The sequence below is a fragment of the Stegodyphus dumicola genome, chromosome X2 (genome assembly GCF_044657685.1).
Source record: "Stegodyphus dumicola isolate Sdum_Otavi_A_Nest chromosome X2, ASM4465768v1".
NCBI lineage: Eukaryota > Metazoa > Arthropoda > Arachnida > Araneae > Eresidae > Stegodyphus > Stegodyphus dumicola.
Window position 1 is genome coordinate 57,726,404 of NC_140781.1, and position 120,705 is coordinate 57,847,108.

Below are 120,705 nucleotides of genomic sequence, written 5' to 3' on the forward strand. Positions count from 1 at the left end.
ATGATCGTCTGTCACGATCACTCAGGACACACTTTCGTCCGCGCTGTGCCGCTTTTCAAATATGCGGAATAAATCTTCGATACAGTATCTTTTGAAACAAACACTAAACACCTCGGCTACCTTGCTTACGGAAGCACCTACCATACGTGCTCCAACAATTTGCCCACGTTCGAAGTCTGTTAACTCTGACATAATGCAATGACAACTTCACATAACAGTACTCCGAAAACAACTGAACTGTTTAGCACATTTACAAAGTTGTATAGGTGGCGTCAGTAGTCAAAAACGCCAGCGCCACCTACATATTTCATTAAAATCAATCTTTCTTTTCAAACATGCATTTTAGGTGTTTCCATATTTTTGTCCATCCACTGTATATAGCTATCCTTAAACATCCCGCTACTGTTTAAGGGTTGGTAAGTGCGGAATATGTCTTATTCTTTAAACTGAACGGATCTGCAAGCGGCCAAGTTGTAAATTCGCTGGACACTGGTAGTTCCGACACGGATTCGATTCCAGGAAAACCGGTTGGATGCATGGGCGTTTTCGTGGTTTTCCTCACATGTAATGGGTACACGAGCCAGTTTCTCTTAGAAAATCCTGCATGAAGGCATCCGTCCCCTTAAGGTTGTAGAGGCATTAGGTTTTCTTAGAAGCTGTAGACGAGAAACATGAGCACTGCCCTTGCCCGGACTCGAACCCTGGACCTCTCGAGTGTGCGAAGTGTTACACCACAAAGGCATGCAGAAAGGAAGGAGAAATCCCTTTTAAAGGGCGACTGGTGGTTAGGGGACCCAATCGCCAAACCCCGATGGTGAAGAATCCTCATCCACCACCTTTCAGTTCGGGCGACACTGTAAATCCATGTGGATTTTTTGAAGCAGGAGAAGGGAAAAATGTGCAATGCTCTCGCTGGGATTTGAACCCTGAACCTCTGGAATAAGCCCCGTGTGTGCTACCGTTACACCATGAAGGCATTCAGAAAGGAGGGATAAAATACTTTATAAGGTGAGAACCTTCATGGTGGTAAATAAGGTATTTTTTCCCTTATCCGCATGCCTTCATGGTGTAATTGGAAGCATACTCCACGCGTATTCGAAATGTCCAGCGTTCAAGTACCCCAAGGGCACTGCACAATTTTTACGTCTACAGCATAAAATAATTTAATCACTTTACAAGTGGCGCCCGTACTAAAAGGTGGTGGGCGATAATTCTTCACCACCACAATCAGGCGATTGGATCCCCTCATCCCCAAGCGTCCTTTAAAAGGGCGAGTATATAAGGAATTTTCTCCCTCCTGCCGGCAGGACTTCATGGTGTAGTGGTCAGCACACTCGGCGGGTATTCTAAAGGTCTGTGGTTTGAATCGCGGCGAGGGCATTACACAGTTTTCATGTCTTCCGTATAAAAATAACCTAATGTCTCTACAGTGGCTCCCGAACTAAAAAAGGCGGTGGATGATGATTCTTCATTACTACTAAAAAGGCGGGGGATGATGATTTGGCGATTGGATCCCCTAATCCCCAGTCGCCCTTTAAAAGGGGAGTATATAAGTATTATCTCTTTTTTTTTGAAAGCAGAAGATATGGAAAATGTGCAGTGCCCTCACCGAAATTCGAACCCCGGACCTCTCGAATACGCGCCAAGTGTGCTGACCACTACACCACAAAGGCATGCTAAGAAAGCGGGAGAAATACCTTATAGGTTCAAAAATAATTTATTGCTTTAATATTTTGCTAACAAACTTGGTAGATGGATGCATGATTTTTTAAAAATTTGTGAGCAGATAAAAAGCAGACTTTCTGTGATTTTCTTCAGCTGTGTTAATTTCTGTAACTGAATCTATAGCATGGTAAATTCACAGAGAAATTCATTTTAAAAAGAAATATTTTAACTAGAAAAAATAATCAAATTTTAAAAGTTAGAATGGATTATTACTTTTTTTCAGTATGGTTAAGCACATGATAATTATTGACTACTTTCAGAGAGAATATTCTAATGGACATTTTCTCGGATTTATTAACACAGAGGAAAAACTCCTAAATTTCTTAAAGTCAACATGGTTCTACAGGGAATCATATTCAAGACAAAGTATCAATGACTGGCAGTTCAAGCTACTCGGCTACCTAATAACGAGTAAATCAAGAAACTTATTTACAAGGAAAGTGCAAAAACAGTCTTAAGTCAACAAACTGCTTGTTGAAAAGTACGATATTATCTCAATTCCTGAAATTTCAGTAAGTTGGTTACAGCTCTGATAACCATCGAATTGGGCTGCAGTTAGATTTTAGCAGTAATTTAGTTTTACAGATATGTGGTATGCGATCATCAATCACAAAAGACTCGCATGTGGGTTAGATATCATAGTGGTCAACTGTCCTATCTTTTTTGCTCGAATGATGGTGTAATTAAGGTCAGTATACGCTGTTTGTCATAGTTTAGGTTTCCATCATTTCAGCAGGCGGGCTGGAGGGATGTTTTCTGCTCTCTTTGTAGGATTTTTATGCTTATTAACCACTTATTTAATTATTTTGCCTCTATTTTCACTTCTAAGCCCACCAGTGGTCGAGCGGTAAAGTCGCTGAACACTGGTAGTTGAGTTCAAGGTTCGAATCTCACGAACAGGCTTGTTGCATTGGGCGTTTTCATGGTTTTCCCCATGTGTAATGTGTATACGAGCCAGTTTCCCTTAGAAAGTCTTCCACGAATGCATCCCTTCCCTTAGACAGATAATCGTCGATTGCTTTGCCGTAATCAAATAAACCAAACCAAGCCAACTATTTTCACTTCTACTTTCGTCAGTTTTCATCAGTATGCGTCCCACTAGTAGCCGAGTGGTTAAATCCGCTGTATGCTGGGAGTTCAACCAAAGTTCAATCCCAGGCGAACAAGTTGGCTAAACGGTAGTTTACGGTGGTCTTACCCATGGGCAACATGAATACGAGTAAGTTTACCTTAAAAAGGTTCTCCACGAAGGCATACCTTCCTTTAGCCAAATAGTCTTCATGGGCTTTGCCATATTGAAAAACTCTAAGCCCCCAGGATGCAAATTAGTTAATATATTTAAGTACAGAGTTTTTGAGTTCATGAAGAGCTTTAGGTAGCTATCACTGACCATCTCGCTCATACTTCTCCGTGCATTACTTATTTCAGCTTTAGCTTTTCTTGCTTAGTCGCTCGTACGAATTTGAGGGTCAGATTCAAAGCTTCTAAGCTTGCTTTACTTGTAATTTAATTTTTGAATTATACTTTAACTTTTGTTTCTGTTTTCCTGAAATGAGCGGTTATGTATTTTTTTTCTACGATACAGCTTGACACGAACTGACGAGCAAATAAAAATTTTGTGAATTATTTTATTTAGAGATTAAGACCGAGCTATAAGTCATTTAACTGTCTTTACGGGTACAGGAGTTAATATTTAAAGTAGCTGGATCCGTACATCGTTACATATCATGTTACTATGAACCATTTCCCTTTAGAAAGTCCTTCTCAAAGGTATCCCATCTCTTAAGCAGATAGCCATCCCGTGCTTTGCCATAATAAAGTACATATTTAACTATCCTACCTTTTTTCCTGTCTCCCTTTAAAATTATAATCCCAAAATGAGCAGAATGAGATGCAAAATTATCTTTTATTTAGAGAAGACGGCAACTGCAATTGCCTCTGCTTTTGGAAAAATGAACTATCTTCTGTCTTTTCAATTTAATTAACCCCTATCTTAATCATTATATAATATGGATTCTTTTCCATTTGAAAATTGGCATGCAAAATTTAGGCATGCTGTTTTGTAATTTTTAGAGACCACGCCTATATTCCCTCAAAATATTTAGCTTAAATAATCGTTCACAAATAAAGAAATCTGATGTGTGTAATAATTCTTAGAAAATGCAGTGAAAAACTGAGTTCAAACAAACTCGAAACGCAATAGATTAAAAAGGCCTTCTTCATCTGATTATGGGCATATCAATTATTTTCTTTCTACGTGACTCTTTCATACTTGTAGAAAGCAGGCGTTATATGTTCCAAATCTGATTTGAAGAAAATCCTTTTTCCTATATAAAAAATTGCCTATTTTCATATCAAAAATTACTTCCTTCCACGATAATTTGATTACTAGAAAAAGACCAACTATTTCCGCAACATCAGTTACTATTAAATAAAAATTAATTAAGTTAATTAAAAAATTAGCTAACGTTAAGTAAAAGATTAATTAGCAGCATCAGTTAACATTAAATGAAACGGAGATTTATTTATTTGTTGTTTATCCTGAATAATATATATATTTAAATAAATGTATGACTGGAAGATATAATTACTAGAGATCCTACAAATTTTTTATCCAGGTCAGTAAACAATATACTGCTTCTGATTTAGATCTGTATATTTTATTTCTAAGCAGATAACTCTTGAAGAAAATCCGGTATCTTTTCCTAAATCATGAAAAGTAAGGGATTCTTTAGAAAAAATAAAGAGTAGTTTTTAAGATTTCATATTGTACAGTTCCATACAGTTCCATTCAGGAAACATTAGGCTATACCTTTAAAAATCTAGAAATGTATGTCACGAATCCATTCTCAGACAGGTAGGTATCTCTTAAGGGAAGTTATAGCTTGCATGTTTATGTTACGGGTCAAGGCGTTGGCGTTTCATCGCAAGTCATGAAAAACTCTGGCCAGCCGTTTTATCTGCTGACCGAAATTCTCTTTTAGAAAATAATAATGCTATCTTGGGATCGACTACAAAGTGCTAAAGTAGCCTCATTCAATATCAAATGAGCATTTCAGAACTTTTTTTAATTCTACTTAACGTTTATTGATAATTATTTTTCTAAATTTATTTTCTTAGCATGAGCTACTAATGATATTTATCCAGAATACACAATAGTAAATATTAAACAAACACATGTACACGTGACATAACAATCTACTTTGCATTGTAAACAGCTTAAGTTATCCCAGACCATCAAAATTTCCATTGAAATGAGTTCATTTCGACAATGACAAATTATTTTATGTCAAATCAAGTCGCTTAATGTACAGCTTGCCTTTAATATATTTGCTTATTTATCTCCTCACATGGGTTATATTTTAGACTTTTTAAAAAACACATTTTACTTTAAATAAGGAGTAAAGAAAAAGTATAAATCAGCCAAGAGTTAAATTGAATCAGATCGAAACTACACTGTTCTTCAAGATTCGAAGAAACAACAATTTTTTTTAAATATCTTGCTACAAAAATAAATGTTACAGATGTCAAAAGAAGTTTTACAGATAATAAATAAATAAAGAATAAAAATAGCGGATAGCGGAACACCTGGTGTAATGGAAAAGAACAACATAAGTATTTAAGAAACTTAAAAACCCAAATGCAAGACATAATATTTAATGCAGGTAAACGGATTGATTTCAGAAGGCATTTATGTTTCTTGACACTTTCTGTGAGAAATATTGCATATGGTATCCATAGAAATACTTTGCCAGATTCTTAAAGATAGCGAGCATTTAGTAGACATTACATTTCGACTCTTGGAATAGCTTTTAAGTATACGAAAGTAGCAAGACAACATGAATTAGAGAGACCTTAATGGTCAAGGATTTTGCGCATTGAGCTGCAAATTTTGTTTTTTTTAATTTTATAAGAGGAATGTTAAAAAGCTAATGCTAAAAAATACATTTGACTCTATAGTTCCTTAGCAAAAATGTAAAATCATGTAACAACTAGAAACAATATTAAAGTAGTAAAAGCTATCTCGTAAAAACTAAATGTAAAAATTACAAATCGAGATGACTTCAAAATCAAAAAGGGTGAAATAAAATTAAGAAATTTTAACGCACAAACAATTTTAAAAAGAACTCTTGTAAAAATTAAATACTTTTCAAATACACAGTAAATATGTACAAAAAATTGCAATAAATGGTAAATAGCTCAGCTCGAGGTTTGAGCTGGATTTATCAAGGGAAAAGCAGCTCAAAACCGAATCAAGTAAATACCTGTAGCGCGTTTCGCCAAATGATAATAATTGAGACTAAACTAATTGAAAACGTAATTTCACTAATAGAATAATCCAACTTAATAATCTAAAAATGTTTAGTAAGTCTCAATTATATAGCTTCTTTTCCCGACGCGCAGTAATTTAAATTATAAATGTAAAACTTACTAGCAAACAAGAAAAAACTATACAAGAAAGCCTAGCTAGGCAAATGTAAAATTAAAATAAATAACTAAAAAGCTATTAGTCCAAAAATTACGCAGTTTTAAGGGATATCCCTCTAGCCTGAAAATTATAAACTTTTTAAGGAGAAGAATCAAAAGAAACATAATAAAACGCATCGAAATGGGTCTTGCAAAGACCAAAGAAAAATGCAAAAAAAGGACGAAACATACTTATGTCCAGAGCTGTGGTCTGTTCAACTTAAAAATGTTATTTATTAGTCGCTTCAATGTATACACACTACAGTGTGTGTGTAATTATGGCAAAGCCTCGAGGGCTATCTGCCTCAAATTAAAAATGATCAAAATTGCTGCAAAGGGTTACCGTAAAAAGGAAGCATTCTAAAGGAGTGTTACCAGAAAAGTTTGATTTAAGGGATTCTAAATCGGAAAATATTGAAATATCTTTGTCTTAATATAAAAGGTTAAAATAATTAGTCACTTCAATGTATACACACTACAGTGTGTGTATAATTATGGCAAAGCCTCGAGGGCTATCTGCCTAAGGGGAGGGATACCTTCGTGGAGGACTTCCTAAGGGAACTGGCTCTTATACACGTTACACATGGGAAAAACCACGAAAACCCCCATGCAGCCAGCCCGTAATTCGAACCTCGGACCGAACTACCAGTGTTCAGCGACTTTACCGCTCGGCCGCTGGTGGGCCGTATACACTCTACAGGCTTTTCTCTGCGTTAAATCGCATCGAGGGCCAAACCTGAAAATTTTATGGAAATTTTACTCCAAAAAGAAAATTATTGGTGAGAGAATTTGCGAAAAATTATTTCCAAAATAAAATGCCTTGCAAGTTTAGGCATTGCTTTCAGAGCCATTATTAGAATGTAACATCTTCGGGTAAACATAAAAGCACCTGGGAGAATATGACAATTTTTTAAAGTTGCATCTACAAGAGCATGAAATCAAGGTAGCGGAGAAGTATATTTGACTTGATGAAGACTTTGACTTTGATGAACGTTTGCAAATAATTGCCGATTTTCTTATAGAGTATTGACTAGGAAATTGAGTAAGAAATAAAATGCACGAAATATTACAATAAGTTTTTAGATTCTAAGCCTGATGTTATGCATGTGCATCAACTTATTTTAGTGAGCTACTCATCAGCAGATGGGTATGTTACAGAAATACTTTTAAAGTTTTTACGTATGTTGTGGAGTACCGAGAAAAGACGGGCTAGTATGTATAAAATATTGTTATGAGAAATCGTACGACAATGCAGCAAATATGTCGGGCAAGCACAAGAATATGAAACAAGAACAATTACAAGAATCTCTCATGAACATATGTTCCGTGCTTTAGTCATTCACTTAATTTGATTTATAATGCTGCCGTAAAGAGCTGTGATAATGTATTCGTGCAAAATTGTTTTTTCTCTGCATCAGCATTTCAATGGATGTTATGCAATAAATTTGATAAAGGGTTTTCTACATTAAAAGATTTGTGAGGTAAAACATGGTCTGTCACGGCTGGTGTAATTTTAGCGTTAGTGGCTACAAAAATATAAAAGAAGCATTAAATGAGACAAGCAGTTCACAAACGGAAAAAATAATTGTTGTTACTGAAGCAAAACCTTTACTTCAGAAGAAAGGAATGATGATGAATCTGCTGTAACGATAAGCCTATGGAATAAAATTTGCAAAGGATCACTACAATAATAAATCTTTACAATCTGTTGACTTCATAATTGTTAAAAGCATTAATAAAAAGTTATGAAATTATTATTAATAAAAATATGAGACATAATTTCAATGAAATCGAATGAAAAATCAAAGATATAAAAGATAAAAGATTCATATATGATCACAAATAGAGATGTACACAAAACCCAACAATACATTAATTATGGCCATTTAAATTTCAATCCTTCTGAAATAAAAATTTCATTCAAAACTTAAGAAGTGCCGAAGCTGGACAACGATGCGTTCCCGCTGCATTTGAGCCCTGAATATACAATAGACTATATTATTTCAAAGAATAGAAGAAACACTCATCTTTCTTTTTCAAGCACACCAAACACAAAAAGAAAACGGTTAAAACTTCACAAATGAGTATAGAGAGAATGCCGAAAACAAATGAGTAAAATAGAATTAAATTTTATCAGAAAAGCCTGCATACTGAAACGAAGAGAGAAGAATCAAATACTTTCTGACTGAGAGCTCCTTCAGTGTAACGGAAACAGATTATATGATAGGATGGAAAAAAACCTCCAGATTCCAGTATTGATCTGTAAACTGAGGAGAAATGCACAGTTCTGTATAGGTGACCATTTTATTCCTCCATATTTAGTTTTACTAGTCTGAATTTGCAGGTGTATTTCGCCATAGGAAGTCACCAGTGATGGAGTGTTTGGACCATTTATTTAGTATTTGACTATGTTATGCCTGCTGTCACTTGCGCACGTTCATAACCGACGATTGCTATTCAGCCGAAGTCGTCGACACTAAATCAGCAGATACGAGAGCACATCCTGGTTAACAGCGAGAAATTTACGCATTCCCGAATAAGCTCCTGTAAATTTATTGCATTTCCTGAGAGAAAGGTTTCAGCAAGTGGCTGGGGACTTTTCTTTCCATAGTATCTTATCTTAATTTCCACCTATGGGGGGGGGGCTTGTTTGGCAGGAAAAGAGCATACATTCAGAGGTTAGTATCGATTTTCAAGGCTTTCTTTTTGCTGAAATAAAATAATATATCAAAAGAATTTTCTGCTTAAATTATGGTCCAGTTTCATAGATGAAGTGTCAAAGGTCATCTTATTTTGGGCTCCGATGTATCGCCCGAAACAGTATAGCAGTTGCGTTGCTGACTGCTGCATTGTTGAACTCGGGTTCGAGTCCAGCGAAGCTGACTGCAGTATAAATGGGCTCAGGTTCAGACACCAGAGAAGGCTTGGATGTTTGTAGGTGTACAGCGTCTTCGCGGCATGAGATCACTTAAAATACACGTCGAGTCGAAAGTCTTCTCGAGTTGTTTGGTAGCAGGGGAAGAGGGATTGGAGACCCTTTGACTCGACTCCCGGCGTATCCTTCAAAATTAGGACGGAACTGAGCAAAGTCCTATTATCATCTATAAGATGCTCAAGGCTCATGCTACTGACCAATACAACCTTCCTCTACTCGCCAATATAAAATTCGTAGACTCGATGCGATGTTACTATCAGGCAAGTGAGATAAATTACAATAGGTCTCCGGTTCACTCCTTTAATCATGCATTGTAACTGATTGAATTCCAGATTTCACTGAATTTCTCTAAACATCCATGTTCGTCCTTTTTCTAGCTATAAAAGTTATTCTGATAGCCTTCTGATTAGTTTACTGACACACTTTCAAATTTTTTACGTTAGCAAACTTCCTTATTATTAATATAAAAATAGAAATTGATTGCATAGAATAACTGTTTATATCTTAACACAGAACCAGTGTTTCTCAGAACATAATTTAATGAATCATCTTTTAACTGCAGTATAAAATTAACTAGTACATAGTACTTTAACTAAATAAACTTTATTTTGATAAGACGCGTACTTACTTTTTTAAAATTTTATCTTTCTTCTAAGAAAGAATTTCAAACAAAGTAGAATATGTAATCAAAAATGCTGTTACTCACTCCAGCAAGTAATAAATGCAATACATTTATTTTCCTAGTATTCATGAAATAACCTTGGATCGTTATGGATCACTGATTATAGGTATGGGGGGATGCCAATTTCTTTTTGATTTCTTTGAAAGAAAAATACCAATACTTTTGACTACCTGTTATTCTCTCAAAAGTGCTCACCGACAAATACTGTTGTGACACATTTGTGACTCGTGTAAAATTAGAAGCAAGGACTCGTGCTCTGCTTAATTTATTTATTTCGGGAGGAAAACAACAGGAATAAATATTGCAGCGAAAGGTAACAGATTATAATATACTAGCAGCTGAATTGAAGAGTTCGCAAGAAGGTCATATGTCCGTTGAAAGATAATTAATAAAGAAAAGACTAAAATTCGACGCAGATAAAACAAAAGAAATACATGATATTTAAAACATGGAATTTACTATATTAAAAAAGTTTTACAACTTAAACTATTAGAACAATAATAATAAACTAAAAATATGAATGCCATGCATGAAATTATCAAAGTAGTATTTTATACTATTTTCAGCAATTCCAGGAGGGGATGATAAAACTACAAATTATAAGTTAATGGATCCTATCATAGTGATCACTTCTGAAAGAGGCTAATATTTCTGAGAACATAAATGTATACTGATGCTGAAAACTATGGCAGTTTTCCTCTAAGCTAAGCACGCCCTAACTGTACACAGCAGAGTGGTAAAGTTGCTGAACGCTGGTAGTTCCCCCCAGGCGAAAGGGACTGACTGCAAAGGAGTCTTCGTGTTTTCCCCATGTGTAACGTGGATATGAACCAGTTTAAGTCTTGAGTTGCTTTGCCTTCTCTTAAACTTCTCTTCCTCTAAACTAACCCTAACTCTACGAAGACCATCAACTGTCCTTTAGCACGATCAAATAAAATGCTTAATATTGGTATCAACTTAAAATATTAGATATGGTCTGAAGTTTTTGCATATAACCAATAATTTATGGGCTAAAGAAATCAAGTAGTTTATAAGGAATTAAATTTTCAGTTTTTACTGTAATAGCAAAACATTAATTATTATTTCTGAATCATCAATTTTATTCTATCCAGGTAGCTGCAATTTGTTATAAAAGTTTCAGTAGGCTTTCAAAATGTAGCTCTCAGTTTAATGACTCATTACATTTTACATTCTTACTATTAATACTTTTATATTCATACCCACGGTTTCCACTAACTTCCTCATTTACTTTTTGCACATCTCCACGGTGCAACAAAATCAGTGTTCAACGTCTCCAAGATAGTTCAGCTCTACTATTGGCGTTATAACAAATTGGTCACATTTATTTCTCAATTACAATTATGTGTATGTCCGCTGGTGGGTTTTGTCCCCTCTTCCCTTAATTTAAAATTTATCAACCTTCTCTCCTGCCTACGAAATAGAAATAAAAAGAACTAATTTGAACAAGATTCAAAGTTGTTGAAGTTGTTTCTGCCGTCTGTCATGGAAAAGTTGCCAATATTTAGGAATATAGTAAAAACAAGATCCAAAATATATTAAAAGGAAAGGTTTTGTTTGTTTTGATTATGGCAGAGTACGTCAGGCTGTCTTCCTAAGGGGATGTATAGGCCCAGCAGCAGCGGCCGAGCTTCAAAGTCTCTGAACACTGGTAGTTGGGTCTGGGGTTAGAATCTCGACTAACGGCCTGGCTGTAAGGGTGTTTTCGTGCTTTTTCTCATGTGTAAAGTGTATACGAGTCATTTTCCCTCAGAAAGTCGTAGACATCCCTCCCCTTAGGCAGATAGCCCCCGAGTGCTTAGCCATAATTAAATAAACCAAACCAAACCTAAAGGCAAATATACTTTTGTAGAGGGCTTTGTAATTGGTAACCGCGCTGCGCACTGTGAAAAGCACGAAAACGTTAACTGTTATTATTGCTATTATTCACGTGTACCTCCCTAAGGCTCTAAGAGAGGGATGCTTTCGTGGAGGACTTTCTAAGGAAAACTGGTTCGTATTAACACTTTTCACATGGGGAAAACCACGAAAACGCCGATGCAGCCAGCCCGTTCGCGGGATTCGAACCTCGGACAGAACTACCAGTGTTCAGGGACTTTACCGTTCGGCCGCTGGTGGGCCAGAAAAGATGGCTAGCAGCCACTTTTCCTAATTCTTTCATAGCGCAGTACCCCATATCGCCCGTGCATTCAGACATTGGTAAGTCGCCCGAACGCCTATGTCCATATTCTGCCTGGGCCTTTCTCCATCACTTTAATGATGGTTCACTAGTTTTCAGGAGTTGTTAAAAGACATCCCAATCATTCTCTTGAAGCGACTAAAGTAGCTCTCTTTGTTAACGCTGAAGCATTCTACTTGGCAGCGGGGAAGGAAAGGCATTCCAACAGAAATTCATGTCCACGGGCGTTTCAGATGTTTGAGAGGAACATATCGATGAGAAAGAGTTAAAAAGTCAGAGAGCACTAGTTTGGTCTGTCTTATTCAAACAACCTGACTACGAAAACGTCCATGCAGCCAGCCCGTTCGCTGGGATTTGAACTCGAGTCGAACTACTAGTGTTCAGTGACCTTACCAATCATCCGCTGGTGAGCTGTGAAGGAAAAGGAAACAATAAAAAAAAAGTAGTTAAAAAATACGAGCAAAATTATAAAAAAGAAAACTTTTCAGATGTACGATCAGATGTTTCAGATGTTTAAATTTGATCTGGTTTGCGAAGGATCATTAACGAAAAGTATAAGTCAGAGATAAAGTCCTTCAAGGAGAAGCCACCAATTATGTGCAGTTATTTCAAGCCGAAATATTCGGAGCAACTAGTAGATGCTTAGAGATGTTTTTTTCGCCAAAATAGTATTGTTTTAAAATACTTGAGCAGTGAAAATGAATTTGTCAATGGATTTGTTGCGACAGATTTGTTGTAGCAGTTGTCTTCGCAGATGACCATTTCAAGATATTTGTAATGTTCATAAAAATATTTTTTGTTAGCAGCCATTGTCCACTAAATCATTGACACTGAAAGTTTGTAATAGCGTTGAAACAAAGAATATAATGATAATCTACAGTCAAGAGCCAAAACATTATGACCACCTGTCAGTAACGAGTTGGGCCCGCTTTGGCGCGCAACACAGCTTCAACCCGCCTTGGCATGGATGCCACAAGTCCTTGATAGACGTCCGGAGACAGATTGTACCAAATGTTGTAGCAACGGTCACGCAAATCCGAGATATTGCGAATTGGTGGTCTTTGACCTCTGAGCTGCCGTCCCATGACATCCCAAATGTGTTCTATTGAATTGAGATCCGGTGAGTTAGGCGGCCAGGACATTAACTGGAAATCAGCATCCTGTTCCTGGAACCACTCCAACACAATTGTACCCTTGTGACACGGGGCGTTGTCCTGTTGGAACATTCCATTTCCAGCTGGAAAAACAGAGGCCATGCAAGGGTGCAACTGGTCCGCAATGATGTTCAGATACCCTGTAGCATTCATGGTCTGCTCTATCACAACCACGGGTCTCAGAGGCGCTCAAGAGAACGTCCCCCAGAGCATAATACCGCCACCACCGGCCTGTGTATGATCTACTGTGCATTGAGGGAGCAAGTGTTCGCCTGGAAGATGGCGTATCCTGACACGGCCATCGGCGTGATGAATGACAAACCGTGATTCATCTGACCAGGCAACCCTCTCCCACTGATCCATGGACCAGTCGCGATGTTCCCGGGCCCAGCGCAGGTGCAGTTGGCGATGACGCTTGGTCAGCAAAGGCACACGAGTGGGACGTTTGCTGCGTAGCCCTATACCCAACAGTGTCCGCTGAACAGTGTGCTCTGATACTTTTCTACTTGGCCCTGCATTGTATTCGACTATGAGCTGAGCCACTGTCTGGCTCCGGTTTTGCTTCACCATGCGAGACAGTCTCCGACGACCTTTTTCTTTGATAGCGTGTGGACGTCGAACACCATGTCATCTACTGCTTGTTTCACCGTCATTCATCCACTTTTCATACGTACTAACAACTGTATATCGCGAACAACCCACGAATCGTGCAGTTTCGAAAATACTTGTTCCGAGCTTTCGAGCCATTAGAATCTGCCCTCTGTCAAAGTCGCTTACATCCGCAGCCTTTCCCATCTCAAACAGAAGTAAGTGAAAGAATGATTCTTCAGACTCTCCAGCAGCAGTTAAATACCACTTCCACCTGAACACGTGCCTTCCACGTCATCCAGGCGCGTTCATCGCAAAATGTAGGGCTGGTCATAATGTTTTGGCTCTTGAGTGTATATTATTATTGCTCTAGGGTGAAACATGGGTGTTTACTCTTTTGGTCCATATGATTTCAACAAAGATATGCGAATTACTGCGCTGTCTTACAAAAATGTAGCAAGAGTTGTATAAATAATTTAACATTTATTAACGAACGAAGTATAAATTTTTAATACTGCGTCTGATAAAATTGTCTCTTCGTTTTGATGCAATAGAAATTTATTACGAAACAACAAGAACATAATGTTTGTAGTGATCACAGAGCGTGTTTTTTTAAATACCAGTGAAAATATAAGGTTGAACAGATGTGTTTATAATTCCACAAAGCATATCGCTTTTATTTTATTTTTTTGTATGCTTTTCGTATACTAATAATACTTATATGGAAAGAAATTGTTCACAGATATACATGCCTCCCCCCAAAGAAAAAGGTGATATGAATAAGAAATTTTCTTTTAGTAAATAGGTTAGTAACAATTTTAGGTAGATACAAAGTTGATGAGTTCAAAAAATCTGTTTATTTATTTAATAGACTATCTGTTTGAGCGAGCAGTTGCCTAAAATATTTAATAATAATATAATAACTTAATAAGTCAGATAGTTAAATATTACTGGTCCATTTTGCAATTAGAAATAAAAGAGATGAAGAACTGTGTTTGTTGATCTTAAAAAGTTTAGTTTGTTAACCAATAACAGAAAAATTCAATTTAAATCTTACGCTTTGCCAAACTGCGTGTGGAACGTAAATATTTTATTTCGGGAAACGGCAACGCATTTCTTTTAAATCGCCGAGTTTGCTCATTAGGTTTTAAATTAATTAATTTACTGCATATTATATTATTATATAAAATATTTTGCTTTCTTGTTCTCTTTAATAATCTAAATATTAACTTAATGAATAAAAGTTTATGAAAACAGAGACTAAAGTAACTAATTATAAAAATTTAGCTAAAAAAGTGCTCTTTATATGCAATTCTTCATTCGTATATTGAAGAGGCGTGCCACTCAGAGGAGCACCTACAACTTACGTATAAACAAAGTGAGATTCATGCCACCCGGATAGGTAGAGCAGTTAGCGTTGCTGCTTCCCGTATCTTTAGCCTCCGGCTCGAATCCCGAAGAAGGCTTGGATGTTGCAAATGCCTTTGGAAGACTTTTAAGGGAAACTGGCTCGCACTCACGTTACACAACGAGAAACTGCGATATCTTTAATATCTACTATTTTGATATTACGCCGCCCAGTAGGTATAATGGTCAGGGAAGCTGACTGCGATGCCGAAGGGCCTGGGTTCGAATCCCGAAGAAGGCATGGTTGTAACTGTCCGTCCCTTCATAGGAAAGGCGATGGTGACCCACCTATTAGGTGCCTCCATAATAAAGAGACCACCACATCTGGCCTTGTATAGATTAATGGACTGGGTTACATTTGTAATTGTTCACAATCTGCCATTGGGGAAAAAAAAAAAAAAAAAAAGAGAGAGATGTTACTTCTAAATATCTTACGCTTTGCAAAGTGGCGATATATTGCTTTTAAATCATCTAGTTTATTAATCAAAATTTAATTAAATTCTCACAGATCGTAAAATTAATAAATAAAAAAAAGATATTCAAAATTCGGGCTTCATGTTTGGGTGGAGAACTGTGTGTTCAAAATTTGGTGACTCTAGGTATCGCTGTTTTCCCACAGTTCGAGAAACATTCATACATGAAAATTCTTGATAATTTAATAACATAGATTATAGCACAGCTGGTCAGGAGCCTGAATGTAAGTTTCAATAAAGTGAGAATAAAACAGAATATATATTACCGATAATGCATGAAAGCCGATATTATATACCTAAGCATTTTATAGAGTGCCGAAAACTGGCCGGCAATGCATGATAAGATTAACATTTCGCACATTTCAAAGACATTCTATCAGACTGCCAAATGATCCACCGGCAAACTATGACATACAACTCCTATTCGTTTCGAATATCACATGGCAGGGAACGTGACGTTTAACGCTCGCCTCAGGCTCAGAATTTGCCACCTACATTTTCAACTTGGTTTGAGAGACTCAAAATACGTGGTATTCATATGTGAATTTTTTCAATAAAAAATTAGGTCTAAAATGTACTGCATGGACATGGAAGAGTAAAATGTAGTATCGGAGAAGGAATCACGATCGATAGACATAGAGCAACGATTTTACTGTGAAATGTCTAAGAGCCAGTTAATATGCTGCAAGGAAACAGTATATTTGACCTTCTTTTCAAACTTTCCCTAAACAGCATTATGATATAAATAGTAAATCGAAGTGTCCTGTTTTCCCTTCAGTGTTTTTTTTTTTCACATATCTTTAAAATACCTAGGTTCTTTAGAATGCCTGGGTATTATAATACTTAGGGAAAGCATATAATAATTTTCATACTTCATACTTTGCGCAAAAACGGCAGGCATTCTATAACAAGCGTAATTATTCTATAGGATGCCGGTAACGTTGATACTGAAATGACTGTTAGCAAAGCAGCAAACCACTGCTTTAACAGAGGGAAAAATCACCACTAATGAGGAACTATGTGTTGCAACTTGGAAACTTGTTTTAAAACTGTCGGTACTATGAAACTGAGTGAGTTGCAAGTAAAATGTTGAGTAATTCAGAACACCTGGGCGAAGTCGCAAATTTTATTGACTGAATTAAAAAGCTTTATTCAAAATAAAAAAGCAAATTAGGAAAGAGCTGTTAATTTTGAATAACGCCACATTATCGTTAGCAGATATCATACAGTAACACTGATTTATTAATTATACACGCTGATAAAACAAGTGAATCGCAACCTTTGATCTAGGAATAATCTATTTGGACAATTAACTTAATTTCCTAAGAGCTAAATGTTAAATTTTTGTACTTTCCCATTCTTCTGAGCGCTAATTCTTCCTTTTAAAAATTTCATTCTTCCTAAAATTCTTCTCCTTTTCAAAATTTCCTCAGTTACTCCAGGTTAAGTTCAATTTTTTTTAAATCCCTGTGAGAGGTATGACCGCTTTATCCACTGAGTAGATTTTTTTCATTTGGTGTGTATCATATTATTATATAAAATATTTTGTTTCTTATTCTGTTTAAATGGTCTAAATGTTATCTTAATAAATGACCCTTTATAAAAATAGAGATTTAAGCAATTAATTATGCAAATTTAGCTAAAAATTGCTGTTTAAATGTAATTCTTCATACGCGTATCGAAAAGACGTGCCTCTTAGAGGGGTACTAACAACTTATGCTTAAGCAAAGTGAGATTCATGACATCCTGATCGGCAGAGCAGCTAGCCTTGCTGCCTGCCTTATCATTGGCCCACTATTCGAATCTTGGAGAAGGCTTGAATTTTATAAATGCTTTCGTGGAGGACTTTCTAAGAGAAACTGGCTCATAGTTACGTTACACAGCGAGAAAACCAACCATGCAATCAGCCTGTTCACCAGGATTCGAACTCCGAACGAACTGCTATACAGCAGTGTTATTCTAGGGTTCTATTGCCTAAGCAGTACTTCTCAGAGCAATTACAGAGTTTCTTACACAGCCTTAGAATGAATGGTACATAAAATATGTCCCTCGTAGGAGTTGTTGGATGGTGCAAAGAAGAGAACAGGCCCTTTGCCTCTGTAGCAGCTAGGGTCATCATGGATCTGATTCCATCTCTAGCACTAGGAAGAAAATCCAGGTAGGCGGCGGGGAAGATGAGTGTTCCCAACTTTGAAATAGTGTCAACTTCCAGGTGACGGTGTCCAATCTAGTCAACACACGAGAAAAGAAAATATAAGTATTTAAGAATTTATATCGTGAAGAGTAACAGCAGATCGGCTATGTGTAGGTAAGGGGGGAAACCGCATGTCAGGTGACAAATCATTCTTGCCGTAGAAGATGGACAGCATACTAACCAATGAAAAAATTGTCCCCTGAGATTTCGTAATTTAGAAGTGCAGTGAAGTTTGCAGCAGTATTGGCTGCTGCGTTGTTGTAGAGTTTCACATTGAGCTTGTTTAGGTATTAATTTATCGTATCAATTTCCAAATTATAGTGCAAATTTTCATTTCCTATAAAGTAAAAGGCACTAATGATAATCCGTAACAACTTATTTAGCAGGATTTGCAGCTTCTTCAGTTCCTTTACATACCCAGACTAGGAATCCGTAAGTAAAGATAGGGAGGATGATAGACGAACGGGCGGATGAGTAGTAACTTTCCTGCAAGACTGAGTCCTGATTCACTTGAGTATAATGGGAAAAGTTAATGAATGATAAGGTATGCCTTTCCAGGTGCACTGTTAATGTGCGCAGACCAAGGGATGAATGAACTACCAGTACTCAACAGTCTTTAATTTCTCGCTTACTGTTAGGGTGTACTTGAAGAAGAGATTCCAGCTGGAGAAATCGTAATCCAGGGTGAAAACTTAGTAAGAACTAGGCTAACGGTTAAGTTTGGGTATTTAAATGTAGCAAAGCACACTGAGGCTATTTGCCTAAGCGGAGAGATGCCTTCGTGCAAGATCTTTTGATGGAAACTGACTAGTATTTACGTTACGCATGGATAAACCACGAAAACGCTCACACAGCCAGTCCGCTCGCCAGGGCTTGATGTTTGGTGTATTTAATTATGGCAAAGCACACTGCCTAAGAGGAGGGATGCCTTCGTGGAGGACGTTCTAAGGAAAATGGGCTCGTATACACGTTACACATGGGGAAAACCACGAAAACGCATATGCAGCCAGCCCGTTCGCGGGATTCGAACCTCGGTCCGAACTACCAGTGTTCAGCGACTTTACCGCTCGGCCGCTGGTGGGCCCCGCCGGGGCTTGAACCCAGGTCTAACCACTTGGTATTCAGCGGTTTTAACAAGTCAACAGCTGCGGGTGTGCATGTCAACAATTATCAGTTGACATACGTATGAATTTCAAAGAAGACTAAGAACTTCTGATTGAAGAAGATAAGAAACGATTTTTGAAATGATTGTCAATACCAGTGCTTAAAAATAAAAAATAAAGAAAGAAATCCTGTCAGGAGATGAAGGTGAAAAAATCTCAAAATTTATGTCGTTCTCTTAAATAATACCCTAATTATGTAAACAAGTTAAATTAAGCAGGCTATAATTTGAAAACAGTAAGATAGCTGATTTATTCAGTGAAGCTCCAATTGCTTTATAAAAGCTAATGTTTAAACAAAAACAAAGTCAAGTAGGTACATTTCATCGGATGGATATTTCAGTGAAGTTTCTGATCAGTTTTGTAACATAACGCGTGTAGAGACTTTTCCCTATTTTATTTGCACTTAAGATTTGTTACCCGTGTTACAAAATATTTATTCACAAACAGTTCTATAGTTTTTAAGCTTTATTTTATTACTTTATTACCCACTAATTATGATTGTAACTACTGATTCGTAGTTTTATTAATATTATGGTATAACTAAAATAAATAAAAAGAAGTATCCTATTTTCCCTTCAGTGTTTTTCTTTTACACATATCAATATCCTTAATTAAGACTAAGTCACGATGAAAATTAATAATTATCATCATCGATATGTACGCTGTCAGACGTGACTATTTATGAGTACTAAAATCGACTGGAGGTATTAGCCGTGTTCAAGAACTTTTACTGCAATTTTTCCTACCTTGTTTGAATTGAACTGCATTTCTTAGATCACGGTAAAGCACTCGAGATTTTCGTCTCCTCGTAGTTTGGGAAGAAATAAATTTAAATAAGGTTTCTAATACAGAAATTGCATTGAAAAACGAACTACTCTTTCTGGAAATCATTTGGTTCATTAAGTTTCTTTACGACTATTTGTAATCATTTTAATAAAAACACAACTCTAAATTGAATCTTTACGTCTTATTCCCCCCAAATATGCGGGGAAAATTTGACTTTTTCTTAAGGACTACGTTTATTTGAAAGCCATTCATTAAAGTGGTTTACTGTATCCCTGACAGTACTACAGAATGCTAAAATGAATGACCCAAATACCTAGTAGAACGTCAGACGTAGTTATTCTAATGAACTTGTACTACAGTTTGGATTTGAAATCTAGATCGCCCTACTCCAAACACAGTCGATCCTTTTCTACTAAACTGATTGAAAACGGCAATCCAACCTGGATATCTTTTAGCTAAATATGGAATTCGAAATTAGATCTGTTGATCAAGGTGCTTTAACTCCGTTATCTGACCAAGCAGACTCTTCACATCACTGTTCGGGACAGTACACGTTCCTACAAGGGTGTCTTCCGAAAACATCGCGGAGAAAACAACGCAAGGCAAACACGTCGTGGTACAAAACATCGTGGGAAAAAAGAAAACAAAGAGAAAACATCGCAGTTCTAACATCGTGGTGCAAAATATCGTCATCGAAAATAAAGCGGTTCAAAAACTTCGCAGTTTAAAAACATCGTCTTCGAAAGTATCATGGTAAAAAATAAAGTACGTACAAATCATCGCACACATGCGATTTTCAGGTTTTAAAAGCTGTAAATGCATTTTCGCATAACGATTTGAGAGCCCAAGAAGGGTATGTGTATTGTGTATTTAATTATGGCAAAGCACACGAGGACTTATCTGCCTAAGGGGAGGAATGCCTTCGTGGAGGACTTTTTAAGGGAAGCTGGCTCGTATACGCGTTACACATGGGGAAAGCCACGAGGGCACCCATGCGGCCAGCCCGTTCGCGGGATTCGAACCTCGGACCGAACTACCAGTGTTCAGCGACTTTACCGCTCGGCCGCTGGTGGGCCCGGAGCCCAAGAAAGAAAGAGGGATATTTTTACTTTTATATTTCATATTTTTGAATGAACTAATAAATTTTTAATGAAAAGGTAAGAAGATAAGCATTTAAAAAACTGAAAACGATTAGAAAATTAATGCAACTCACAGCAATTAATAAAATTTTAAATGTACATAGTTAATTTACAAAGGTTATTAATAAATTAATAAATATTTACGAAGTTTTACATATAATTTTTCATGCAAAATACAGCCTAAAAAGTTTATAAAAAGGAAGATAAATAACTTCATGAGGTTAGCTCTATAAAAATTGCTTAGTTAATTACCAAATTTTTTTTTTTCACGTTTGGGAATATAATACTGTTTCGTGGAAATTATATCTTGTTTTGCTTCCGTTTATTTTTAAAGCGTCGTTAACATTTCTTGCACTTACAAATCTTTATGCGAATATGCGTACAACTGTTAAAAAACCTAAAAAACGCATGTGTGTGATGATATCGTCATGCGATGATTTGTAGGTGCTCTATTTTTTTACCAAGATATTTCCACGACGATGTTTTTAAACTGCGAAGTTTTTGAACCGCTTTATTTTCGACGACGATATTTTGTGCCATGATGTTTTAGAACTGCGATGTTATCTCTTTGCTTTCCTTTCTCCTACGGTGTTTTATACCACGACGTTTTCGCCTTGCCTTATTTTCTCCGCGATGTTTGGTGCTGTAACTCCCTACAAGAGCAAAGTCAATAGGTATTGTAAAGACTTAAACTGCGGTTAGGATTTAAATGTAAAACAGAATGGTCCAAATGCATTGAGATCGGACTAGGCTGTGCTCCTCACAGGCTCAGTGCTTGTACTATATTATATATGTAGGAAAATATTAAAAATATATCGAAACTTTGGTGTAACTCTTTTTTACTCTTATCGGTTTTGATTTAGCTTTTATCCCTTTTTTTCCTTTCAAACCACGCTTTTTTCCTCCAAACATCGCTTTTTGCAGCCTTCATTTTCCTAGAGTGAATAATATTTGCGGCATTTTTCGGTCTCTTTTTTATAAATTAGGAAGAAACATTGGACTTAAAAAATTCATTATGTTTGATATTGATGGCAATTATACTACTCATCATATACTCAGTGCTATTAATCAGAAGCCGAAGAATAAAATACGGGGGAATAAAAAAATTCAGCAAAAATTTAAAAATGTTCTTCTTTTAGTGAACTAGTTAATATGTAATAAAGCGACTAACAGGAATAAATAAAATACTCGTTGTTTTAAAGGAATATTTTATGCAAAATTTTTTAATTTATTAAAGCAATTAATTTTTTATTTCAAAAATGCCCGTTAGATTCAACCATAAAAAAATTCAAATTACATTATTATAATGCTTCAGTGAGGCTGGCGTCAATATTGTGTATTAACTGAAGATGGGCCAAGATATATGGACAGCGTCACAAAATTTTTTTAAGGATATTTGGTACATACTGCCGGATTACATCTTTTGAAATTGCAAGTGACGCTGAATGATCTTTATACAACCATGACATCAGATAGTCTTATAATAAAAAATCACATGGTTTCCAGTCTAGAGATCTGGTCTGTCATTTATGCTGAAAATAACAACTTATCACTTCATTCTTTCCAAAAGCTGAGACTAAGAACTCCTGAGACGAGAACTGTTTAGAGTGATGGTTTTTCCTCAGACTTACCGTAAAATTTAGTACTTGCCTTACTTTCACGTCAGGAAAAGTTCTGCATCGTAATTATTAGCACAGTGCTAACAGATATTGAGAGTTTGAAGGCGCAGTATTGTCTAGTACAGCGGTTCTCAACCTTTCGACTAACGCGTACCATCTAAATAAAACTGAAAAACTTAAGTACCACCGCTACATTTTACAATGATTATATTTCAATTTCTCAATAGAAATATTAAAAATAAATATATTTTGCCATTTGCACAACCCATTGGCTATTTGTATTAAATATGCACACATTAAAAATATTTTAGATTAAAAATGGGTCACCATTTTAATAAACACAATTTAAATTATAATACTTTAATTTTAAAATTTAGTGCGAAATTTGAACCTGTTTAAGAGAGACAAACTTCTTTGTGTCTGGTCTTATTTCACTTAGTTTTAACAGAAAATAAGGATTATTTGGATTGGATTATTCAGTTATGGCAAAGCACACGAGGGCTATCTCGGCTAAAGGAAGGGATGCTTTCGTGGAGGACTTTCTAAGGGAAACTGTCTCGTATACACGTTACACGTGGGGAAAAACCACGAAAACGCCCATGCAGCCAGCCCGTTTGCGAGATTCGAACCTCGGACCGAACTACCAGTCTTCAGCGTCTTTACCGCTCGGCAGCTGGTGGGCCAGAAAATTAGGATCCACTTTTAATTTTGTTTTTGCATTTAATTTTTAAATATAACAGGGAAGAAAATCCTTGTTCCCACAAATAGGTTGCGCAAAAAATAAAATTTAATAACTTTATTTGAAATGCTTTTAAAGTTATTTTTTGGTTCAGACAAAAGTTAACGAATGTATTATTTTTGAAATCTTCAGTTCGACTTCGAACACAAGAAATTTCTATAAATTTTTCTTATTCTTCACGAGACTTTTGAATTTAATAGTTAAAAATACTTTTTCTTTGCGTATTACCTATTTTTCTCTCGCGTACCACCAGTTGAGATCCCGTGGTCTAGTGCCTATAGATGTATCAAAAAATGGTAACAATAAAATTTTAAAAGTTTGTAATGAATTTGTTCATTTTTGTTTCGATTGTTTTATTATATAACTTAAATTCACTGAAATACAAAGTTTTTAAATTTTACTAAATTTAAATCACTTTATAGCATTATTTTTTTGCTCTGCACCATTAATTTAACCTTTCGTTCTGCAACCTTTCCATTAATTTTTCATTTAGGTAACTCCTCAATCTGACTTTTGCCGTGCTGAATTCTTTATCATTAATGTCAGTTGTACAAAAACCCCCATATTCATCGTCACTATCTCCGAGATTATTAATAAGAGTAATTAGTCTTGAATTTTCGTGAACATCAAGGACACTTCATTGTAACTTTTATTAAAAACTGTTTCTTTCTTTTTTCTGTCGGTTTTTTTTTAAATTGCATACTATGTCACGGCATCGGTGACTCAAGAGTTTCTGGAAACCGGCGTTGTCCCGTCAGCAGTGGCTTCAAATTACAAAAAGTTATATTTCGTAAAACTTCGTACACTAGCATTTTCAGAAAGAGAGTAGATATAAAAATTTCGCTCGCGTCGAGTTAATTTTTTTATTATTTGTTTCAGGATAAAATATTTCTAGTAAAGGCTTCCCCTTTTCAAAGAAAGGGAGAACGTGCTAAGTAAAGGAGAAAAATAGTAATGTTTTTTGTACAGGAAAATACATGTGTTTTGGACAGCGTTTTTAATTGCCTTGCACGTTCGTTATGCTTCATAGTTTTCCAAAATGAATCAAATACATGTTCGAGAAGAACTGTCAGCTGATTTCAACATTTTCTGAGCACGTATTATATCAATCAAAGATTTGAAAAGAAAAAAAAAAGCTATTACAGTATTCGTTTGGCTATCACTGATGTAAAAAAAAAAAAAAAAAAAAAAAAAAAAAAAAGAGCAATTTTACTCCGTTATGAGAGGTCACCTGGAAGTGGTCATTTTAACTACTACACGCTCGTTTCGCGGATGATCGCTTTACATAACAATGCTTATATTATTATTATATCACTGAGGTAAACATGAGCACGTGGTTTAGCTACCAACTGTGACGTCACGTTTTTAGAAGCCATTCCCTCAATCACGTGACGTCGATTGACCTACTCAGGTCTCATGAAACAGGAATTGCTTTTATTTTCTCACACGCGAGACCGTCTCGCGTGCACCTGTTTAAGGAAGGCGAGACAAGGCCAGAATTAAAAGGAGATCAGAAAAATACTTTTGCGAATGAGAGATTAATTTTAGAAGATCCTGTTAACCAAGGTTTTTTTCACAGATCTTCATCGCGGTAAGTAGACTTTTCCTGAGTTAATCCCTATTCTCTTTCTCTAAAAATTGATGAGTGGGATTGAGTTCATTGTATTCAAATTGTAACTTCACTGTCTCCTAACAATTCTTGGAAGTTTAGAATGTCAAAAGAGATCTTTTGTTATTTTACGTTAGTTTCAGGGAACTTAGTACGTGCTTGCGTGACCTAAGAGAATGAAAATATTCCATGGAACGCATAATCGAAGTTCATCATTTGAGCAACAGGTTTGCAGTAAAGCAAACTTATTTTTCTCAAGAGTCAAAGGTAAAGAAGTGAATGCGGAGACTTGAAATGATACAAAAAGTAACCTGATTAATTCAAATTTGGATTCTGAAATATTTAAGTTTAAATTAAGTTTATGTTTAAATTTTATAAGCAATTTAAACGTAAACTGTATTTTTCATACTTAATTACACTTAGTAGGAGAAATATATACAAATCGATTAGCTTTTAGAATTTCTAAATACCGAGAGCAGTCGTATGTAACAGCTACAAACAAACTGAACTGGATCTGAAAGATACCGTAACAATTCTTGTCTGGCTCGGAATCACTTTGGAATCGAATTGCTGTCTGCCTGAAACAATTCATTGATTGCAAAGCATCAGAATATTTTACCTTTGGGAGCCACTCTAACTCCAAATGTAAATTTGATCTTGGATTAGAATTTTTACAGAAATGTTATAGAGCATAAAAGAGTTTCACATAGACTCCTGATTTTCATTTCATTATTTCAGATATAGCTAGTTTATTAGCTATATTCAAACTATGATATTTCAGAATTTATTGTTATTTTGTTAGCCGGGATAAACATAAGTGATAAATTAATTTATTTATGGCAGATGCATATCTTACTTGTAATGCTAACATTTAATTTTTATTGCATAATATTAGAATTAACATCACCCTAAACATTCTAAACGCTACAAGGGTATAGTAGCATAAAATTCATTGAAGTAGGAACGAAATATTTAATCAATTAAAGTAAGATTTTTGGGTCACTAAATGATTATGAACTGATGTAAATATACTTGATTAACCAAATATTACACAATATAAAAGTTATTTCATCGTATGGATATTCATGCAATTTTATAACACATTCTGACATTTATGTGCATGCTGACTCTATTGAGTGTCCTCAAATAAACAGCTGAATTATAAAAGTAATCTTTTGAGTTATGATTCGTATGGTACTTGTAGCGTTTCTAAGAGAATACATTTCGTACTTTAAGAAGACAAAGTTTGCGTCTTTTAAGTACAGTATCTTAAGAATGAATGGTGGGATTTCACGAGATCCTGTAAAGTATTTATTATGGGAAGCTTTTATTTAATTAAATCAGTCGGAAAGGTTACTTACATGTGTTTCTACTGTTATAGGCTGTCAGTGTGCAAAAGTAGAAAGAACAAGAAGGCCTAGAACATCGGAAGACAATGCTGAAAAAAACCGATAGTCTTTTATTCGTATAACTATCAGAAGTCCATTTTATGTCATAGTCAACAGCTAGTTCTCCCTATCTAAACCAGATATATCTCATGCCATGCGTAAAAGATTGAGGCTACATCTCTATAATATTTAACTGCTGCATTCAATCGAATTGCAGGACAAGGAACGTAAAGTTAATTATCTACATTACCAATAGACACTTGAAAATGAACCAGAATTTCTTAAAAATTTTCTCTTATCGAGTGAGGACACTTTCTATGTAAATAGTTATGTAAATTACCACAGTTACAGAATTTTGTGGTCTGAATGCTCGCGGATGACAAATGAATCCGTTTGAGATTCTAGTGTGGTCTAATGTGGTCCAATGCGTAATAATATTTTTGGCATTTTCCCCCTTTTTTTAAGCTAGTAATAACTTAGGTGTATGCAAGAGAATAGATCCTTTTGTTCCTTCATATCGAACAAATGGAAATTAAAGATGCTGAGTTACAATCTTCTTTTAATAAGATGGACTATCACCCCATTTTGTGAAGCGTGTACGAGACGAATTGAACAGCCAGTCTCTAGAATGGTGGATTGACAGAAATGGAGTTATCCCACCTCCTGCAGATCGAACTTTATCCAGGAAGATTTCTTTTGTAAAAAATGAGGTTTACAGCGAAGGAATTGAAAATCTTAATTCCCGCAAATACAGAATCACACAAGCAACTGAAAGCGCAACATTACATTTTCTTACCAGAATGTGGACTGAAACTGAATATCGCTATGACGTCTGCCTTGTTGTTAATGAAGCACATATTAAAACTTATTAATTTTGTTTGCGATATTTTTGACTAAATTAAATAAAAGCTGTTTCAATTTATTTCACCTAATAGATATTTCATAGGGAATTAGCGAAATTCCATCATTTATTCTCCTATATCCTATATATGAAAAGAAATATTACGAAAGCCGTTTTTGGATACTTTGAAATGGAAATACTGCCTTTCCATTATTGTTCGCACATTAAGTGCTTGGAATTAGTACAGAAATTTTATTTTACAAATGTTGCATTAAGCATGCTGTTGTTGCATTAAGCATTTAAATGCATTTTTTTAGGAATATATAATGATTTTGATTTTAGGTATCCAATATTTTAAAAAGTTAAGAAAGACTCCTTGTCAGTAACAAAATATGTTGCAATTCTAAAATTTCATAAAATATATTTTCTAAACAATAAAATTTCATATTACAAGTGAAGACTATCTTAACTAACTTTCCTAACCGCTGAAGTACTTTTACCTTTTTCCTGTCACCTATAAAATATTTATTACACCATAACATTTGAAACAGATTAACTAGTAGAATATTTCTACCTGATCTATCTGAAAAAAGTTTATAGGAATCAATAGTCATAAATACATGAATAGTCATAAATCATACAACATCAATTGTCATAAATTAAAAAATAAGAACAGCTTTGTTTTAAATTAAATTCATACGAGTCAGAAAAGCACTACATAATATTAAAAAAGAATAAATGTCCATCTAAATTGTTTTTCTCTGCTATTATTTAATTATTAATAATTTGTAAGTAATATGACATAATCGCATATGTTTAATTTTATAACCTGAAACTGATTTTGAAAGTTATTTATATGTACATTACAATTATCTTCTTTTTTAGCCTTTAAAACCGACATAATTATCTATTTATTTGCTAAACTATTATATAGAGATTCACAGAAAATATTTGTACCTTTATGAGAAAAAATTATGCTTTTTTGTTAAGCTATGAAACTATGTATTAGAATTTTAAAGTTACTTTACAGCCATTAAAAATAGTTGAACTTCTAAAAGAAAACCTGAAAAGGATAAACTTAAGATTACCAAAATCATGCTTTTTAGATTTTCGTGGACTCTTCTGCAAGCTAAAAACTGACCATTCTAATCAAGATAATAAATTAACATTTCTCATTAAATATTACCTTATTCCAATAATCAGAAGTCTTTTTTCGTAAATTTTGGAAAGGAAATTCAGAAATTTTTGATTTTTTTTCACACTCATAGAATTCCTAACTTGCTACAATACCCAGCACATCAGATTACTATTTCAACAATCTCTCGATTAATGAACATGTTACGTGATTAATAAAGCTTTACTTCAAGTCTGAGAGTACCAAGTCTTCTATTATTTTAATTATGTGTCATAAAACTGGTTTTTTTCCATAGGATATTTTTGATCGTTTCCTCTCACTTTGAATAATATTTTACTGTATCAAAAACTGTTCAGTGATTTAAATGAACCACTTCAGAAACATATAAAATATATTTCAGGTTTTCCAACTGGAAAGTAAGAATAAATTTAGGAATCTCTAATCATGGATGTTTTCTTCATGAAATCATCATAACAAAACGAACAAATAGCTCTGATTCTAAGAGGGTTTTGTTGAAGAATTCAAATAAGTGATTTCTTAGATATTGCTTATAGGGTTTTGACTCAAAGTTGTGTCATAAATTTACATATTTCTGCTATTACAAATGATTATTTTCTAGCAAAAAAAGTGCCCGAAAACAGTCATATAATTTTTTCGCTCAAAAGAGAAAATATTAATTTTTAAGTTTGAAAAAATATTCAATACAAAAAGACTAGGCAAGCGCATACTTAAAATAAAGTCGTGTTTTATAATTTCAGTTTCATGCGTTTAAACGTTCCTTTACATATGCCTTCGTGTCAGTGGAAGCGTGTCCCACGCGTAATCGGAAGATCCGGAGTTCGAATCTCGGCGAGGGCACTGTACATTTTTCCCGTCTCCAGCTTTCATAAACCTAATGACTCTACAAAGTTTTGACAGTTTTTCTTAAACTGAAAGTGTCAGAGCTTTTATCTGTTAAATGGGCATTATTCTATTCTTAAAGTAAATAATGCATAAATTATTATGGAATGCTGATACTAAAGAGCTACAGTATTAAAATTAGTTGCATAATTCTCTTTTAACTCTCATTTACATAATATTTATATGATTCATGGACAATGGGGGGGAAGTACTTTAACTACGTAAGTAATTTTAATTATCAGAAAATAAAGGTTTATTATCAGGAAATAAATTTTACAAACAGGGAAAAATATCAGTAATCTCAGATATTATAAATTACATTATACATGTACAGAAGTAAAAAATTAAAATAAAATTAGAGCATAGCTCACCAAGGATAGACATTTAACTGATTAGTCTGAAATAATTATTTGTGTGCCCTACTGAGAAATTAACTTTTTAATATAAAAGGCAAATATAAATAGTATTTGTTTTGTATTTGAGTTAGTAGTTGCATCAGAATTATCAGTAAAGTGATAAACACGTGACCAGGGTTTCTTATTAAGCTGAAAAGTTATTGCTTTCATCATCACAATCAGCCTCCCGTAACATTTAAAATATGCAGTTTATCAGACCGAATACGACACACCCCGCGCACAGTGTTATGAACATTTACAAATAATGAGTGAAAAAATATAAATAGTCAAAGCATTTTGCGAGTAGTGGGGGCATCCGCTCATTACATTATAAATATTAATTAAACAATAAATGAGTAAAATTCTGATGCGCGTGCCATCCATGTGCAATGCATTATAAGTATTATGCTGAAAATTAATCAAGTAAAATGCAGGCTCAAGTCACACATCACATAAACACACAAAAAGAAGAGAGAACTGGCGAAAGAGGTCTTTCCCTCGCGTTTGATAAGTTGAACATACTGCTGACAGTAAAAATTTCTGCATCAGTTCCTCCTAAATTTCTTAGAACTCATTTTCGGCTGGCAGACTTCTTTCATGTCAACTTGATTTCTTATCAGCCAGTAATGTGGAAAAATGAAAATATTTCTCTGGATTCGAATAGTGCAAGAATATTTATATATTTTTTAACGCTCAAAGACCTTTATATTGAGGTAGTTGTCGCTACCAATTTACGATTTTAGCTCCTTTAAAGAGCTTTATGAAATGCTTCTAGCTAACACCCATCATTTTTTCTTAAGCATGACTCTCTACTGTGGAATGTGGGAACCATTAGCACCATCTGACGAGTCGTTTTTAGGATTACGCAAATTATGGATCCCTTTGTTTTTTAAGGTTTTAGTGCTTTCATGTCCTTGTTTTCTGCACGTTTTTCGTATAGTATTCCCTGCATTATTACACTCTTGAAACATAATGTCCTCTTGCAAGCGGTGAAAGTTTTCACTTTACTGGGGATTGCTACATCTTGTCTTAACATTTCTCGATTAGTATCTGCATTATTTATCTATGCACAAAAATATGCGGTGTTTACGTCATGACCATTATGTATAGTACTGAAAATTTGACGTACCATGTTCTGAAACATTCTTTCTTGTAACTGAATTTTGAGTACATTATATAATTCAGTTTCTCCTTAATGGTATTTTAGATAGAGCTTTTTTCCCTTTTCTTTTTTTTTTTTTTTTTTTCCCGCCTGCAGCTGTCCTCTTCCTCGTGCATTTTAGGCTTGGAATTCTCCCCCACATTACTGAAACAAGATAATTAATCATAAATGCGAAGGCGGAGGGAAAAGAATCCACAAAAGAAGATAATCTGAAACCGCACTCAAATTTCGGGAATGGATTAGCTTGCATGGAGTTTTCTTGGCTTTTATATTTTGAATAACGTGTATACAAGCCGGGTTCCTTAAAAAGTCTATAAGGTATTCCTCCTGCCTTCGTGGTGTTGTGGTTTGCATGCTAGGTGCGTATTCCAGAGGTCCGTGGTTCGATTCCCGGCGAAGGCGTTGCTCATATTTCATGACTCCTGCTTCCAAAATACCTAATGTCTCTACAAGTCTTTCGCGAAGGCATCCTATCTTTTATGCAGATATCTCTTGCGTGTTGTGTCTCAAACAATTAAACAACTATAAAAAGAAAAGCCAGAAGATTAACATAAGAAGCAAAGTGCAGCTGGCATTAAATAGACTTCAAATTATTAGTATTCAAACAATTAGTGAATGTTCAAATTTCTTAAGAAATCCGAACGGAATAACAACAAAACAGAAAAAAAAATTCTGTTTCATTCCCATTTACCACTCACACAAGCATTTCAATTTTAGAGTGATCATGTTATTACTATTCTTTCATTGTAGTTTGAAGGAAACGGTAAAGTGGGTTAGCATAATGATCAAGTTTGTTCCTTCGTCGTTGGAAGAATGCTACAGTATGCAAACAATCCAATTTAATCGGTCTAAAAGCATCTCCGCATAAACAATGCCTGGAATCTGTAGTCTAGCTTCTGCGTTTGGTGATTGAACGGGCTGGTTGCTTGGGGTTTTTGCTGCTTTTCCCACATTGTTACGTTAGTACATGTTACGTCTCTTTTAGGGTGCGCTCAACGTATGCATTTTTCCTTAGGCTATCAGCCATTAAGTGCTTTTCTGTAGTTAAGTACCAGATCAATATGTCTTGTATACAACTGGTATGAAATAACCAAATAAGGCTTGTATATAGAGACTGTGTATACGTAAGTGGGAATTAAAAATTTTAAATTCAAATTGAGGCCCACCAGCGGCCGAGCGGTAAAGTCGCTGAACACTGGTAGTTCGGTCCGAGGTTCGAATCCCGCGAACGGGCTGGCTGCATGGGCGTTTTCGTGGTTTTCCCCATGTGTAACGTGTATACGAGCCAGTTTCCCTTAGAAAGTCCTCCACGAAAGGCATCCCTCCCTTTAGGCAGATAGCCCTCGTGTGCTTTGCCTTAATTAAATACACCACACACCACCACATTAAATTCAAATTTTTAAAAATTTGAATTTTTCAAAAAAGATAATAATAAATAAAAATTTAGATCCACTATCATACACAGAACTTAGACAATAATTATTGTAAAAAAAACTTGAAGCAGTTCGTAATGTGAAAGTAAATTTTTTTATTTACTACGCTTGTAATTTTACGAAATTTCGAGTTGAATGTAATGAAATATTAAATTGAAATATCGTACTATTTTTCTTAGTTATGCAGATCATTTTATGTTTTTGTCGTTTTCTTTTGGTACTAATTTCGTTGCTGGTATTTTTTTAAAATCAATAAGGCTTTTAAAACCTCTTTTCTTCAAAAACTATTAACTAAATAAGCAAGAGAAATTAGTAACAAAATTCCTTGCTTGAAATTTGTCGCTTTTGAACTTTGGAAACAGTTGACAGGGATTAAGTCCACATTATACTATTTCTAACTATTTGCTTCAGTTGAGACACTATTACGTACACTTTGAATAACCTTGAAAATAGGATTAAGTACTTATGTGTGTCACGGTTTATTCAAGAAATTCTGAAAGAGAAAGAAAAAACGAAATATCTACATATAGTACGGTTGAGTAAGCTTTCGATGTTTAGTTTTAAAAAAAGAATTTAATCCTAAACATACTCGGAAATGCTTCTTTCCTGTAATTGATGGAAAGTGAATCAACCAGATGGAATTTTAAATTACCTACTAAAAGTTAAATTTTATTTCCATTTTCTGAGGTTTATTATATTTAATCGGAAGAAATTGCAAACATCTGAGGATCCTATGCAATTTTCTCAATTACTGAAAATATTAGGAATATCAATTCAGGTCATTCTGTTGAAATATTTATGCAAAATTCTGAGCATCGGATTGAATCGGCAAGGATACTTCAATGTGTAATGTGTTTGTTCAGTGGACTCAAGATTATTTTAACTATGGCAAAACACTCGGAGGCCTATTCGCCGAAGCAAAGGGTTGCCTTAGAGTAAGAGTAGCGAAACTAACTGTATTCATGTAACATATAGGAAAAATACCTTTCACTAAAGTAATTAAATAAATTTTAAAAGATTTTAAGTTCAAGAGACAAGGAAAAAAACGGAAACAGTGTTTTATTAATTTACTTTGAGTAATGCCTCTTTAGAATGTTAAGCGTTATAAAAATGACCGTATCCTGATTCTGTGCCTAGGTATTTAAACTCCTCAGGCAAAAGGGTAAATGTGTGTCCCCGCATACAGTTTAAGTTAACTGTACGTATGAAATTTTGTTTTGAACAAAAGTAACTGTCTTAAATCATAACACCACAATTCTTTACAGTAACCATACAGTAATATTCTGAAAAATAAAACAAACATAAGTTTTTGTTTCAAAATGAGAAACGTTAAAAGTATGCTTTAGATAATTTAGTTTAAATAAAAAATATTTTTAATAACTTCGCAAAATATAAGTAGCAATGCAATTAATGTAAAAAACAAAATTTTCAAATATTTATTTAGTAGCATAATTTTTCTTGCTTTCTGAAAAAAAAAAAAAAATCATCAGTATTTGTTCAAAGTTTATATCAGATTTTTACCAATGTTCTTTTAAGAGAATATACCCACATTTGAAATTTTTCTTTGATTAAATGAATATTTAATTTAATTTATTATTATTTTAAGTTTGCGGAACCTGTGTTATTACTACCAACAGTAATTGCCAGTGTTAGAAATATTCGTAATACAGTAAATATTCTTAATACAACATTTTAACAGTAAACTCGGATAATTGAACTAAACTGTATCTGTGAATTATTGTTAATAAATCTAAGTAGGTACTACAACAGCTTAGGTTTCAAAATTACATATTTCTGATGAAATGTCTCTAGCATTTTAAATATTGAGAGTCCAAATGCATTAATTTCTCACCAGTTAGAAACTGAGCATAGGAAGTGCTTAAAGAAATAATTTTAATTGAATGCCTTAGCACAATAAAATTAATATATCAAATTATTGTTAAATGACATTTATAAAACGCAGAAACAGAAAATATGAATCAAATCTTGAAAATTCTATAAACTAAGTATTCTAGTTTCACTTTCGATTTAGCATCTGGTGCTTTGCAATCCAGAATATGAATAATAAGATTTCCTTTTGAATCATATTTAAAAATTACATTAGTAAGCTTATTCAATAGTTCCTGTGTTATCCTTTCGTATTTTGATATGAGCTTGGTTTTGCTTTTACTGTACACGTTTACTATTACTTGGAGAGAAAATTAGCACACGAAATATCTAACCTTCCTTAATTTACTCCGTGCAGCATAGCACTGTTGCAAAAGTGAACATGATTTCAGTGTTGACACTGTCTGGCGCTCTTAAAATTATCTTAATATTTTCCCATTAATTTAGTTATTCTTTTCTCTCAGTATGTTTAATAATCTTCATTCTTCTATTCAGTGGCCAAAGAAGAACTACTGAACACTCGAAGTTCGACTGGAATTCAAATGTTGGCAAATGGGCTGGTAGCATTAGGGTTTTCGTTGTTTTTTAACCTTCGTAACGTGAATACGGAATTCCTCAAAAAAATCATATCTCCTCTTAGGCAGACAGTCGTAGTCATCTTTGCCATAATTAAACATTCCATTCTGATTCCATCCCATATGTAAAGTAAATACGGACAGAAAGCTTTCCTCCTTTTAATTAAAGAGCCTTCTTGCATTTTGCGGTATTTAAATAAATAAACTTACTCCTAAAGATATTCCTATTTTCGAAATCTTTTCTTAACAGTTTAATGAAAAGTTCATATTTTCATGTTAATGTTCATTCTTTTCTGTGGGCGAATCGCTAAGCCCGCTGAACATTGGTAGCTTGTTCCAGAATCGGTTCCTCTTAAACAAGCTGGCTGCAGTAATTTTCATTGTGTATAACGTGAATGCCAGCACCTATCCTTCAGAAAGTCCATTAGGATGCTTCCATCTTAAGACACATAAACCACGCTTGCATTGTTTGAATAAATTAACCAGCCGTTAATCTTTGCACACTATTTATTATTTACTGTGAATTTTCATTGTCAGTTCCTGTTGAAAAAGTCTGAATTTCAATTATGTATAAGGCTTATTTGAGCCTGAACAGAGCATTATATATGAGCTAAAACTAATTAATGCATGGCTAATGGCTAACAAACAATCTGATCCCAAGGAAAGCTGACAGTCTGATCGAGCAGATGGCTAAGAAACGTGATTTATGGAAATCATGTAGTCGGCCACATATTACTGAGCATGAAATGCAGTAGGGAGAGTTTTCTTTATCATATTTTATTAACGATGCATCTTAATGTATTTTAGGTTGAACGTTAAATCCTATAATGTCTTTTTTTAATGTTTATCTAATTCTTTAATGCTCCACCGTTGGCCGAGTGGCTAAGACTGCTGAATGCTGGGAGTTCAACCCAGGTTTCAGTACAAGCGAAAGGATTGGCTGCGTATTTGATTTACGTGGTTTTGGTTTCATGTTACACATAAATACCGACCAATTTCCCTTAGAAAGTCCTCTACGAATGTTCAAATATTCAAATAACCTAACCTTTTCTTATAGTATGGGGATCTTTCTGGTCGCTGTTCACTTGAGGCAAGGGCTTCACTTGCCTTATAATGGCTGAGTGGTTAAGACCGCTGAATACTGGCAGTTCGACCTGGTTTGTATTACCCAGCGAACGAGCTGGCTGCATTGTTGTCTTTACGTATTGGTAACGAGAATACCAGCTAATTTCTCTTAGAAAGTCTTCCACGAAGGCATCCTTCCTCTTAGGAAGGTAGCCCTGGTGGCTTTGCCCTATTCAGTAACCTAACCTCACTTGCCTCATACGTGTACCTGTTCTGCTGATAATAATTACATCTTCGTTTTCCTGAATTTTGCGGTTTTATGGTTGGTTTATTTGATTACGGGAAAGAACTCGAGGCGGAGGACTTCTAAGAGAAACTTGCTCGTATACTCGTTACACACGGAGAAAACTACGAAAACGCCCTTGAAACTAGCCTGATCGCGGCATTCGAACCTCGAAGCGAGTTACCGTAAGTGTTTAACGACTTTACTGCTTTGTCATTGGTGGTTCTTGCGGTTTTATGATGATTCTATATTTCCTATAAAAACATATAGAAGTATATTATGAATATTCTCTTATGTATTTCCAAAGAAATGTTAATCAAAATATATTTTAGACTTTAATGCGAAAGCTTTACTTTTGAAAACCTTCAAAGGTTGAAGGAAAGATATCTTGCAAATTAGCAGTAAACTCAAATGTTCTAAGATACATAGCTTCATATAATTAGTGCACAAATAACTCATCCTTTTAAAGTGCAAATAGTTTAAGATTTTGCAATATAAATCATTATAAAGCTGCACTGAATGAATTAACGCAAGGGCTGCGTTGTGAGTATACTGTATATACTCGGTATACTCTCTACCATCAGAGTGTACTTTGTATCATTCGCCTTATCCTACCTCCTTTACAGTAGAAATCAAGCATGGGAATTGCTTAATTGATTTTTTGAATACGTCAAAGCACATCAGGGCTACTTGCTTAGGGAAAGGGATGCTTTCGTGTAGCACTTTCTAAGGGAAATTGGCTCAAATTTATGCTACATATAGGGAAAATTACGAAAATCAACCATGCAATCACCCTATTTGCCTAGGTCGAACCCTGGTTAGACTCCCAGCAGTCAGCGGTCTGAGCCACTCGGATTTGGATTATTCAATTACGGCAAAGCACACGAAGGCTATCTGCCTAAAGGGAGGGATGCCTTCGTGGAGGACTTTCTAAGGGAAACTGGCTCGTATACACGTTACACAGGGGGAAAACCACGAAAAACGCCCATGCAGCCAGCCCGTACGCGGGACTGAGCCACTCGGCCACTGGTGGGCAAAAAAGGTTGCTTTACTGAAATTAAGCGGAAGAGGATGTTAATGATCAGTAGGAAGAAGGAAGATGTCTAGGCAGAAAAATAAATAATGCAATATATTTATTTTAATAATAGAATTTAATTCAAGCAGTTTAACATTTATTACTTGATCTACGTACTACAGGTTGCAATTTTCAGGTTTTGCAGGTACTTCATTTCATTGCAAAATTGCTTAAAGAATCAAAAATTACTTTTTCTGCGATATTTATGTGAGAAAAAGAGCTTAAATATAGCTAAAAATATTACATTTTCTTTGAATATTTTCTTTCCTGTTCCCATTTTCGAGAAACGTAGGTCTTCTTGTTTTATTTTTTTATTGCAACTGCCTTTATACAATCTCATTTCTTAAATGACTGTTTGCAGACAGATGTTTGATTACTGCTTTCGAAACGAAGTTAGCTTTGTATTATATCGTTTTTATTCCCAGAAACGCATCAGGCTGATAAAAATACAGAAATAATATATAATGACATTACCATAGCAACCTTCTATAAACAGAATAGGATGGGGGAACACGATCAATTCAGGTCATCCCAATTCTCGAAGGATGCAATAATACAAACAGCACGGAAATGCAGCGAACATAGTTTAAACAAAGTATCGATAATGCTGTGTTCCAGATATCGGTACCATTCTTTTTCCTACTAAAAAAATACTCGAAATTAGTTTTTTAGGTAATACACTAAATGCAATTTCGTCCTTTCCTCGTTTCCTTATTTTAATTAAGAAGAAAGAAATTCCGTGATGATTTCAAGGACAGTCTAGATCTTAGTATTTCTAAATGAGTAATTCACGGTGGTTTTGTAGCTTGAAAAACAGGTTGAGTGCGAGAAAAGTATTTGAATTCTTTATGAAATGTGTGTAATTTCGAAGTTTTCTAGTTTGTATGTAGTTTAACTAGTTTCTATCCATCATACTGTTGCGAGCTACGAGTTTGTTGATGTTTCTTTAAATAATAAGTCGTGATAAATGAGCGTAAGTAAGAAATGAGCGATTCATTATGAAACTAAGCACAACAAGTGGTACATACAGTACAATAAATAGCTCGAAATAAGGAGAATGCGGATATTAAGCAATGCTCCTTAGCATACGAAATATATCATTAAGTTCCCCAAACCCCTCTCAGGGTAAACTCTACTTTACAATTCAGTTAACCACTAAATCTCACAACTGACACACAACGGAACTCTCCAAGTCTCTGACATGTACCCATACACTGCAGCACGGTTCTGGAAACTTCTGGAAGAATCTGTCGTAGTGTTTTTGCTAATCCTTCAAAAAGACACTATGTTGGCGAGAAACCGCCAAACGTCGCTAACTTGGCGACAAAATGATTACCTAAGCCCGTCAGAAATGAAGCTGCCTATAACGTCACGTTCCCATTCAGCCACTTTAAGAACTCCAACGTCGCCGTAGGCAGAACCAAAAATTGACAATTCCATGCAACAACAAATAAACACTTAAATACGGACATGCCACGACGAATTAGACCAAACATAAAATAAACCCAAAAATTATCAACCCCAAAATAATAGTTAAAATAAGTAAAGCTATAACGTCCTATATGCTTCGCTATCATAAAATGTACGCGACGTTAAGGACTGTTTGGTAAATTATCACCAAGTACTACAAAGTCAGGAGAAGGGTGTAAAGAACTCTTTATTAACTCAAATAAAGTTTAACAGTGGACACCAACTCGTACTTACAGAAGCCAACACTTTTGGCTTAAATCAAAATGTATTGAATAACTTGAAATTGATGAAGTTCAGTATAGCATAACGGCTTCACAGATTAACCAACGAACAAACTGGGTCTGACTGGAAGTCGGCTTAAACAAGCCTAATTGTAAGAATAATTAAACGCCGTAGAATTCTAATCGCTAGAGAATCGAAGTTAGCAAAGTGGCTTTCAAGCAGGCAGACCACGCTCTTATTTCACCTTCCAAAGCTCTCCTTTAAATACTTCTTTGCTTCTACCTAATTTGAATATCGCGCGTGCTGTAAATTTGCATTCTGCCAGGAAATAAAATGAGAATTAAAAGGAAAGGTACTTCAACATAAAATAACGGGTTAAAAAATAAAACAATACAAAGCAATACAGAAAAACGAAAATACAATCAGAAAATATTCAAATATTTGCAACAGAAACATGACCCAAAACCTCATTGTTTTACACCAAGAGAAGAGCAAACCCGAATTTACTTTTGAACTTACTTACAGAGCTTATAGACTACACAATAACGATTTTATTTAGAATCTTTGTCTTTTTAGTAAATAAGTAATATAACTTCTTCCACAAGGTCCAAAAGAAAATACTGAAAAGTACCCCATGCGAGTATCTGAGATTATACTCAGAACTAAATGCAGGAGTTTTATAAATAAAGTGATAAATCTTTTAAATAAAGTTATAAGGTATTTCTCACGCCTTCTTAGCATGCCTTCGTGGTGTAGTGGTCAGCACGCTCGACGCATATTCGAGATGTCCGTGTTTTGAGTCCCGGCTAGGGCATTACTCATTTTTCATCTATCTGCTTCGAAATAACCTAATATCTCTATAGTGGCGCCCGAACCAAAATTGGTGGTGGATGATGATGCTCCACCACCAGGATTTGGCGAATGGGTGGTGGAGCCCTAATCCCCAGTCGCCCTTTAAAGGGGGGTGGGGTGTATAAGGTATTTCTCCCGTCTTCTTAGCATGCCTTCGTGCTGCAGTGATCAGCACGCTCGACGCATATTCGAGAAGTCCGTCGTTCGAGTACCGGCGAAAGCATTGTTCATCTTTCTGCTTCGAAATAATCTGATGTCTCTACAAAGTAATTAAAATAACTGTGCATAATTTAATTACTTTGCCCATAGCAGATTTATTTCACATTGATCTTAATTGCTTTACACATGTCTACAAGCTTGGTTTCAATTTACTTGCGAAGAAAAGGGAGAAGGAATAAGATTGAGATCACTGTATTTAAAACAAATCTTTTTATTTAAGTTTATGGTTTATTGCATGAAATATGTCCTCAAAATTTAAATTCGGAAAATTCACAATTAAATTTTGGAAAAATACATAAAAGAAGGAATTTAAAAAAAAGTAATTTAAGAACATTCATTTGTAAGACATAACATTCGTAAAGAATTTGTTAAATAAAGCATGGCGGAGAAAATTAAGATAAAAGGAATTAAAAAAAAAACTAGGTTTAAAAGAATTGAAATTCCATAAAAACAAATAGAACTATGAAAGCTTCATACAAATATCATGTCCATAGAAGTAAAAGCGAATATCGATAAATAAAATAATAAGGGTACTCTTCTGCTATCAGGACCAGATTCAGAAAGGTATGTATGTGCGCATACGTGTATGTGTGTATAGACACACATACATACGGACATATATATATATATATACATACGTGAACACATACGTGCACACATACATACATTTCTGAATCTGGTCCCGATAACATACATTACGTACATATATTTATGCATACATGAATACATACATTTATGAATCTGGTCTCGAACAATAACAGAAGAGTACCATAATAAGCTACCAAACAAATTGATGGAACAGATATATTTAAAATATTAATAATAACGGGATTGATAGTCTGTAATATTACCGACAACAGAGAAAAAAATATACCAAGTGACGTAAGCTAGAATAGCAATTTCTATTCGTATAGTCGGGAAGAAATTTAGTTATAAATCTAGAATCTTCGCAAATTCTTTTGCACAGACAACGTAAAATTTATGAAAGCATAAACAGGTAGCCTATGAGAAACGTACATAGTATAATATGAATTCTTAATTTAGATGCGTGTTTAAAATATTGATTAAGATAAAATTACGACCCCTTAATTTATAATTATAAGACAAACATCTTATAAAACAACAAAATAGAAGAATTTTTGTTGTTTAAGCTGTAAAACGTAATGAAGAATAAAAGAAAAAAAAAACTGCTTATCATTACTCTATAAAAGTTTCAGTTATGCAAAGTGCTAGCATGATAATTAGATAAATGTTTAATACCTTGATAGCTCCAAAATAACAGTGCAGAACTTATTCGGGACCTGAAAACGTGAAAATCAATCGTGCCATCGATGGGATTCAAACCATAGATCTTCCAGCTGCTAACTGAACATGCTAATTATTTATACCACAAGAGTATGCAAGGCAAAATAAAATAATTCCTTACGTCTCCTTCACTTAAATGGCGACTGGGGAAAGGCAAGAGACCTAGTAGATCAAATTCAAGTGGTAACGAGCTATTGTCCCCCACATTCTTAATTCGGACGCCACTGTAAAGGTAATTTAATTTTTATGAGCATTAAAAAATTGTTACCCTCACCGGATTTTAAACCACAGATTGCTGGATTTCGTCGGGAAATGCGATAATTCCTTTTACACTCTGTAGCTATGTAAAATTCAAATTTCTTTGTGTTTAGGAAACGCTGAAAAGAGCTGTAAAACCTTGGCAGAAGGGAAGAAATTTGAAATATCAGGAAAGAAACAAGGTTTTAAAGATACAAACTTCGTAATCGGTAGAAAATATTATGAAAAGAAAGAATATGGATAAATTATGGATGGGAATTCATGTACTAAAATTTAATATAAATTTCCATCTCGTTTTATCCATATCATTGGTATATTTCTTTAGTGATATGTATCGCTGATGTATTATTATTAAATAAATGCTTAATGGTAAATATGAAAATGATATCACAGTTTGATATACTGAAAAGAGCATCTTCATAATTTAAAGTGGGCCCACCAGCGGCCGAGCGGTAAAGTCGCTGAACACTGGTAGTTCGGTCCGAGGTTCGAATCCCGCGAACGGGCTGACTGCATGGGTGTTTTCGTGGTTTTCCCCATGTGTAACGTGTATACGAGCCAGTTTCCCTTAAAAAGTCCTCCACGAAGGCATCCCTCCCCTTAGGCAGATAGCCCTCGAGTGCTTTGCCGTATTCTAATAAACCAAACCAAACCATAATTTAAAGTGTTGCTGTATGCGAATATAATTTGATCGCAAGTAATTTGGATATTAATTTCTCATAGTTTGGCTCTTAATAAAACATCAGTTAGCTTTAGATTCCGATGTCTCTTCTAAACAGTCCTAAAAGAAAAAGATTCCACGTAATAATATTATGATATGTTTATATGAAAATTTAAGACGGATACAGAAGGTCTTGGGAACAAATTAGCACTTTATTAAACTTCACAGAAATGAGACAAATGGACGCAGTTCTTGATATCACAGAAATTCGTAAATTCTTGCACTTATATGTACATAATTAAAGATAAATTAGTGAAAATGACCATGTGAACAACTAAGATTGCGTGCTACTTAGGGGGGCAAAGTTATACAATTTCGTGCTGGCAATGTAAACTTTCGGATCATTGCATTTCAATAAAATTAATGAGATTTAACAACTTTTTATTTGATTTTTTTTAAAGTGAACGATTTATCGCTTAACGAACGGATTTTTAAATAATTTGTTCATTAAATTTGTTTGAAAGACTGAACAAAATATTTCGTTCTGAAATGCGAATAATCTATTTTCTTGAATGTCCTTTCACCAAATTTAATCCCATTTTGAAATATATGCGAATTCTATAAAGCAGAAAATACTATGCATGACCTTAACTCTAAATACTTCAGCTAAGTTTGCAAGGAAAATGAATGCATTAACTGGTATTGTAGGTCAAGGAGTACGTTTCGCCGAATAAAAAAGAAAAATATGCTTTCCAAGACTAGCATCAGTAAATACCGAAATAATCAAGCAGTTCAAGTTGTGTACTCTACCAGAAAAATGTTCTCAGATATCTGTTTGCGGTCTCAGATTTTACTATTCACGTGCGATTTCTAAGCTACTGTCTCTTTCATAATATAACTCATGTATTATTTCCTTCAAAAAAAAAAGGGGGGGAGGGCATTTCGGTTCAGATCATTAGACACTAAACAATAGTCTCTTAAGCCTAAATTAAATCTCAACCGTGTCGATAGCCTTGCCAGATGTGAGAAATCAAATTACATAAATAACTTCTCTCTCTGTGTATTTTGACAAAAAAAAAAAAAAAAAAAAAAAAAAAAAAAAAAACAGCGTAATTAAAGCCTAATTATTCCCGAAAGGGGGAAAAACAGCTGAAGAACTATTTAAGTGGTAATGAAAACATTATTTACTGTAACACGAAAGCTCTTGCTTGAAAATTACCGAACTGCTGTTGAAGAAACAGACTTTGACAAAACTGATTTAGAGAAATTGAGTTGTCATGGGTTTGAAGTAGTACCTGAACATTGCTGCTTTCGAAACATTTATCTGAAACTAAATACGGAAATTATTTATTAAATGTAATAAACTTTTATCAGTTTGAGGAAAATATTTGTTTTATTTTATAAGGTATTTCTTCCACTTTCCTAGCGTGCTTTCGTGGTGCAGTGGTTCTGCACGCTGGGCCGGTATTCCAGAGGTCCGTGGTTCGATTCCCGGCGAAGGCGTTTTCTAAGTTTTCATCTCTCTTGCTTCCAAAACATCCTCATGTCTCTACAATCTCATTTTTAAAGATAAAGCTAATTAATTTTTGTTTGTAAAATATTTCGCTTTCGCTAATTTCATTTTAAGACTATAAATATATATTTAACCTGTTTGTGGTACACCATTCACGCAATATGCATTTGCTATATGTTGTGCAAGTGCCACAATATTAGCAAAGCTACATGTAGTTTTACTTACAGTGCCGGATTATGGAGCAGGATCATTCTATTCGGCGAGTTGAACTTAAACAGAATGCCGTATAAGTCAAAAGCAATTAAAGTAAGTTGTTAACCTGGTGTTAATATTCTTTTAAAGGACGCCAGCGTCGCCTTTTGCCAGGGACGCAAAAATTCTCTTGCACTATAACGTATGCTAATGTTTAATCGAATACAGCAGAGAACTTCAGAATTATCCGCAAGAGCGAGGATTCTTTCGTAGAAGAACTGGATGTGATAGAAGAAATTGATTCACATTCATGCTATACATAGGCCCCTCCCCTCCTCCCAAAAAAATCTGATATCAATTGGATGACTATATCTGAGACATATTATGAAGTGTATCAAATTATAAACGGCAGAAATATTCAAACAATCATTTTTAAAGTGAGATTTAAAAGATCCGTTTGCCCTTACTTAAAAGCAACAAAATAAATATTGTTCTCTATTTGGAGGGAGTATTTTCATTTCTTTTGTTAATTATAGACTTGATCTTTAATGCTTTTAGTTAATTTAAAATCTTATATTTAATCTTAATATTTTTACTTTGGGGCAATAATATGTATGTACACGTTGCTGATGCAGCTGAGCTCTAAATAAGGATTGGATTATTTTGATTAGGGTAAAACAAATGAGAACTATCTGGCTGAAAGAAGGGATGCCTTAAGGAAAACTGGATCACATTCACGCGCACTTGGAAAAAAACCACGAAAACTCCCATGCAAAAGAGCCCGTTGTAAGAGATGAACCCAGGTCAAAGTACGAGTGTTCAGCGATTTAACCACTCGGCCGCTTATGGGTCTGTAAACAGGAAAACATGTATGATAAATAAAACTTAAAGCAAAAAAGCTACAATTTAAAAACTTCACTGATATTCTCAATGCTTTTTGTAAAATTTTAACAGAAAAGTACCTTATTAAAGCAATATTTAATATTAATTTTATCGGAAACTGTTACAAAAACATCGCATAGTAAGAAGTACTATAGTTTTTTAAACTATTTATGATATGAGGCTTCTAAATAGGATGTTAAAAACTGTTAGTTTAAAGTTTATGGTCACTTAGTTTGAAGGGAAAAAACTACTTCATGACATGAACTCGATGAAGCATATGTCCAATTCATTAAAGAAAAAAGAATCATTTGGCGGTTAAATCGGAATTAAACTTCTCTATTTCACGGGTAGATGAACTTGGTTACACAGCGCATTTCCATCGAAAGTTACTTATTTCGTTGTCATTATCAGGTGCCACATTCACTCACCTTGCTTGATGGTATTGATGACACGTGGTTAAAAGCAGGTCACTGATCTCAGCTATGAACCGAAGTATTGATGCTTAAGGTATGTAGTAAGGGCCTGGCGGAAGGTCTGTCAGAGCTGTTGCAATGCCCTACTTCAAGCTCTGGTTAGCGAAGCAATCGTGATTCAAGCAGTTTATCTCGAGCTTGAACACGCCCTCGTCTGACAGACCACAATTGGAGAAAACATTAAGCGTCTTTCGAAAGATGGAGTTTCACAACGCGTCTGTTCTTTTCGGAATCTTTGCAGGAAGTAGTATGAAATTTTTAAATATCGCTGAGCCAATCAAATGCCCCATGCGGAATAGCCCAAGGATTCATAACTTTATGGGGGTCAAAGGAAATTCTTTGCCATGCATTTTCCTATAAAGTTTTGTAAAAGTATAAAGTTCTTTGAAATAGGTTACGAAGAATGAAGCTTTTCCAATACAGCTTCTTTATCTTAATAAGAAATAAATATTTGCCGCACTAAAGCTCACATAAATGTCTTAAATATCTGTATACAAAATACTTTTAAAATTTTTATCTTGCTGTTATTATCTAATTTTATTAATAAATAGCTAAGAAAAATAGTTATTATAACAATGCATTAAGTTATTTCTAGAGATCAGAAGGATGCTAAATGTCAAACTTACATTAAAATTAAAAAAAGGAGGTAAGGAAGCACTGCTCGAAATAAAACAATTAAGTCTTTCATTGAAAAATGTTTTTTGGAAAAGCATTCGAGGGCGATCTGCTTATAAGGAGGGATGCCTTCGGGGAGGACGGTTTCAAAGAAACGGGCTTGTATTCACGTTACACACGGGAAAAACCACGAGAACCAAACATGCTGCCAACCCCTTCGCCTGGGAATGAACCCAGGTTGAACTACCAGTATTCGGAGATATTACCGCTCGGCCGCTGATGGGCTCTTATTGGAAAAGCTTGTTGATGGACCCAAAATTCTTCTTTACGAGAATTAGATTAGAAATTACACAGCAAAATAAAATACATTCAGATTTCCGGAATTTAAATTGAACATAAAGAATAGGATATTAATTTTAATCAATATGAATCAGGCAGTTTGGGATAAAATATAGAATAATCCATTCCAAAAAACAGACAAAAAAAAAAAAAAAAAAAAAAAAAAAAACTTACTCCAGTTCTCAACTCATAACGAGAAAATAGCCATGCTGAAAGTAAAAAAAAAAAAAAAAAAAAAAAAAAAGCACAAGCTGATTTATTTAACTCATAACCAAATAGATCCCGTTTCTGAGACTGTTAATGCATCATCAAGAAGCATTAAACATTTAAACTTTAAACTCAATTCATGACCAGCGTAACGTTTTTTATTAATATTCCTTGTTTTAGAGATTTTTAAAAACAGTAATCTCACAGACGGCAGTTACCTATTGTACACCAGAAGCACATAAAACCGGCTAAATGTTAAAGACATAAAATGTGATAAATACAGCTAAAGTAAGACACAGAATTAAAATTAATGGAAAAATAATGCTTATGAGTAGAAGTGAAGTAACAGGGAAAAAAAGTACGATGAAGACCAGACAGAAATCACTCCAAATACTGAAAAATAATTGTTTTAATATCTTCAAATTTCTTCAGGCCTATTCCAAGACCAACAGGGGGTCACTTGTGGGTTTTTACTTGAATAGCTGGATATATGAACTGAGATGGCCGAAAACGTGAAATAATATTCACGGCGTAGCACTACTAGTGCAACATCATATTGTCGTGTTAGGAATGCGGTGGAGGATAGAAAGAATAACATGCTCTTATTTTACAGTCCTAATCCAACTATAATCGGGCTCACCAGTGGCCGAGCGGTAAAATCGCTGAACATTGGTAGTTCCGTCCGAGGCTCGAATCCCACGAACGGGCCGGCTACATGGGCGCTTTCGTGGTTTTCCCCATGTATAACTTGTATACGAGCCAGTTTCCCTTAGAAAGTCCTCCAGGAAGGCATCCCTCCTCTTAGGCAGATGGGCCCACCAGCGGCCGAGCGGTAAAGTCGCTGAACACTGGTAGTTCGGTCCGAGGTTCGAATCCCGCGAACGGGCTGGCTGCATGGGCGTTTTCGTGGTTTTTCCCATGTGTAACGTGTATACGAGCCAGTTCCCCTTAGAAAGTCCACCACGAAGGCATCCCTCCCCTTAGGCAGATAGCCCTAGTGTGCTTTGCCGTATTCTCAATACACCAACATTACACCTCTTAGGCAGATAGCCCTCCTGGCTTTCCCTTAATCACATAAACCAACTGTAATCAACTATTTCACAATCCTAATCCAACTACAATAATCAATAATAGTGACTTATATATAAATGATTAACAAGATTCAGTCCTATCTCCTCGATGTACAAAAACAAAGAAATGAAAACTTGAAAAGTCCTAAAAATAATCACTTAATTACTTTTGTTCAATCTTTTCATCACTTGGGATCGTTTTGCACAGTCCTTAGTCTTTTAAGTTTATTTAATACTGTAGGCTCATACACTGTGGATTCTCCTATCAGACTCTAAGGATCTAAAATACTGTTAAAGAACTTCGCTGTTCCGACAATTGGTTCGATTGTTGGTTTCTCTGACGCGTAATGTTACAGGTTAGGTCCACGAAGAAGTGACATTATTTGTTGTTTTTGATTGCTTTAAATGGTGCAAAAGAAATGGAAGAAAACGAAATTTTCATTGTAATTAATAATAAAGAATTTAAAATGAAATAAACTCATTAATTAGTAAAAATAAGAGCGGAGAACGATTTATTTACATACTATATACATTTATACATACCTCGAAGCTTTTTAAGTGCGCTTCGGCTAATGTTTTCATACATATCATGAAGAAATGAGTTATACAAACAACATGTTCGAATTTGAGAGTTGTTTACGTATGTCTTTAGAATGTGTACTGTTATTAATCAAGGCATCGATAAGGATTTTTAGTTTTTTACAGAAGTCATTAAAATTGGCAAATATACGCATTTATTTATTTTAATGACTTGATTGGCTATAACATTGCTGTAATATTACTGAAGGTAATTGAATTCCAGAAAATAAATTTCTCTTAAAGGAAAAGAAAATGTTTGTCAAACAGAGCGATTTTTAAAAAAAAATTAAACTTTAATGTAAGTCAAATAATCAAGATTATTTTTCTGAATTTTTATTTTATTTAGTTTAAGTTAAGTAGAGTACATATTGTGGCGTTCAGATTGATTTAAATCATTAACCGCAATAATGTGTCATACCTATATCTGCATAAAAGTTTAAATAACTCGCGTTTTTGGAAATTTTATCCAAATCTAATTATTTTTCTAAACAAAAATTTAGATCTAGGATGGAATAATTAGTTCAGCTTTAGCTGAACTTTCGAATCATTTTGCGGATAAATTTTAACTTTTATCACTAATCTTTCTAGACACTGTTTCTTTCTTTCTTTCCTTTTTTTTTTTTTTTTTTTTTTTAGTTTTTTTTTCCTGTTACTTATAATGGAACAATAAAATTAATTGTTTAGTGAGTACCAAAGAAATAAAAAAAAGATATTTATAATTTTGAACTTTTTATGTAAGATTTAAGACAAAACATTCTGGCTGCTTCTAATATAACTGATATTTATATAACAAAAATATTTCAAAAAGTTTAGGTTCATTCTTGTGATTCTAAAGTAATCATAAAAAGAATATACTTTTTAAAAAGTACATTTCCTGCTAACGAAATTTTAAAAATCTCAGTTTCTCAAAAACATTGAAATATGAAGAAAGAGAAAGTAATGAAAGTTATAAAGCGGTTGATTTAAAGATGAGAAAAAAAAATAATTAAATGAAAACATCAAAATAAATTAGACCATAAATTAGATTGCAGACTTGTTCATTGGGGCCAAAAAAATTTATAGAAGCATCTTAATATTTGTAAAATTTAACGCATTGAGGTCCGCAGTGTTAACTGATGAAGCGGGGTAAAGAGCAAGCATGAAGCGACATTAAATCGAAATATCGTTAAAACAGTGCTTATATTGTAAGAATATGATGAGAACAATAAGTTATAAAATTTTATCTGTTTCAAAATTTTATCTGACAACCGCTCTATTGGTCATATTTAAAATGGAGTTAGCTGGCGTATGTTATTCTGCTCAAGTTCAACTGTTGTTCAGCTGTACAACTGAAATCAGTTGGAAGATTTGTACATAATGTAATTACAAAATTGTATATAATATAAAATATCATTGTTTTCTGACTTTTCTTATGCTGTTACTGAAACAATGAGCCTATTTCATACTCTGTTGTCTACTAAATAGCTCGTTAGCAGTGAAAATTACTATTTTCTTCTTGTCTTCCTCGTTCTGACACGACTCAAACTTTCAAGTGAAAGGCTGTGCAAGATTTTTTTTCCTAAAAAGCATTAATTGCCTTCCAGATAAGCACATTTTTTAGTGGTCACTGTTTTTGCTTCCAATGCTGAATTACTTTCTTTACTGTAACACTCACATATCAAAAATGAGAATTTAATATAAATATATGGCTGGTCAAAAGCATACACACCATGACGTGTTCAGAAATCAACTATTCTAAATATCTATTCGCATTTTATAAAAGAACCATTTTGAAGCTTCTTTGAGAAAATTTGAATTCAAAATTATTATAAATTCTGAAGTTTAAAAAGTGTTTGAAATTCAACATTGATATTAAAATTAGTAACAAACTTTTAAACTTCTATGTTATTTTTTTTGACCAATTTTTTTTCTTAATCGATTTAAACTTTTCATTTAAATTTTAAAAAAGCAACTATAAGGTATTTCTCCCGCCTTCTAAGAATGCCTTCGTGGTGTAGTGGTCAGCACGCTCAGCGCGTATTCGGGAGGTCCGAGGTTCGAGTGCCGGGGAAGGCCGGCACTCGAAACTCATTAATTCAGTTCCTTGACATCAAAATAACCTAATGGCTCTACACAACTATTAATTTATTGCCCCCAAAGAAAAATCAAGTTTATGAAAAATGGCAAGTGACGTATACTTTTTAATACTATTTCTCATTTTAGCATTAAAAATGATAATGAGAACAGCGAAAATCTTTAAAAAAGTGCAAAACTTTTGATCGTACGCCTGTCTAGTTTACCAGCGGCGGAATTGGAAGGTCGTTAAACACTCGCAGCTCGGTCCCGTCTTCGAATCCTGGCGAACGTGGTTGGCAGCATGGGCGTTTTCGTAGTTTTCCAATGTGTAACGTGTATACCAGCCAGTTTCCTTAAAAAGTCTTCCATGGAGACATCCTTCCTCTTAAGCAGATAACCCTCGAGTGCACTGCCATAATTAAATAAGCCAAACCCTGAGGGAATATTAAGAATCAACGGGCAATTTTCATTATAGGACAATAAGTTTTCATTATAGGCGCCGGCGCCAAACAATGTTTTACAGAACGATACATACGTCTACTCGCCCCCCCAGACGGTACAGTGGTTAGGGAAGCCGACTGCAATACCAAAAGGCCCGGATTCGAATCCCAGAGAAGTGGCATGGTTGTCGTCGGTCCCTTCATAGGAGGCAAAGGTGGCCCACTGTTAAGTGCTTCCATAATAAAGTGACTACCACTTCTGGCCTTAGTAGTGGCCAAGCCGAAGTTGGCTGAAAGCCCGCCATTGGTTAAAAAAAAAGTATACATCAACACTGCCTGTTTGTCATCATTAAATTAAATGCGTTGTTCTTTTTTTTTATAGCAATGTTCTTGATTTCAAAGTTAAGTATTATCAATAAAAAGTTTTCTAAATGTGTAATTTTATTTCGTTGCATGTTTATTGAAATAATTAACCTAAAATATATGCTTCCTGATGTTTAAAAAAATTATTGCACTTGAGCTGATGATGAATTAAATCCGCAAAATTAATAACAATTATATTACCTTATCTAATTAGATGCGTTAGCTCCCTTTGATTTTTGGATGTTTCAAAAATTTTAAATGCTCTGAAGAGAGGAAGATTTTGTAATATAATTGATATTCAATGTAAGACGAGCACTCAAAAGTAACGTGAAAAAGGATATACAGCCTGGTTTTAAAAATTAAAACGTATAGATGCAAACATATAGATCAACGTAAAGATGCAGACGTATAGATAAACGTAATAGATGCACAAAGGGAGTATTTAAAGGTGATAGAACCACTAAATTACAGCTCTACGCTACATTTTTAAGCTGCATTCTCGGAACTAATTATCAGTTCTTGAGCACTTGATAAGTTAAGCAGAATATAGTAACATTTAACCCTTTCCGACACGCTACCTTTTAAAGTTGGAGTTTTGATTTAAAAAAAAAAAAAAAAAAAAAAAAAAAAAAAAGAAGAAGAAGAAGGTAGGCAGTCTAATTAGGCCTAGAGGAGTATGTACACAAGTAAAATTTTGTGAAGATAGCACTTATCGTTTAATTCTGTGGGTGTGCCCTAAGTGAGCACACTGATTGAATAGAGCTTCGAAAAGAGTGCTGAAACGAGCATTGTTGTGAATTAACTGGCTGATGAAGTGTGAGAAACAAAGAATACAGACTTTCAGTTGTCCGAGATTATCGGTTAGCCCGGTCTGGGCACACCTAGGGTTTGCTGTTTGATTTTAGGCAAGATTTCAAGGTAAAAATTTAAAACTAATATAGAATAAGGAGATTAGCATACAGCCAAAAAATAACATAGAAATTTCTTTTCAAACAATTTCTTTTATGCCCTAAAAAAATCTGGAAGATTTCTTTGAAAAATGGGAATCTTAAAAAACTAAACATGGCTAAAATATATGGACTCGTTTGTGTTGAGCTGCCATCTACTATAAATAAAGAAGGTTCAGAGTAACCTATAGTAACCTATAAATCCTTTTTCATTCAATTTTTCTGTGTGCACAGAAGGAAATTTTTAGGTGTGTCCAGACCGGACACACTGTACCGCAAAGGGTTAACGCACCTTCCTTCATGCAGCGCAAATAAAAAATTTAAAATGGACTGAAAATATATATAAAAAAGCAAAAAATAAATATAAATTATTAAAATAATTAACTGTGCTAAATTTACACCCAGCCTCTTAGCAATTTTAAAGCAGTGACTACATAACGAATGCTTAAATATTTGCTACGAATGCTACGAAAGGATTTAGAATTGCTCATGTATTGCTTGTTTTAATTTTGGTATGTAACTTAGCACATGAAATAAGTTTCTTATTTTATTTATGTTTATTGCCTTTTTTTGATCAAGTTTCATCTTATTTGAAAACTTTTTCAATGGTATTATACTCCTCTTAACTTATTAGTTGCATTTACGTTCAATATCTTTAATCCAAAGAGCAGTTTTACGCTCGTTTAAGAAAAGGGAATTGTTTTTATAATTATGTACTCACATACAAATACAAGTAGTTCATTTCATTTCTTATTTCAAACTAGCCTCTACAGACAGGTAGTAATAATATAAAATATACAAAGCAAATTGATCACTTGAAAATATTGAACGGGTTATCGTTCTAATCTGAATAATCCTTTAAATTATAAATCAAAATGTTTCTTCTCAGTTTTAGCATTTACAGACTTTTATTAAGCATTTAATGGAATTTCCTCCGTGAACTTTACGTTTGATTAAGAGATAATGATATCCGGATAGCAAGTACTTTTCCTGCTTTGTTGAAATGTGGAGGAAATGCCTTGTAACTTCCGTTTTTTTTTTTAAAAAATAGTAACATAGCAGCAAATAACAAAGGTATCTCATTTGCAATGAATGAAAATTTCACCGTATTCCACTTTTTAATAAAACTGTTTATCTGTTAACTATTTATCAGTAAATCTTTTTATTTTTTAATAAAACTGTATATCTCTAAACTGTTTAACTGTTTAATAAAATTGTTTACACCTCTGTTTATCTTGGGCATGATAATTGTTTTCAAAAATTTTTATGATCATTTATTTTTTCAAAAATCTTTATGATTCCGTTAAATGCGGATAAGCATTTTGTTTGAGGTATTTAACAGTACCAAACGAGAACACAATTCAGTTTCTCCAAGTCTTGTAACATATACAAATTAATTTTTTTCACTATTTGTTATCTTATACACTTTTCACATCTCTTAACGTATTTAAATTAATTTTTCATTACTCCCTTCTATCTTCATATTTTGCAGTCATCCTTGTTTTAAAATTAATTTAATAAAGATTTTAATTTTTTGAATGTTGCTAAAAAGGTAAACTGTTTATATATTGCTTTTGATGATATAAGTAAAAAGGGTAAAGTAAAGCTAGTAATGATCCTGCACATCTCTATTAGACAAAAGGGAATTCTGCCTCATACTGAATCTAATTTAATCAGATTTTGTTACATATTTATTAAAGTATCGTTTCATTTTTAAAGGGGGGGGAGCATACTATGTTTGTAAAACAAATCCGAAATTTTGTTTTGATTTTTCCTATATCTAATTCATACTATTGAGACACGTATACACTTCATATATACTTTTAATTGTGACTGAAATTTGTTTATTTGGGAGAGTCTAATCTGTTAGAGCAACAAAGACGTCCAATAAATTTGCAAGTACTATTTTCAAGGAGAAGCTTCGTCTCAGTTTTCGAGAGGAACACTTCGGTGGATTGGATCCCAAAATCTTCTTCTTCTTACTTTACTACCAATCTCTCAAGATGTCTTTAGGCTCAATAACATTTTAAGTGTCCCCATGCTACGAAGACACTGTACAAACATCCATGTCTTCTACGGGGTTTAAATTTGGGCCCAAAACTATAAGAGCTGGCTGTCTTACAACTATGCCAACAAGGTAGCTGTATATAATAACTAAAAGCCAGTTGATCATAGCAAAGGCATCACAGAGACATTCTGTCCTTTAGGCAAATAGCCTTTGTATTCTTTGCTTCATTTAGTACAGAACTACAATAATACTAATGTACATTAATTTCAATTTGAGTTAGTATTCAAATATATATATATGCATTCAGATGCGTCTATATAGTTTGTTTACAGCCAGAGCAGGGATAAGGGTGAGGCATGTGATAAATTGGCTAGGCAAATTTCGAAAATTGCATTAATAATTTTTTTAACCTTGTCAATCATTAATATTAGGGGAAATAAACTTCAGCAGACTTAAATTAATAAAACAATATGCAAAACTTTGCCTAGATTTAAAAAAAAATTCAAACACGGCTGCCTTTTTCTATAGAACAGGAATTAAGTAAAAATATTATTCTCGGTATCGTTTCGCTAAACCAAGAAAAATTAAATTACAAGAAAACCTGGAAATTAATGCAATGCATTTAATAGCATTTCAGTGTTATTTCCTGTTTATCAAAAGAAGTTTTTTTAATCATTTTCATATGAAAATTTTAAATAATTAAATGCATTTTTTTTTTTTTGAATTTATAAAGCTACGATTAAAAATACTTAAGAGTTATGGTATAATTATGCCTTAAGAATAATGATATTTTGATTTAATACAGTAATTTTTGTTTAACACCTATATGGCTAATTTGATTATATGTAGGGTCGCGCATTTGCCCTTTCGTTTCAGGTGAAAAGCGCTCGCCAGCGGCCTAGTGGTAAAGTCATTGCACTCTGGTAGTTCGGTTCGGGGGTTCGAATCCCCACGAACGAGTTGGCTGCATGAGCGTTTTCGGGGTTTTCCCAATGTGTAACGTGTATACGAGCCACTTCCCTTAGGAAGTCCTCCACAAAGGCATCCCTCTTCTTAGGCAGATAGCCCTCGAGTGCTTTGTCGTAATCAAGTAAACCAAACTAAATCAGCCACAGGTGAAAAATATCTAAGTTACCTCTATAACTATAATTAACAGGACAGATTTAAAGCCAGCTCCGAAATTAGGCCTATAAAATACAGAAATTCTGTTTAATTTTAAGACAAATGTTTGAACAATATAATCATTCTTTTGGCTGATAAAACAGTTTTTGGCACACAAATGTAAGACACAGTTCTTTTTCCTCGAATTATCTGGATAAACGGGGAGGAAGAACTTTACCGTAGTGTGCAGGCTTGGTTCAACCTGCGAATTGAATTTTCAAGGCGAGTTTTCGATTTAGGAACCAATGCAATATTAATGGTATTCAGCCACTTAAACAATGCGAGTTCGGACAGTCAAAAATTATACGTACTGAGGATTATGTATGTACTAAGTTGTATTTTGCAATTTTAATTTGTTTGAACTTATGAGGAAAGGATTTCTTCGTGTAGAGGCTTAAGCCTACAGAAAGAACTAAAAATCTAACAGAAAATAGATAACTTATTAGGCTGAACAAAAAAGTGTCGTTTCATTATGTAATAGTGATATTGTTTAAATTATAGAAGAAAATGTATTACAAGAGAGCACTTAAAAGTAATTATTTGTTGCATTTAAACTGTAATAAGTTATTACGTAGCATTGGGAAAATTTTGAAATTTATGATAGCTATTTAGTATCTTTTCTATCACTGTTTTATGCAGATCTTAGTTATTAATAGCCACAAATATGATAAATGTACTAGAGCAGTGTTTCTCAAACTTTTTTGTCCATGTCCCCCTTTCACCGCTGCTAAATGATCATTCATCCATCCTTCCCAAAACTCGAAAAATACATATACATTTATTTAAATTTAGGTTCCTCTTTAACGTGTTTTATAAATTAAACAAGTAAAAATATAGCGAATGTTGATCAATACCAAAACTTGAATAAAAGCACTTTTTTATATTCATAAAATAAAATTGAATCCTTAACAGGCAAATACTAAAATGCTGATCGCATTTTCCCCTTGAAACTATGAAACTCTTACCTGGTTGAGAACTCCTGTACTAGAGCAATTTCGTAACGAAAGCAGCAAATCAGGATCCGAGATCCGAGATCCACAGAACAAAACACAAGTAGCTTCCATATCGTAGTCTAATAATGAAAATGATTTCTGTAAAGTACGGATTATGTAGATTTAAAATGAGTACGATCTCTGATTTGGTTTATCAGATATTGTTTTCTTAATTAATTTATAGCTCTCTCTCTCTCTGTATATATATATATATTGGGCTAATCGACCATTTGCCGCTTCTTAATTTTATTTTTAACTCGATTGATTAGTCAATACTTTTACTATGTTTTAAATAGACTTAATTAGCATGACATATAGCTTACTATTATTGTTGATTTTTACTTGTAAATAATCAAATGTTGTATTTTTCTCTTTTAACACATTTCATTGCAACTAATTTTGCTTATGTTAAAGTTTTCACGGAACCACAGTATTTAAGCAGCTTTTTAGCGTTCGTACTAGAATTTATCTTTTAATTTCTTTAATTTTGCAGCACGATGCGCAAAATTTTTGACCACATAGGTATTTTATCGTTTGTTCTTTCTACTTTACTTTCAATTATATATATATATAGAGAGAGAGAGAGAGAGAGCTTTATAGAAAGAGATTATAGTGTTAAAAAGCATTCAAAAAAGCATAGATCATATTAAACGAAATGTTAAATTATTTTGCTCATTGATCCATTAAAATCTCACATAAGTTTGAGGTTTCGCAACTGTCTTGGCGTGTTATTAAGTTTCCAGCCCGTTATTACTATGCAGTCGGCCAGGGAATGGAAGTGGGAAAAAGGTGAAAGAATTGGTCAGACTTGTATATATTAACTGTGTCTGGCTCGGAACACCACAAAGGTCGAACTGAGAACACACCTGAGTAGTTGTTTCGGCCATATCCGGAAGAATTTTCTTCAAAAGGCCAAAGGGGTCATGGGCAAGTTCCTACTAACTGTAGTGTTTAGATTCGAAACTGGTTTCTTTGGCAGAGCTACAATTGTATTGTTATAAATGCTTGTCTTAACTCATAGTTTCTAATAAGTTTCGAAGGTCAAAGAAAGAATGCATATCCAGTACTCTATTTGTAAAGACAATGTATTGTGTTCGGATACCAATCAACAAGGATTCCTCAAATAGGAACAATGGAGAGATATGTGTGGTTGATAGCTGACGAAAACTTCCAGAGTTTAATAGAGGTTATGTAGACGTATAGTGGTGACATTTTATGGCAGTTGAGCATTTTAGGGCATTTGATGTGACCTTTGTCAGAACAGTTGACATTTTCTTTTATTTTAATGTCGTTGCGCCATATTATTATTATTATTTTGTTTGTTTGTTTTGTTGTTGTTGTAGCAGGAAATAATATACCACAAAATTTTCAACAATTCATGATGAATTTTAACTTTCTTTTTCCTTAAACACAGATAGTCATTGAATAATTCAGTCATGGCCCACTTTAATGCAGTGAAATATATAATGATCGTAGTGGTATAATTTTGCCCATAGGAAACAAATTTCATTGCAGTAAGGTTATAGTTTATTCCTTTTACCTTTTTATTGAAATGAGTTATATCATTATATTTTTTATTATTAAAGAGGCAATCGTACAGCTCAGTCATTAAATTTATTCCATCTCCCCCCCAAATAGCTGTTGAAAATATCATTAGACAAGTAATTAAATTGAAATATAAAGAAATTTTATGGTAGGATGCTTCGATACAGTTTGTAAATTTTAGAATATAAAAAATTTACACTTTTACATCTTAAGATTAGAAATTGATTAAAAAAGCGGGTCACCGTGCTAATGGATTTAGATCCTTTAAATACTTTTTTAAGGTGATGAAAATATTTAAAGGTATATTTTTATGATATAATTCTAGAAAGGTAATCTGATTTATGTCAGCCAATCTTACAAAGCATGAATCAGCATCAGTAATTATAAAGATGATGAAACTATGCAAAGTTTCCCAGTTTAGAACAGTAATCTCTTAAAACGAAAAAGACTAGGAGTTTTAAAACATAAATATATACTGCCGGATTAAATGAAGTGAGGAAGGGGGACATGTCTTATCTAATATTATGGCGACCTCTCATCTTAAGATATGTTTACTGTTTTGCTAAATTTAATTAATACTTTGGATGCTCTTGAAACGCAGGACCCTCGTTATTGCGACTTAAAATACCCCTTTGTAAATTTAAAGATTATGTTGCTTATATATATAGTATAATGCTTCGAAATACGCGGGTAACATGTTTTAAGATATCATCCGAATTTTTCAATTATACTAGACACTGTATACTATAAAAGAGATATTCACCTGATGTATGCAAATGCTGTTAAATTTAACAGCTAATTAAACATACGGTAAAATATTATTAACAGTAAAGAAATAATCAAGTATGCTACACTGCACATTAGGCGAGGCATTTTCGCGCTCTTCAGGTCCTAAATCCTGTCGCCCGGTGCCTCTCTACATTCCAAAAATTTCGCTTTACGCACCGGTACAGGTAACACGCGCTCTGGCGCTAGCTCCGTTTATATTTATCATCTACTCTGTTTCTCTGTCTTGTAGGTACGAAAATAAAGGATTCTGATATTTTAACATGATATTTAAGACGCTGCACTTGTGTGGTGTCATGTACAAATTCAAGGGATGTAAAACTAATCAGAATCATGTTTTCCATCAAAGAACTGCATACGAAATGAAATATTGCTCTACGAGTATGCAGATTTATAGCGGTGTAGGAACAGAGTACTGGGCGAGATCGGATTGCTCTGCGTCACTATGTTAAAGACCGTTTTATCCCTATATATTTTATTTTCTAATCCCGTTTCCCCATCCTTTTTTTTTTTATTTTTTTTATCTCCAAGGCTATTTCTAATTGTAGTTTTTATACCATACATTGTATTGTAAATGCATAATACAAAAAAAGACCTACTTCTTATGTAAATTTATTACACTCGTTAGCTATGTGTTTCCTTTTGCTGTTCTATGTCGTAGTTTTTAATTGAAAAAATAATCCTTTTTAAATTTTTAAAAGTAATAATTATCAAGTTCCTCCATTTAATTTACTTATGTTAATTGAAAATGGCAAAGCACAACAGGGCTATCAGACAAAGGAGAAGGAACGTCTTTGCACAGGGCTTTCCAAGGGAAACTGGCTTGTATTCATGTTACACATGAGAAAAAACCATGAAACCAACAATACAGCCAGCCCGTTCGTCTGGCATCAAATCCGAGCCGAACTCCTAGCATTCTGAGGACTAACAATCAATCGCACTTGGTGAGGCCCAATAGCGAAGGATCTTTAAAGTTTTAGAGGTATCTCTTTTAAGTCAGTCGTAAATAAATAATTGCCACAGTTAAAATTTCAGTCCTTATATTTTTATTGATGTCTTACTTGATTTTGATTTTATGATAATTATTTGCGATATCAAAATAGACATACCCTAAAAAATGTTAAATAATTTGAAATAATTTTTGAAGTAATATTTGAATAAGATTTCACTGAAAAAAAAATTGCTGTCATCAATTTTTAATATTATTGGAAAATTTTTATATCTATCTTATGGTAAAAATTAAGGTAGAAGATATTACGATGAATACTGGAGTTGAAAGGCTCAGATTAAGCAGATGAATGTATAGTTAATTAAGCAAAATAATATTATCAAGACGATTCAGTATTATATTAAGACTGCATCAGACTGCATTAAGCAATCAGCTTCTTTGTACGGTAGAATACAGCGAAGAACGTTAGGATTAGTTGCCTATAGAAAGAGATGCTTTCATGGAGGATCTCCTAAGGCAAACTAATTGTATAAATGGGAGAAAATCAAGAAACCTCCTGTGCAACCAATGTGTACGTCTGAATTCGAACCCATATCTAGTTATTACTTTTCAATGGTCTTATCCACTCAGCCAATAAAGTTGTGCCTAAAATAAAGTTGCTTGCCTTAGAGCAGTGGTTCTTAACCGGGGGTACCTGCACCCCTGGTGGTGCTGGAATGTATTTTTGGGAGTGCGGGAGAAGCCCCTACCTAACCATACAAATTATTGAATATCATTTATTAAATTTCTTATAATAAAATATTTGAAATCTGCAATAGTGTCCCCAATATTGAAGCTCATAAAAATTGGTAGCACCTAGCTCACTTATCGGCAAAAGACACAGGAAAGAGGTATACACTACGCTACGAAAAAGCATGCAACGCTACAAACGAACGCGAACAGGCAGCTAGAAAGAAAAAAACTTTGCGGGAATACAAGCGGAGAACATTATTTCAGCTTGCACATGCGCTATGTGCTACTCCAATGGAATCTACGGTTTCATAGATTTGTATCTGCATCTACTGCGCCTGTGTTAGGTTGAGTCAAGTTGAGTCAACTATTGTGTCTGCGACATGTGTATTGTGCATTCTGACTTGTCCAGGAACCTCTTGAGACTAATAGATTCTTAATTGCCCGTTCAAGCCGAATAGGATTCACTCTGATATTACAAACGTAAGAACATTATATATATTATATTACATTATTTCTAAATAAGTAAATCGATTATCGTGAACTCCACTATGTCAAAAAAAAAAAAAAAACTACAATGAAACGATAAGTATGTCGGTTATGGATGCACAACCAAAAAAGATGGCACGCAACGACCGCAATGCATCTTGTGTTCCAAAATATTTTCAAACAGCAATCTCATACAGCATTTCAACAATCTGCATGGTGGCGAAAAAGCGCATAGCATGAACTGCATGAAGTCAAAGGCTCGGTTTAATACCAGTGGAACTATCCTAAAATTGTGCGGACCAGCAATTCAAAAACCTTTATTAGAAGCGTCATATTAAGTGGCAAAAAAAAAAAAAAAAAAAGAAAGAAAGAAAGAAACCTCACACGATCGCTGAAGAGATGATTAAACCTTCTGCTTTAATTATTGCTAAAACAGTTTTAGATTCGGAAGCACATAAAAAGATGCAACAGATTCCATTATCGAATGATATACGATCGCGAATACAAGATCTCAGTGAAGATATTTTAATGCAAGTAAGTGAAGACATAAAAATCAGTCCACTAAAAATAAGCATGCAACTGGATGAGTCAACTGATGTTGATAATTGTAGCCAACTTTTGGTATTTGTCAGATATGTGAAGAAAAAAGAGGTGATAGAAGAATTTCTATTTTGTGAGCCACTGGAGGTGAATACGAGAGGAATTGATGTTTTCAATCGCATCAAAGATTTTTTTACTAAATATTAATTACCAATGAATGTGATTGGCTCAATATGCACTGATGGAGCCTCAGCAATGTTAGGCAAAAATTCAGGATTTTTTTTCACACATGAAAAGAGAATTACCGGAAGTTATAATAACGCATATCATGTTGCATCGTCATGCACTTGCGTCGAAAGCATTGCCAGAAAGTTTAAAACAACATCTAACTACAGCAGTAAATGTAGTAAAATACATCCGAGGGCGAGCGCTTATTAATCGCATTTTTCGTGCCTTTTGCGAAGAAATCAGTGCTGATCATACTGTGCTCCTATATCACGCCGAAATACGATGGTTATCTAAGGATCGCATGCTTAACAGAGTTTTTGAATTGCGTGAGGAAATTATTCAATTACTGACTAGTCAAAACTGTTATTTAGTAAAAGATTTTGAGAGTAATGATGCAATGCTGAAGCTGGCCTACTTAGCAGATATATTTAGCCATTTAAATGAATTGAATCTATCAATGCAAGGATTTGGTATAAATATAATAATATCTAGTGAAAAATTATCTTCATTTATCGCAAAATTAGAAATTTGGATACGTCGAGTAGAAAAGGGGAATTTTGCAAACTTTCCCTTGCTTGATTCTGTTCTTGCGAAAAATGAAAAGAACACAATTATATCCGACATTGTAATACATTTGAGACGATTGAGCGAATCATTCAATGGATATTTCTCTACCGGAAATATTACCAAAACTCAGAGATGGATCCTGGATCCATTTCTATTTGACTTAAATTTGATGGATGATAGTGATCTGAAAAATGATCAACTTATTGAAATGCGAGCAAGTGGACATGTTCAAATGGAATTCGAACAATTAGAATTGCAACAATTCTGGTGTTCACAGTTACAACGTTATCCAGAGTTGGCGAACGGAACACTGCAGTTACTCTTACCCTTTGCTACCACCTACTTGTGCGAAATGGGATTTTCATCGCTTTTGCATATAAAAACTAAAGCGAGAAATCGCTTAAATGCAAGTGATGACTTACGCGTATGTCTTTCAAAAAAGGAACCTCGCTTCGCCAGTATAATAATGAACAAACAACAACAGACTAGGCATTAATAAAAATAATATTGTTTTGTATTTATATAAAATGTACAATGTTTTTCAATAAACAATAAGTTTCGCAAAAAATGTATTTTCTAGACTAAAAAAATTAAAACACATTTTTCAATGGGGTGCGGAGATATATTTTCAGATTCAATGGGGTGCGACTCGCTAGAAAGGTTAAGAAACACTGTCTTAGAGCAACGTTTAAGCAGTTCAGCATAAAGAGAGTACGGGATGTTCGGCAAAAAAAGGGTATAGGCTTTAATTTCTTAAATAGCGATCCAAATACTCGTGTTTCCAATTCCAAAGTTTCTCGCAAAAGTAAAAATGCTTCTCCACGGCAGATGAGACGATTCTGTAAATATAAAATATAATTTTATACATAGCACTATGAAGGTAAGAAGTAAATGGAGTGGGCGTCATGCCCCTAATCGGATGCCAATTTTCCCCCGAAGGTCTCTACCTTTTAATGGCCCTTGTCCATTTTCTCACTGCAATGGGACTCTATGCACATCAACAATGCTTTCGACAATAATTTCGATTTTAATTCTATATAAATTCAAAGCGGTAAAATGGAAAACAAACAACCTCTCGAGAATACTTTCGGCTCGTCGCATGTTCAAAGTGCCCCTATGCCGCATAGAAACTATACATTTACAAACAATCATGCCTTCTTCGGGTTTCGAACTCGGGCCATTCGGCCCGGCAGTCAGCGATGCTAACCACTATCCCAGTTGGGCTGCAACCGTAAGTGTAATTCCAGTTTATGGACAGATTTATAATAGAAACAAATATGGGTACGGAAGACTTTTTTCCTATAAGATGTCGGTATTTTTCAATTGTAGTGGAACCTCTCATCAAGAATATATCAATTCATCAAGAAATTATCTAAATAAAAAACATCTTGGTTTACGAAAGGTATCTCGAATTAGGGACATTTGAGTCCACAACAAATGATTTGAGGTAACTTCTGATACAGAATTAACCCTTAAGAACTGTATGAAACATCATTTCAATATTTACGGTTGTTTATGCCTCATTCATAATGCCTGGCAATAAGTGACTTACACTGGATTCAGCCTGAAGGAAATTACTATTCGACTATGTTGCAGGCAGAAATTTTGGAGGCTCTGAATACTGAGGATGTTTGGTTATCAATGCTATTGTTCTATCTGCGTTATCTTTGATATCTATGACATTGTGCCTCCTAGACAAAACCATGGCCTGAGTAAGAAAGAAGAAACATAAAAGACGATGTCGCAGAAAACCACTTAGTTACCCGATAGTCTTATGGAAGGGGACTTCTCATCCTTTTTCCTTCCTCATCACTTTCCACTAACGCCATCTGATCTTCTTCGTACCAGTGCTGCAAAATTAAATTAAGTTTTCGTCTATTTTATGTTTAGTGCTCGGTTTATCTTTTTCCTTTCTTACATTTAGTGATTTCGGTTGGTCCTATGTCGTGAACCTGTTCACAAAATACTCATGTAACGTTTTAAATAAGCAATCATTTGATGTCCAGGAACGAATTAATCCACTTCATATTAATTCTTATGGGAAAAACAGCTTCAGTTTACGAATATTTCGGAGGCCGAAAGGACGAATGGCTTTTCAGGAAGGAATTAAAGTCGTGAACACCAAGGTCTCGCTGTATTTTGTAAAATCAAATCTTTAAAAAAAAAAAAAAAAAAAAAAAAAATTCCAGAGTGAAAATTTCAAGCGTATTAGAATTACTGATGAATTTTTTTTTTTTAATTCATACTTCTTTCTTTGCTAAGATTGATAAAATTGTTTGAAAAATTTCAGAGTAGCTCCACTTTTAAGACATACTAAAGACTTTTACTAAAGACTTTTTACTAAAGACTTATGAAAATTTAGTCATTAACACCTTAATAAAAAAAATAAAATTCATGCGAAGACAAGGAAAAGTTACGATACCCTATAATATTTGAAATTGGGATACTTAAAACGGAAATTAAGAAGTTTCGTAAGCTTTCGCAAAATAACTAACAAAAATAAAAATTTGTTTTAAAATTATCAGAAAGCAAAATGAAATCCTCCCCTAATTGTTTACATTACTGAATGAAGTCCTTGTTTCAAAAACATAATTTGGAGGAAAAGCGCATCCTACATGACTTAATGTAAACTATCTCGCATACATCTTAAACGGATAAAAATCTAACGTAGCTAATCCCTTCAAACTGCGGGGGTGTAGAACTCCGAAGAACTACCCGTGTGTTTAAGTTCGGCTACTACTAATTTTTAATTTTCGAATTTATGACAAAAGTTCAGTTATACAGTTTAATACTATATCTTCAGTGATTAAAAAAATATGTCTCGCTTTGAAATTATTCCATATACTCATCTCAGCTTTCCATACGTCTAAGTTGCAATAGCTTCGTAACCGAGTTTCGTAAAGTTGCTATTGAAAGCAATTTCGACGTTTCATACTAAAAGAATTTCCTTTTGTCATAAATTTGCTATCATGAAAGCAGTGTAACATATTTTATGGTAGGAGGGAGAAAAAGAAACATTTTTATTAATCGAAAAACACAGTTACTCAGAATATTGAAGTTTCTTTCAAAATTTCTGGAAACTTTCAATGAAATTGTTAATTTGATTGACTGATAAGGACAACGACCCTTACGCTCCTCTTAGTGTTACTGTGGTTACATAATGCATACGAAAAACAAGTCTTTGAATATTACCTGCATATTTTGACCCCAGACAGCTTTCAACAGTCAACCAACTGCCAACTGTAAATCAATAAAGTAATTACTCTAAAAGGTTTTGAAGAATGCTTTTTAGCGTTTCACAAATCCTCACTTAGCTCACGCAGTAAAGGAAAGTGAATTAAGCACGGAAAAAGCGGTTCACCTTTTCTGCATCCAAAATAAAGAGCCTTCGTTGAATCAAAACTTTTACATGCAGTTAAAAAAAGGGCTATTCAGTTTAAGCCATAAAGACACCAAGGTTGTTAATTATCTTAAAAATTATTAATAAACTTTTTTTCCTTCAGTAATATATTTCTCTTGTATCTGGGAGCTATATAATTTGCGGGTTTCTGTTTATGAAGACTGGCCGTGGTGTTTGCTTATTGCAATCTGTTGAATATCCAGTTTATGACGCCGTGGGTGGTTTTCTGATTTGAATCTACTTTCATGTAAGAAAACTGTGACGTAAGTGAACGTATTCCCCACCTTGTGGGCTGTTGTTCATCAAGGCCACATATTTAATGCCGGCTTGTTACTTTTTCGCTGACAGCTTTCTCGGACACGGGCACTGACTCAGAACGGTACTCAACGTCACTTCCTGTAGTTTATATCCGGCCCTTGAGGCTGAAAGGTATTTCATTTGAAAGCCAGGGAGTTGGCAATTCCCTCCGCGTTGGCGCTGCTATACCTTGTTGCAGATTTGAAGTTAGAACAAACTGCCGCTTTTCCGCCTAGGTTGAGTGTTGTTCGCTGCTTGTGGTTTTGAGAGCTTTTCTTGGGAAAACATTCTGAAAGTAAGTTCACAATTTTATATTACTTTAGGCCTTAATTTTCATTAGCAATAAATGCCTCGCGCTTGATTTGAATTTTAAAAAATATATTTTTGGTTTAAATGAAAATAAAGATAGAGAAATAATTAGATTTTAGAGGAAAAAGTGGCCTCTCTATCTCCCCCCCCTTTTTTTTGTCAATAGCGATTAGTTTCGGTTTGCTGTGCTCTTTTGTTTATTAAAAAAAAAAAAAAAATTCCAAGCTTGTAAATTAGGTTTATTTTGTTTTTACAATGTTAAACTGTTTAGTTTCTTTTCGCTTTGTCTACTTGATTTCTCTTTATTAACAGTCTATGGTGCAATGAACGCAACAACGGAAAGTTTCTATTTGAATGGACACTGACCAGTAGCCGAGTTTAAACACACGGGTAGTTCGTCGGAGTTCTACACCCGGAGTTTGAAGGGATTAGCTACGTTAGATTTTTATCCGTTTAAGATGAATGCGAGATAGTTTACATTAAGTCATGTAGAATGTGCTTTTCCTCCAAATTATGTTTTTGAAACAAAGACTATATTCTGTAGTGTAAACAGAGAATGATTTTCTTTTGCTTTCTGATAATTTAAAAGAAATTTTTATTTTTATTGGTTCTTTACGAAAGCTTACGAAACTTCTTAATTTCCGTTTTAAGTATCCCAATCTCGATATTATAGGGTATCGTAACTTTTCCTTGTCTTCCCATAAAATTTATCAGATTTGAATTTAAAATCTTGTTGGTGGTCTAAGGAGACTAAAATCTTTCTTATATCTAAAGGCTTATAAATGTCCATTATTAATATTCACACTACTTCGGTCGTAAAACTCATCGCATACTCAGCACTTTTTACGGAAGCACTGCTGCAAAGAACCAGGTAAATGTAAATATAACAAAAAATCCCAATAACAGTCCAAACCTCACAAATGTGGTGTGCGCTCACAATGTAGCAACCATTCCTCTTGTGTTGTTCTCGCTTTCTGGCTACACGAGTGGTTAAGACCGCTGAGTACTGGTAATTCGACATGAGTTTGAATCCAAAACGAACGGGCTAACTGGATTTCGTGATTATATCAGCCAGTTTTCCCTAAAAAGGCCCTCCATGAAGGCATCCTAATCTTTAGGCAGATAGCCAGCCCACGTGTGCTTCTCAGGGCTGTGCAAATGTAATAATGAAATAAAGTTTATTTGTATTAAAAGAAATCTCTTTCAATAGTATTTACTTTACTCTTGTGCTAACTTTTACCGGCGTGGGTTTTTTTTCTGCTGACTTTAATTTGCCCTATGTATGATTAGCAAATTTTTATATATGCTTGCTTAATATCATGCTCTTTCTCCTAGTTTTCATTCATATACAGTAAGTATGTTTAAAAAGTCAAACTCGACTCGTATGCGAATAGATTCTTAGTTTTTTTTCCTGCTTAGTTTTTTTCTACTTCACTTTAGCTTAACTGTCTATAAATTTATCTTGCGTATGCTTAATGCCATGCTTTTTCTTGTTGTTTTAATTCAGATAAACTAAATATCATATTAAAGAAGATATATTTGACTTTGGTTTCAGCTGAATTTGAATATGCTTATCATGCCTTTTCTGCTTTCTGTTATCTGAGCTTGGCGCTGAGTATTATATTTTTGTGTGCCTAACAAATAACTTTTATTTAATAATTATTCTTAAAACGACTGTCCGTTAGCCATTGACAGCTTGGTGAGCAAAAAATACTGTTGGCAATAATTTCTTGCGGTAGTAAATCTCATTTTATTTATAGAAACTTCATATTATGTTAAACTAAAAATTCATTTTTTTATCCTCTATATTTTTGGGCAGAAATCTTGAGATTGCCTTGAAATGATATATTTCAGATATATATTCACAGGCACACAGAAAAGTTTTTCTTATTCTTATAATCCCTTCGAATTTCGATCCCGATAGTTATATTTATCAGTAAGTTTAAATGAACTTGTTTTTATTCTAGAAAAGGCTCGTAGCGACCATATTGTTTCAGTTGTTTGCTAACTGGATGAAGATAATACGCTAAACTGGATGAAGATAATATTTTGACCAGGCAGAAGGAACCTTGAACGCCTTTTAACACGTTACTGTTACCAGCAAAAATAGCATATGTAAATTGTTTGATTAGTTTGGCGCCAGTGAACCCCGCCCCTTGCTCGAATGCTGTAGCGGCCCTTGCTGTGTGATAGTTTCGAGTCTTAACAGCCTGAAATAAAAATTATCATACACCTTCTTGAAATGGTGCCCTTCACGTTTAGGTGCCTTTGTGTGCTGCCATAATCTAAACACCCTCACGAGGCGGCCTTGTTCAAAATCACATCTGGTACCAAATTAAACATGTGAATTTTCGAAAGAATAATTTACTAACTACCGAATATCTAAAACACGAAACCCTGGTACTTCTCCCCGAATTCACTCGTGAGATTTTTTTCTTTCCGAGCATTTAAAAAGGTCGCCATCGCGTGATTTGCCGTATTTGCCTGTCTGTATACTTTGCTTCTTATTTGCTATAAAACTCTCATTCTGTTTCCTTAGAAATTCCTCCATGAAAGCATAATCTCCATCGATAGGCGGATAGTCCTAGTGCTCTTATAATTAACTATAGCTGAAGTATCCGTTCCACGCTCGGCTGGCTTTTAAGAACATGATTTAACCCTTTATTTGGCACGGATGCTGAGAAGCTACACAGGAAATTTGCGAATTAAAGGGTAAAGTAAACAACAAAAACTCTCTAAACGTATTGTCGACACGAAAGGCACAGCCTAAACGCAAAAATTAACACAGAGGGCATAAAAAAAGTGTAATCGGGGAAAATAACAAAGTGGACGTTTCCGGTTGTCTTCTTTGGAAGCTAGTACAGTCACCCTCTTTTCCTCCCTGTTACTCTTCCACCTCACTCCAGCATCCCTACAGCGTCCAATACCTGCATCTAATGCGTTATATTAGATATATTTGAATCCTGTTAAATGTTAATTTGAAATTTCTTCATTATTATGTTTGATACACTCAAATAAGTTATGGAAACTGAGCAAAAGTAGTTTAGAGCTTTTGAACTGCCTTTCACCGAGTATAAGATTTTTCGAATATTCCTGTTTCAGTTAGATTAGACGAGAAAACTTCACAAGCTACTAAAATCCTCTCATCAAAGTACTTCTCGAAATCTTTATTATAGAAAGCAACAAAGACGTATCTCAAATGGAAATCGATTTTTATGGGTTGATGTATTTCTAATATTGTGTATTTTGACAAGGAAATGTTCGGTCGATAATGAATCGAATAAGCAAGAGGAGGGAACGGTCCAGTGGTTGTTCATTGTTCTAACTTCATTGTTTTATTCCTAGAAAAAGAGGCCTGAGGAAGGATTTCCATTTCATATACAAAATATGTTCTCTAGATCCGTTTTCAAAAACCATCTGCTAAATGAGGCCAATATAATGAAAGTATCCCTCCCGTTTACCAGTAAAAATAGCTTATCTACTCTTTCAGGCAGAAGCGAAGCTAGAGTTTTTGCCGCCTTCTCATTGCACATAAAACGTTGTCTATAAAACGTTAAAACGGTACTTTTCCGTTTTGCCGGCGCAAACGATAAAGTCGCCAATAATGGTACAACAGATTGCCAAACCGAACATCTTCGCTGATAACCTTTTACGCCTCACTTTCAAAACAAGTCGCAGCCATTTCTTACCAGATTGATTTTTTTTCAATACTGGCATACAATTACATAGAAAGTTTACAAAAACAATTAAATTTTATGCCCTAAAACCATTCGCGATAATTAAGTCAATTAGGATGCAATCACACCGCTCACCCCAAGGCGAAAATATAGAAAAGGCAAAATCAAGGGTTATATTCATCAATTCGAATGAGAATGCACTAGCGAAGTAAAACACTGCAATTTGACATAATTTCTGAGTAAGCTATTCGTACGAATTGAAATAATTCTTGCATTTAAACTTGTATTCCAAATTAAGCTGTAACTTAAAATTAACTTAAAATTAATAACTTAAAATAAATTTGTAGATAATTACTGAGAGAATTAGATTTTGTAGCGTAATTTACGTGAGATTACATTACTTGGGGTCACGTGATATGAAGCAGAGAATCAGGACGTTGAATCATGAAAGCATGGTAAAGTAAATTCTTAAATTAATGTCTTTTTGCAAATTTATTGTCTTTATTTATTGGTTTTTTTACAAAAGTTTAAACGATATTAAAATTTTCATGCCTTCAAAATAAAAAATTCTTAGAACTAACATTTGTTAATTTTATGTGTATACTGTATGTTGTCGCCAACAAAGTCTGCTTGGCGATATTTGCGCCGGCGAAACGGAAAAGTACCGTTAAAACTACAGGAAAATAAGCTTTGTATTGATTTTTGAAATAAGACTTTAATTATAGCATTTTAAAGTGCTATAGAAGCTTTTCTCTCTTACGAACAACATATTTATTAAATACAAGATACTCATTTTTAGGTCTCGGGTGTTTTAAATCGAGTTTTTATCTAGAAAAATTACTCAAACGATTCGAAGTAGAATTATAATATTTAGAATTTCATTTTAAAAGACTGCGTTTTAAAATAAATTGTGTTGTTGTTGCTTCCAGTCTCGCTTGCCTGACAAAAGTCAGTACAAGCCCTCGATATTCATCCTAGCAAGGAGCTACGATGAATATTGTTTACAGCCTCACTTTAACTCAGTTAGCCCCCAATTTTGAGAGACAGCAGCGTTAGGAGACCATTCCGGGGGTCTTCCACCCGACTTACCCTCTCGAGAGAACTTTCGGCTCGCCTCATATTTTGAGTGCCTCCATGCTGCACGCATCCCTTAAAATCAATGCTTTGTGCGTTGTGGGATTACAAATAGTTTACTGTAAATTGTGTTGCCACCAAATCGGACAATAAATTTGGAAAACCTCTGCTCCCAAATTATGTTTGGATTGATCTTTTCTATAATGTAATTCTGCTCCCAAATAGCAGTTTTACTATACGTTTACAAACCATCCACGCCTTCTCTGGAATTCGAACCCAGGCCCAGCAGTCAGCATCACTAACCAGTATCCCGGTTGGGCGGTAGAATAAATTATAGAAGTTAAAAGCGGCTGCATTTTCACCTGTTGGTTTCGTCTTTCCAAGCAGTGACAAAAATAAAACTTAGAAGTGTTTCTTTCTCAGAGAGGAATTCTTCCACATCATTAAGATCATAATTTGCGATTTGTATTTTTCAAAATTTTCTGTGTAATAAGAAATGCATACCAAGAAAGTGAAGCTATTAATGTATTTTTGTAGTTTCTTTAAATGTTTGAATACCTTGTTTAGTTCTTTTTAAAAGAATTCTTTCCTCAACACTTTTGTAACACAATTTGGTATCTCCTAGTTAATCTCACTAGTGACTCAGTGAATAACGTAGCCGAATATTGTTAGTTCCATCGGGGGAGGGGGGTCAGTACCAAGCAACGAGCTGGTATATATTGTATTCTTGCATGCATGCATAATGAGATTAGGAGTTAGTGCCCCTTTCGTATTCGTAACTTGAATATGAACCATTTCCCATTTTAATAAGCCATTCGTAGATAATTTGTCCTTTACATAGGCATTCCCCGCCCCTTAAACAGATAACCGTAGTGACTTTTACTATAATCCAATATTTATGCTCTGAAGATCCATATGCTTAGCCCTATGTTTACAAAGAAAATGCTGCCCTCAAAAATATGCTGCCTAGGACTGTCCGCTCTCCTCCATCTACGCAACTGCTTTCAGTTTGGCAGTAGTTAAACAAACGTGGTCATAGTTTTCATATCGGGTATTCATCAAATTATCGAGCTACTCTACATTATGCCTAACCTTCACTTGTGAAAGTTTGTAGATCTTAGTTATTAGTACTTTAAAAGATCCATGCAATACATTGTAAGCGAAATTAAGTTATCTGAAGCTAGTTTGAAACTGTATTTGAGCAGCTGAAAGTGAGTAGACAACGAGCAGCTGAAATGTTGTCTGATCCGACTAATGTAGTTTACATTCCATTCATATTCAATAATTTTAATACCTTATGCTAGAAAACGTGTTACCATTCCTCCTGAGCTAAAGTAGAATAATGCAAAAGCTTCTAGGAGTGGAAAAAACTTAGAAATGAATGTTATTTGAATTATTTAAAGATGTAACCACTTTTAGTAACTTAGGTAAATTTAACTTGCAGAGTTAAAGGTATTGATAAAGTTTTATTAATTCAACGTTTCTGAGGAATATGGTGCAACATAATCGTCTTCGATGTTGCATATACATGCTCGTTGGCTTCGAACAAAATACCATTTAAAAAGGAAATTTTAATCCAAACTTTAGGCAGAAGACTGGTTTGCGTATCTTTCCACTATACCATATGATAATGATTTTGCAAAGCGGAATATACTAACTTTGAAAAGATGCATCCCTTTTCCACAAATTTTACATATCAAGAGATTTAAACTCTCTGAGAAAACGGGGTTTTTTGTAACAATGTACTGGAAATTTTTAAATTTAGGCGATGCGTTCTTTCCACGTGTAACGTGAATGAGCCAGTTTTTTTTTGGAAAGTCCTCTATAAAGGAACACCTGTCTTAGTTGCAGCCTTTCTTTGCCTTGCCACAATTAATCACGTCCATTCTCCAGCAACATAAAATTTGATACTTCCTTGTTATGACCCACCCAATTTAAACGGCGCCAAGAAATTTCTTGTTAATGTACTACACCAAAGCTGCTACTAAACTCTTCGCCAACGCCCGGTAGTCGTAACTATGTTCACTTATAGTTCGTCAGTCAAGAATATTTTCTGATTAAACAAGAACCTATTAAAAGTTAAGATGAAAATCTAATTATACAGTTCCAAGAACTATCCGAGAGACTAAATATTCCAAAACGAGCAGAACATGATCATTTAAAGAAGACCGAGACCCAGCTGCTAGGATGTATGGGTATCTCATACTTTAACAGCAAAATATGCTTGCTCGAGTTTTGGCATGTGATTCTTTGTTAAAAAAAATACAAAGTTCCTTTTTTCAAGCGGCTCATTACAGGAGATGAGAAATGGATACTGTACAATGTTACAGGAAAAGATCGCGGGAAAACCAGAACCTCCTCCTTTTGTAGCATCGAGATGGGGGCCCGCATCCCTTAAAATCAATGCTTTGTGTGTTGTGGGATTACAAATAGTTTACTGTAAATTGTGTTGCCACCAAATCGGACAATAAATTTGGAAAACCTCTGCTCCCAAATTATGTTTGGATTGATCTTTTCTATAATGTAATTCTGCTCCCAAATAGCAGTTTTAAAAAAATTAATCGAAGCAAAGTGTCCAGAACTGATCAGTCTTCAAGATGTTGACTTGCATCATAAAGTTCGTCTACACATTTAGATGAATGCCAAAAACTTAGTGTTGCCGAAATTTTTGTCATTTCTCGTATTCATTAGACTTTGCCGTCTCTGATTTTCATCTCTTCATGTCAGTTCACATTCTCTAACTGGATTGCAGTTAATTTCTTCGGAGACTGTCAAACAGCGTGCTATAATTGCTTTACGAATAAGCCTAATAAATTTTTAGAAAAGCAATTTTCCAGCTGCCTGAGAAATGGTAAAGTCGTAGAATGAAATGGAGCCAATTCAAAGGAAGTTGCTTAAGATTTTTTACTGTTTCATTTGTTTTTTAATCAAAAAGCCTCTGAACTTTCGGACCCAATAACTAATCTAAGAAACATATTTATTATATTCAGAAAAATTTTATCCAAGTTGAAATGAGCTTACGAAAATGTTTCCTGGCTGAAGAACATTGTTCGGCACACGTTGTCTTGTAATGAAAGATCTGAAATCCCTTTAATTTGAGCAATTATAAGCAAAAGTATCATTCATGTCTATTGTGAGGTACTCTCGCCTGTACAGCTTTAATAGATTTAATACTGCATGAAAGGTGCACTATCAGCTGCCAGGTAGTACCAGGTGGATAAGACCGCTGATTGCTGATATTTCGACCATGGATAAATCCGAGGTTAACAGATTGGCTGCAAGCTTCGTTTTCGGGGATTTCCTCAAGTACAGCTTGAATGAACCAGTTTTTCTTATAAAGCTCTTCGTGAAGGCATTTTGCAGATCTCGTGGTTATATTCGAATGTTGTTCCCATAGACCAAATGCAGTGGCGTAGTTAGGGGGGGGGGAACTCTACCCTGGAAAGCAGTACTCATAAGTTTCTTTCCGATTCCCATTGCATTTTGGCAAACAGAAGCAAGCGCGAAATCTTTAGATGTCCCCGGGCGCTGAAAACACTAGTACGCTTTCGCCGATATTTTCTCGACGGAAATGGTAAAAAAAAAGTACATATCTTGCCGTTAAAAATTATTTGGCGGGTATTCTGAAATGGGAATGATAAAGTATTTCTTAGCTGCAATAGTAATTCCAGTAGGAAGTGAATGCAACTTGCTTTACTTGAATATACAAAGGACAAGCATTGATGCCGTAATTACTAGCACTGAATGTATTTTTAACCGGAACCACCACTGGTCAAATGAATGAGACATTTGAATCCTAATAATTTTTTTGGGTTTGAATACTGGTGTCGGCTATCTCCATAGGCTTTTTCATGGTTTCTGGATGTAACTATGAGCCAATTTTCCTTAGAAAGTCCTCTACACTGCAATCTCTTAAGCAAGATAGTCTTGGGATTCACAAGTTAATTTTAGTGCTCTGTCTTAATTAACAGATAACTATTTATAACAGAATGACCAGATGGTATTCTGTCAGACAGAATGTCAGATATCAGTCAGAATGACTGATATCTTGAAGCACAGTTAAGACCAGTATAAAAGCTAATAGTGATAAGTTTCCTACCTATATCCAGAAAGCGAAAACGGAGGTATGAAAATACGTATAGTTTTGAACATGTTGTTGCATTTCTTGAAGTAATTTTCGGCCAGTTGCTTAAAATGATTACCATCTCTGTGTATAGCTTCTTCAAAAAGCGTTTCTTGGCCTTCACATGGTGAATATGAAATAGAAAACAAGTACTTATTACAAGTGAATCAACTTTGATAAAAATTCAGTACGGAAATACTTCGCGTAATTTGTTCTGCCAGTATACCTGTTTCAAACCGGACTAATTGAATTAAATATACGCGGGAAACTGATTTCAAAGAAAAATTTCTTCTGAATTCATTTATTTTCATAATTCACCTATTCTTTAATAGCTGTAATATCGATGTGTGCACATTTTACTCCTTTTGGCACTTTTCTCTTCATAAAACGAATTGCATTGCTAATCGTTCGTCTAGCGGCTGAATTGAATACTGGGATCGATTCTCGTAACACTCCCATAATTCCATGACAAGGTTGCACATATTCGAATAATTTTTTTTACATTTGTTAACTTTTAATTCTCGTGCAGGCAATTCAACACGCATCTCACTGTACAAGTTATTCTCTCATTGTCCATCTATGCTAATAAGTGTTTCATTATCTATCTCATTAGTATTCGAGGCCCATCAACGACCGAGAGGTACAGTCGCTGAACGCTGGTAGTTTAGTTCGACCTGCATTCGATTCCAGGTGAACGGTTTGACTACATGGGAGATTTTGAGTTTCCCCTGTGTGGAATGTGGTTACGAACCAGTTCCCTTTAGAAAGTCCTCCACGAAGGCATCCCTCCTCTTAGGCAGATATCCCTGCTGTACTCGGCTATAATCAAGTAGAACCATATTGATTTGATGCATAGAACTAAGCCGACGGAATCGGGCTCAGTGAAATCAAATTGTTTCTTCTCCTATTGGTGACTTTAACGAAGGAGAATAGTATAAAGGGAAAGGACATTTATGCATTATGAAATAATTGTTAATTTTTTAAAAAAATTTAGTTTTTGAAATTTCCAAACTGGATTGTAGTGAATCCAGGACTGATAAAAAGCGGTCTGCCAGGTATTGCTGTATTTAATTAAGCAAATGCGCCATTTCAACTTCGCCTAAAGATTTCGTTGTGATGTAAAACGTTCCCAAATAATACAGCTGCCTTATAAATCAACGGCGGATTATAAGCATATTCAAAATATCCTCCAAATACGCAGTACGGTTGTTCAGCTGCTCAATGTGTATTTCGAGCATATAAATGGTGTAAATCCAATGCATAGCTGGTAATGTTTCTCAGTGACTTGGCGGCTGAGTAGCCTGAAGGTTTCCTGCATTGTGAGTTACGACATATCTGGCTAAGTGAAACATTGTGTTTTCCCTCCGCCACCTCAAAGTGAGAGTGAGCTGTTAACCAAGTTACTGATGCTCGAATGTTGTCCGTTTTATCAGCGAGCAGTCGCTGCGTTTTGCTAAAACAAAAAGGAAGTGGAATTAAGACTAACTGGTTAGTTGGTTATTAGTTGGTCAAAATTACGGCTTCAAGATTTAACTTGCCATTCAGTACTTGTAACTCTAGTAACTGCATTTAAACAGGCTATATTAACACTCTCGCTGCTTTTTATCAAAATGGGTTAAAAAAATTGCGTATTTTTATTACATATTTCAAATTTACATATATTTCAGTTAAAATATATAAATTGTTTTGTAAAAGTTTTTTCAGTATAGAACTAGATCATAAAAAAGGCTGACGAAAAATTGAAATTGAAAAATAATTATAGAAAAGCAGAATTTTGAAAATTAATCTTGGTTAAACTGCGATTTATTTTATGGAATACAAAGTTAAAACGTAGTATATACTAATGAAAATATGCAACATACAAAACATTTATTAGAGATGAAGTTTATTATGATAAACTTCGAAACAAGGCTCCAGGCAAAGTCCTACCTCGTAATCTTTGAACAAAATTCGCGTTTCTTTGCGAATCATTTTTTTGTTGGGCCAACTTCAGTTCTTTTAGCAACAAACGACACACTGTCTACGAGACTTTTTCTTGATGGGATTGGAGGTATATGGCTAGCAAATTGTCGAGTAGTTAGTCTCATGGAATTTCGAGTTTTGACTACCGACATCTTTGAGCCTTTTAAAAGAGCGCGCAAAATGGTGTAAACCACACTTGTATATTTCCCAGAAATATGGACTGCTAACATAATCTGTTAACCCAGATATGAATAAAAAATTAAACATCTCCAGAAAAGCCGAAATGAAACTATGAACGGGAAAAAGAGCGGGCTACAGATAGATGGGAAAATTGCACTCCCTCCGAAAATCGCGGGTTGCGCAAATTTTGCTACTTCTCTTTGGTCACGGAAATCGCGGGATACGCAGCGAGAGGATTAAGGCGTTAAATCCCAAGCACAAAGAATATCGGCATACAGTTGTAAAGATAGTCGCTATTTATTTAAAACATCAAATTTCACTGAGGTTAATTTTGAGAACATTAACTTAAGTAAGGACGATAAACTTTTTTCCTGGAGGGGGGGGGAGACACTTTGACCAGCTTATATGCTGCGAATCAATAGATGGAGCAAACAGGAGTAAGTTTAGTTATCGATTGATAGAATGCTCACAAACCGGCTGAGAGCGCCAGTTTATATTGGCGCCAGTAACATGGTATCGATCTTTCTAAAGCTTTTCAATAAAAGCCAGGAAGTTTTCCACGAAGCCAACCTTCTTTTAAAGTAGATAGCCCTAGTATATTTTGCTAAAATCAAGTAATTTAATCCAACCTAGTGAAAGACCGAATTTGCTTAGTAGTGGAAGACAATGGACAAATCTGGAACGGTACTTAATTCTGTTGAATTCCGGAATTGATGCAAACTGAGACATATAATTACACTTACAGCAATGGATTTAATTCTTCAAATTATGGACGAAATATAGCTACATGATATATTTAGATCATTGAAGTCTTTCGAAAATATAAAGTTTTTAAAATTTTCCTTTACATTGATAGATTTCTTAATTGTGAGTTTTCTTTTCAGAAATGAAGACTGAGTTGTTCGCCTTTACTTTACTCTTCTGCATAATAAGTTGCCGAGGACGGCCGGATGGCGCACCAAAATCTTCATGTTCGACCATGTTACCTGCACATCATGGAATTGCAGAACAGCGTAGCAGTTCACCGTACACCGTCACAGCAGAAAGATCAGGCAATAAAATCAGAGGTATGATGTGCTTATAAATACAAATCATGTCTAGTTTTATGTTAACCTGCCCAGAAAGAAATATTATATGAATGTGCAATTCAAATTTTCTTTAATTCTTTTTGTATGAATCCAGTGCAGGAAGTTAGACGTAAGCTAACTTATTAACGCAGTTTTATTTTGCATTATTCGTCATTTAACTTTCTAACTAAGCGATGGTTGTTTTATTTCATATTTGTCATCGATACATGATTTATTTGCATTACTACCATTATTACTACCATTATTTCATTACTAGTGCTAATTATCGATTATTCGTAAAGCATTTTGAAAGGGATGAAATGCAATTGCAATCGAACGCCGCTATGATGAACTTTAAGGGAACCAAAGTTTGGCTCCTGCATCCTATCTGATAAAGAAAAGAATCATTTCGCAGGGTTAAAGCTTGATAATATTTCAGTAGAAAGCTGCAGAAATTCTGGGAAGATGTTTGAAAAGTGCAAAATATTTATACACAAAGTTCGCTATGTCCGATTTTTATACGCTTGGAAATTATTTCTATAGCCGTAAAGTAATGTAAATTGGTCGGAACGAAAAAGTTCGTTATAGCCATTAGTTTCTTGGTTTTGCTATAATACGTAAGACGTGGTAAATAAACCGAATACGCATAGTAAAAATCGGTGCTAATTCTAAGCAACGTATTTTAAGTAAATTTTGTAACTCTTGGAATCTGATTTAACGCGAACTGGTGAAAGAAGTTTCGCTACTGTTCTGTTATTGGGACCGGATTAAGAAATGTATGTGTGTAAGTATATATGTGCATGTGTGTGCATTCGTACGTACACGCGCACATGAACATCCATACATACAGGTATGCATACATTTCTGAATCCGGTCCCAATAACAAGAAGAGTACCGAAATTTCTATGAGTATTTTATAATTTACAAATCCTAAAAACTGTATCCATAAATTGTCTTGAGTTAAATTGCTCAATGAAGCTATAGCTACTTTTCAATGTGCAAAAGAACGCTTAACTAAATATAAGCATAAGTGATTTTTTACAGGTAAATTTTATTTTATTCGTCAATTAAGGTATACTTCCTTATTTAACGTAACATTTCATTCAATTCATATATTGATTCAGAGTTAAAAACCAGTTTTGACTAAATTCATTAATATATTTTCAAATGGCATTTTACCAGACACTGCATGTTATAAAAGATTTCCAGTTTCGGGGATGTGCATGTTCTTTTACTTTGTTGATGATGAAACCTGTCTTCGAAAAGCAACGTTATAGTAAATACATCTTCCCGTAAGTCTAATTGCAAGATTTCCAGTCTCGTTAGTAAAATTTTGCTCAATTTTGTTCAGGTACAATTTAGATTTTATGCAATTTATTCTGTTCATTTCACTCACGGGTTAAACGCAATTTACTTGTCAAAACACAACCCATATAACGTTAAATCTGCCACGGATCGATATTTTTTGAGAACATAAACTATGTTACTGATAATATTCTCGGAATCCGTTATTAGACCTGCAAGCTATCCGTGACTGTGGATCGAAAGAAACATTTCTGAGAAGCTACGCTTTCGGGATATATCACTGATTGACCTAACAAAAACCATTTCTTTGGCGGAAATCTATGGCAGACAGCTGTAAGCGAGACATTTTATATCTCTAACGAGTCGTTTATAACTTTTCGCGTACTTAGCCAGGACATCGCTTCCAGCCGAAATGACGGCTGAGAACCTTCCCATTTGTAAACCAAAGCTAAAAGAGACGCGTTTCTCCGAAAAGTATCTTCTATCCTACAGCGTCGTTAGACATGTAAACCCCAAAAGACTACTCCCTAACCTCAGAGACCATTAAATACGTTTATTACGGCGTTCACCAGAATATTTGAATATTGTGTAAAACAGAAATATTTTAAATGCTGTTCAAATCACAAGTTGTACACCTTGCACACACACAAAAAAAAGAGGACAGCTTTATATCTCCCGTTCTACTGGCCCGACTGACGGAATTTAGCTTGCATTTTTCATTTCGCGAAAGCTCGACTTGAGATATATATTAGATTTATATAAAGCCTTGTTCTAATATATAGGTACTTTGACACAAAATCGGACTTTTTTCTGAAAACACATAGCGATTTTTTCCCCATATTTCGGTTCTATGACTCAATGTCTAAATATTAAATTTTGTAAAATTTGGTTAGAATTTTTACCAAGAAATTTAAGTTTATCATGGCCCATTTTTTTAGTTTGCTTTCATATTTGGCCATTTAGAATTCAATTTTCTACTTGGCGAATTTCTTAATTTATAGCAACCTATTTTCCTTTCCCTTTCTTATTGTACATGAGGGGAGGAAAAACAGGTGCATCTTGTTCATACTTTCAAATAATTTTAACAAAATGCATAAAGCACATTAGGTGTTATTATCGCTTATAACAAATATGCCAAATTTCAAACTGCTCCAATATCTAAATTCACGTATATATTTGGAAATTTTGAAGAAAATAATTTTTTTCAGATTAGCCTAGAAATACAACTACTTCAAGCTGATGGCAAAAATTTGATAGGTTAACAATTCAAAAATTTTTACCAAAAATTTATAAAAATGTAAATTTTTTAAATAAATCGGTAAAGAACTGCGAATTTTATTTGGATTGAACCTAAATTTCGAAATTTGAAAGAAGGAATGAAGTAAGTTTAATAAAAAAGGATAATAAATATACATACCAAATTCACCCAACATTGAGCTGCCCACCAGCGGCCGAGCGGTAAAGTCGCTGAACACTGGTAGTTCGGTCCGAGGTTCAAATCCCGCGAACGGGCTGGCTGCATGGGTGTTTTCGTGGTTTTCCCCATGTGTAACGTGTATACGAGCCAGTTTCCCTTAGAAAGTCCTCCACGAAAGGCATCCCTCCTCTTAGGCAGATAGCCCTAGTGTGCTTTGCCATAATTAAATACACCACACCACCCAACATTGAGCAACTAAAATTTTGAAAGCTAATTTTTAAAAATCTACTCGGGCGATTTATACAAAACTTGGCACTTCGCTTAATTTGAGTCGTAGAATCCAAATATAGAAAAAATTGGTATGTAATTTCTAAAAGTTCGATTTTGTGTCAGAATACCTGTTATAACAATGCTGTATATAAATCAAATAAATACCCTAATTCGCGCTTTCGAGACTTGAAAAATGTAAACTAAATTTCGTCAATGTGCCCAGTAGAACGGGAAATGCAGAACTTTTTTTGTGCAAGGTGTATTATCACGGTAAGAATTTTATTTCTTATTTAACAAATCACTTTTCTGGAAAACAATCGCTTTTGTCCTTACCTAGGCGCGGATAATTTGTCATCCAGGTTCTGTTGTAAAGAAATAACGTTTCAATAGTTCAATATATTCCTAAATTGGTTATACTAATTCTTAATGTCATCTCGAAGCCCACCAGTGGTTGAGCGGTAAAGTAGCTGAACACTAACAGTTCGACCTGGGTTCAAAGTCACGCTAACGTGCTGACTGCATGTGTTTTCTCCACGTGTAAAGTGGATACGAGATAGTTTCTTCTCTGAAGTCCTCCGTAAAGGCATTCCTTCTCATAGTCGGCTCACCAACGGCCGAGCGGTAAAGTCGCTGAACATTGGTAATTCAATCCGGGGTTCGAATTCCTGCGAACGGACTGGCTGAATGGGCGTTTTCTTCATGTGTAACGTGTATACGAGCCCATTTCCCTTAGAAAGTCATCCACAAACGCATCCCTCCGCTTAGGCAGTTAGCTCTTGTGTGCTTTGCGATTATCAACTAAACCACATCTCTCCCGTGGCTAGATAGTCTTAGCGTGTTTTTCCATAATCTAATAAACTATTAATGTTAGTCATGCCAAAGCAATTCATTTTTTTCTAAGACTGCTATCTTCACGAAGGTAAAATTGTCTAGAACCGTAGTCTTATAAAGGATTCACTATATGTGGAAGCAGCGATGCCCGCGTAATCCAGTTTGCATGTTTAGCAATTTAATGCTTTGTGTGCTATATTTACGAAAACATGATTTTAATGAATTATGTACTTTTTATCTAGTAATGATCTCCTCCCCTTCTGGTGAACCATTCCAAGGATTCATTCTACAGGCACGATCAGCAAAAGACCGCCAGAAAATGATTGACGGAAAATTTACGCAACAAAATGGTATTTCAAAAACCATAGACTGCTTTAGGGGATCACAGGTTTGTGAGGAATTCATTTCTGATCTTTTGAAAGTTTTTATTTTTAGGATAGCAACTAAGATTGATATCCATTTCAGAATACTCTTACTCATGCGAATACAAATGGCAAGCGAGAAATCATCACAGAATGGTCTCCAGGTGATGAGGTCGATGAAGACATAATTTTCAGGTTTGTTTCAGATTGGTTCAGTTTTACATGTTTTCGAATACTTTATAGAATAAAGTAATGAAAATTAATATTTTCTTTCTAGGGCAACTGTTTCTGAATCATTCTCTGTTTTTTGGACTGAAATTGATTCATCTCCTATAAGAATGGGAAATAATGGTGGCTCATCAAGCAGAAGAAAGGTAACTTTTATGAAATAAGAATACAGTATGCCACAATCATAGCATTTAATCTGCCGCTCTTACGACAGTATAAGTTCCTAAACATGCTCAATATCGGCCCCTCTTAATTCGCTAAGGCTGAAACTTCCTGCAGTTGCTCCTCCCGTTTATATATTTCCAGATTTTATGTCTGCAGTCGTTATTTGTCAAGTTCAACACAGCGTAAAATAACTGCATTCTGCTACTCAGTAGATGTTTTCAGTTAACATGCCATGTCGGCTAGTCTTCAATCTGTATACGTAAAGTAAGGAGGAATATTTGCCAAACTTAACTCAATATGTCTGAAATGCGGGAACTTGTGTATCTAAAAATGCGTTATGATGAAAAAATTAGCTACTCAAACGCTTATTTTACATAAGCGAATAAAAATATTCAAAATATGCTATTTCGCTACATTGTAAAATTAGGCGAATTTACGTGTTTTCAGAATGTTGTTTTCTGAGGCATGAAAGATCAGCCTTTCGGAGTTAAAATTGAAAGCAATAAATAAATCGAAGCGAGTAGAATATTTAATTTGCATGAATGTCATTAGGTAAGAGATTAATTTTTTTGTATTAGTCATTAGTTATGGTTTAACTACATTTATTTTCAGCGTTGCTTCACACTTTCGAAACGGTTAATGCTAAAGGATATATATTTTTTGTTTATACGAAATTCCCACTAGTCGGCGAGTGGATAAAACGGCTAAACACTGGTAACTCGACGCGAGTTGAGAACCGGCAAACGGGCTTGCTACATGTGCATTTTTAGAGCTTTTCCCATGCGTCATGAAAAGCAGCAAGAAAAGTGCTCTGTAGAATGGTATTCATTTCTTTGCTTAAGATGCATGTCCCAAGTGTATTTTTCATAATCAAATAATCCATTTCAATACGAATTATCCTGGCACTTGTCAATTTTGTTTGTTTCATCCACTAGTTTGGTGCAGGTAACCTTTATATTTTGCGCCAGAAATTGCAATATAAACAAATCGGTAAGAATTAATATATCTAAATGAAAAGGAAGATATTTAATATTTGAAATGTGGCCAGATCTTAGCGATGTTCTAAAAAATATTTTATTAAAGAAACATTCTCTTAATTTCACACTGAGCTGAGGATGTTTCTTCTGAAAATCGGTACACTGATTATGAATTAAACGTTCAAGACAGACTAGGAAAAGTGGAACAAATATCAAAACAATATATTTTTCAGTAGCATACGTATGTCGAGTTGTATATAAAATATTACTTAAAGAACTGTAAAAAAAATTGTTTTCGTGCCAAATGCAAATCGGCCGCTACAAGTGTCAAACTTGTATAATAAGCGATCAGTAATCTAAGTAAAGAGTAAACGATTTGATAAAACCCAAGTGAAATTTCGTAACACCAGGAAAGCTGTTTTAGTAAAACAGTTAGAATGCTATAATCAACTAGGATATAATGAGCAACGCCAAACTTCAAGCAGTTCTGCTCCTTTAAAATGTTTATGCTAAAAGAATGAGTGCGGAGCTTTAAAAATAATTATCCGATAAATTTATGCAAATTTGCAGTTAAAAGTATGCAAATATTTATCTGGGGATGCAACTATATTTCACGACTCCCCAAAACTTTCCCAGCAAAATCTTATCTATCCTTTTGCAATTAAAAAAAAAATTTTAAAAAAAATGCTCAAAATATATTGATATTTCGTTACATTGCGGAATTAGGTAATTTTCCATAATTTCAAGAGTGCTGATTCCCGAGGCATAGATAACCGAACTTTTTTAAAAATTATTTTTCCTGAAATTTTATCATCCGATCTAACAGACTTCTTGAGTCTTTACCAAGAAGATCATGAGCTGTAATTGACAACAAAAGCCTTTTCATCAAATATTAACATTTAAATTTTCGTCGTAAATTCGTAGATTATGTTCAAATACTTTAAAGTATTCTAAAATTTGGGAAAATTAAAATTGTGGGTTACTGTGACTTTTATAATAAATGTTTTTGAATTAAAATATTTCACATGTTGAAATATTCATTTTATGCATATTTCAGCTTTGATTTATTAGCAGTATCATTTTTATGTTAAGTGAACTTTGTTTAAATATTTGTTTCCACCACTTCATTTTTAAGATTGTGAGTGCATGGAAAAAATTCTTCAGTACAAGTAGTACCTCGTATCCGCGAGCGATAGGTGTCAGTACCCATCGCATTTACTTAGAGCCGTGAATAATGCCGAAATACGTGCAACATAATATACATAAAGCAACATAAATGTTAATTGGTAAACTAGGCATAGTAAGCCTTAACAACAAACGTTGCTGTATATGCTATATTATACATAATATACATTTTTCTCGCATGTGTGAAACTGAGGTAGTTTGATGTTTTGGTCTAATTCTGAATAGTTTACAGAGCACAGGAAAGCGTGTTTGTTATGTAATAAAGATGAACAATTTATTTGCTGTTGCCACAGATTTAATACAAAATTTAATCACTATCTTATCTATTAAATTTGTAAATCTTAATTAACGTATTTAAAGTCATTGGTCTAATTAGAAACGAGGAGTACTGAAAGGGGATAATTATGAAATGTAAAAAATTAAATTGTGTTAAAACGATGCTTATGTTCAAGTAACGTGGTGTTAACTTCTAAAGTGCTATCTGGCAGCCACGGTCGATTAAAAAATTTGGCAACAAGCCGATTGCGTTAGACCTATTGGCCATATTTGTTTTGCATTTGAGAGGATGCAAAGCAAAAGTACTTTTTTCATCAAGCATTGGGTAAGCAGTTACACATCGGTCTATTTTTGCTTGGGACTGCCGCCCGGACGGCAGTCCCAAGCAACGCTGATCCCGAATATCGAAGAAAGCATGAATGATTATAAGCGTATAGTGTCTGCTGCGAGGACACTGACAATACACGTCAAGCCAAAATTTTCCTGAAAGGGTGGCGGCAGAAACCTAACAGCTAAAACTGCTATTACGGCATACATCATTATATCGAATGATAGATTTCTCAGTTTTCAATGTGGTAGTGTTAGTTAGGTAAAAATATTGCCAATCTCGTAATTTAACTTTTAATAAGTTAAGATTAATTTATTATAAGTTAAAAAATTACTAGATACGCAATGTTGTACAATATGCACTGTGTGCTTGATAGATTTAAATATTCAATTTAAAGTAATCAATGCATTGCATACTCTGAAATTATTCACAAATGAGCTCCACACTCTGCTTTATGGTAAATCTTACAGACGGCAGAGGTAAGTTTCTACTTTTATTTTTAATTTATGCATATTGTTTATTAATTTAATATTTTCTTATTAAAAGGAAGACTCGCACACAATGTATGACAACTGCTTCGTTTCAAAAGGATGCCTCGGTTACCCTCCAGGCTGTGTAAATCGTGGAGACTGTGAAGTCTTACTTTCATATGCAAATGACGTGGATGGTATAGCTTTCAAAATGTATGGATTCTTAGAGCCTCAGACGTACATGGCAATGGGCTTAAGTACGGATTCTCGAATGGTAAGATTTATACCAGTAAATTTAAACATGGTATCCTTGGATCCCGTTTTTTAGCCTTTGAAATCCTTGAGCACTTCCAAAGCATTCGCAAATATGTATTAACTCAAAACTGCATTTGTTCAAAATCAAGAGCAGGATACCTCAAAAGAACAGAAAAAAAAAAAAAAGAAAAGAAAATGCCGTTTTCCGACTAACCAGGTGGTGTTCTATAAGCCGCCCAGACGGGAAAGTGGTTAGTTATGTAAACGCCATCAGGGGTGACCACTGACCGTAACATTTTCAAGTAAAGTCTAGCAATGTAATTTCCCCCCTGGCAGTTGTTATCCACTATAACAGCCAAGGCCAGCGGTCTAGAAGGCATTTATAGAAATCAAAATAAAAAAAAATAGTTACATATGTAATAACATATTCTTCAATATTGCATTAACAAAAATATTCTGATTGCAAATAAAATTGGGTTACATATACAAACAAAAAAATTAAAAGCCTCGGTTACAAATAACTTATGCATGTTGCACAATGCTGAATGTGCTGGCTACCATATAAATTGGATTATCTATGCAAACAAAGTATCATAAAGACGCTTCTTGATTAAACGCAGGTTATATTATTCATTGTTCCAGTGCATTGCTGAAACGAAGCCAATAATTATTGACTTGTGGCTGGCTAATAGTAGTGGAATACTGGGAAGCACAGTAGCTAATTACTTGTTAATTAGTAGTTATTGACGCTGACTGCCTCACAGAAGGACTCGAGTTCGAATCCCGGAGAAGTCATGGATGTTTTCAAATGTTTAGTATCTGTGCCATATGAAGCCGCTCAAAATATATGGCGAGCTAAAAATTCTCTCGAGATATTGTGGTAGGGGAAGAGGGGTGAGAAACCCTTCGACCCCTCCGGGGTGCCCTTCTTCAAAATTGGGGTCCCAGAAAAGTCGTATTGCCAACTGTATAGCGCTCAAGGTTCTTGCCGATGACAGGCTTGTAATATTGTACTCCTTGCGGAGATAAAATTCCTGGGCTTGTTCTGATTAGGTCAGGCAAATGAGATTAGTCACCACTACGTTTTAAATGACTTTACATTCTTTACAGGTTGCAGTTATTTTGATAAAAGCTATATTTTATGTGTGCAGTACTATAAAAGTGTTGATAAAAACTATATTTTATGTGTGCAGTACTATAAAAAGTGAGACAAAATCCTGCCAATAAAATTGAAACATAGTACTTAAAAAGCGTTTTAAGAACAGTAATTTCATTCATCTTTCTGAAACAACGCGAAGATGTGGCTGAATTCTAATACTGTAAGTTAACTTCATCCTAATTTCGATCAAAAGTAGTTAATCAGCAAATGAAGTTTAAACCATAAAATAACTATTGCTACAGCGATCGTTCATTCATACAGAAAAAATGTTTTCATGATTTTAAATACCTTGGTAGGAAAGTTCTTTTTAAAGTTATACTTGCAGCGTAAGCTAGGAAGGAAAAATTCATAAAGATACTATAGCACATATGTACTCATAAAAAAATACTTGTTATACAGGGGTGGACCATAAAATTTTGCATTTTTGGGAATCGGTGTGATCGAGGGTTTATTTAACAGTAAACATATGCGAGAATTATTTTTAAAATATCATCGAGATGTCCACTTTCATGTCATTGGTACCCCTGTAACTGAGCATGTAAATTCTGAGAAACATTCTGTCACGTGGCTGGTGGAATGACCTCTACATCGTAAATATTTCATTTCAGTTGGGTTGTTGTTGGCGGTTTCTTTTTGTACACATGACTTTTATGCTTACCCCCCCCCCCCCCGCCCAAAGAAAAAGTCGGCGAGATGTTCGGCGAGAATAGGATATCATCTCCATGAGAAATCAATTTATTGGTTAATTTTTTTAATATGTTTGAGATATGGCATGTGGTGCCATGCTTATGCATTCAGGCTCTTCTCGTAGCCTTCAAATTCTTACAACTATGGTGAGACAAGTACTAATCTTTTCTTACTATCTAACGGTTTACCAATGGTGAAATGTCTCGTGTCCCGCCCATTTCCGTCTTTACCTGTCTCTAACGCCTTTCTCATTTTCTTCGCTTCGCCGAGAGCGTGGCCGCCCCGTTTGTTTCGTATTTATGGTGCAATTGGGTCATTCAAATTTCCTGATCCATGATTTAAATTAATACTTGGGGCACTTGCGGATGCAGTGCATATCGTAGTCTAATCTATACAGGCGCCGTACAGCTGCATAATTATTTTCTTAAGGGTTTACACAAAACGCGCGCTGTTCACTTGTGAAGCGTTTCATGGAGACTGAAATTCCTAGAACTAACGTATCGCTTGCCATAGCGCACCCTTCTCTCAAGTAGCAAAGAAAAACACAATGGCCTTTTGCAGGAATTTGTGGCCCGCCGAGTTATTTGTGCATTTGGTAATTAACACTTCCTAGAAGTGAACGCTTTCATTTCTGCCTTCATTAAAAACTGGCTATTGAAGTATATCTAACTTAGGCTAGTTTATCTTTAAAGTCTGCAGATTTTAAACTCTTAAATAACCAATATTTAAGGAACCCAAAGTTTTTAGGTGGTTATCTAATTGTAAAATTGATAAGGTATCTGGATAATTTTTGTATATTGTTTTTGCTTAAGTTTAAATATGTATTCAGGTAGCTTTAGTGGTTACGATATTCGGCGCAAAACGGAGGCGAATTTAAATGTGTTGATTATGAGCAGACTTTAAATGTAAGAGCATCCTTCACTTCAAGAATATGCCGTCCTGATCGAAATTAGGGCAGAACTGCGTAGTTAGTGCAGTGGGACTATGCCTGTATGACCAATGATGAAGTTCTGGTGTCCGTCTGTAGTGAACAATTATAAAAACTTTCTCAGTGATAAGATGACTCAATGACCGATGGATTTAACTAATTTCCCGAATTGACATCCAGAACTTCATTCATTATTGTAAAAATCCTAAAATAGTTGGCGTTTGCATATTCTTTTCAGTTGTACTTTGCTTTAAAAAAGGAATTTCACTTTCAAATTTAGTATTAATTTTACTGAATTGAAAGCTGGTTTAAGTTGTTGGTCTTGCCAATGGATAACAATAAAATGCTTAAAGAAACTGTTTTGGATAATTAAAAATTTGATTTTTCTAATGTTTAATGGTAGTAATAAGCTTCGACAAAGAATCTGTAGTGATGATATTATGTTGTTGCTAAAATCATTTAAGTGACTTTGTAAATGTAAATACAGAGTAAAATACTCTCAATGCTTATTAGTCATATTTCATTATTAGTCAACTTATGTCTGAAATTAACTTTAATCAAACTTTTAAAAAGTACCCTATGTTAAATAAGCCTGTTTCTGAATGTCTAATGTTTTTTATTTTGTTTCAAAAATTTAAATATTCAATTGGTATGATCCTGATTTAATTTTCCAGGGTGATGATGCTGTTACCGAGTGTTTCAGGCAAGGATCAAGTGTTATTGCTCGTGAGTCCTGGAATAACGGAAAGAGTAACACAGCGAACAGAGAAGTAACTGTCTCTTGTATTTTAAGAAACATAATAACTGCAGTTAAATTGCATCTAAATTACCTTGAGTTTTTACGCGTTGGAACTGTTATATTCTTGCTAAATCAGTGAAATAGTTTCCTGAAGAATATAACATTAATTTGTTATCCATTCTCTGAATATTGGTCTTTTGAAGAAATGAGTAGTTTGGTATTAAATCTGTTAGTAGTAGTTATAAGGGTGTAAGGTGTTTAAGAAAGTTCAGCTTCAGTTTTACATTTTAAGATTCTTCATCGTTGATTAACAGAAATTTAATCTATAAGGTTCGGTTTATTTGATTACGGCAAAGCACCCAAGGGCTATCTGCCTAAGAAGAGAGATGCCTTCGTGGAGGATTTTCTAAGGTAAACGCCCTCATATACACGTTACGCATGAGGAAAAACACGAACGCTAAACATGCAACCAGCTCGTTCGCTGCTGAGATTCGAGCCCCGGAATGAATTAGCAGTATTCAGCGACTTTACCTCTCGGCTGCTGATGGACCTGAGCCTGTAAGGCAGAACATGAGAACAGAAATGACCCTGTTTGAAGTAAGATAAACTGAGCAAGTTCTGCCAGTGAAGTAAACGTTTATTACAGAATTTAAATAGAAATGGTGGATTAGGTAACTGAATACAATTAACTAGAGTTGCAGAAGTATGACTTTTCCCCGACAAACGTCCCAAATCGTCGATTGCCTGCTCCGACAGTTCACATGCCCGTATGACTTTCCGATTTTGCCAATTCCGGACTACCTGCTCTAGGGTTGCATGGAAAAGGTGAACCTCTGCATATTGTTTGAGAACGAGTGATAAACTGAGGACTGCCAAAAGCCTTTAAATATATACTGCACAGGACATGTTGAGACGTGTCTTGGAAGCGCCTCTAGCAATGCATTCAAAGACTATTAAGATAGCTGATAACTGTATTTCGCATGCGTTTATATTGTTACTTCACAGCATGAACTTACTAAGCTACTATAGGCATTCACCGCCTTTCTGTTGCCTGATAGGTTAAATATGCGCCGCCATGTAATTCTTTAGATTACGTAAGAGTCCTATTAGCATGCGGGTAGAAAATCTCTCTTCAAACACTTGGAATCCTGGAACCTTTGAGTTTCGAGCTCTTTTCTATAGTACAATGACCTAGTGGTTAAGACCGCTGAATACTACGAGCTCTATCCTGAGTCGATCCCGAGCCACTGTTCTGGCTGCATAGTAAGTTTTCTCCACGTGTAACGTGAATACGAGGCTGTTTCCCTTAAAGCCCTTCCCGAAGGTAACCCTTCCCTTAGGTGGAAAACCCTTGTGTGCTGTGCCATATTCCAATAACCAACAAACCTAACTCTATGATAAAATGAGTTGAATGGTTACCGATGTCGCCGATGAAAAATGTCACATTGGATTGGCGGTTATTATTATTATTATTATTATTTTTTTTTTTTTTTTTTTTTTTTTTTTTTTTTTTTTTTTGTATGGACTGCAAAAAAATAGTTTCAAACTCGATATGTTGTAGAGAAAGTATTTATTTCACCCAAAATTTATGAAATATTTAGAGACAAACCTTTGGAACAAATGTGGATATTATAAACTTTTTTCCACGCGTTGATTTATTGACAAAATTTTCAAATTTCCATGTACAGCTTTATATGTCTCTTAATTTCCTCTCCATTTCTCAAGACATCTTTTATTTTCTTCACCGAGTTCTTCATTTAGAGGTAAGCCATATAGTTCTTGTTTTGCTTGCGTCTAATTTAGGTTTAATTTGTTGCCTTTTGATTTAATTCAGAAACTGACTCCAATTAAAAGAAGCAAACTGAAAAACATGCCAACGTTAAATTCAAAATTAGCCCCCTCCCGCGCCCGTGAAAAATCTTTAGGTTGGCAGAGATTTTGAATTAAATAGTATCGGAAACTTTTTACTTCTGAAACAAATTTTTGATTGCGAAGATGTGTTCTCTTCTAAAGATATCCGAGTCTGATTGCCCTTGATACTTTTATTCCCAATCTACACCCAACAAGACTTTTTTTTGCAATTTTTAAAGAAGGCCAATTTAACCAGAAGCAAAACGTAACTTTGAATTGATGTTTCTAAATATACACAGAAAGTTCTGAGGTGAAGCACCAACGAATTTAGTTTGCGAATTAATGTGAAATTGAAATGTATTGGATCTCATGCAAACAGCAATTTTTCCTAGTAAAAATCAAATGCAATAAAATGAATTAAAAGCCACTAGCTTTAATTTTGTTTCACCTTAAAATTCGCTGTAACTGGTTGAAGAATTTAATAATTTTTACTTCAATTCTTGCTCAAAGTTTACAAACCTTAAAAATGATTCAAAGAATAGCATTGATGAGGCGATTGTTTAAAATGTTTTTAGCTTTACGATATTTGTCTCTAATAGTCAACCGAATTTTGCCGATCAATGGCCAAGTGGCAAAGACTGCTGATTACTGAGAATTCGTCCTGGGTTCGAATCCATGTGAACAGATTAACTGTATGGTTAGTTTTCTACCTGTGTAACCTGAATAGGAACCAATCGCCCATAGAACGGGCCCTATGAACGCATCCTTTCCCACTGGCAGATAGTCCTCGTGTGCTTTGCCATACACAAATAACCTAACTTCAAACCTAGTTCCGAATATTTAATTCTTGTCGTTCCATATCTGTAAAATTACTGTCATAGGCTCGGTAGTAGCATTACTATCGTAGGCTTAGTAGGACCTCAATCTCTTCAATGTCAGTTTTACTAAAATCGAATTTGGTTAGTACACAACTTTCTAAATAACCACTCCCCAGACTTTAATTAATATTAACTCCAACTGGCATTTGGAGGTAAAAAAAACAAGTCCTTCTTTCTACATTCATAGGAATCTTTGTTACAGCTTCTTTATTCTTATATTTACAGGAATGGCAGTAAATAGCCCAGTTACTTTAAAAAATGCGCTTCATCCACGTATTCTTTAAATGTTCTGTGGTATCTTGATTTATGAACTGATGAATGATTGCTGGTAGAAGAGATTTAAATTCGTGTTCGCAATGTCCAGATTTTTCTTACAATAACGCTGTGCACTTCACTTGGTTAATGCTGTTTTGCGTTATTTTGAAGAGATAATTTAGAAAATTTGAATAGAACCCTTCTGGAAAAAATCCTGCGTCATTTCTTTTGAAATACGCTGAGCTTTATCCTTCGAAATGAGACCTAAAGGTCTAATTTTAAGTTATTTATAATTAAGTTGTTTGATACATTGCGAGGAAATTTCTATGTATTAAATGTTTATTCAAGTATCCTTCCAAATTTCTGGGAAATACAGGGTGAATCTGAAAAAGGGGGCAGAACTTTACGGGGTCCTAGAATGCAGCTGTACAAGCAATATTCGTCATAGAATATATGGTCGGAACGTAAGAAGTTAAAAGTTAGTTTTTCACTGAAACATTTAAAGAATTAACAGAAATGAGAGAAGGTACTTCAGAAAACATCTTATTAACAGGAATGTAATGTTCAAAGAAATTGCTCAAAAGGCCTTCCGCCAGCTGTAATGCAGGCTTCACACTCGCGTGAAGGAAATGACGCACCTTTGCGAAGCCACCAGACATTTCCCGAGTATCGCCCTCGACAGTGACAAACCTGACAACTAGATCCATATTCGTTTCAACAGGACATTCGTATATTAGGCTTTTCATATGGCCCCACAGTTTAAACACGAGAGATCCGATCTTAGTGGCCAAGCTATGGAACCACCTCGACCAATCCATCGCCCAGTTTCATGGTTCGTATAAACAGCCATCGTCTTGACAATCTCCCGTAGAAAAAGCCATTGGATGCGAGGACCGACCTTTTTTATCCAATTTACAATGCCACCTAGCAGCTCGCCGTTTGTGTTCCACCCAGACTTTATATGGCGAATATTGCTTGTATGGCTGCGATATATCACCCCGTAAAGTTTTGCCTCCTTATTCAGATTCAACCTCTATTTTTTGCAGGATAAACTTAAGTACACTGCACGAATTTACGATTTTGGTCTATATACACGCCTCCTTATTGCCAGTTCTTCGAACGGTAGTTCAAAGTACTTTTTTTGTCTTTAATCTTATTTCATATACTATCCTATTAAGATTTTAAAATATTCGTGTATTTCAGTTGCCACGGGAGAAATACAATGCTGAGTTCACGAACGGCTTAACAAGTTGCTCTTGGACAGCAAAATATATTCAAGAATCTCACGGGAGACGATTCGATTTAGCTAATTCGACATATTACTTACTTTTAGCCAAAGGACCGATGAAAAATGGAAGTAAGTTAAATTTGTCAGTATATGTTAAATTTTTTTTTTCTGGAAATATAATTTGCTCCTGAACATCTTTTTATGGTTAAACTCTGTTTTCTAGAACTGAGTTACCACAGTGGAAGGCTTTCAACCCAAGAACCTGTAAATTTCACAGGTTTCGATGTCGTCGAAGGAGGAGTAGATGATTCAATCAAAATCCATGGTGGGTTTATATCCAATTCCAACAGTCTCTTTATATCAAATTCCTTAATCTGCTTTTGCACGTTTTCGTCGCCCTACATTCAACTAATACGTCTTCCAGTGCATAAGACACTAATTTAAGGAAACATAACTTTTGTCAATTCTAATTAAACTGCGTTGTAAGAATTTAAAGATTCGCATCTATGTTATATAGTACATAGTTAGTAAAGCGACATCTAAAATACTCTCTAATTTCAATGAAAACAATATATGCCAGTTATAAAAAAAAATCGGTAAGCATCAATGACCTTGAAATATAAAATTCGAATTGGTGTTTTATCTTGATTCAGAAGTAAACTTTCGAAACAAAATTGATAAAGAAATTTAAAAAGCATCCTCGCTAATCGTTTTTTAAGGCACAAAACTTTACAATCAAAATTCTCTAAAAAGGGACACAAATGTAATGAGATCTTTACTTAAGAAAGCTCGGAAATCTGGACTTTAACTGAAGTACAAAAAAATTCATCTGTTTTGAAAAGAAAGTCCTTAGAAAAAAAAAAACCTTTCGTGCTGTGAACAATGTGATGGCTTTTACCGTTGTAGAACGAATAACTATATCCTCAGCCAAATTTTAAGGGTTGTTTAAACGTACATAAAGCAAGCGCCTTTCGTTATAACAATACACGAATCTAACGCAAACTGTAGAGTAACAGAGAGCGTTTTTCAGTAAAAAAAAAAAAGCGCGTAAGCATTGGTTTTTACGTTTGGTTTTATTTCCACCATGAATTTCGCGAGCCAGAGAAAGGGAACCTTACATTCATGTACGGAGCTGTGAACAGGAATACGAAAGTAGCACCTAAGATTACACCCAAACACTTTGCTAGAAAACATTTGCTGAAAAGAACAGGACTCAGGACGGAACCCTGAGGAAGCCCTTGTCTAGTTTGTCTGTAGGCAGAGATAACTGATCCAAAAAGATTTAATTAAACGATACATATTTACACAAGTACAGATATCAATTTCCCGAGCTGCCCTTTACTCCATACTCTGCCAAAGCCAGTCTGGAAGTCGATCAACATTGCTTCAGTACTCTTTTTAAGATGGAAGCTATCTTTTATCTCCCGTATGAGTCTTAACTATTCAGTTGTATTTCTATATTGCCTAAAACTGACTGTCTATCAGAAATACAATAGAATTTCTCAAGGCAGTGAGTGATTGAGTCTATTTACAATGAGGCGTTCGATTAGTTTACACATTACACTAGTACGTGATATTGGACGAAAGCTAGTCAGAAACACATAGATTTACCAGTTTTGAGAATAGGTATTGTTTCTCCTTTGCGCCCACACACTAGGGGTGCTTGTAGACCAAGTGAGGTTAATGAGCCTGAGTAAGACTTTCATAGACTTTTTATCCAGATTAATGACAAACTCCGGCACGATTCAATCCAGTCCTGCACTCTTTCTTTGCCGCAGTTGCTTAATGCCACATTTGAGTTTCCCATTGAGAAAAGTTAATTAAAAATGTCGTCTGTTTCTTGATGAAGGCAAGGCTATGGGCAATTAAGAAGATGCCTTGGGATTTTAGCAAAAGGACGAAAATTACTCACTGTAGCATAGTGAGCATTAAAAGCACTAGCTATTTCTTAGTTGTTAGCAACTTATCTGCAAACCTTAATGGGCTCATTTATTCTTTTTGGTTATTGAGCCTAGACAAGAAGTGGTGTGCTCTCAGGGCATCTTTACGAAAGTCAATACCACAAAACCACAAGGCAAGACGCTTGGGGTCAATCGTCTACTCATGGTGTTCCCTGTTTTCGCTAAACGACTGACATTTGTCACCCTGTGCAAGGAACTTCATTGCTGATTTTTTCTGTGACTGGCCAACTGCCTGGGTCCGTCAAATCAAATTTTTAAGTGTTTTGTCTTCCTTGCCCTAAATGATACCTAAATGATGAGATTCTTTGAGTTCATGTCCTACAACTGCTCGTTTGAGGTCGATGAAGGTTCTCTAAAAGTTCTGACTTGTAGACTGTTTGGCGATGGTAGATGAAAATTGTTCATCTTGGTCATGCAAATTGCGAGACATTTTAATATCCTATAGAATACCAGCATTATCGTAAACTGTGGCAAGGTATGTTACGGACGGTTCACTTCTTCCGTGAGGCCATTTTTTCCTTAGCTACAATTTAATTTTTCTCTCTTCAGCCCTATCTTTGGCTCATTTTCTAAATTCTGTGCCAAGAGCTTTTTCCCAGGTGCGTTCATGATTTTGTACCTTCAGTGAAATACATTGACTTGCTTTAATAAGAACAACTAAAAACTGAGGTAATTACGCTCAGTAGTCCTAAAGGTACGTCAGCGGGCGCGCTCTAATTAAATGGTTGCGTCTCGCTAAATATAGTGCGGAGTGCTAAAAGCAGGCATACTCAAAACTGATAAATCAGATAATTCAGCTACGCTTCCAAGGCCTAAAAAGCCAAAAGACTCCGTAAAACTTAAAATACAGAAATAATAAATCCAGTTTTAAATGGCCAAAACGCGCGCCGCCATTTTGTCTAGTTAAAGGCGGGTAAGTTGCCGACGACCCTTGCTGTGCTAATCTAAATGCCTTGCTTCATTTCTTGGAGGCAGTACATGTCGACGGTCTGATGTATATGCTCTACGTATATTAATTTGAATTATTTCATTGGTCCAAGGTTAATTTTTATCGGGTGCGATCTTTGTAAATAGTTGCAATGCTTCTCCATTTGCCAAGAGACGTTGCTAAGAAAACTATCCGCTTCGAAGCTATCTTTCTAGTTCTTACTTGAATGAATCCGCTAGCGCGCCTTCACTCTCAGGGTCAAACAACTGACCTCTCTCTAATCTTATCTTTACCTCGGAAATCGGCTATAATTAACTTTTTTTAACTCTTTATTCCTTTAAAAGGGTTCTTGATATTTAATTATGAAGCTTCCTAAAAGAGGTTTCTAAACCTGGCTATAATTTGCCTCCCACAGAAGTTGCCGCCAGGGGCAGAAACCCAGTCTTACCCCCCCCCCACACACACACAGAACTTGGGATGTCACAGGCCATATTTCATGTTAAAGCTTTCCACGAAGGCCTCTCTTCCGTTAGGCAAACAACTCTCGTGCCCCTTTCTACCACAATTACAGATCTTCTACAGAACAAAATTACGAAGGTTATGACTAAATTAGCGTAATTTTTCGTACGGCATTACGCTCCGAACTGAAAGCCCCGAACCTGAAATTCTCCAGCAGGCTGTTATGCGAAGTCCAAACTTTTAGGTATGAATTCCTATATGCTTTTACCAGCGCTAAATACTCAGCACAGTAGATCATATCGTGAATATTAATGTAAATTTATTTACCTGAGAACCTACATGGAATTTTTGGAGGTCTGCTTTGGACAGTTAACATACTTGATAGTACTGGTAATGTGAGAATTGTTTTATTTTTAATAGTCCTTTATGAATGCGTTTTAACCTAGATAGAAAATCTTCAAATACTTTGGTTAACGAATTTGTAGCACTTTCTGCCAATCTTCGCTCAAATTCAACGTTTCTTTACTTCGAGTTTCATAATGTAGTCTTGAGATTTGTGCTTAGTTTGCAGAAAATAAATACCATCGCGTAGCAGGGTTCACGCGTAATGAGAATAATATCTTTAACATACGAGCCGCGTAATATGACTGATGAATGCGTGATTTTAAGACGTTCGTTACAAATGGAACAACCAGAGGTCTAGTGAATAAGACCGACTAACATTGGTAGTTCACCGAGAGTTCGAATCTCTTGTTTAACATGAATATGTGAGCCAGCTTTCTTTAAAATCCTATACGGAGGTATTTCCTTTTAAATAGATTGTCATTAACCGATTTCCCATAATCTCCTAAACTTTCAGCAATTTAGTATTCCAATTATTATATATTTATAAGAAATGCAAGATGTTTATTACTGTGAAGAAGTGGCAATAGAATTTCGTCGTGTTTATAAATTAACTGTTAGCTTGTGGTTCTAGGTATTTTTTACTGCTTAGGTATCACTCTTTACCCGACATTCGTCTGTTCTAAGATGCCTATCCGTAGGACTTGTGCGAAATGAAAATTTAAGTAACCCATGCGCTGAACTTTATTTTATACCTAGCTAAAAGCCTAAAACAAAGCAAGGCTTGCACATAAATATTGGCTTTTGACTGTTAACGGGGAAATTTGATTTATTGGATAATGTGAAAGGACATTAGGGCTATATGCATGCGAGAAGAGATGTTTCAGAGGAGGATTTTCTTATTCACATTGCACATGGGAAAATTTCAAGAACGCTCTCTCAAATAACCCATTTGCTAGGATTTAACTCCGGTTGAGCTACCAATGTTGAGGTTTTTCCCACTCTGTTAACTGCAAGATCTCCTGTTTGTGTTAAATTGGTGAAAGGCTCCTCCGAGTCCACCAATTAGTATTCTGCTCCTCGTGATATCCGAAGGTAGCTATTAACTTCAAATTCCAAATATTACAACAAAGCTCATATTTCAATCCTACTTTTGAATCAACTGCTACATCAAATGCTAGAATCTCAGATATGTAAGTATAGTTTTTAAAATTTTAATTTTTCTCTCTGAAATTTCAAATGCATAAGATCACATTATCAACCGGCATAGCAGCGCATTATTTGAAATTAGATGCGTTTATTGACACTAACTTGAACGTTGCTTTCAATTAAGATCTGATGATATGACTACTACTAGCCTTTATAGATGTCATCATATGCCTGAAACAGAATTTGCCTTTCGGATTATAATGCTTACACATGATTTATTTTAATACTGATTTTGCTGTCCTCATTTTTGTAAAAATCATATTGCTTTTAGAAGCGTACCAAACGTTGATAGCGGTTAGATGTACGTTGTGATCTTACAAGGTGAAGGTTATTATACACTGTTTGTTGTTCCGTAACGTCAGTGACTCAGTCTGCTCCAAAAGCCACTATTTACTACTCCTTTTGAGTCATCATTGCTTCTACTTCTGTAAGTTATGTAACTGACTATAGCGCTGTAAAGAGCCTAACCTTGTGTGTCTGTTGACCTTGGTATTAATCATATTTGTTTTAGAAAGTTTCCTAGTGGCTCCTCCTTTACAGAATGGGGGTAATCATTATACTTGAGGCCCCTTTTTTTTGTCTTAAATTGTTGGATTGAGGAATGTCTACCTGTATTGTGAACCAGAAGCTGCCCTTTTACAGTTTAATAGGTATTTGTCTCCTTTAAAGAATTTTACTTTACGATTATTAATTTGCATAACTAACCGCTACCATTTACTTATTTCACGCTTTAGGTTCAATTAATAACGTGTAATTAGATTAAGTTATGTCTGCTACTATATAACACCAGTAATTTAGCAAACGTTTTCTTATTATGCTACGAGTATGCAGAATTTTTGAAAGCAATTTAATTGTAATATCTGGCAACTGTAATTTTCTTTATTGCATTACGAATTCTGCAAATATCACTTAAATCGGTTTAGCAAAGCCGAGTTTCTGAAATCGCTAACTCTGCTAGTGATTTCCAGCAAAGTTCTGGCAGGATAGGATTGTCTCGATTTCCTTCATCGACAGTTTGAAGACAGCTTTTGAATGCTTTAACACAATTGAATATTGGAAAAAACCTCACCTAATGTGTGTTTCTTTAGACATAGCTGCCCAGTGCTTTGCTGTAATCAGCCTTGCTAAACTCATTCTTTAAACTTGCTGCGTCTTTTGAGTTATACTAAAAAAAATGCTTCATACAAGTTCTACTAGGAAGTATCATAATCTACTATAAAAATGTTACTGAAAAGTACTGTTTTTGCTTTATGTATTTCATTACATACAGGCATATTTATTTGCTTTTGATTTTTACCTCAGTCCGCTGATAATTGATTATAGTATTCCATATTCAGATAGCGTAAATCTCGTTAAGTTTCAAAATTTGAGAAATTCTCATCACAGGTAATTCTCTCATATCTTGGAGCATCTTCAGAACTAACTTCGAAAAATTCCTTTGTTACAGGTATGTCGCCAGACAGTTCAACGCTATATTCAAAAGATGAGTCTGAACCTAAAGAAACTATTGAAGGCGATACGAACAGTAGTTCTCGATCAAGCACGAGCATTTTGCTTTGCTTAATAACTCTTCTAGGACAGGCATTGCAGATGTGTTATTGGAAGCAGTTTGTTAATGTTTAATATCAAAAATTTCTAATTTATTTGTACCAATACTTTTAATATTTATTTTAATATTTAAATGTTTTTAAAATGTTAAATTTTTAGAAGAATGAATCAATGAAATGTGCCAAAATTTTCGATTTCACCAAAAAATCCTCATTTTAATTTTTTACGTTTATAAGAAAGAAGATAACTTTTGGTATATATTTGAAATAAACTGTGAAACCAATTTTTGCTTTCTTTATTTAAGTCATATTCATGCAAACTTTTTAAACCTTATTATTACAAAACATTTGCATCTAACAAAACAGTATCGTTTAAATTGTCACGATTTTCTTTCTAGACAGTTCAAGAAAACAAGTAATGCAAAATTTTGCTTATTTTTACAAACCAAACATGCAAGAAAGCCACTAATGCATGAGATTTATATAGGTAAAAATAATTGAATCTCTCGCTGAACTCCGTAGTTTAGTATAGTATCGATCATTTTAAAAACTACGTTTAATTTCCAAGAATGAATAATCTTACCTTTGCAAACTTAAATTCAAACAACATTGAGATAGCACATTTCAGAAAAACTGTATTGTATAAAAGTATTCCACTATTACTATGTATTACTCTACGAAAAATAGAAAGGGCTGATAACCTCTCTAAATCAGTTTTCTATAAATTTTCTTCAGATTCGCTTTATTTTACTCAAAAGATGTTTAGAAAGTGAAAAAGAAATTATGTGCAAATATTAAAACCTGTTTGAAAGTAACTGTGCATATCTAAATTTCGTGTGGTTCCTGACTACCTAATTTTTCTTTAGGCACTTTCATGATTACAGCATGGGTTGGCTTTGTTAGTATAGGAATATTACTTGCCCGCCATTTCAAGTCTGCATTTGAAAATCGTACACTCTGTGGAGTTAAGATATGGTTTGCTGTAAGTATTAACACTTACTACTAAAAGAATAATCGATGTGTATTTGAAAATATAAAATGCTTGGTATCTCACATAGTAAAACATTCCGTTGTTTCGGAAAACATTTTATTTTAGGATTTCAAGCGATTTTAACATGTTTACTGCATGTCAAAATGTGCCTTCGAATTTATTCTGCAGGTTTCCTTTCGATCATTACTTTTCATTTCTTCTCATTTTAAGTTATAAATACTTTTTGCGAAGGTGGCAGTCTAAAAATATGTTCACGTGTGCAAGTAGAACTCTACTCTTCTCTAAAATACGAGTGTACCAAATTATATAAACGTTACAAATTGGTTTTGGGATCGAGAATCCAAAATGCAGTAAATGGAAATTCCCTCCAGAAACTTGAAGTTCCAATCTTAAGAGAGCTTATTCCGCTTTTTAATTTCTTTTTGAAAGCTTGATATTAATACCGTTATTTACTCGTATTTTCACCACTTTTTGTACTAATTTTACCACTTAAAAGCTGGGAGAAAAAAAAATCCCTTTGTATGTTAGAAATCGCTCTTGTTAAAAAAGGCATAAATTATGTTATGCCCTTCGATTTTGTTAAAAAGGCATCGGACATTATATTATAAAGAAAACATACATATGTATTTCAAAGGACTTTTAAATTTCAATAATCTCTCTAATTACACGAAATTTTCTGTCTGTGCATTTATTTTGCATTGTTACAGCGTGAATTGGAAGTTTCTAAATCATGCTGAAACAAACGAGAGAAAATACCCAAGGGAGAAAAATATGCACTTAAATACGGTATATACATTCTGCTTTTAGATCCACTTTTTAAAATATAATTTTCATTGCTATACTTTACGTCACATTTTCTAATACCGCTTAACGAAACATTGTCAGTTTGAATGGTCTTTTAAGCTCATTAATTACTGATAAAAACTCCGTAGAATGAAATGTTTAGGAAAATGGGAATAACGATTTCATTTCCATTTTTTAATGATTTTTGGCAAGTAATCTAAATAATCATCTGTTGACACTTTAGTATGCATTCAAATTTTTATTGGCATTCAAGCTACCTAAATATTACTTTCTGGCCGATTTTTATTTCGGCCATTGCTTACAATTTTATCAAAACATTTGCTGTGGTGATATATGTGAAAATCCCTTTAATTTGCATGCTGCTTTTCGCAGTTGCTTCTATTGCCTTGTGTTTGCTTTATCTTCTGTAGTTTTTAATTCTTCTCTAATTTGTTTGGGTTTAATTTTCTATCCCAAGTAAGAGGTATTGATCTTCCGCTGAGTGAATTTTCTCTGTCGGGTGCCCAAATTTGTGGCTTTTTAAATTCAATATGTAACTTTGTAAAGAGCTTAAAAATTATTTCTATCGTTTTCTATGTTTATTAAAATCATTAAAATGAAAAATACGGTTTTCATGGAATGAACAGAAGGGAAAACGGCGGGTTTCAACCGATAAATTTAACAATGTTACATTTAATTTCTTCAGGTGTTTAAAACAGCGTATCCACCCACATGATCATACAGTGTAACCAGATTTCATTTGAAGGGGCTAAGTGTTGACGAATAAGCTGCTCATGAGTTTATTGAACCCAAGGAAAATGACTTTTTTCTTGGTTGCTTTGCCTTATGGAACCATGTCTTATCGTGCAGCAGTAAATAGTATGTCCACAAAAGTCCATGCGGGCTTTATTTCCGCAACCGTTGGTCGTAGACATATACTTCCATTTTCAAACCTGTTTTGAAAGATTTACATTTTGGCATTTTCAAATTCTAAGAAATTAGTTTTGCGAAAATTACGAAATCTGCCTTTTGACATTTTCTTTCGGTTCCTTTGCTTATATAGAAGAATTTTGTATTCGTAATAAAGTGACCCCCATGCAACAAATTGAGAGATATTTGATACAGAAATCGGGATTTACATTCAGGAGCCTGGCACAAACTGAAGAGCGAAGTGTTGCGTTTGCACACCACTAAAAATAAAATATCACTTAGAAAAAGATTTCTAATAAAAGATTACGTGATATGCATTTCTGTGCAGATTATTAAGAAAAATTTGTAAGTATAATTTTTTTTCAAAAAGACCTTATTCCCAGAATTTTAGATTTCTGTAGATACAAATCCGTAGGTTCCGTCGATACAGATTACAGATAGAAGACACCGTCAGGTTTCAATATTGGCAGGTAATCAACTCGTAATGTTATTTGCATTAATTTTAAATGAAAAATATTTGCACTTCAATGGATTTTTATGATTACCAAATTACGATTCTAAAGTAATAAAACTTGAGTACATAACGTGTTTTTTTCTTTGAAAGTTTATAAAGTACATGTGTGAAAATAATTTCGGCATACCGAATGTAACAATTTTATAAATTAAAGAACTATCAAATCACAAAATATCATTAAATGGCATTGAAGGAGAAAAAAATCAATCTCGAATTACTGCAATTTATTAAACGATGCCTTCAATAAAAATTAAAAAATGGCATCAAATATCTCAAATTTTGAAATTTAAATATCTTGGTCAATTTTCATCGTACGGAAGTGCTTTTTCTGACGAGTACAAAAGATTAAGAAGCTTTCCTGGGCATACTGCATATCGACCGCCTAGTTACACTGCCTATGTATGGTCTCGTTCTTTAATTTCAGCAATAAGGTATTCATTTCCGTAGTCCTGAGCACTTTTTCAACTGAAATACAAAAGGAATGGGATGTTTGATACGCTGCTTGGTGGTTGACAATGAGCGGAGAGCTAGTATGTAAAATCAGAAGTGTCTAGCTTTCTTTACCCCTCATTTCGGGTTTTGACACTTCGAGGTGCCAGTACTTCGAGTGTGAGCAGTAAAACGTAAATTTGGCATAACGTAGTCCTTCAATTTTGAGTTATGGATTAATTTAAAGATTCAAATTTCAACATGAAATCTTATTCATTCACCTCATTTATCTCGTGAAAATCTCATTCATCGTCATTTCATCCTGAAATTTAGAATTTTCGTGTCTGAATAGTGAAGTATAAATCTCGAAATCTATACCATCATTCGAGTGCCTTTATTACTAATTTGAAGAGATATATATTTTCTATTTTGGGTTGTTTTTCTACTTGTGCTTTTTTCTAACTTCAAATGAACATTGGCCTTCAAAAGTCAAGTATTTGGCAAATAAAAATGATGAAATGTAGGATCAGAGTGACTGATTTTTTAAAAAGAACTGTCTTCCTTTGGAATTTAATATGTCGAATATTTTAATGATTTGTTCGCTAAACATCACTTAAAGCTGAAAAATTTAACTCTGTATAAAATATGGAATTTTAATAATTAAATTCTTACACTTACACATGAACTCATTTAGTGAGATAGTTATAAGCGTGATTATAAAGAAAGCCTGAATTTTTATGCAAGGCTGAAAATTTTAAAAATAATATATTTTAAAATTTCGGTTATGAGTTTCAGAATTTTATCTGGTGAACATTTTCCTTTTAGATGCTCAAAGTTTAACTTTGTCATAACTAAATATACGAATCAGAAAAAGAAAAGTCAGATTTAATGCGTAAATTTCTGTTCACTTTTTGTGAAAAAATGCTTTCAAAGGTTATGAAAGGAAAATGTTATCCAATTTTATGATAGTAGTCCAGAAACAATTGTTATTACCTGAAATAAAATTCGAGAACATCACTGGCTAATCAGTGACCGAGAGGTTAAATCTACTACAATCTAATATTTTGTTTCGGATTCTAATTCTCGGTTATTGAACTGACTGGTAAATGAGATTTAGGTAGTTATGTGTAAAATGAGTACTAGACAAATTTCCGTGAAAAAATTCTGCTAAATAGCATCCCCTTCTTTAACAAATAGATCTCGTGTTCTTTACCATACTAATCAACAAACTAATCGAATAAACCCTCAATTGAACTTATTTGAAGCATCGTCGTGTCACTTTATGACGTTGAAAAGGCAAAATGTATTAATATTGTTAGGTAGTTTCATCTTCAGATTATGAAGATACGAAAAAATTCTTTCTTTCGAGAAGCAAATTTGCTTTCCTACTTTAGCAGTTTTACAGATCCTCATTTATAATGAATATTCTTCTGAAGAAAATGAATGAACATATTCATGCCAGTAACAGAAAGAAAATTTTATGAACTTTAAAAAATGTATTAAATTTTGGTTGCAGAGGTCAAAATCAATCTACAGTTAAAACTAGATTAAAAAATGAATGAAATAAAAAATCAAACTGGTAGTTCCTTTGGCGATTGCATAGTTGACTCGGGTAGGTCGGCCCAAGTTTAGATTGGGTTTTATTATGTCAAAGCTCCCAATGGCTACCTGCCTGATGGGAGGGCTGCTTTTAGGAGGTTTTTCTAAGGGAAACTGACGAGTATCCATGTCACACAGGGGGAGAGACCATGAAAACGCAAATGCAGCCAGCCCGTTTGACTGGAATCTATCCCATGTCGAACTACCAGTGTTCAGTGACTTAATGGGGCCTGAATTTTTATGATGAACTGATGGACCGACCTAATCTCAAATCGCAGAGAAAGGGCTGGCTGCATAGGTGTTTTTAGGTGTAAGTTGACTACGAGACAATTTCCTTTTAAAAGCCATCCAAGAAGGCATACCTTCCCTTAGGCAGTGCTTGCCCTTGTATGCTTTGCCGTAACCTAAATAATCCAATCCAATTCGAGACCTTTTTAGGTTGAATATTTTTTAAAATCCGTTTCTAAAATCGTCAACACCATAAGTAAGGTTATAACATGTTATCTGCGTTAGAGATGGACAACTAAAGTAAAGAGGAATAAATAAAATGCGGTGAAAAATAACTCTGATATAATATTTTGAATATTCGGTGGAAGAGCATATTGAAGCATATGTGCATAGTCGCAAGAGTTAATTGTCTCAAACAACGTAAATTTAAAAATATGCATGTTACCAGAGGCGTAAAAATAACAGAAAATTTCCTGCAAGTTCCGTAATTTAAAACTTGTGTGAAAATATGTGAAATTTTAATAGCAATACATAGCTTGCATTACTTGATATTTCACGCCTTAAATAGCTCACATATCAGTATTTTTCTCTTTCTAGCTTCACAGAGCTTTCATGATCGTCGCCCTTATTTTTGTTGCTATAGCTTTTATTGTAATATTTGTTTACAAGAATGGATGGAATTACGTAAGTTTATGAAATTTTTTATATTTTATTGATGTCATTTTTTGGGTATTAAAAATTAATAAAGAAAACTTTCAAATGTATATTAAATGTTAGAATTTTTTCAAAATATACTGTCATAGGAAGTAGCTGATTAAAATAAAACTCTCTTTAAGGAAATAGTTACCTCTTGAAATTATTTTCTTTTAATATGAAGATACTCTTTAGACGCACGTCTGCTGTGAAAATGAATTATTTCACACTACTAAGCACTTCTTGGCTTTGACTAAACAAAGCATTCAAAGATCTGAAGGAAACCGGCATAGCTATGTAATTCTTCAGTTTTTCATACTTAATACAGAACTTTTTGTAATAAAGCGGCAAGTTTTGACTCGCTGTAGTCTCACGTAACATAAATAAAACTTAGCTTTACATATTAAGTTCTGTAATAGTGATAATGACGGGATCAGAGCTAACAAAAGTAATTATTAAAGTCTTATGGTCTCTCTTCGGCCACATAAATGTACGAGTACTTAAGAATTTAACTTTCTGAAAAACATTTTGAACATAAATGAGCATTGTTTGCTCTCTAAATGAATTCCAAATGGAAGTTACTGTCTCTTAGGGAATTAATATCATTGTAAATAAAATTTATTCCACCTTGAAAAGCTCTAAACGCTGCTGAAGCTGAATTTTCCTATAATGTCTAATTTGAAACAGTATAAACATATGTTTCATGTGCTTCATATTTGCTGCTTGACTTTCCAGGAAACCAGAAATCCTCATGCTATATTAGGGTGCATTGCTACAGCTTTAGGTTTATTTCAGGTAAGTCTTAAATCGCGTAAAATACTTATTTTTTACATATTGCATTTTATCTAGGACGTTAGTGTTTACTATTTTTTTAAATATTTTATTATTCAGCCAATAATGGCAGCTTTTCGTCCAGCGCCTGACCACCCAAAGAGACCTATTTTTAACTGGCTTCACTGGGCAGTTGGAAACTCGGCGCACATAATTGCAGGTTTGGAAAAATGCATCTGTTTTAGAACTATATATTTTAATACTTTGCAACTTTAAGTTAAAAACATCAGTAAGAAACTGCTATGTGTATGCCCGTTGTGTACATAAAATGAATAACATTTATTGTTTATTTTTAATTAGATTACGTAAGTGTATTAGTATTTTCTAAGAATACCACGTATTACTTCCTTTGCTTATATCCAGTTTTCCTCCCTAGTCATCACTATATTCTTTGCTGTATCGCTCGAATCTTCCGGCTTGAAGGAAAATTTTTATTGGGTGATGTCAATATTTGTAATTGTCCATGTAGCTTTCCACCTTATATTTCACGTGCACGCTTTTTGGACTGCGGGAAAGAAAAGTAAATTAATTTATGATAATTTTTTTCTCTGTTTATGCTACTGTTTATAAAAAATCAGTTTAATTTTGTGCTTAGATTTAAATCCGCAGTATAATGATCGATTTTATTTGTATCCACAGAAAACAGCGAAGTTAAAATGCTCGAAATGAACGCTGGAAGAGGAAACAATAATATGCAGAATAATTCACAAGAAAAAAATTCCTCAGTAAGTTTCAATTTTTTTTTACTTCTATGATTTCACACGAAAGTCTTCCTCTTTAAACAAACCCTGAAACAAATGCATCTGTAATAAGATAGCATTCAAAGTGAATGTTAACTATAAATGCTCGTCCTTCTAAAATGTCATTTTTATAGCGTGTGACACAAGGTTTGAATCAGCTTATTAACCAGTCCAGCTTTCCATACCCTACTAGATGCATTTTTAAAGTCCACAAATACTGCAAGGGTACTTTGCCTTCTTTGGAAGCCATCTTTTACCTCTTGGGACAAGTGTACAATTTGTTCAACTGCACATCTATGTATACGGAAACCCGCCAGTTTTTCAGATATTAAACCAATTTTATGCAGTACAAACTTAAACCTGTTAGCCAATATCTCGGTTAATTTACACGTTACGCTTGTAAAACAAATCGGGTTGTTAACTATCCATATTTTTAGCCGATTTGTTAGGTTTGAAAATCGTTATTTTTATCACGGCCTTTCTCCATGCACTTGGCAAGCTATTTCTCCAAATTTGGTTAATGAATGCCAACAGTTATTTTTGCAGAGTCTCCCAGATTTACAAGCAACTCGGGTAGAATTTCATCCGAACCTGCACTTACCGTTAACTAAGGCATCAAGGCTATTTTTCAATTTCCCAATAGAGAAATCATCATTAAAAAGTTGTTTAAGAACTGTAGAATTGTTGTCCTGAGGGGGGTTCAATTCACTTTTTTAATTTTAATTGTAGGCCTGTAATTGCTTACTCTAACATAATGCCTACAAAAGCGTTTGAAATATCTTTATCAGTAGTAATCTCTTTAAAACCTTTTTTAATAAGTTCATTTCTTCTGATGTTTTGATTGTTTATCTGGGACAAAAAAAATATGAGCCCTTATGCCATCTCTCCTAAAGTCCAGTTTTTCTAGAAAATTTTTATACGAGGAACGTGTTGCTTCAACTATTGATTTTTCTAAGATAGCCTGTGCCTTACGCAAAGCTAAAAAGTTCTCATTAAGGCCGGTATTTCGAGCTTTAGTTCTGTCTTCACAAAGCTTCTGCAATTTGTCATTCCAAAAAGGGTTATATTTCTTTGTTGTCCTCTTTAGACACATAGGGAAGCTCACTTTAGTACAGCATTGGTAAATAGTTTTGAAGAATGTGCAGGATTTGGTTAAACCAAGGAGTTGGTTATAAATTTATCAGAGAGGGCTTTATAGTTGAACCTCTTTGCCTTTTTAAGGTTCCAGAAAGCCTGACGAGGCTACCTGTAAGGGGATTTATATCTTATAATACTGGATAGTAATATTTTATGTCCAGCACTACCGGAACTATCAATTAACTCATGCTGTATTTTACATAACAGAGCTGGGTGGGCTAGGAGTAAATCAGCGTAACAGACACTTCCATTGTAAGAGAATAAATCTGTAGAAATTTCTTCATTCTCAATGAATTCAATAGGGTTGGAATCAATAAGATTTTCCACTATACAACCAACACTATTTGAATAATCCCAACGAGTTGAAGGGGGCCTTGAAGTCTCCAAGTAAAAAGGAATTTCTATCCCAATCGAGTATTATTCTTTAAAAATCGGGTTTATTATTTGGAGTATTGCACAGGAAGAATATCTTATGTAGGGTCTCTTGTCTCCATACATGCATTATGAGGAGTTCTAATTTATCGTTAGTAGTCATCCGGCGAGAGGCAATTAACTTTGCCTTTAAAACGTTTTACAAAATGAATAATGCCAGAAGCAATTTGTCTTGATCGCTTTGACACAAATTTCTGATATCCAGGAATATTAAAATACATTTCATTGTCTACAGCGGCTCCACTCTCGACAAGTCAATTACGTCAAAATCCTGATTAGAAATAATAGTCTTCAGTTCAGTAAATTTGTCAGGAGTTAAACCGCCAGCGTTCCAAAAAGAAATTATTAAAAGCTGGTTTAGTCTTAGAAGAGACTTTTTGCTTCATTTCTCTTTACTTCTAAAACCTCAGGAACTTGCACCTATCACCAAATCAAAAATGCTTTTCTACTTCATCAATGAGGGCTACTTAAAAGCGATAGGTATCACTCTTTTAGTTTAACCAGGTGGCACCACGTGAAGGCGACTGGGCTCAAGGGGAGGAGAGTTGTTTCAGACGATAGCTCTGTCATTAGAATCAATGACAAAGATTTTAATCATTATTTACATTTATGCGCCGCCCAGATGGGAAAGTGTTTAGTGATTCTGACTGCCCTACCAAAGGGTTCGGGTTCAAATCCCAGATGTAGTTGATGTAATTTGTCTGTTCCTTCATAGTAGTCAATGGTGGCCCACTTATTAGGTGCTTCCATAATAAAGAGACTACCGCTTCCTTCCTTAGTAGTATCCAACGCCTATAAACGGCTAGACCTCGTCATTGGGAAAAGAATACAGTTATGCATGTTGTTCACAGAGTATTTCTTGTAATTACGATTATTCATGAACGTGAACGGCAATGATAGTTGTTTGTTTATCATAAATTATCAAAAGCTCAAAGCATCTGTATGACTTGAAATGTAGCTGGACAGCATAATTCTCCTCTGCACGCCATTATTACACACTTATTAACAGAGCTATAATCTAGAGTCATAAAGTGATGGCTAACTTATAAATACAGTGGTGGCCATGACAATAATTTAATGCTTTTTGTACCAAACCACTCTTTCGATATTTTGGCCGTGTGGCAAGGAGCAAAATCCTGCTGAAAAATAAACGAAGCATTGTTGGGAAAGTGATCTCTAATGGAAGGTAGAAGTTTTGGTTCTAGAATAGTGTGAATGTATTTTCTGGCATTCAGTGTCCCATCGATGACATGAAGGCGACCAATACCATCTGCTGACATGCATGATCAAATCATAACACTAACTGGGTTCTTCACAGTTGCTTGAATGCAGTCAGGATGTAGCTCTTCTCCTATTCTACGTCTTACATATTTTCGCCCATTACTACCGAATAACGATATCTTAGTTTCATCACTCCATATAACTTGCGACCACTGATCATCTGTCCAATTAATGTGTTCCTTTGCCCACTGTAGTCTTTTTTTTTTTTTTTTTTTTTTTTTCCTCGTTGCTGAAAATTAAGATAAGGCTTTTTCGTGGAATCCTACCTCTCAGTCCAACATCTGTTAATCTTCTCCTGATTGTTCTTGAACTGACAGAAACACCAGCATCATTCAGATCACTTCTGATGGCCGCTGATGACATTTTTCTATCTTGGAGACATAGTCTTTTTATTCTTCTGTCATCAATAGATGTGGTGTACCTTTTTCGGTCTTTTCCTTCTTTGTTTTTTATTGAATTTTTCTCCTGATATCGTAAACAAAACTTTCAGACTCCAGATGTAGTCACTGAACCACCCACCTGTCTTGCAATTTCAGCATAGGAAAGACCACTTTCTCGTAACACAATAATATTAGATCTCTTTCTAGGTGTCCAATCTACTCTTTTACTTGATGTCATTGCTTCTTGACTAAATATTTAAAATTTTTACAAAAATTCCTACTTGTAATTGCAGTGTATAAGAAACAGGTCCTCCTTCTACAGAACAAAGCAAAATAATGAATTGTTTCAAGTGTAAGCATGATGTCAGCTTCTACTGGTAGTTACTAACATTTGATTGGTTCTCAGAACAAGAACAGTGATTGGCCAGGAAAGCTAGACATTACAAACCACTTCATAACTGTGTTTTTTATTTATATTAAAGTACATATAACCTTTTTTGTATTGCAAATAATTGAATTTTGTGTTTTGTATTGAATTCAGTAATAAATTATCTTTAAAATGATATATACAAGTTTGCATTTTGCGAGACGTAACATTTTCTATAAGCATCCAAAGTTCAAAAACATAAAAATTTCCAAAATTGTCCACAAATTTGGCCACCACTGTATGCTCATTCGAAACAAAAATTAATAAGGAAAGCTCTATGAAGATAAGTATGGTTTCATATAGGAGTGATGATAAACTACCGGTGTCCCTGAAAAGACTTAGCAAAGGTTCGAAAAATCTTATTTTATCAATTTAAATAAACAAGTTGCCCACTCAGTAACAAGTGGCGGCTTATACATAAGTGCAAACACTGTATTGTTATCGGCAATTTACATAGCTCCGCTATTGTAAGTCTTCTTTAGTGATCAGAATCGGACTTCTGTAATGTCAAATGAGTATGTTATAAACATTATTAATTATGATGATTGATGGTAAAATGAGATTTTAAATAATATTTTTCTTGTTATTTTAGGAAAGTGTGTTCCGCCTTATGCTTTTAGGAATCTATGTCATCTTTCTTATCGTTCTCATCCTGGCGATGTACGCTATTGTGGGCGTTGCATAGCTCCTGACTTCCATGGAAGAATGATATTTCCGGTCAGAACAACAAAAAGTTGAAGAAATGTGTAATTTCTTCACGATAAAATCAAGTAATTCCTTTTTTGCCTATTTGTACTTTTTTACTTTGCAGAATTCTGAAAAACAACACTCTTAAGAATGTGTGAAGTTATCTAAAATTTTGGGTGCTTCAAGACATTCAGCATTCCCCTTTGTACCAAGTCTATTGCACCCTTTAAAGCCCTATCGGAAGGCCTACTCTGTGGCTTTCAAATTTGAGAGATTCTAAAGCTGTATATTTTCATTGTAATGTCCAGCTGGTGTTTTGAGACAGCTCGTTCTGTATCAAAACTTTCCATATTTATAATTGTTTTCATAAAAACATTACGTATGAAACGTAATTGTCCATTTCATCATGTACATAAAGCAATTTATAAATAAAGTGATGTAATAAATTTTACAGTTTTGTTTTTTCTTATATATTTTTCTTCATGCACCCAACCTCCGATGTCTTATTCCATTCCATTTTAACACATTTGCAACCAGAATCTCGGAATAAAATCGACCATTAAAGCCCAAATACTTTATAGTTCTAAATAAATATGATATTGTTCTAAATAATATGACATGAAATGTCATTCATATTTTTAATTGAAAAATGCTCAAATAAGATAATCGAAGAACCACATTTATGCCTTGTGTATTGCGGCCTGTTTCCACTACTGCGTATGCGTATGCGTTTATCCAAAAAGCGAGCGAATTCACTTTGATATATGCAATCCTGTCGGTGAGCGGTGACGGATGACGTTCAACGATGTTTAACTTCTATCCGTATATCTTCGGAAGCGTTGGGGTCACGTGGTAAAAAAGAAATCCGGTGTTGTCACCAAAAACTATGGCGGCAGAAGTAACGATGAACGCTGGATAAGGGACAGAATGTTTGCTAAAAAATGCTTATTCTTGAATTAACATTATAGCGAAAAATCTGCCTACTGAAAAAGACGGCAATCAACTGAATTTAGTCTAAAAAAAGAAAGAGAAGAAAAATAAGTTAACTGTAACTACAATACTAGTTCGCAGAGAACAGTGATACCATCAAGAAAATCAGATGCAAAAAATATTATTCCAAATCAATGAAATAGCAAAATTTGTCCTGCCAATTATTTCCCAGTTCCGCATACACATTTATTTTTAATGAAAATGAACGTTTGACTATATCAAACTGATATAGCAAATAAGGTAAGGCATTAAAAATTATTCTTTTTTCTTTTGAAACGGGTAAAAAAGTAATACCGTTATTTATAAATTAAATTTGATAGCCCATTAAATATTCTACTGCATTAAAATGTATGTTAAATTTGTATTTCTACATTTATAAATAAACTTTTTTGGCTAACATATAGTATCAAGCATATCTTTTATTTGGGACCGCCTAACTTCAATCGGAACGCCATTTTAAAATTGTTTTTGTGAGAAATGCCCTTGAAGCTGAAAAACTAATTCTGGTGAATTTTTTAGTCCTTAGCAAACTGAAACAGGGCCAAAAAGTTTAGTTTTAAGAATTCATTTACTTGATGACCTATATAGGCCAAAATTGCTAATCGCATTGGTATGATGATAGTGTGGTGGTAAAGCTGACGGTAGCGAGATTTGACTTTTGGGGTCGTGAGTTCGAATCCCATGCTCTTTTTTTTTCCCACCCTAATTGCATCATTCATCGCTCCGTGTTCCAATTTGACCTATATTTGTTTTATAATTTATTTCTATTATGTGCATTAAATATAATGTTTTATTTATGTTCTTATTTATTTAAATTTGTCCTTCAAGAATTTATTTTGAAAGTTTGAATATAATACAAATTTAAAGCATACTCCCTGTATGCTTTAAATTCGTATTCGTTATATGTAAGATATAACAAAATACGATAATTACTTTAAAAAGTAATTGGCGATTTCAAAATTAACATTCTAGATTTGATGATCTCCCCCTAAATTAATCTGTTCTCTCAAATTTCAGATTTTGCTATGTTACGTAACGTTTTAATGCAGATGCCTCTTTTCTAATCAAATTAATTGCAAACCAAAACTTACTCTAACTCGAACTGAAACTATGCCTCCCTTCTTCTGAGTTGCAGCGTTCTCTTTCGCATATGCTTTCTTGCTGGCAAGACTCTGCTATTCCACGCTGATGCTTATTTGCCTAAGATGACGTCGTACTTTAAAATGGAACTTATTGTATTCTACTATAATTAAGAAATGTTGTTTGCAAAAGCATCATTTGATATACTTAAAAAATAAAGATTGTAATTATTCAGGCTCAGATTATGTTAAATGCGTCATCATGCTTTTCCATTCTGCCCTACCTTCAAGCCACTGCGGTCTTCTCGGCCATCTACCAAATACCGAAAGCTGTTAAAAGTTCCAATGTTTTTATCTACGCATCTTAAACTCATTACATATTTATAAAAACGTCAGCAAGAAAGGAACCAGATTGAGAAAGGTCATGAATAATTTCGGGGCGTAGGAAAGTATAACGCTGCTTTAAAAAATAATTGGCGATCTCAAAATTAACATTCTAGATTTGGTGATCTCCCCCTAAATTCATTTGTTCTCCCAAATTCCAGATTTTTCGATGTTAGGTAACATTTCAACGTAGATACCTCTTGTCCAATCAAATTAATTGTAAACCAAAACTTTCTCAAACTGAAACTATCGACTCCCTCCGAGTTGCAGCGTTCTCTTTCGCATATGCTTTCCTGCAAGACGCTGCTGTTCCACTCTGATGCTTATTTGCCTGAGATGACGTCGTTCTTTCAAATGGAACTTATTGTATTCTGCTATAATTAGAAAATATCTTGTCTCCAAAAAAATAATTTGATATACGTAAGAAAAAGATTGTGATTCTTCATGCTCAGTTGTGTTAAATGCGTCATTATGCTTTTTCAACGCCCTAAACATTTTTATTAAAACATTTTTTAAAAACTTTTATAATAATTGCTTTAAAATTCAGTCCTCTCCAGCTGAAGTACAGGAATTAATTAAATATTTCCATTTTCTTTACCTTAGGTATACACATATATAAAGAAAAAAAGCTTATCTTTATAACTTTTTCTATAAAAAGATATGAATTCATAAATTAAAAATAACATTTTATAGATTAGGCATGAAATATAACTGAGCATAGTGTATTTTAAAACAAACGAAATTTCTAATAAATTATCCAGCTATGACACTGAAGGAACCTAATGCTAAAATTGTATATACTGTTTTCTCCCGCAATGTGAGCATATTTTAAAAATATACAATCTCACGTGGCAGTAAGCCGTATACATAAGCGTAGCAAAGTTTGTGTAAATATTGTGAACCTTTCTTTATAGCTTCCCTGTATTTTTAATGTACCAGCTATTTTTAAATATGTTTAACTTTTTTTATTTGTTTTGCAGTAACAGTACATTTTAGTTTTGATTTTATATTATTTCGTTAAGAGAAATTTTTTGCGTTTAGAGAAACTCAAAGAAATTTTTGAAAATTACTTCAGCTTCTGTGTAATTAGATGTGTTCGTAATATGCATTATAACCTTACCTATCTAAAAATTGCTAACGTGGTTTACTTTCCCTGTTCATAAGCATAAACAAAAATTTCCATTAACATCGAATATAATTATCTTTTTTTTTTTTTCAATGGCAGATTATGAACAATTACAAATGAAACCCAGTCCATTAATCTATACAAGATCGGATGTGGTGGTCTCTTTATTATGGAGGCACCTAATAGGTGGGCCACCATCGCCTTTCCTATGAAGGGACGGACAGTTACAACCATGCCTTCTCCGGGATTCGAACCCAGGCCCTTCGGTATCACAAGTCAGCTTCGCTGACCACTATACTGACTCTTAAGAGTCCGAATCCCGTAAGTTAAATACAGAGACATCTGGTGGCAATGAATGTAACTAACCACCGAACTTCCGTAAACGCAAATCTAACGCAGTAAGGATGCTACGCATTCGCAACGCACTAATGGAAACTGGGCTTTAATCCGGCTTTTCTCAATCTGTGGTCTGTTGACTACAAATGATACTCGAAGCCTAACTTTGTGATCCTACTATATTTAAATAAATAAATAAATTTTAAATAAACTGAGTATACTACACTACAGTTAAAAATCTAAGTTTGGAAATTACACATGGCAATTATCTATTACATCCCCCAAGACTAATATTTTATGAAATTTATTACTACTAATTTATTACTAATTTATCCTACCCCCAGAATTTTGTTCAATGTCATCAAAAAAAGGGGGGCTTTAAAACCTTATGATTGTGGTGCATCTTATCAGCATACATCCAAACACAGAATAGTTATCCAGGAATCAGAAAGCACATCCATCACATTGATTTGAGTATCAACATTTATTTTCTTTTAGTTAATAAGCTAAGATTATCCAAACACTTAATGGGCTTTAATTATTGAAAAAATATTTTTTTCTATAAAGTTCATTTTTTAATATCATAAAATTAAATGAATTTTAATTAATTGTATTTAAAAATGTAAGTAATCTGGTAGTAACCAGTTTACTTATATTGATAAAAAAATTTTATTCGAAGGGGGCAAGAGTTAGGTGTTCCGCGAAACAATCAAATTTATAAAAATGGTCATCACTCGAAAAAAATTTGAGAAACTCTGTTAAGCTAATATGGAGTGCGCTGAATAAGAGTATGTGTTTGAGAAAGCAACATAAACATAAAAACTAGCTTCAATTTTCACCATTCTGCAACTGTTAGCGGGGCATTTTGTTGTTTAAGTTTAGAGGCTATCTGAGAATTTCACTCGTTAAGAAGTTTCTAAAAGACATTACTTACTAAAATCTTTTCATTAAAACAGGCAAAAAAAAAAAAAAAAAAAAAAAAATTCATGATATCAATGATGATATTTTGTGTTATTTCTTCCATTTTATTCGATTACGGTTATTACGGATATGTTAGATGCTTTCATTTGAAGCGCTGAATATTTCTTGCAACTTTTGTCTTGAACTTTCTACATAACCAAAATATCGCACGTATTAAGCCTTTGAAAAACAAAAAATTGGTTAATAAATAAAATTGCTTTTTCAAATCCTAAATTCTTTTCAAAATATATTCCCATCTGAATTATATAGCAGGCTTTAATTTTAGTAAGTTGATTTTCAAATTTCCACTTCCAACAAACCTATATGTATTTTGGTTTAAGTTTTGCTCAAATTGTTGAGTATTTTCTATATAACATCCTATTGGATAAAAATTTATGTGGAGCTTAAAAATATTATTTCGCATTCGTATTTTGACTTATATTTAAATCTTTGCGCTTTTTCTGTTCTTTGTAATTTTATTATAACTGCTTGAAGCATCTGGCAAAAATATGATCGTACACTAGCAGGAAAAAAATTGCATTTCTAAGTAAGAGAAGCAAGATTTTTTTTTTTGACTTGTAATTTCCTCAACTTATATTGTGATATTAAACATGCAAATGATTACGATGGAATCTAATTACTTAACAAGATAAACGGAAAAAACTGTAAAGGGAGGGAACGAAAAGCAATTTAGTTTTCCTAGCAATAAGAAGGCTTGTCTACTAGTTGGCAACTAAAGGTTATTGAGAGCTGAGGATTATGGGATGTCGTTAACATGCTGAAAAATAGCTCATCATATTCATGGAAATCCAAGTGCTTTTTCAAACAATGTAGCTGCAATATATTGAATCAGATACGTGCCTGTGTTGGCAAATATCGGACGTATCACGATTCACAACAAAACGAGTTATTCTTCCCTTAATAATATTTTGTGATCAGTTTGCTTCGGTATCACAAGTAACATGCAAATAACTGTACGCACTGTTTGTCACTGAAAAGCAAAAATTTTTTTGCTGAGATTTGCCTAAGCATTTTCCATTTAGGATTATCAGAGTTGGGTCAATAAGCTGGCATGATAAACACGTGTTACCTTAAAGCTACGTGGCAAGTAATAAGTAGCCCTCAGGGTTCTCGCATATGCCCATCCTGCGGAGTTTTACAGAAGATGCAGCGCGGCTAAAATTCAACAGCCACAGCATTGAAGGCCTAAGCAAGATTAAGCTAATAGTATGTTGCTGATAGTTATAAAGAAAACAAGAAAAAAGATTGGAAGAGAAACCTAATTAATCTATTTTCTTCGTTAAAAGTAGGAGCTGTGACTGCAACTTGAAAAGTATAAATTAATGGCAATAAAGAAAACTAAAAATGCTGAAATTAATTCCAATATTTAAACTGCATGGCCTCCATATTAAAACGGGTAGCGGTCTCAAATACCTTCGTCTAATTCTGAATGACAAACTCAGCAGTTTTAAGCACATCAATAAAAAGATAACTGCTTACAAATAACAGGTGCACATCAAAATCCAGGGGGACATCTCCTTCATTTTTAAGGTTTTTAACCGACACCATAATAATGCATACAGTCTGTTGTGCATATCAACTCGTTAGGCACCTCTTATCAGCAGAAGAATGATCGAGAAGCTCTGTAACATCCAAAGATGTTCCTCAATCTTAGTACACGAACCTTCAAGACTGCTACAACACAATCGTTGCTCTTAATCACGCAACAAAAGTCTTCAACATCATCTAATCGCGAAAGATACGAAGCCACTGAACCACCTCATAATCACTTAGAGATGATGAAGATAATATTCTTCTAGATAGCTGGGTAACTGTAAAAAGATTGTTATCATGAGTAATTGTCGGTAGACTATTGAGTAGACTATTCGAATCGAGACACTGCAATAACTTCACCATATGTGATCACGTTTTTTCTTCAAAATGCAATTTTTACCCAGATGATTCGGAAAAAATGATGAGCCAGGATACGTTTTCAATATACACAGATAATGAAGATCTGGTTTGGGAAATTGCATCCGGCTGATTTTCTTTGTATAGCATAATCACTCGTGTGGACATGCTGGATTCATCATTCTGTACGATAATGGTGGTACAAAATCACGCCGCTATTATCCCCATCAAAGTAATCACCTATGACACGCTTAAAAATAGTCTCAGTTTGTAAGTTAGGAAGTCTCTTAGCAAGCAGTAAAATCAGGATAAAACTGTTTTGAATTAGGGCTCGCATACTTGGCACTATATAGGTTAATTACTTGACCAAAAAGAGTACTGATCGCTAGCCTGTCTAAATTAAAATATAATTCCTATAAACTCTGGACGTTTTGGAAAACCTCCTGAAACGAGCACCATATTGGAAAGAAGCACATACGGTTACTCTCCTTAGTGTCCCTGTAGCACATCTTCTGTTCTCTAGTTATATGGCTTTTTACTGAGCAATCAACTGCTATTCCCATTCGTAGATTTGCGAGAAATAATACAAATAACTGCTTAAGTGTCTGCCTAAGAGACATGTCGTAATATTATGATGATCTGTAGGATGATTTTACTCTCCAGCATAATCTTCCGGAACCTTCAGCCAGGAAACTTTCAATCTGGAAACGAAGGGTGACATTTCTTCGAAGGACATTAAAAATCATGAATTATATAGCTGAATATTCTACTGAATTATGAACTCAAAACGTATTCCTTCACTCAAATGTTATAATTTACTTTGAAGATTCAATCAATTATGATTTAATCGACAGTAGAACTTCCCCCTTATTTTATTTATTTATTTATTTTCCTTTAATTTTCATTGTTGAGGCAACACGCTGGTATGTCTTAAGCGAGTCAGCTGCCCCTCCAATGAGTCAACAGGCAAAAGCACAGCGAGAAACTTCCCTCTTCTTCCCCCAAGGAAAAGAATTGGTGGCCATAACCTTTCTAACGGAATGCTGTATTTTTTCTGGTATTACGTGGAATCGGGAAGATAAACTAGCTTCCGAATTATGGTCTGCTGTTTTCGCTCAAGCAGTGAATCTCTACCTAATCTACTTACATTAATCGTGAATGAAAATGATCTTCAACTCAGTTTATTATAGAGAACATTTCTCAAGAATAACCAATCTGAATTTTCTTCATTTCTAGCGTAGAGTTAACTTAGAGCATAGCATGACCCTACTTAAACATAGCAAACGATCTTTTCAAGGCGGCATAGGAAGATGCAGTATCACTTCAAACTATAATCATGCGTTCACAAATGATTGTTTTCTGTGTTTCCTTTCGTCAAGAAATCAATAAGTGATTATTCTTGGTGGTTACGAAATTCACAAATATTAGTTACTAGTACTTGTAATAGTCTCACAAAAATCAACCGATAAATTACCTATGATTCATGCATTCGTTTTTATCTTCTGGAAGGATGATTCATTTCTTCACTGCATTTCGTCAACCCACAAATATTACCAAAATTTAGACTTAGAGTTTATTAAACACACTTTGTATTCAGTATATTTTAAAAAGGCTTGTGCAGACATTAGGTTATTTCGAAGCAGGAGAGATGAAAAATGAGTAATGCCCTCGCCGGGACTTGAACTACGGACCTCTCGAACGAGCACCGAGCGTACTGACCACTACACCACGAAGACATGCTAAAAAGGCGAGAGAAATACATTATAGACTGAACGATTGAGTGTGTGTCTCTCGAATCGTTCGTCATATACTTATCTCTAAAATTTTCAGAATGAA

General features: G+C 34.5%; 1 protein-coding gene across 2 annotated transcripts; it reads left to right on the forward strand.

Annotated features, from left to right (window-relative positions):
* The first annotated feature begins 24,706 nt into the window (after positions 1-24,706).
* On the forward strand, positions 24,707-112,534 carry LOC118183294 (ferric reductase 1). 2 transcript variants are annotated; one of them, XM_035352777.2, is made up of 16 exons: positions 24,707-24,859; positions 77,579-77,761; positions 81,827-81,972; positions 82,050-82,141; positions 82,224-82,320; positions 85,652-85,849; positions 89,279-89,374; positions 93,531-93,684; positions 93,779-93,880; positions 100,868-100,983; positions 106,073-106,159; positions 106,904-106,963; positions 107,060-107,159; positions 107,376-107,519; positions 107,639-107,724; positions 111,989-112,534. In XM_035352777.2, the coding sequence occupies exons 2-16, from the start codon at positions 77,581-77,583 to the stop codon at positions 112,079-112,081; spliced, it is 1,752 nt and encodes a 583-aa protein (XP_035208668.1). In that variant the 5' UTR covers positions 24,707-24,859; positions 77,579-77,580; the 3' UTR covers positions 112,082-112,534. The 2 variants fall into 2 exon arrangements, with proteins under 2 accessions (XP_035208668.1, XP_035208667.1); XM_035352776.2 differs by lacking the exon at positions 24,707-24,859 and adding an exon at positions 65,485-65,664.
* The last annotated feature ends 8,171 nt before the right edge of the window (positions 112,535-120,705 follow it).

Coding starts and splice junctions, on each gene's coding strand:
- LOC118183294 (XM_035352777.2), top strand. CDS start 77,581: ATGAAGACTGAGTTGTTCGCCTTTACTTTACTCTTCTGCATAATAAGT. Junction 106,160..106,903: donor ACAAGAATGGATGGAATTAC/GTAAGTTTATGA, acceptor TTGACTTTCCAG/GAAACCAGAAATCCTCATGC. Junction 107,725..111,988: donor CACAAGAAAAAAATTCCTCA/GTAAGTTTCAAT, acceptor TTGTTATTTTAG/GAAAGTGTGTTCCGCCTTAT.